Source organism: Rhinolophus hipposideros, assembly GCF_964194185.1.
Source record: "Rhinolophus hipposideros genome assembly, chromosome: 2".
Classification (NCBI taxonomy): domain Eukaryota; kingdom Metazoa; phylum Chordata; class Mammalia; order Chiroptera; family Rhinolophidae; genus Rhinolophus; species Rhinolophus hipposideros.
In genome coordinates this window covers 59,571,839-59,693,734 of record NC_138048.1, presented here as the reverse complement: position 1 = coordinate 59,693,734, position 121,896 = coordinate 59,571,839, and the positions used below count along the sequence as shown (strand labels likewise).

The 121,896-nt window shown below is 43.1% G+C and overlaps 1 protein-coding gene across 5 annotated transcripts; it reads right to left on the bottom strand.

Annotated features, from left to right (window-relative positions):
* Positions 1–408: 408 nt before the first annotated feature.
* Positions 409–66,927, bottom strand: MASP1 (MBL associated serine protease 1). 5 transcript variants are annotated; one of them, XM_081071622.1, is made up of 16 exons: positions 66,672–66,927; positions 60,896–61,127; positions 39,327–39,504; positions 38,411–38,542; positions 36,021–36,217; positions 34,230–34,377; positions 32,558–32,676; positions 31,484–31,562; positions 25,066–25,203; positions 24,213–24,287; positions 13,590–13,727; positions 9,979–10,092; positions 8,885–9,070; positions 7,018–7,085; positions 4,922–5,021; positions 409–4,458 (listed from the first exon to the last, which is right to left on the bottom strand). In XM_081071622.1, the coding sequence occupies exons 1-16, from the start codon at positions 66,674–66,676 to the stop codon at positions 4,268–4,270; spliced, it is 2,100 nt and encodes a 699-aa protein (XP_080927748.1). In that variant the 5' UTR covers positions 66,677–66,927; the 3' UTR covers positions 409–4,267. The 5 variants fall into 5 exon arrangements, with proteins under 5 accessions (XP_080927748.1, XP_080927747.1, XP_080927750.1 ...); XM_081071621.1 differs by lacking the exons at positions 409–4,458; positions 4,922–5,021; positions 7,018–7,085; ... (1 more) ...; positions 9,979–10,092; positions 13,590–13,727 and adding an exon at positions 17,700–20,174 and having other exon boundaries at positions 66,672–66,914; XM_081071624.1 differs by lacking the exons at positions 409–4,458; positions 4,922–5,021; positions 7,018–7,085; ... (2 more) ...; positions 13,590–13,727; positions 60,896–61,127 and adding exons at positions 17,706–20,174; positions 52,300–52,383 and having other exon boundaries at positions 66,672–66,873.
* Positions 66,928–121,896: the final 54,969 nt, after the last annotated feature.

Below are 121,896 nucleotides of genomic sequence, written 5' to 3'. Positions count from 1 at the left end.
TAATCTAATATTATTTTATTTGTGTTTTTTGCTCAAATTATCCCAGCTCTGGCCATTGGAGCTCTTCCAGTTGTCTCCTGTGTCCCTTTGGCATACTCCCATCATTATGTGACTTTCTTACTTTCTGGACAAGATGCTCCAGGCTCATCTTGTACCAGAAAAATACCAATATTAGGGCAGGGTATATTTCTTGCCCTAGTTTTGGAATCAGCTGTTTCTTCAAGGAGTTCCTTTTATTGGAGGGTAATATTAGAAACCAAAATTTGAACACCATGTGTCCTTGCTGCTACTGCGGTATTGCTGTTTCTAGGTTGGGCCACGATTTGAACCTCACTGTGCTTCAGTTTGCTCTCCTATAAAATGGGGATAATAACAGTACTTTTGTCACAGGTTAGCGTGAGGATTAAATTAGAGAAGTGTGTAAGAGCTTAGAACAGTCTCAGTCAGACAGTAAATGCTCAGAAATGTTAGTGATTGTTTCCCATAGCATTATTTATATTTGAGCTAAGAAAGTTCTTTCCTATTTGCTAATTCTTTTGACTCAGCAACCCTCAAGTAGGGGTAGGGAAAAGATTTTTCTGCCAGTTTGTAGATGGAGAAATTAAGTGGATGAGGGAGTCAAGTTATATTGCACTAAAACGTAAGTATGTTTGCTTCAAGGCCTGTTCTAGATTCAGACTGGCCACCATCTCTGTCACCTGAGTGGTGTAGATTTCTCCTCCCTGATTCGTGCCTACTTTTGCTTGAAGGGCTTCTTGGTGGCACTGATTTTTTGATTCCTATCTCTAGGAAGCAAGATGAACTCATGGCAGAAGCAAAATACATACTCCAGTTCGTAACAGGCCACTCAGAGACATAGTGCCATATTTTCTGAACCAAACAAGTGGACGTATGATCCAAAAAAAAAAAAAAAAAAAGTTTTTCTATTCTGGGTGTGACAATCAAGAAATGTAATTTGGATATTGAGAGACTGGCATCCTGAGATGTTTTGATACTTTACAAAAACAATAGGACAAGATACTTAGTCAGAACTGACCTGGAAAACCTAAGACATGCTATTGTATCAATAATACAGTCTTCCCATTATAGTCTCTTTCTCTCTTTTCATAGTACAGGGATTCTAATCAGATACAGAGAAATGTTGATAAATGAAAACACAACTCACCAGACTCATCAGTACATGAAAAACATACAAGCCAAACAGAATGCTTAACTCAATGCAGATGTTTATTGGAACAAGTGTGTAGTTAGCTACAAGAACAACAGCTTCTGTTGCTAATAAAATTGGCATGATCATTACTGATAACAACATTCACAGTATGGAATCATAACTTTAGCTATAAAAACTATATTCTAGGGAGGTGGGTTTTAATTGCATGGAAGAGACCTTTGTAAGAGGTGGCTCATTTTGCAGTTGGAATGGGTTGCATTTGGAGGTAGTGAGTTTCCCATCTCCAGAAATATTCAAGAAAGAGATCATGAAGTTCGACAAGATGGAGGTAGATACTCCAACCATCTGCTTCTATGACTCTGTGAGCGACTTGAGTTTCTTGGACATTAGCAGGAGTGCAGGGGCTCATATATCTAGTAATACTGTAGATCAAGCTTAGGCTGAAGTCCCACAGCACATTTAGATATTTCCTCAGAATAAGGATGAAGTGGCTGTCGGAAGAATAAACCATAAACTGGGTCCAGCCAGAAATCAATACAGACATCCCCTGCTTTTTGAAAGTTTGCTTTACTTTATTTGCTTTTGCAAAAGACGGACATTTGTAATTATTTCACTGACCGAAAGAAATCTGAAGAGGATGTTCAGTTTTAAGAAGAAAGGTCAAAAGCAAAATTAGCGCGCACTGTTTGTTTTTCAGCGAGCTGTTATAGAGGCAACATGCACCTTGAGCAGTGAGAGTGGCCCCGCCAGTGTCTTCCCCGGAAACAACACTCATCACCTTAGCATCAAGCCTCCACAGAACTGTGTATGTGAGCATGTGGGCTTTATCTTGATTGTTTTGTGTATCAGTTAGCACGATGTATGTGAGGGTAATTGCTTCTTTGCTTTACTCCATTTGGCTTATGAAAAGTTTCTTAGGAATGTTCTTCTTTCGGGTAGAGGGGGAAACCTGTATTTGTATACAAATCCTGAGGCTATTTTAAGTCCCATCCTTGTCTGGCTTTAAGAAGAAAGGCTCTTTTAGATGTTGGTTCTGACCATAGAATCAGAACATTGGTCTACTAAACAGGTTGTTTTTGTGAGTGAAGCTAGAATAATCCGAAGAAAGCCTGAGGCGACATTTATTCTGTTCTCTTTCTACCTGGAAGACCTCCCTGCCCTACCTGTGGAAATGCCCACCCTCCTGAAGGTTCAGCTCCAGCACCATCTCCTCTGGAATGCCTTCCTGATGTCCCCTCCTCCAATGCCTTTGTGCTGCTCCAACACGTGGCACTTTGTGGGTTCATTTGATTCATGGTGGTCACTTGTGTATGTGTCAGTTCTCCCTGTTGGAGCTTGTGGAAGGTAGGAATCATGCTGCCCTCATCTCAGTAGTTTCCGGAGCAGTCTGCACAGCCTGGTAGATGGGGGCTCCCAGACAGTGCTGTGAATCAGGAAGGTAATGGTGTTTTGGAATGACTCAGGACAATTCCAAAACTTCGCATTGCAGTTCCATGGTGTATGAAATAGAGCTCCAGCTTGACAAATACCTGATGGAGTTGGGTACCGCTATCATCTTCCATTTACAGAATAAATCACAGGGCACAGAGAGGTAGAATGACTCGCTCATAGAATGAGAATCCGGCTGTGAACTGCTCTTTCTGAGCATTCAGCCCAGGTTTTATGTCCATATGTCCTCGTTCCTCACTATCTTCTTCTTTCAGCAAGAGACCCTGAATGACTCCAGCAGCCGCCATGCAGGTCGAGAAGTGAAATCTCCCATGAGGACCAATTTTGATAGAACATAAGAAAGGGACTTGGGGTTTCTGATCACTTGAAGGGCTTAAATCTCAGAGTTCTCAAGGGGATGAGATCCCTAGAAGCATGCTGAGAGAGGAGATGGCATTCTGTTTGGGAAACACTTAGGACCATTTGGGGCTAGGGTATTCAGGGTGAGAAACGAGTGACGAATCAGGGGAATGGCTGCTTGGGGCCAGCTGTGGACATAGGGAGGCAGAGTGCAGTGGCCTGAGTCTAGCCTACCTAAGCTGACCTTGTGCAGCTCAGGTTCTCAGGAAGGGAAGAAGGCTGGGGCCCAGAGCAGAGGCTCTGCTTAGGGATAAGGAAAGGTCCCTTGACAAGTACTAGTCCTCGGGAAGCAGGGTGTGGTGGACAGGGATGAGTATTGCTGAAGCAGCACTATTTTATCTGTGTCAAAACTCTATTGCAACCTAAGATGATTTCTGCCTTTTGGTTACTTTGGCTTTAACGCTTTTCATCAAGGAAAAATGGCTTCATTGGATCCTAGATTGTCAGAGCTGGGAGGGTCCTTAGGGATGAGGGAAAGGGATTTACATAATCACTCAGGGAGCTGGGGGCAGAGATAGTTCTAGAACCTGGTGTCTGGCTTCCCAAGCAACCATTCCCAGTCTCCCTCCCTGCCCTGCTTCTCACAGACACTCTCATGATTTGGTATCTAGCTCATGTCCATAAGCACATTGCTTTGGGACATGTTATACGACTAAAAACCTTGTCTCTTTTACATTTTTAGTGAGTAGGGGAAGGGACTGGGGTTGGGAAAGGTGCATGATAGTGAAGAAGTGTAGAGCATTTGGGGTAGATGAAAGAAGAGATGGTCAAGGTGGAGGGTAAGGGCACACACCAATCAGCCCTAAGACCCAGCCACGATTTGTAAGAAAACTTCACACTGACCTTCTGCTAAGTCACATTTATTGAGCACTTAGTTTATGCCAGCACTCTGCTAAGTGCTATGTATATATTAATTAATTTGATTCTTATCAGAGTCTTATGAGGTAGGTAAGGTATGTCATTTCCAAAATGTGGACCAGAAAGACACTGAGGTTCAAATAGGTGAAGTCATCTGCCCAATGTTGCAGAGCTAGTAAGTGACAGAGCCTGAATTCATCCTTGTGTTCTGATCACTCAGCTATTCTGCTTCTTTAAAAAGAGTAAAAGGGGGGCTGAGATGCCTCTATTTTTCATCAGTAATGAACAGACTGAATGAGGTGTGTGTAGGGCAAGGGTGTCTTGCATCAGATAATTATCCTCTGCTGCCGACTGACCATGGACAGACAGCGTGGGGTTGAGGAACCGAATTCAATTCTTCATTCTGGTGACGCTCTGGATCCAGCCCTTGTTGTGGTAAACGTAGGAATATACTCCATAGCGGTCTTTCTTTCCGCAGTCGTCGCCCCAGGACACTGTGCCCACCAGGTACCACTGGCCTTTCTCTTTATCCAGGGTCACCATGGGGCCTCCAGAATCACCCGCACAGGCGTCCTTCCCCCCTAGATGAAAAAGAGATACAAGTGAAAGTAACGTGTCCCCTTCCTTAACCCCAAATGCAAAGGAGCCTCCTTCTCCCCACATCTGACTTGTAGTCCAGAGAATTAGGCACGAGGGGGCGCAAGGAGACCATTTAACTCAAACGTGGGCTCCGAGCAGTTCTAGGACGGGCCTCTTCAGAGCTCGGCGATTTTAGAAACTGCAGGTTCAAGAATTTCTTGTTTCGCAGGGGAAAAGCTGCACTTGGAAAAGGGAACAATGGAAATTCCTTAGCACTCTTCTCTCTGATGCGGATTCTCCAGAGGAACCCTTCCTCTCATGATCATCTTCTCCCTCTCTGCCTCTCCCCTCCCCTCCTCTACTATTCAGCCTGCCAGACTCCAAGGGCTGCCGCTCTTCCATGACAGGGCTCTGCATCTTTCTCTGGCTGGTGGTGCCGTGTTGCATGCCAGCCTCTCGACTTACCTTCCTTCTCCCCAGCACAGATCATGTCCCTGGTCACTTTCTTCTTCAGTGGGGCATAGGCCTCTTGGCAGGTGTGTTGGTCAACAACTGGGATTTCGATCTGTAACACAAGGTCATTGTTGGTCCCCACTCCTGGCTGAGGAGTCCCTGCTGTTCTGATACCCCTAGAGCTGACTCCTACCCATATCCTTCCTGGATGGGCCTGGGTCTACCTTAGACCTGGACTCAGAAACTGCCCTCTAGTGCAGGTGAAGGAACGCTGAATGGAGAATCAGGAGATCCATGACCAGTCTCAGTTATGACCTTGCTGTGTGACCTTGGGCAAGTCATTTGCCCTTTCTGGGCCTCCGTATTCTCATCTGTAAAATGGAGATAATACTCGCCTAGCTATATTATTGCATTATTTCATTATGCTGCTTTATTTCATATACTGCAGTATTTGAAATACTGCATTATTTCAAATATGGCAACATGTGCAAAACCTATCAGTCTTCTACCCCTATTATTACTGGGTGTGGGGCCTGGGGCATGTAGCTTAATCAGTTTTTCAGAACTCTGAGACTATTTACTGATCTGAAAAATGGAAGTCACAATATTTGACATACTCATCACAAAGAATTTTACAAAGAGGAGAGGAACGAACAGATGCTTTGTAAACTACAAACAAAGCATAAATATTAGGTATTGTAGGGTTACTGCTGCTCGCCTTGTAGCAAGCATTTACTTACGTTCTCCCTCACTGCAGTATGAGTTTCTATGTCTGGGTCAGCATCTTGTACATTTCTGTCTTACATAGCTTGGAACACAGTCAGTCTGTATATATTTAAATTGAGGCAATAAAGTAATAAAATAAAAGTAAGGTATTGCGGTTATCATTGCCTTTGATTCAGCTTGGGGTTAAATGTTGGCATAGATGTCGGGAATAAAATGAGGAAACACATGCGTTTCATTCAGCCAAACCAAGAACTGAATGGGTCATATGGACTAAAAGTACAGCTCCTTGGCCTTTGCTGGGAGGGAAGCCATTCAAGTCCCTCTTGGGCCATGCCTTCCCAGATAAGTGGGGAGAAGAAATCAGGGCAGGGTGTTTGCGAGCATATATCTTCAGCAAACTGTCAAGTGCCTGAATAACCTCTATTTGTTGTTCAGGTGTCATTTAACCGTCACTTCCTCTGGGAAGCTCTCCCGAACCCCTACGACAAGGACAGATCCCCTGTTATACGTTCCAGAGCGACCTGCACTTTTCCATTGTATTTATCATGTTGATAACTACTTTCAGTCTCTCCCACTTGACTATCAGCCTGAGGAGGCCAGCATACCTTTTATCCTCCAACATACCGAGTAGCTATTACACTGACTACTACATGGGAAGCACCAAATAAACACCTTGGAGTTAATGAATGAAGGGGTGACTCATTGTTGCAAACCAAAATTTCAAAGTACATTAAAATAGCATGCATTGAAGGATTTAGAAACTGGCTGTGGCAGTCATAGAACCCAGTAATGTCAGAGCCAGGCATCCCGTGGGGGCATCTAGTGTTGCCACTAACTTTGCAGCTTGAGGTAGTGTACTGTCTAGAGAGGCAAATGACTTGTTTAAGATCACCCGGCAAGTTAGTAGGAGCCCGGACTTGAGCTATGTCTCCGTGCTCTTAGTACAGGGTTCATTTATGCAGTGACATGAATGTGAAGTTCTAAATGCAACAGTCAAGTTCATGACTGCAAGGACTGTGGCTCTCAAGGGCCCATTCTTTGGCCCGTTCTTGTTTAGTCTGCTGTGTGAGTCTTTATTGTGTACAGATGGACCATTCTTTCGAGTGCAAAAGCCTGCTGTTTTCTGCAAGACTTTTCATACGCGGAGCTACAGAAATAGTGAACAGTGTTTAGCGCCTAGAGACCCATGACATGCAGAACAAGCAGATGAAACTTGTTGGGATTCGAAGTCCCGATGAACTTTGGAGGTAAGTGTGGATCCCTGGTGTCTCCCTCTCCCACCCCTTGCCCTAACCTCCAAGTCCCTAAGGGGAAACATGGAGTAGGAAGGTCCCAGGCAGGGCAGACGTGTCACTTTCTGTAGGGCATAAATTGAACTTCACCTCCATCAGGGTATCTGGGAACCTTTGCAAGAACTGCTTTCCCCATCCACTGACAATGACCACGGCCCCTGGAGGAGAGAAGACACAGTGAGAGCACAGAGGCTGCTGGGGCATTTTCGGAAGGTCGCGTCTTTCAGCCCCTTCGTCCTCTGCCTGTGGAAGAAGGGCTGAATTTGCCCCTTCAGAGAAAGGCAGCATGGTGGGAGGAGGACTGCTGGGTTGGGGGGGTTATCTGCAATAGAGGTCTGGGCATTTGTTTCTATGAGTCATTAACTGGTTTATTTGTCTATTCTCTCACACTGCCAACTAGCACGGAACCGAGGCTCCATGAGAGCAGTCATCTCCTCTATCTTGTCCATTGTGGTATTCCCATGCCTACAACAGCTCTGGCACATAGGAGGTGCTCAATCAATAACTGTAAAAAAATGAAAAAGTCTAGCCACAATATGCTATGCTGCTTTTAGCAAACCTTCACTCCTCCCTCCCCTTCTGAGTCTCAATTTCCCTATGCATAAAACGAAGAGGCTGAACTAGGTATTCTCTAACTCCCCCATGCTCCAGCTCTGATATGCTAGAAGTCCATGAAATTGGCCAATCTCAGGGTGATGTGGAAAAGGGTTGAGCACTGATAGAGCACTTATTTCTTCATTTGAAAAAGAGCCTAGATCCTGAAAACAGCGTTGTGCTTTAAGTTGAAAAACCTGGATTGCCAGCCCCAGGTTTGTTCTTACAAGCTGTAGCTTGGGTAAGTCACTTCACCTTGCTGACCCTCAGTTTTCTCATCTGGAAAACGGGACTACAATACCACATCACAAGGCTTTTATAAGTAGTAAATAAATTAATGAATATAAAGCAACTGAATCAGAGCCATATCCATGCCTTTCGTATTGGCTTACTTCCCCTAAATACTCCTCGAATTTCATTCAGCAATTTTTTAAAATAACTTCTTTGAACTAAAGGCATTTAGCTGTGACATGGCACCACTGAATTTAGAATAGAATGAAAAGGAAACCAACAGCCCTGCGTTGGACTCTCATTCTATGTTGGATACATTTGAGTAAATAATTTCATTTAAATATCACAATCACCCCATGGGGTTTTATCCTCAGTGTGAAGGTTTGGCTTACTTCCTCAAGGTCAGTCAACTAGGAAATGGCAGCATGGAGATTTGAATTTACCCTGGTGATTAAGCTATTGCCGCTCAGCTCCAAACTTACCTTTCTATCCTCTGCTTTGGGTGCTACAGATGAGGCTTTGAAATGACAGTTCTGCTTTGCCGGGGGGTGGTCCTGAAAATAGGGGGCACTCCCAGAAGGCTTGCCATTACTTCGGGCATCACCCTAGCGATAATTCCTCACCAGCAGTGGTGGTTGGCTCCAGCCATTTTCCCTAGCACTGTCAGCTCAGGGCCCCTTCTGCAGGAGTCTGGGCTCCTGCTCCACAGGTACCCTCTCTAAGCTTCGATGGTCTCTAACTCCAACCTCTTCCCTTTTGTTCCCTCAGCCCCAGGAGTGGTAGTTTCTTCCTGCAAGTACTACCGCTATTCCTTCAGCATTCCCTCTTTACTTCTCCAGTTCTCCAGGACCCTATATTAAATTCTCTCTGTTACAGTAACTCGTCTGGTTTCTGTTTTCCTATCTGGACGCTGACTGATATAGTATTCACAGTACTGACTAAGCTTGCCTGTTTACTATGTGCGTCTTTGGAACCAGTTCTGACTTAGCTGTTTTATGGGAGGCAGCGGAGGAATCACGCAGACACTGTCAACTGGCTCTGGAGAGCTCCTCGTCTCCAGGGCTCACCAATGCTGGAGACGAGGAGGTCCCTGCTGTTCTGCAGAGCTGGGATCTGGGGTGGGGAGGGGTACCTTCCTCAGGGGGCCTCTCAGGTAGACAGATGGGCATCACGAAGTCATTCAGCACCGGGCCCTTTGACAGCTCCACCAGAGCCACGTCATTCTCAAATGTTTTAGGGTCATACAGGGGATGGAGGAAGATGTGTTTGACCGCGAGATGCTGTTCAGTCTCATCTGACCGGAGCCTCCAATGCTTGCCTGGGCAAGAAGAAGGTACGTGAGACGAGGAAATAATGGAGGTGCAGAGGACAAGGTCACACACACCTTGCTCCCTGTCAGCCCCTGTCCCATCCAGCCTGTTTCCAGCCTTAATTCTTTCACTCCCCTTCATACCTTTTCTTAGTCATCCTGCCTACCTGCCCTTCCCCACTCATTCTCATGGGCTCCCAGCTCTGTCTTTGTTTATGAGCTGATCTCACTGCCTTATAATGCTCATTCCAGGGCTCGTTTCCACATGTTCAAATCGTATAAACACCCTTCAGTGCCTGAGTCACGTGTTGCCTCCTCCACCAGGCCTCTCCGGTTCTTGATTTAGATTTTTCAGTTAGAAGCCTTTTCCCTGACATTTTATCTGTTGCTCTCCTACAGAATTTACTGCTTTCTTTCTTATAAGAAAGTAAAGGTCTCTGTGTTCATGGTTTATTCCTTTATTAAACTGTCAGCTCCTTGTGGGCAGGAACTAGATCTTAATCATCCCCGTGTCCTAGATCCTGGCATAATGTCAGCAGGTAAGTATCTGTTGAACTCATTGAATCAGCTGGTGGTCTTGATTTTATAAAGGGGAGGACAGGCTTGGTGTGTATGTATATGATCTGTTGCCAACCATGGTTTTCTAGAAGCCTGAAGCATCTTTGGAAATTATCTAGACCAGCCTCTTTATTTTACCTTAATATAATGTTTATTATAAAACACCGAGGCCTAGACTTCAATGACTTTGTCCTGGTCCCACCACCTGGAAATCATTGCCTTGGGCTTAGACCCAGGTTCCTGGACTCCAGTCCAGCTTGGTCTTCACCCTAGGTGTCCTGCGCTGAGAAATGAGTGAGTGGACACACCCCATTCCTAGAACCACACTGGCTTCAGGAATCAACTTGCCCCTCACTCACCCATGATGATTTTGAAGTCAGAAGGGCTGAGCAGGTATACGTCATACAGGGTTGGGTCCTCTGGATTCAGAGACTGGTGGAGGCAGTGAGCTGCAGTCACAATCCATTTGGAGCCTGAGAACAGAATTGTACACACATGGCCTTGCATTGCCCCGTCCTGCCTCCGACTGTCTCAAGCTGAGGGCCTACCCCAGGGTACTGCTCTCTATTACATTTCACAGCCCCCGTCCAGACACTCATATCCTAATCTGAGGATGAGGAGGTAGATCTGTGATTGTATCTGCCTATTGCAACCAAAGCCTACATATCTTAAACAGGGTTTCAGGGCTCCCTTAACCCCGTGGGGTTGGGGACACCCAGACAGCCCAAGGTGGGTCCACGGAGCTCCTGGGACTCACTGGCCACCCCTCAGACTTTGTGGTCCCCATCAACAGCCTCATTTGGAAACTTCTTAGAAATGCAGACTCTCAGGCCCCATCTCGGATCTATTGAATCAGAACCTGCGTTCGGTAGGAAAATCTGGGGATTTTAACAAGATAATTCCCATGCACACTAAAGTACGAAAAGTACTGATTTAGTGTGGTGCTTCTCAGCTGTGAGCGCACATTAGAATCATCCGGGGAATTTAAAAACAAAACAAAACAAAACACATTGTGCTTAGGACAGATGCCAGACCAGCTAATTCATGGGAGTGGGGCCCAAGCACAAGTATATTTTAAAAGTTCCACAGCTGATTCTACTGCTACCACTGCTCTGAACATAACTTCTCATTGTATAGATACAGGTCCTGAGGCCTGGTGTCAAGCAGGGATGTCTACGGTTACCCGGAAGGTTAGTGGCAGGCCAGGGCCAGGGCCTGGGTCTCCTGACGGTCAGCTTAGAGCATTTCTTGTGTCTCCACTGTATTTGCCCCTCAATGGACAAGTTCCTGCCCTTTTGTTAGTACAGGGTCAGGCTTCAGTTCATCCTTTGGAATGGATGGCAAGCCCATAAATAGCTAAACCCAGAGGCAGAGCCAGGATGAACCAAGCAGCAAGAAAAGCACCAGGAAGAGGTACCTTTCTGGAGCAAGTTCCAGGCTCTATTTGGTCCCCTCAGTGTCAGCTATGTGCTCTGGTTACTGGGTTCTGGATGGAACTGCACATAGATCAGCTGGAGGCATTTTTGATCTCTGACCATAGCCAGAGGCTGTTGGCCGAATTTTCCAGGTAGAGAAAGTGGGATGAGGTAGCCAGGTAGAAGAGCCTGCCTCAGTGCAGAGCTCTGGCCGTTTAGATGAACCCAGGAGTGTGCAATGGCCAGTCCAGAGATGCAGCTTTGCTTCCCAGCTCTGCAAATACTCTGAGTCCCTGAGCCAGACTCCCTCTAAGCAGCCTTCAGTGTGGACACTGCAAAGTGGTACTTTCCCTCCTTCCTCTTTCCCTTAGCCCCTTTTCTGCTTTCTCTGCTCTCTCCCATCCCTCCCTCTCTCTACAAAACGGAATCACAGGAGGAGGAGATTCTAGATTAGGAATGTTGTACAGGGCAAAGCATGAGAGAGAACTTGTAGTTTGGCCAAGATAGAGAAGCAGATTCCAACATGTTCAAAACAGAAGTAACAGGGAGTAAACGTGCAGTAGATACAGTTAGCTCTCTGTATGTGCTTGTTCCAGATCCAGAGATTCAACCAACTGTGGACCGAAAACATTAGGAAAAAAGTTACATTGTTGCTGACATGTACTATGTAGTTAGTTCTAGGATGGTTGCTTGTATACTGAACATACACAGACTTTTTCTTGTTGTTATTCCTTAAATAATACAGCATAGTAACTATTTACATAGCATTTACATTATATCAGCTATTATAAGTTATGTAGAGATGATTTAAAGTATACAGGAAGAAGTGTGTAGATTACGTGCAAATACTAAGGCATTTTACATAAGGGACTTGACGTCTGCGGATTTTGGTATCCAGTGGGGTCGGGCCTGGAACCAATCACCCGAGAACACTGAAGGATGACTATACAGTAAGCACTGAACATTATCAAAGTTAAAAACTCAGGACCCAAAATAGCTGATTCTTAAAACTGTGGGCACATAATCCATCTCCTTTACTCACGTTCTAGCAAAACCGGCAATGTCTGGTGATGTAGTCTCTCTCCCTCCATCTCTCTATCTGCTCCCCCATACTTACCATCTCTCTGCTTCTCTTCTGACCCTTTCTTCACTTTTGGTTCCTCCCTGTTTTTCTGTCTCTCCTGATTTCTCCTCTCTCTTGGGTGTCTCGTGACCCACCGGTCTCTCTTCCTCTTGTCGTATTTGTTTCCTTTTATTTTCCCCTTAATCTCTCTTTAGTTCCCTCTCTTACTTTCCAGGTCTCTCTCGTGTTCTCTGTCTCTCTTTCTGTCTTCTCTATATTTGTCCTTCTAGCTCTGCCTCTCTTTTCCTCTTTCCCCTTCTTTTCCTTGGTCCTCGCCCCTGCCCACTCCCCACAGGGCTGCCCCTGTCCCACCTGTACTCATTCTCCAGGCCCCTTGGGGAGGACTCCATAGAGTGGGACCATGCGTCTTTGTGTTAGTGGGAATATAACGATCAATTTCTTGGCAGAGGAGGGGTAACTCCTGTTGCCGTTTCACATACCCCAAGGTGTCTAGACTGTAGCCCTTGTCCAGGGCTGGTGCCTCCCTTCAAGGATCCCTGATGAGGCGTTGTCCTCACCTGAGTGTACCCTGGAGGAGGTGGTTCAGTGAGAGGGGAGGCCTGCAGCCCAGGAGTAACCCAGGCACACACGGACCCGTCCAGGCCTTCTTCCTCTGTGATGGGATCAAATCGGAAACTGGCTCGGGACTCTAGAATGCTATTAATTTTTCTTATGTTGTTAGAGCTGGAATGGACCTTAGATTATCCAAACCAAACTGTGGCAGGAAGATGTGTCAGCCATTCCTTTCCTGCCCTCACTCCTTCTCCCACCACATTCAATCCATTACAAAATTCTGACAGTCCTATTTCCCAAATGCTTTTGAATCTGCCTCATTTCCATGTCGTCCCCTGTCCTTATTCTGAAGCTAATGACTTCCTCCTCCACTGTTGCAATAGCCACTTCACTGAACAACTGGACTCCGGATTCTCCCTCCTTTCAATCCACACTGCCTTTGGAGAGAACTTTCCAGAACATGCTTATAAACCTGCAGCAGCATTCAGGATAAAATCTGAATTCCTAAGCAGGGCATTCAAGGCCTTTGTTAATCTCCCTTCCCTGACTTCTCCAGGGTGAGTTTCCTGGTTCTCCCTGATCCACAGCCCTGGTACACCCTGCCTTTGAGCTGCAGGTAAATGCCTTGTGCTGTAATCCATGTTTGAGGGGCTGACTCCCTGACCCTTCCCAGTGTCAGAGACTGACCAGGACTCAGTAGGTATTTGTTGACTGAAGGAACCAGCTAGAACAGGAACACATGTCTCCTTGCTCCAGCTAAAGACTCTGTATCCCACATATTACTTCTGGGCCCTGCTACCAGTGTGGATAATGATTCTCAATGATGAAATCCTGATCAGTCTCAGAAAGAGGGTCAGGTCCCTTTACTTCCACCCTGGCACCTAACCCTGGTCCCCCATCCCTTGCACCGTCTCCTTACCTAGAAGGGAGCCCCCACAGAAGGGCTGCCCATTCAGGTGCGACAGCATGGCAATCCAAGGTGTGGTGCCCTTTACAGCCGGGCGTCCATTGAAGATCCTGGCCATCAGCTTCCGGGAAAACTTGGGGAGCCCGCACACTGCAGCCAAGGGAGGGAGGGACACATCACACTCTGGGCTCCATCTTGCCCCTTGCCAGAGCTACCAGCTCATCACCTTCTGTAAGGAACATCTCCCAGCATCCATTGCCCCTTCCGGTGATAGCACGCCAGTTTTCCTCTGGGATCCACTCTTCTCCCATGCTTAGTCCATATATCCTGACTTGGAGTGACTTTACCAACTCGGATTCCAGGGGTAGGAAAGTGACCCAGACCTGACTAATTAAACCCTCTCATCCTCTGGTCCCAACAATTGCTCAGAGATGGGAATGAAACCCTGGCCAGGGCAATGAGTCTGACTTGGGAGTTTTGCTAAGCGTATTGGAGAAAGAGAGGGCCTTTATCAGATGGGGTTGCTAAGCTACTGGCTATAAGCCCAGGTATGCCAATGATCACTTCATGGAGAACCTGCTGAGAATGATGCTACTAACATAGAAAAGTGAAGCTAGAAAATGAGGAGTGATGTCAGGATGGCCGAGCGGGCTAAGGCGCTGCGTTCAGAAAATGAGGAGTGAAGCAAGAGAGAGCTTGTATCCTAATATTTGAGCTCCTTGATTTAACCATACCTGAAGCCTTTTGATATAGACTTTTCAGCTATGTGAGCCTATAATTCACTCGCTGCCCACGCCCTCCCCCCGAAACTGTTTATATTGTGTTTCTGTCACTTAAAAGGAGAGTCCTGACTAATAAACAAATGTCATGCTCCATCCACAGGGATCTCTTCGCCTCAGAGAAGCCCTGCCTCAGGGCCTTGGGGACTGAATACCCCTCCCCGCCCCCAACCAGTGACTGCCTGCTTCATACTGTGTTTCCATGGACTTGGACTCACGGACACAGCACACACGAATCTTACAGCTGAAGCCCTTGGAGACCATCTAGGCCATCCCTCCATCACGCAGCTAAGGAAACTGAGGCCTAGAGAAGTGAATTGACTTGCCAAAAGTTATCCTGTAAGTTAGTAGCAAGAGTCCATTTCTAGGTCTCCTGACTTCCAACTCGGGGCTTTTCCCACTCTGGCCAGTACCACTGACTCTTACTACCTATGTGACTTCCCAGAGCCCTCATCCCTTAAGTCTCTGGATCCAGCTGTCACCAGGCTGCTGAGTAGAGCTGAGGAAAATCTCAGATGTATGTGCTGCAACTTTGCCTGCCTCTTGAGCATCTCCGAGCATCATCAATTCTACCTGCTCTCAGCCAGCTGCCCCAAGCTGACCTCCTGCCCCCATTCCCAGAGATGCTCAGAGGCCACTGAGTAAAATCTCCCCCAACCAACCCCTCTCCAACCTGCTACCTCTGTAAACTTGCTTCTCTTCAGAACTAATTCCAGGCTTTGGAGCTCCTCACTTCCAAACTCTTGGGGACCTGGCTTTGGAGATACTCACCCCTCTCCTGTATCACGCATCTCTCTTTTCTCTATGTGTCCAAAACATTTTAGAATTCTCATTCTAAAATCAAACTTCCATTTTCCCTGCTTCCGTTCATTTCAAAGTCTCTCCTCCTCTCATCCATAGTCAAGCTTCTGGAAAGAGGAGTTGATACTCAGTCTCCACATCCTTCTCTGTCCTTTGGGGATAAATTTGGAGGAAGTGCCATGTTCTGCACAAACTTGGAAGCAAAGTGGCCATTTGAATATTTAATAGCTCCACAACCACAGATGGAGATAAAATGGCTCTGGGCCAATAAATGGAACTTCAACAGTGATATGTCCATGTACAGGGAGATACAATTTGAAATTTTATCTCCTGTATTTTCATCCCTAGGAAGTCTCCTTGTCCTGTGACTCCTGACTAGTGAAGCTGGAGCGTCTAGTCTTTTAGGTGAAGCTAGATACAGCTTTGACTTTTGAGAGAGCAAAGCACAAAACAAAGTGTAGAAATACAAACTTTCATTTGAAGAGTCAGGGGTTGTAGTAAAAGACTTGTATGTTTCAAGAAACCAAAACCCAGAGAACTGAGCAAAGACTTTTTACTATAAGATAAGGGAGGATGTAAGGGCAGTTTCCTGCCTCAGAAAAGAGGTAAAACCTAAAAGAAGTCTGGAGAAGGATGGAGGGAGGAAAGTGGGGAGGGAGGGAGGAACGGAGAGAGATAGAAGAGAGAGGAGGAGGAGGGGACAGAGGAGGAGAGAGGGAGCCTTAGGGACCTTAAACACCAGCACCTGGCCTGCCCCCTGGCTCCTCTCTCAGAGCTGGCAGTAGTGACTGGGTCCCTGTCCCTGGGGCATTCCAGTCGGAAGCATTCCTCTGGGCTATCCTGTGGCGTTTGCACTATTGACTACTTTTCATCCCTCTTGACACTCCCTGGGATCTGAAGCATATTTCTTCCTGTGTTTCTGATCCCTCTTTTTTGTCTCATTTCTTCTCTCCTTGTCTCCCAAGCTGCAGATGGGGAAATTGAGGCCGAGAAAAGGAAAGTGATTTATTAAAGGTTATACATGTTGCTGTTTCCCTTGTTCAGCCTGCCTTTCCACCTTTTTTCCTGCAAACTTCCAGCAGATAATACCATCGCCTCCTATACCATCATACCTCCTATACCCTGTTGGATTTCGACTCAGTATCTCTAATCTGCCCCCTGCTCTGAAATATTCGCTCATTAAGTCTCCACCTGGGTGGCTCATAAACTCTCCCAGCACAGCAAAGCCACGCCCTGGCCTCCACTCTTCACCCACCTTCTCCCCTTTGTTATTCCAGATGTCTGCTGGTGTCTGCACAGGCCTCATCCTTGTCGCCTTGCTCTCCTTCAACCCCCATATTCAATTAGCCACTAAACCAGCAAAAAAATCACCAGGAGAAGCAGAGAGTAATGTGTCTCCTCTGCTCCATGTCACAGTGTGCTCTCCGTGTGACCTCATGACACTTCAGTGTCTCAATATGTCACAACATACAGTCCAACTGTCTAGGGGAAAGTAAAAATCTGAAATGTCATAGAACACAAGACATGATAATACTTGAAACCTGCTAAATACAAAGTGCAAAACATAACTTAGGATTCTTTCAGTTCTCAGTAGGGTAAAAAGCATGACATTTTCATTCTGACACAAATTCCAAACAAAGGCACAGCAGGAGTGCATCCCTAGGACAGCCCTTAGGAGCAGGCTAGCTTGTGCCACCCTGGCACCTGCACTATTTCTAAGCCCAGACACAAAGCCCTGTCCAATGCACTACTTAAATGTTTTTACCCGCCTCTTCCCCCACATCTGCACTGTCACAGCCCTAGGTCTGGTGGGTGTTCACCATCTCTCTCCAGAATGGTTGCAGTAGCTTCCCAATCACTCTCTCTAGCTCAGTCCCTCCCCGTACACCACTTGCCCCACCATGCGGCCCACCCTCAGACCTGCTGATTCAGAATTTCACAAGCATCCTAGGTAACTCTGATACACCTGAAATTAGAGAATCACTAGTTGCAGGATAGAGTGCAGACATAGCGTGGCTTTCGAGATGCTTTCCCCTCTGCTTTAATCCCCATTGTTCACTCCACTCATGGCACGCTTTCCTGTGTAGGCTTCGTCCACTTTGCCTGTCCTGTCCCTAGCCCAGGGCAGTCTATACAACCTCTCTGCAAAGCTCTCCAGATCCCCTTTCCTCTGTATGGATTTCTTGCTCTCTTAAGTTCCCCTAATACTGCAATCTCCACTCCTCTTGTGACATTTAACTCCTTTTGACTGTGTGAGACCTAGATGTACATGATCTTACTTTGCATGCTAGTTTAAACTCTTTGAAGTCAACGGCTTGAATAGCAGGCAATGCAATGTAATGAAGGAATGCGCAGCCTCTGAGAGGGCACGTGTCAACAGCCACCCCCATTCTTCATCACCCCTTCTTGGATGATGTTGTAGATGACAAATTTGTACTTCTGCAATGGGACAGGTTTTGGCTTAATGAGGGGCCAGTTTCTCTTGAAAGTGTCAAAACAAAACAAACGTCAGCAATGACCAAACCCCCAAATGGAGGCTGTTGCTTTTCCATGGAGGTTTTATTTCCACTTTAGAACACTGACAGGAGAGACAGAGTGCAGAGGCACCTTACAGAGTAGTGAAGCTTGTGACATAATACATACAATATATAGCATCCTCTACATACACTTCATAGACATAGGAGTGTGGTTTCATGAGCCAGTTAGAAAAGTGGGCACTTCCCATTGTTCTCTTGGAATCCCACTCAGGGACTTCTCTGGCCGCCAGTCTCTGATGGAGAATCACAGGACAGCCAGCTCTGGGAGGCGATGGACCGTCAGCCCCTGAGGGTCAGGGTGCGGGCAATCAGAAGCACTGAGTGTTGGAGGTGGAAGGACCCTGAGGGGGATCTAATGCCTTCCTTTTACAGATGGGGAAACTGAGGCCCAGAGAAGGAAAGTGATTTGTTAAATGTTATACAGCCAGTTGGGGGCAGAGCTGGGACTAGAGCCCAGGACTCTTGGCTCTCTCTGTCTCTTCTCATTGCCTTTCATGGGCAAGTCTCTGCCTCCCCTCACTCTGGCTTCTGGAAGCCGGAGGAGTGCTTTTCTCTGAACAGCCACGTTGGGTGAATTTTCCGAAGAGCTCAGACCCTGTGCAGCCTGGTGGTGTCATGTCACTTGTAACATCCTGAGCCCATTCTTCTTCCATTTTCTCGCCCCGAAGCACAGCAGGGCACCATGTAGGCTTTCTCTTTTTTTCCAAGCGATCCAGGTGAGTCTTCATGCCTGGGGCTGGGGCTAGTAAACCTTTTCAGATGATGCGTTTCAAGGCTGGAAGGTTGCGTGGTGCTTGTCTGGAGCTGCAGCTGTGGACACACCATGTCATCAGCTGGTATTTGAGTGTAACATATGGGTCCAAGTGACGTATTCTGAGTTGACAACAGGAATTTAACAGGACTGGGGAGCCTCCCACTGCTATTGTGTCCCCCCCAGTTACCCAAACCTTCCCAGCTTTCTCCTGTCCTGTAAAATTCCTTCAGCAGGGAACTTGAGGGCTAAGGCCTGGACTGCAAGAAGCTTTGGGGAGAGAAACCCCAGGGATAAGAATACTGTAGCGGTTACACGAAGAGAGAGGGGCTTTCAGGCTATGATCCTTGTCTCCCCCACACTGAGTGGTTTTCTCCTAGAGGAGGGACTAGACTTCTCTGTGCTCAGAGGGCAGAACTGGGAAAATATATGGACTCAGAATTCAGCTCAATGTAAGGAAACATTTTCTAACAATCAGGCCCAGTTCTACCAACATGGGGTTTGATAATTGAATCGGAGTGAATAAGGTCACTGGGTAAAGCAGTCCCGGAGAGGAGTGCTAGGACTGGCCCAGACATCTAGCTCCCTCGTATTGCTGAGGACGGCAAGGCCTGAAGAAGGGAAAGGACTTGCCCAGGGCCGTGGACCCAGGATTCTTGGGTAGAGACTTTCCCCTGATACCACACTGCTGCCTCTCGGGGTCCTGGGGCTGTCTCAGGAGGGTGGGAGCAGCATGTTCCGTTCCATCTAGTCTGGTGAGTAACAGGGAGGGTGCCATCAGAAGTGTGTGGGCAGCCTCAGCTGGGCTGGGGCAGGGCAGGCAGGCCCTGAGGAGGTCGGTCAGCTCACCGCTCCACCTGGAGCTCTCCCAGACCTTGTGGGGAGCCCAGCTGCTCCCAGACCCAGTCCACATAGTTGGAGACCTTCGTGTAGACCCCATAGACCTGCTTGCTGCCACATTCTTCAGGGCCCCCCCAGGACACCAGGCCTTGGGCCACCCAGCTCTGGCTTAAGTCATCAAGGAGGACAAATGCCCCGCCGCTGTCTCCAAGGCATGTATCCTTGCCACCCTCATAGTAGCCGGCACAGAACATATTCTCAGTGACACTGTAGTTGCCCAAGCGGGACTCATAGCTGGTTTTGCACTCAGCGTGTGGTACCACGGGTAACTTGACATACTGCAGGATATCTGACAAGGTCCGCGTGCCGCTGCTGATGATCTCATCCACTGTCACATTAGGATTGGAGATGCCCCAGCCAGCCACCAGGCCCAGCGTGTGGGGCGCCGGGCCTTCGGGCTCGGGCCTCGGCAGGCAGATGGGCATGATGTGGGGTCCCAGTGGCACAGGCTCCTGGAGCTGTACCAGAGCTATGTCGTGGTTGTAGTTCTGGATGTTGAAGTCTGGGTGAAGCACCACTCGGGCAGCTGAGCTGTTGGCCGCCCCCGATTTGTCCCGTATGTCATGCAGGCCCAGGTAGACAGTGATATGCTCCTTGGAGACCGGGATCACTGTGTTGTCTCTGCGCTGGGAGCGCAGCACATGGGCTGCCGTGAGGATCCAAGACTCAGAGAGCAGGGCCCCACTCCCAAACCACTTGTCGTTTGGCACCCTCGAGGTATCTTCCACCACGATGAGGGCCTGCCAGGGGAAGAGGCCGGGCTCAGCATTCCGGCCCCCGATGATCCGCTTCACCAGGTTTGGCAGGGAGCGGGAGGGCTGACCACACACTGTAAGGAGAAGGGAGTGGGGACAAGAGACAGAGACTCGTCAGGTCAACCATGGGAAAAGAGTCAGCAAAAGAAATTCACATCTCACCCACTGTAGATTATGCCACCAAGGGACCCTACTCTACATCGTGAGGCCACACTGGCCTCAGAAAGCTCTGTGCAGGCTCTTATTTGGCCCAAGTCTTTCTAGTCTGGCCGTGCTGTAGCCAGGGCCATCTGGGGAACAGACCATTTCATGTATGGGACCTTCACCATCTTGAACCATTTCTAGCAAGGATCACTTTTGGCCTGGACCATCTTGAGCCTGGCCTCTCTTTGGCAGGGATCCCCTTTTCCCTTTCTTTTCTAGAAGGGCAGCTCGTATCCCAGACATAGTCCATACTGTAGGTGCTTAGAAAATGTGTGAAAATCACAGGTCATGGGATTTGAGAGATGGAAGGAAACTAAAAGACCACTTAGCAGGACAGAGCAAACACTGACCTGGGAGCTAACACACCTGAGGCCTTGACCTGGCTTTTCTCTCCTAGGTCCTTTGTGACTCTGGGTAACTAAATTTCCCTTTCTGGATTTCAATTTTTTATCTTCCTAATGAAGCTATTGATCAAGATGATCTCCAAGGATACTTTAAATTCCAAATTCCTTTGACTTTTATTTCATTTGCCACGGCCACCGCCATTTTATAGGTGAGTAAACTTTCTAGCGGTTAAGTGACTAGCCCAAGACCATAGGGCTAGTAAGGTAAGTAGCAGGGGCATAACTAGATTCTCAGATCAATGTCTTTTCCTGTATGTCACAATGACTTATTTCATGTAAAGATCATGGTCACGAGCCCTCTAACCTTTTCTTCCTTAGCATAAAGGACTCATTCTGTGAATGGATACCCAGGGCATTGAAGGTTAGGGAAAGGTGGCATAATCTACAAGCAATGATGCGTGGGCTCTGTGCTGAGCCACCCATCATTGCACCTAGGAACCTTGTAGTACCTTCAAGGGAAGAAGAAAGGTCTGATCAAACTTCATTCCACCGAGCTGTACCCCGAGCATGCACATGCACCGCCAGCCTCCTGCGGCCAAACACTTTTGGCTCATCAGCAGAGGGTCTTCAGTACCAGCCCCCCGCTGGCTAAAAACATGGGCCCTTCCCAGCATGGTTTTTAGGGCTGGGAAGTAAGCCTGGTATGAGTGTGGGCCTCCTTTTGGTTGCAAATGGCCAGGCTACATTTCTGGCCCTGGAAACCATCAACAATCCTTTAAAGACCAAAGAGCATTTGAGTTTTCTTGGCAACTTTGGGAGGTCAGGCTTTCAGCAAACTAATGCTTTCCAGATGCTCTTCTTCCTGATGCCAAATGCATTTTACATGATCCTGAGGCACCCTGTCGTTCATCCCAGGCCAGATGTGAGCTAGCATTTGCTAATCCAGATGTGGCTTTCAGAGTTGAAGGCCAGACTCCCAATTACAAGCATCAGTCTACAAGATGACATCTCAAGGCAGGTTTGGGATCAGTCCTGCACAATTTATCTAGTGCCCAAAGGCCCTCATCTGGTGAGGGACACGCCTGTGGCTAGTCCATGGTCACAACAAAACCAGTGCCGAATGGTGCCTTTTCTCAACCAACGTGCCAGTGGCATACCCCAGGTCACAGAATGTCAGAATTGGGGAAGCTTGGAGAACGTCTAATTTACAGATGGAGAAACCGAGGTTCAGAGAAGGCAAGTGACGTGCTCAGTCATTAGTAACAGAGCTAGAAATAGAGCCTGTTTCTTCTGACTCTAGCTTCATTTTCGCCACTAAAGTTTGTTTATCTTTTTGATATGCTCTTGTCCTTTTAAGAGGTTGGGAGTGCTCATGGGAAATGGGGCTATTCTTTTTGGCTAGTACCATTCTATATTTAGTTTTTCCTGGGACAAGGGAATCTTCTTGAAATTCCATATCTTCAGCTGTGCTGAAGCCAGACTTGGTCTCTAGAAGAGTGGAAGTACTGAGGGAGGACTCTTAAAACAAATATGTGATATTCTAGAATTTTGGGTTCATGAGGATAGCATAAAATGCAATCATAATCAAGAATGGCTCAGCATTGCTTGTGTTGACATCAAAAATCTTGGGCTCACCTTCCAGCTCTGCACCTAACTTTCTGTGGGTAGCCTTGGACTAATCATTGTATCTCACTGATCCTATTTTTTCATGTGTAAAATAAGGGGCAAATAATATTTGCTTAACAGTTTTCTTGGAAAGGTGGATATTATGATGCTCAGTGAAATGGCTTTCTCCATTTTGCCTTGCTTCTGGGTTCAATCTCAGTATTTCAGGAGGAGAGAATTTAGAAATCTCCGGCCTGGTCCAGTGATACACCATAGTTCTACCCACCACGAGGTGTTACAAGAATTTCATGACTCATTGTACCAAGATGCTTTCTATAAATATAGAAGATGAGGACTATTAAAAGTTACAGAATGTCATGGATCACATGGTCCTACTCCCTCACTTTTGAGGTAAGGAATGCTAGTCCCAGAGAGGCGACGTCACTTACCAAAGATCACAATTAGGGAATGATAGCACCAGGACTAGGACCCAGGCCCCTAACTCCCAGCTCAGCGCCTCTTCCCTTTCCAGAGGTTGCAACATGGCTTCCCAGGATGGAATCCACCTGCAGGAGTGTTTTCTTTGGCCCACAGAGTGTTTTAGCAAAATGAGGATTTGACCCTCCAGTTTGTCAGAGCTCCACCATTGCCCATCTTCTCTGATACCTCAACTGTGCCCTTGGATGTGCTCCTGGCTAAGCCTAAGTGAGATGATGGGGATCAGTAGAGTGTGGGTGGGTTGACCTTTTCCCTGTTCCACCTGCTCATGAATTCTTTCTTAGGCTAAGGCCTTCCTAAGTGATGTCTTCCTAGCCAGTCTTCACCCTTCCACTCCTAGACAACCATGTGAAATGACTTCCTCCTTCTCTAGGATCTCATAGCTTCTGTGAGGACCCAAACTGATTCACAAATGCTGGCACTTTCTTCAGTTCTTAGGTGAGCTGATAGCCTTTCCATTTTAATGTCTAACATCCAGAAGCCTACTGAGTGATACTGAGGGTTACTAAAATATGCCAGTCTAATGAAACACTTTCTCCATCTACCAACACTCGAATTAAGTAAAATACAAGTGCCCCAACATTTAATCACACTGCAAAGCTCCCATGGCTTCAAGCAAATGCAGACAGAATCAGTGCTGCTTCTGAATGTTATTTTGAATGATTGTGTCTTTCAATTATTGCTATTCTTGCTTTTTTTAAAGTGTAAATTTCTGTGTGGTGAATATTAAATTTAATTTCTCGGGTTTGTTTGTTTAACCCTGCAGTGTGCATATAGGGCTATGGTTTTCTAATAAGTTGATTTGTATGTGTGTGTATATATATATGTGTACATATATATATACATATATGTGTGTGTATATATGTATATATGTATGTATATATATGTAACAATGATTATGACGCAAATCATCCATACTTTTCATACTAACACAGATATCCACAAAATATCCCCTAAATCCATATGCACAGTGACACCCCCTGTTACCACAAGTCTTTTCTCATTTTAAAGTGTGGTCAGTAGGTGAGCCATGGGGAGGCCACAGTCAGTAAGACTTGCACACATTGCTCTTTGAAAGAACTCCTTACTCTGTCCTACGGTTATTTGTCTGATGTTGTTTGTTTTCTCTACAGTAGTGAGTGCTTGATGATGGGGTGCTCAGTTTCTTGATTTTCCCAACACGCACAGACTGTGTGGGATGAAAAACCTGGTGTGAAGGGAGTAGAACTGCAGAGAGAGGAGACAGGAGGCTCTTGAAGCGATAGAGCAGGTGAACATAGTGGCTGGTTGGTTTGAGGTATGAGGCTGAGCTTCTCTGATCTTTGACCCTCTGAAGGTGTCTCTTAAAAAAAAGTCAAAGCACCATGTCACCCATTTCCCGTTCCATTAACAGCCAGAGCACCTGCCGCCCGAAGGCCTTGGATGGGAGACCTGGAGGTAGAGGACTTGAGGGTGAGGTACCTGGCAGGCAGATGGGTTGGTCTCTCCCCAGGACTTCATTCATCCAGACTCCTTGGGCAGAGCAGGTATATATGCCTGGGAGAGTGAGGAAAAATTGGAGAACGTGGTTGGTTGTTAGCACATTGGTTCTATAGATCTGGGTTCTTAATTTCTGTATTGTGGATCATTGCAAGTCTTCCAAATCATTTTTCTGATGCCTTTCCCTCTAGCCAGTCTTCTCGGCAGCCTGAAGCCTCTTTCTAAAATGAGAATCTGACCGTGTCCCACCTTTGCTCAGTGTCACCAACAGCTCCCCGTTGCCTCAGAAACAATCACCACATGCTTCAGCATGGTGTCCAAGGCTCTGCACAATACGACTCCTGCTCCCTCCCTCCCGGCCCTGCTCAGCCCTGGCGGACACTTCTCATTAGTCACACAGGCCTTGATTCACACAGAGCTCTGTGGTGCACTTGCCCTTCCCTTTCTTCTCCACTTAACAAACTCTCATCTGAGACTTATGGTAGCTCTGTGAGCTATATCACTGCTCCCTTTTTGAAGTGAGAACTTGGAGGCTTTGAGAAATTGGGAGAATTTTCTTAGTGCCACTCTGTAGCAGAGCAGAACTGATAGGCCTTCCCATCTCCCTGAGGGGTACTTCTCTGTGGGAGACTGTGAGTGTGGGAAGGAATGCCCTGTGGCCTAGATCTTGGGGTGCAGGTCTGAGCCAGGGGGAGACAAAACATGTTTTCAAGTGTTTCACCACCTAATTCCTCCCAAACCGTGGCCAACTGACTGTCCGTTTCAGCCCCCAGCACAATCCTGAGACCCATCGGATGTGAGGTGGGAGGGGGCTGATTCAGCATACGGGTCTCACCTGTGATATTGTGGAACATCTTGTAGTAAGGCTGCTGGCAGGAGTATCTGATCTCAGATTTGTATGTGGTGAGGTTGTTCCCGGTGGAGAAGGTGATCAGTCCATGTTCCAGCTCTGCTGGGGATCCACATTCTGCAACTGAGAGAGGAAAGAGGGAGATCCCTCAATTACCCTTTGCTGTTCTTGGGGCCCTCTGGTGGGTCTGTCTCATACAGATGTGCAGGTTTTGTACTACACACAATTCAGTAACCAATGCTATAGTCTATGAGAATGGTGCCCCAGGGGTTGTGGAGGGTGCAACATGTGTAGTCACCAGGGGCCCTGCTTTTGGGGTCTCTCCCATCTACTGTGTGGTCAACTCACCTGTCCTGGTGTCAATTTTAGGGCAAGGGCAAGTCTGCTGAGATTTAAGCAGACTCGTCTCTTTCCCACTAGGACCCTTTCCTTGACTTCCAGTTCTATTATGTAACCCTCTTAGCCTCTTCTGCCCAAGCATGAAGCCTGTGGCTCTGCATGAAAATTCTGGCTGGCATGAATAAAAAATATTCAGTTCTTCCAGACCAAAACACATGCTGAGAAAGAGCCATTAATGTGCTCACATTGGAGTTTGGCAAAAACAAAAACAAAACAAAACAAAAAACCAAAAAGCAAAAGACAACAAAAAGAAACCCAACTTCTACATGAGTGCACAGCCCCACCCTGCTGGCTCTCTGCAGGCACAGAAGTCAGGAGGTAGGGTCACGGTGGATCAATTTTTAGTCTTCACCTGCTCATTTTCTCTAATCATTGGTGGCTGGACATTGGGGCTCGCTGTAGGGTAAGACCAAAGATGCCTGTTCCTCAGAGGTGGTCGTAGAAGAGATTGCCAGTCCAGTCAGGTGTTAGAGGAGTTGTCAGCACTGATAAAGGTCAGTGTAAGTCTGCTGGGAGCCAGGTCAGAGGCTGAGGACCCAGATTGTGAATGTCTCTTCATGGGCCTCCATTGGTTCCTAAGGAAATCCTAACCTTAGGTTTAACAGCCTCCTCCAGAGTTGAAGAATCATAGAGGAATCAGAGAACTTCACAGTTGGAAAGGCACCTTAAGGCGGGCGATCTAGAATATCTTTACAGATGAGCCCAGAGAGGAGACTTGACTGGTCTAAGATCATGCAGTGAGTTGTGATCTGAGAACCAGACCAGACCTTAAACTCAATTGTTTTGCTTTTTCGTTTGTTTGTTTTTAAGAAAACTAAACCTATAGTTCTTAAGGATCTGTTTTCTAGTTAAAACTGCCTATAATCAATATTAGCTGGGCAGTGGAGGACATTAGCTGTCAATCTTCTGATAATTTTGGAGGACTGCATTTCAAGACCATGGTAGAATTTCCAGTTTCTGTCTGTCTGAATTTTCACTTTGGGTAACAGAGAGAGGACAATTTACCCTGAGGCTACTCAGAAATTGTGATTTTTAACTTTAGGATTCCAAATTCATCTGATTGAGCAAAGAGTTGTCTAACTTAAAATATAACTAACTCCAAGGCCCTCCAGGATGGAGCTGAGGGGGAAGGATGGGAGTAAATGCAGGTCCCTCCTACCCACAAGGAAGGAAAAGCCAGGAGAACTGGTTAATGTTTTATCCTGGCCTTCAACCCCTGGACATTCCATTTCCATTTGTTTTGATCACCCAAAGTAGACACACTCTTCTACTCTGTGAGGAAAGCATGGGAAGGTTAGCACTAGGAAAACAAGAGGTGGTAATATTTATTCTTTAAAGCTATCATCAATTTTTAATGTATTTTCCTACTGAGTCTCAAAACAGATGTTTCTTCCTTTTTTAGGAAATGCATTGATTGGTACCTGGATCTTGGTATTACTCTTGTCTCCCTTAACTTTGGTCTAGGAGTTCATTTTGCCTAAGGCAGCCTCAAGACCTGATACCAAGTTTCAGGTGGAGGGATTCCAGGATTGGTCTTAGACATGGGTAGATAGTCAGGAACTGAGAGCCTGTTATGTGGCCAAAAATGGTGGGAAGAGATGTTTCTGGGTAGAGGGCCTGCTTTCACATTACTACAGAGAATTAACTTTGCCCGCTGATAAAGCTGGTCCTACAACCATAGAGAAGTGCTACATAGTGGAAGATAAAGGTCACTTCAGCTTAGGTAGAGTGCACAGGGAAGGGGTACACTTTCTTCCCAAGGCTACAGTGGCAAGCAAAGAACCATGTCTCTCTGTGGCCTAGAGACGACTTCCCTTTCTGAAGGGCCTAGAGCAGCTGCCTGGCACAAAGACACTATATCCAGACCCTGAGCTAGTCTATTTTTTTTTGCTATAGGAAGAGTGTCATGCTTTTCTCTAAAACTCCCTGTGCCCATTTTCATGCTCTGGAATCAAAGTGCCCTCTCTTTCCTGTTTCCTTGGCTTCCCTTTCTCATTATTCTCTAGAACGGGATGTACTACCCCATATCCCATCTCCACTGTCACCTCTTGCTGCCTTTATTTACCATTAAGACACATCTTTCTTGACCTGCTGTCTTGACTATGCTTGGCCACAATCCAGGGGCTTCCTAGAAAACTCACAGTTGGCTCACTCTGGTGCGCAGGCCCTAGGGATGGCCTGCCCTCCCATCCAGCTTCGTCTCCGTCCTTCCCCTCATTGTACTTATGCTCCAGCATCACAGACCCTTTACTGTGCCTCTCTCTTGCCTACAGTTTTCCCCACAGGGGAAACCCTGTGTGTCTATGCTCTGGCCATCCTCGAGGCTTTGATCAAATCTTGCTTCTTCTTGAAAGCCTTTTCTCATTCTTCTAAAAAGATAGAGCTGCTTCCCCTTATTTATTGATTTCTCTCTGATGAATGCATCTTAGGTTGCTTGGTATTGCAATTATTTGGATCCACATCAACCCTCTGCCTAAACTGTGATTTCCTCTATCCCACTGAGTACACTATCTGTTATACTTTGTGGGCTTAAAAATAGTGATTCAACTGATGCTCGTATTTAGTGACCATCCCATGCTCTATCTCAGGGACACCTCTGCCCTAGGATGGCACCACAGTCCCCAGACTATTCCCTGTCTACCGTTGCAGTGTTCTGTCCTCCTCAACAGGCCATTTCATCATCAAATAGAATGAGGAGTCATAATGCAATGCGGTGGTTCTCTGATATGTGTACCCAGATTTTGTTCAGGCTGAAACAGATTCCCAGCATGCTGGCTGCCACGCCACAGCTCTCTTTACACTGCTCTTTATGGCCCAGTGATGTGCCATGGCACCAGGGCTGAGGAACACTGCTTTCAAGTGTGATACCTATCTTTTGAAAAACTTTAATCAGTGAATTTTCAGTAATGTAAAACTTGTAAGCCCTAGAGGAAAGAATATCGGATGACAGAATCTCAGCCCTGTGTTAGGTAAAGGTGGAAGGGAAACTTTGGGGCACGAAGATACATCTAGATTCCCTAAAAATCCATGCTATATGAGTTATCCTTAGTTTTACCTACTCATGGTTGTTCAGAAAGTAGCAACAGGTTAAAATGTTAAAGTCATAAAGTCATAGGCATTCTTGCCTATGTAAACTTGAAGTGTACAGTGGATTAGAAGCCAGGACCCACTTTGACCTGGTCAACGCTGTGTCTGTAGGACCAAAGTTATTTTTCCTTTGAGAAGAATACAGTCCGTTTAGAAATACTAAAAAAATCTCTCATTGTCTCTTCCTTATTTTCCAGAGTAACATCTGAGTAATGGCTGAACCCTCAAAGGAGAACTGTTCTCATACACGCAGGAGTTTCAGCTGCTTGAGACAGTGTCGCCTTGTTCAGCGTCCATTCTAATCCGCACGGAAATGGGAAATGGAGTGTTGGCAGGGTGGGGAGGGGTGGAGTAGCTCTGGGACCCCCGGGTCTCGTGAGTGATCCATTCTTGGCTGTCTGCACTGTGTGGGGTCCTGTCATTCACTCTGTCACTTGCTCTGACTCGAGTTCGCTCTCCACATCCATTTCGGTTTCTGCCACCATGGTGAAGATCAAAGAGGGATCAAGTGGTACAGAGAAAGGAAGCAGAGAGACGAAGGAAGAGAAAGAGAAGAGAAAGAGAAAAATTAGCAAGCAAAGCAGAAACAGTTCACGCAGGAAATACAGAAATCACTCCACCAGAATTGATTAAGAACGCACAGTTTAGGTACAGCCAGTGTGAAGGACAGTTTGGGATTTTGGAATTTGTACCACGTTGAGAATTTGTACAGTCATAAATCCTGGCTCATGAGGAGTACAACTTTCTTCCCCTGGAGCGAGCTTTGTATTCGTCTGGCCCAAACCCTCATTTGACAGATGGCATTCAGAGTGGAACAGGACTTGTCCTGGGTCATTACAGCAAGGTGGAGGCAGGGACAGGACAATAACCCTTAATTTCTACTCCCTGTTCCAGTGAAAGTTTACTCACAGCACACATGAACTTCCTATCTGTTCCCAACCCCTTTCCCCACAAATCCCTGGGGACTCTCAACTTCTCAGTTTTATTCATCTTTACATCTCTCCTAGCTCACATGTCTGGGACAGAGTTGCTCAATAAATACCTACTTAGTGAAAGAACAGAGATGCTCAATGTGTCTGAATAGGGATTTCTAACAGCCCTGATCCAGGCTGTGCTGGGACAACCAGATCATATTAGGGAGAAAAAAAAATATTCTTCTTTTCTTTGGTACAAAATGACAGGCATTCTTTTGCATACGAAACATAAGTCACAGAAAAAATGCTATCAAATATAGTGGTACCTTACTCTATCGATGCTTCTGTTACAATAAAAAATGTGTGTGTTTCATCAGGGAAAAAAACTATTATTAAAGTTTCCTCCTTTCCAAAAGGATGAATGAGAGAAGCCAAACTTCTTCCTGGTCACGGGACTGGGGGAGGGGAAGAAATTAGCTTTTACCTATTCCTGGTGCTCCACAGGTGTGATATGTACATTAAGATGGCTAGTCCTCAGAACAACCAAGAATGCAGGAAACTGAGGCCAAAAGACTCTTGAATAAAAGGCTTAGGGATTCTCAATTGGGAGAGCCTGAATTTGAATCGAGAACTTCCTGATTCCAAGGCCACATTGTATCCTCTACATCTCACATCCTTTTTTACCTCCTCCTTCCAATTGCTCCTTTGCTTTGTATAGAACTCAGGGACACCACTGCACATGAGCCACACGTTGCAGGAGGTGGCAGATGTGTCTGCCAGCATTTGAGTTCCTGCACGTCTGGACCTTGTCTTTTCCATCTGAATTCCCTATAGACCTCTGCACAGACATCCAGTAAATGTTTGTTGAAACTGTTTGTTGAAGCCATAAAATGTCCCCCCTTTACCCACATTGGGCTCTGGCTCCGGCCACCTCGTCACATAAAAAAGCAAAATTAAAAACAAACACACTGTGCTCCAAAGTTCTGCTTGGGATTTGCCTCAAGGGAGCCCCACCCTGACAGTGTCCTCTCGGGGCGGTGGGAATGGATCTGCCTGCCCACTGGATCCAGGCATTTAGGAGAAGGGAACAGGACCCCATTCCAAAGTTTATATGACGTCATGAACTAAGGGTGGGCAGGACTAACTCTAATTCTTGACATCTCACCTCTCCATTTTAAAGTAAACCCTCCTTCGTTCCCTCCCTCTCTCCTTTTCCTTCCCTTTCTGTCACCATGCCTCTGTCATCACTGTTACCACAGAGGAGTTTCCTAAAATCGTGGTGGTCCTTATAAGTTTTGCATTGAAATCACCTGGGTAGGGGGAGAGGGGTGGTAACTGGCAATTTGTAATTTTACAAAGCTCACTAAGTGATTTATATGGACCACATTATTTAGAACCACCAGGATATATTTTGGAATATTAAAGCTAGTCCAAACACCTTATTTTACAATTAAGAAGACTCCTGTCCATGGTCACAGGGTAGGTTAGAAGCAGAGCCAAAACAAGAACTCTGGGTCCCAAAAGCCATGCAGAGCTGTGTCCCCTGCTTCTCACATGTCCACTGTGCTGACCCCACAGACCGAGCTGTCCCAGAAAACTTAGTGGGTATGGCTGATGGCCACGTAGAGACCGGCAAGGTCACTTAGCTCTGGGCACTGGGACCAACATAGTTTCCTGAATTAGCAATCACCAGAGCTGCTTTCAAACCTGAAGACACGCTATTTCTTTAGCAAGTTTGGCAATCTTTCTGCGGGCAGAGGTAAAATTAGTATTTAGAAAGTAAACTGGGACTCACAAGAAGTTTCTTTTGGAATCCTAATGTCTTATTGCTGAAAGAAACATTAATAGTCATTTTATCCAACCCTTATGTGTCTGTTGAATTCCTGTCTCCATTCTTGTTAAAGTGCATCTGCCAAGCTGTCACCCTTGTGTGGTCTCTGCTTGAACCCCACCAGCGCTGGGGAGCTCATTATCTTTATAATTAATCACTCTTGTTTTCTTACTTTTACAGGTGGGTATCTTGTTACTCCATGTTCCGTCCTTCAGACATTCGATCTGAAATGTGTCCATCTCAGCATCATCCTAGAAAGAAACATGAAGAAGGTGTGGGAGAACGAAGAGGGACGGGGTTGGTGGTTGTTTCCCAGTAAAACCAGCTCAAACTCCAAACCTGAATGTTCTTGACTGAGATTTTCCAGCCATGGGCCTCCAAGAGCAAGCTTGAAGATAAGGGAAAGTCAGACGCTGAATTCATACTCCCTGGTCATCCTCTGGAGAGAGGCAAGGGCCGGGTATAGAAAGGGGTTTGGGCAATGGTCTCTGAAGGGAAACCTGCACCCTAGATTCATTTTTCACTGCAGGGGCTCTCAAACCTGAGTGAGTATCAGCTTCCTGGAGGGCTTTTGCATAGACTGCGGGGCCCCAGCCTCAGAGTTTCTGATTCAGTGGGTCTGGCCTGGGAACCAAGCCTTTGCATTTCCCACAAGGGAGGTGATGCTGCAGTGGGGACCCCACTTAGACAACCATCTCTTGAGAGTAGCTGTCCTCTAGCTTGGTTCGTATCAGAATCATCTGGGCAACATAACAGAAAAACCTATTCCTGGGCCTCACCCCAGAGATTCTGCTTTAATTGGCTTCAGGTGCGGGCTGGGAGGTGATTTCGGTTTTTAAATTGAGGTGATTCCTGGGGGAACCACTGTTTCAGGGTGGGAGAGTGAGCAGTGCCTGTGCGTCACCTCTAAATCTCTGCTTTCTATCCCAGTTTCCTCCAATAATCCTGATGAACTTCATAAGGTTGTTTGTCCTGACTGTAGGGATGAATAGATCTAGATTTTTTGAAATTCAAACGAGCCAATGCTCTGATAAAAGACTTTTGTGCCAGTTCCAGAAGTGAGAGTCTGGGACACATGCTTTGAGTTTTTAGAAGACTGGAATTTCTGGAGCATTTTGAAGGTTTATGGGGAAGCTGGGAAATACTGTGGTGGGACCATGACAAGCTCTGGAAACCCATCTGCCCCGGGAGCCCTGGAGAATGTCTGTGGCCTGGTGGCTCCCACTTCCCAGGCTGGACCCTGTACCTTTAGCACTTTGTAGCCAGTGTCACAGCTGATGAGCACCTGGTCTTTGAAGAAATACTTGGCTTGCAAGGGCTCGATTTTCCCGTGGACAGGAGGCTGTAGCCCTGGGCATTCATTCCCTGGTGGGGAGCAGTGAAAGAACAGCAGGTGACAAAACAAGGAAAGTCTGGCAGCGAGAGGCCTGTCCCTAGAACACAAGGCCTGAAAGGGGTGAAAGAACCACAGGATTGGGTCTGAGGCCCTGGACCTACTAGGTCCTGAAGAAGAGTTACTCTGGATCCTTGACAAAGTCACTTTCCAGCTTGGACCTCTATTTCCTCATTTGTAAAATGAGGTGGTTGGCCACATGGTTTCATCAAAACCCAGGGTTGGAAAGTATATTAAATTCAATTGGGTGAAACCCTTGTCTGAGATATGTATATATATTTAATATATGTGTGTATATATACATATATATGTATATATACACACATATATAATATATACATATATATTATATATGGATATGTATTATACATATTATATATACTATATATTATATACCATATATTATACATATACATATATGTATAATATATATATATTATACATATACACATATGTATAATATATATATATATTTTTTTTTATTTACAACATCTTCCATGGTAGATATCAAACATCTGTTTGCATTCCTGTTTCTATTTGCATTCCATTACAATGACAGGGAGCTCAATACCTCCCAAATCTATACATTTTATATTGGACTCATCTGAACAAAGGTACAGTGTTTTCCTATTCAATTGAAATTTATACCATTTTCATTTTACTCATTGGGTATAGTTTGCCTTCTTGGGGGAAGTCAGGGGGACTCCAATTGCTCTTTTTTATTCATCTTTTCAAGACCACTCCTCAAAGGGTTACACTGTGATCATATGCCTCTGAGCTCTCTTCAAATGGCTAAATCAGGCTGGTCTGGGCCTATCCTTGACATTTTTTCCTGGACAAACACTCCTTTGTTAATATTCTCTTCACTTCCCTCCCAAAACTGGGCATTGAATTTGAAAATGCAGGCCAGGATATTGGAGTTTACGAATCGGCTTAGCCGTTGTGGCCAGCTGTGGTCCTGTCACTGACACCTACTGTCTTCTTCCTCAAGTTACTGCAGACCCCTGGGGTTAAATGACTATCAGGCTTTGGGCTGGGACTGGCTGCTTTGGGGAACTGGGCAGAGGTCTGCGGGTTCTGTCAGTCTAGGGGGAAGACAATGAGGCAAGCTGTCATAATGAAATATTTTGAACTACAGGCCCACACCAAAATTCACCTCAGTCCTGGACAGGCCTGGAGATGAAGGGTCCTCTCTAGGCCCAATGAATCACAGTGTGAAGGGATGCAGTACAGGAAAAACGTATTTTTTTTTAAATGTCCCAATTTGATTCCAAAGCACAGCAAGTTTTGAAAACTATGTCTAGTCCAAACACACCATCACTGCTGCCCTTCATCACAATTTATAGATGGGAAACTCATTCAGAAAGAGAATGCACCTTGGTCCCAAGCTACTCAGTGGCAGAACTAGGAGTTCTGCCATAACTGGAGAGGAGTCCCAGGCCTACACCCCCTCATCCCTCGGCCACTGCTCTATGAAAGTTGAACATGGTAACAAAGTGTGACCCAGGAGGGGAGAGGCTGTTACCTGTTGCACTGTATGAGAGCCTCCAGCCCCGGTTCTCGCCTGAGTTGTCACTGCGAAACAGGATCTGGATGCTATGGGTCTGTGTATTGATAGGTTCTGGGGCTTTCTCTCCACAGAAGGGTCCCAAAAGTTTTGGACCAGCTTTAATCTGTGAGGAGCAAGATGGAGAAAATAAGGGTGGCATCAGAGCAGTTGGTGGTTGCTGCAGGGACCATCTTCATACTGCACCTGGGGTTTTCTGGGAGTCTCCATGTGAACCCATAGTATTGAGTCACGTTTCTAGTGGGCATTACCATTCACCAAATGGTTCCATCTCACTCTCCGATTTACAGTTTACAATGGCCCTGGATGTGGACAAGGCAGGCTAATGATTGTTTGCTCAAAGATGAACACAGTATGACTCAGACAGGGGCAGAGCCCCGTCCGTGCACACAGGATAGAAAAGGCCTCTGATCTGCAGACAGTGCAGTCTAATGGAGTGAGCCTCATAATTAATAATCAAATAATTATAGGCTATGGTAAGGGTTATAAAAATAATCAGGATGACATAATATAAATATATATTATATATTTATAATTTATATAGTAAAATCTAAGTACCCTATATAATTTGTCATTACTATGATAGATAATAACTTTAAATAGGTTGTTAGGGAAGGCCTCTGTGAGGAGGTGACATTGGATTTGAGACATGTAGCATAAATAGGAGCTTGTCGTTGGAGGAGGAGGAAAGAATACTTTCCAGGCAGAGAAAACAACATATGGCGGGGGAGTGGTAGATGAGGGTAAGGGGGATCAAATATATGCTGATGGAAGAAGAACTGACTCTGGGTGGTGAACACACAATGGGATTTATAGATGATGTAATACAGAATTGCACACTTGAAGTGTATGCAACTTCACTAATAATCGTCACCCCAATAAACTTTAATAAAAAAACCCAAAACACAGAAAACAACATATGTAAAGGTCAAGGCCAAAGGTGAGAAAGAGCCTGGGAGGTATTAAGAACAGGAAGGAAGCCAGTGTGGGTGGAACAGAGGGAATGACATGTCATGAGGTTGGAAAGGCAGGCAAGGGCCACATCATGTTGAAGAATTTAGGCTTATTTTCAAGTGCAATCTTGATCTAATCTGATTTTATAATGATCAGCCTGGATGCTATGGGAGAATAGACTGTGTAGGGCAAGGGCAGAAGCAAGAAAAACAGCTGGGAAGCTTTGCAGTTGGCCAGGAGATAATGAAGTTTGGACTAGGATAGAGGAAATGGGATGGAGAAAAGGGAGTAGGCACTATTAGCTGATCCAGATTTCCCAATTCCCAGTCCTGGATCCTTGCTATGCCTTTAACTCTTCCTTCCATCTCTGAGGACCAGGAGTCCTTAACTCTCATTTGGTGACTTCTACAATCCTTGGTGATATTTTCATCTTGTCACTCTTACTGTGGAGAGGGGGAAAAAGCAAAGCCCCGAGAGGTTAAGCTTCTGGGAAACTATGTGTGGTAGGCAGAATTCTAAGATGGTCCCACACGACCTTCACCTCTGGTGCTACTTCATGATGATGTTATGTTACATGGCACAGGGATTTTGCAGGTGGCCAAGAGGCTAGTTTGAGATCAGGGAAGATCCCTAGACTTGATCTTAAGGTAGCAGATGTTATTTTAAATAATTACTTTTTGGGAAGCACACTCCTTGACCCCTATCCTGGAAGAAGGTAGAAGTCAAGAATATCAATGTTCCCAACCCAGCAGTATTTTCCAGCATCCCCAGGGCAAAGGTCTATTGTAGGCTTACCTTGATGTAGTCATAGGGGCACGGCACCTCTGGATGGTCTTCAATGTCAAAAATGTCCTCAAATTGCAGGCTGATCACGAAACCCTCCTCCAGTTCGATCACATAGAAGCATTCAGAGCTCTTAGGGTAAGGGTTGGGAAAGTCGGGGCTGGTGATCACACCGGTCCTCTGGGTAAAGAGGTTGTCATGGCACTCCACTATGGGAAACATACCGAAGCAGAGTGACGTACCACACCATGGCCACAGCACTGCTTTCTTAACTTTACTGTACGATTTCCCAGTAGTCCCAAGAGACAAGCAGGAAAAGAATCATTATCCCCATTTCACAAATGGGGACATTAAAGTTCAATGAGGGGAAGTGATTTTTTCAAGCCACACACACAGTAATTTTCAGAGTCAAGACTCAAAGGCAGCGAATGTGATACACCTTCTCATCAGATTCTCTGACATTGGTAGGGGGCAGGAGGAGGTTTTAGATGGGAAGGTTTTAAGATAAAGTGGTTGTAGGGGGCTGTATGGTCCTCTTTTGTCCTGCTCTCCCCCCAGCCCAGAACTCCATTAGGTCTGCTCAAAGCCTGCCTTGATCCCTCATCTAACACAGGACATTCACACACACCCTCACTCTCTGCCCCCTGGCCTTGCTCTGTTTCCCTTCATGCTGCTGACCACTACCTACCATTATATAACATATTCGTTTGTGGATTTTCTTGCCCCTACTCAAGTGCAAGTCTCCTGAGCTCAGGGATTCTGGTTTGTCCCTGTTGTACTTGCTTCACCAAGGACCCCGGATCCTGGGATCATGGCCATGGATTAGCCCTGCTGAGGCCCCTTTGTTGACCACTGAGCCTTTGTCCTTGGGCTGACTCTTCCTAGATCTGGGGTGTCAATCCTTTCTAAAGCCTTGCTCATCCAGCTCATTTGCAAATGAGAAAACTGTGGACCAGAAAATAAGGTGTGACTAACTTGAAGTCCCACCGCTCTAAGCTCCAGAATAAAAGTTTAGACTGAGGTCACTTGAGTCCCCATCTTTCATTTTCTACCCCAACTACTCTCGTGGGGATGATAGTGTCTCAAAGGGGGCTAAAAATTCATTCTTGGTTGGGGAAAGTCTTACTCTTTTTATGCATGATACACAAATAGACATGTAATGTGTATATATATATATATATATATATATATATATATATATATATATACATATATAGTGTATCTGTGGTATGAAAATTAAAATTTCATGGGTTAGGGCAACTAGAAAGATAATATTTTTAAAAGGCTCCTGGAGGCAAAGGTGAAAATGAAAAAGAGATCAAGAAACTTTGCTCATCCTTAGCCTCCCCTGTACTCAGCATAGCGTGGATACTCAATAAATACTTAGTGGACACCATAGAAAATATAATCCTCTCCAAGAAAACTCCTGTATGTGCCTGCTTTCTACTGATGGGTCTATGGGGATTTTATTCAGAAGCAAGTAGAAGTTTGTGAAGGAGAAAGGAAAAGAATTCTGGTTTCCAGCCTGGCCCTCCTCCAGTGGTCCCTCACTTAGCTTCCAAGCGAGCTTTCTAAAACACATGCCCTTACCTGCAGTCACACTAATCTACTGGTAATTTCCCAAACATTCCAAATTGTACCCTGTCTCAGAAGGTTCGTGGAAGCTGTTCTCTCTGCCTGGAATGCCCTCCTCTTCCTTATTCTTTCATCTCCATCAGGGTCACCATCTCTGGGAAGTGTTTGCCTACCTCCTGGGCAGACTTAGGTCTAATCGTGCTGTGGCCACACTGCTTGTGCAGCATTTACTACATTTCATCATTTGCATGTGTGGCTGTTACCTGCTAGCCAGGATGGTCCTCATGGAAAGTGGCTGAACCCCGCTGTTTGTCCACCCCTGCCCAGGCCAGAGATTAGGAGAGAATAGGCCCATTGATGATAAATGAAAACAGAGATAGCAAGAACGAGATGTTTTCTTGCTGTCTTTGTCTTTGCCTCTCTCTTACCTCTTCTTTTCTTTGGACTGAGAATCTTTTAATCACAGAAGAACTTAAGGGGCCATGGAAGAGAAGATAAAAAGGAACTGCTGGGTAAGGCGTGGTTCATGGCTCAGAGAGAGGACTGGGAAACCTGCTTTCCCCCAAAACTTGGCCAGGCCAATTCCCTGCAGTAGGAGAGGAAATAGAGACTAAAGAGCAGAGACTTCTGTTGCCCAGGAAGAAAGATGGCCTAAAAGGAGGGGCTAGTGAGCGTTTCTAGCCTCTTCACCCATGTGGTATCTGAGGCATAGCTCTCTGACTTCCGTTGTAATTGGTCCCACTGCACCTGTCATTTCCCTGAGCCTCCCTAATCGGATTGAAAAGTGTGGCACATAACAGTGATGAACAGAATCCCCCCGGGCCCACCTCGGCAGGTCCTGTTGTCTGTGTGGAGGATGTAGCCGAAGCGGCAGGAGCAGTAGTAGCCGCCGATGTAGTTGTGGCAGTAGTGATCACAGGACAGCTCCTCGTCCTCCCGCTCTGTGCACTCATCCACATCTGGGGGGCAGACAGAGCCTCTCAGTCAACCAATCCATGTGTGATGATGAAGGAAACAGCCAACGTTTACACAGCACTTAGCATGTGCTCTTCACTGTGTTGGGAGGTACATGCATTCCCTCATTTAATCCTGCTCAAAGATGAATAAAGCTCAGAAGGAGCCATTATCTCTATTTATACAATGCAACTGGAACCCAGAGAGGAGAGCAACTTACCCAAGATCACAGAGAGCCAGGGTCTAACCCAAGCAATCTGACTCCTGGTGGTGCCATTGCCCTCCAACCACTGTGAGAACAGCAAGCAGGACTGTTACTAATCCCATTCCGTAGATGATAAAACTGGGACTTAGAAGCCTTAAAGAACTGACTCCAAGTCACACAGATAGTAAATGCTGGAGTCAGCATTGAAATCCAGGTGGGCTGGTTCCAGAGCCTGGACTCTTCTACTCCATGCTGCCTCTCTCTTTCTATGTCATTTGTAGGGGTCTAAGCCTGTCCGAAGCATTGGAAATATAAAGATAAAAAGATATATGTTCTCAATGCAACTAAAAAATTTGAACATACATTTCTCCCAAAAGGATATATGAATGGCCAACAAGCACATGAAAAGATACTCCACATCACTAGTCATCAGGTGGATACACATGTGATAGAGAAAATACACTAAGGCATTCATGGTAGAATCTGTGTATACAGATGTTCACTATAAAGAAGAGAGAGCACAAGGCACTTTTAACCTTCAAAGAGAAAGGGAGAAGTGGGGAGGAGCCACTCCTCCAACTTACCCACAGCCATGTAGTGGGCATCAAATCCCGTGAATCGCTCCTCATTGGAGAAATCTGACTGGAAAGTGATGGACATGAAGGAGCCAGGGGAGAGGACCACTTCCTGGCCAGGGGTATGCTCAGTGTCTGTGGACTCCCTGCCACAGAAGATTGCCAGCAACTGGTCTTCAGTTTCTACCTTTGGGGTCAAAGAAAAAAGGTACAAGATGAGCAGCTTCCCAAATTAGCTTCTCTGCGTGTCTCCAGTAGAAAAGAGGAAGGGGTTGATCAGGAGTAGAGCAGGCAGCTTGGGAAACCCAAAGAGTGGGGGTTGATTCTGGGATTTAAGGAAAGAAACATATAGGTTAAGTCAGAGTGGCCATCCAATCACTGTTTCATTCATTTTGTTTAGGTCCATCAGAAGTAGCTTGACATTTGTCATTCCTGTTGACAAAAAATGACTTATTTGTTAGAAGTAACTCAATGTTAAAATTCAAAAAGAGTTATATAACCTCACAGATGAATTCTATATGGAACAGAAGCTTATCACATTTTTAAAGAAAAGAAACCTTATATACAATATATTTCATTGATTGAGCATTCCGTGTGTGCCTGCCACTGAGCATAGCATGGGATAAGGGGTGATGACAGAATAAGACATAGAGCAGTGCATGGGGAAGGCAGTGTTCAGACTGATGAAAACTCAGAGCTATTATACTGTGCGATAGGTGCTTTAATGGAACACAAGCACTGGGAATGCACTCAGAAGGAGGTAAAAGATCCCCAGTAGAATGTAAGCTGCCAGAGAACAAAACTTTGTTTTCTTTACAGATGTGTCTTAAATGCATGGAACATGACCTGGCACATAGCAGTTATCCAATGTATATTTGTTATGAAGACGTCAAAGTGCTAGATCCATTCTGAGAACAATCCCCAGGGGGGGATTGTTGGAGATGTACTTAGGAGGATTGGTTGAAACTAGATTATGGTTGACTTTGAATGCCATAATAATAAGTGACTCTTCATTGTGTGAGTAAAGGGAAGATATTGAAAACTTTTGGACAGGGAAGTCATATAATCAGAACTACATTTAATAGGTAGTCTTAATAATACCAAAACTACTGGACTCATCCAGAAATCGTGTATGTTGGTGTGTTTGTTTTAAGTTCCAGATGCAAACTACGCCTATTTGCTAAAAGAATTCACTACATTGGAAGAGCCAGAGCCCTGTATAAATTCAGAGACCCAAGCAGACATCTGAAACTGGTTGTCTAACGCTGATTTTGTGTGTTGGTTTGGGAAGCACTGTATGGCAGCTGGTCGGTATACTTATTTGACCACGAATACTTGGCGTACCCACCACTTTATCATTTACACCTAAGCCAGTTCTTTTAAGCTTGTATTTGTGTTTGCACCCTCTAGACTGACATTTTAGCCAACATGCATGAGAAAGTCTCTCCCCAAGAATTATTTCTGCTGCCTTTCAAAGTCATTAAGGGAAAGTTCTCAAAGGCTGCTTATCTCTAGTAGATTCTAATGAATTCATTGTTTTGTTCATTAGTTTAGTATGTCAGAGTATCTTGACATTTGACACTTCTGTTTTGAACTAATGATTTATTTATTTAACATAAGTGGGAGTTTTAAAGAAAAACAATTTGCCCTGGCAACAAACCACAAGGACAATTAATCACTAACTTTGGGAATTGAAGTGTAAACAGAAGATGAGATCATGGCTTTGCTATTTATTCCTCTTCTCTGCAGACACTAGCCTAACTCGCACCGGCCTTATTACTGTAGAATATGCCTATCTTCAAGCAGCTGAAATGTCACTTCCTTGAACATCACAGCTGGTTTGGTATTTTGGTTATCTGAGTTTTCCAGATAGTTGAAGTTTTATTTAACTATAATTTTTTAAAATAATAATAAAACAAAAAACTTTTTTTTGGTATAATGCTTTTTAAAGTGTATTATACAAATTCCCAATTTTGTTTAGGTGAAACGTACTAAGCTTTTCTTGGGGATCCAGGGACACTGTTACGAACAGCAAACATCTTGGGGATATTAAGTTGTGTAATATTGCTTGCCCTGCACTGGACGTCCCCAAACTATGCCTTTGTAAGTCTCATGTCTTCTTTGTGTAGTGTTTTATTCCCTGTATTTTTTATGAATATATTGGCTGAAATACATTGTAAAATAGAATCCAGTTAAGCTGCTCTTCTTAGAACTTAATAAAAACAAGATTAAATAGATTTAGTGTGAGGACCTCGGAAAAGGTTTCTTCTATGAGTAACTGCATGAACTGAAGTGTCTATCTTGGTGGCCTCTGCTTTGAAATAATGGAAGGTGTATGCACCTGGCAGTTAGAGGTCCTAAGCCCTATTCCTGACTCTACCATAACCTGTAATATGGCCTCCTTCTCTCTAACTCTCAGTTACCCACGTGATAAAACAAGGATTTGAGCTAGCTGAGCTCTATGTTCTCTTCCAATTCTGCCATACTAATATTCTAACAAGTCATCATATCCATACTATCAGAACCACACATAGAAGCTAGTGAGCAGGAGATTCAATAAATAGATTGCTTCCTGCTGAAGAATCTGATGAACTTGAACTTGTTTGGATTCTATAACCACATAACACAAAATCACTTACTAATGAATAGTCATCTCTTGAGCATTAACACTTCCAGACAGAGCAGCCACCTCCAAAACACCCAAGGTCTTTCGGGTCCTATAATGGCTGTAGCATAGACAATTTCAAGTGAAACTAACCAGAGATAATTTGGATTAGGGAGAGATCTAATGAAGTTCTGCGAAAAATAAACTCCCTCTTTGTATCTTCAAGGTTTAGGGACCTTTTCATGATGACAGATAAACAGTCATCACCTATTTATTTTAGAGAAGAGCCACATTATTTTAGAGAACAAGTAAGCCTGCTCCAGCTGAGACCCATGGGACAATCTGAGCCATATACACCTTTAGAAGCAGGAAAGTGAAGTTCCTGAGGCCCTGGGAATTCAGTCTGTAGCTCAGAATGGCGTCCTGGAATATCAGAGTTGGGAGGGAAGGACTTTTAAGAGCTATTTCAATCTCCTTCCTTCTAGAGGAAACTGAGGGTGAGAGAAAGTGACTTGCTCAAGAATAGAGATAACCACAAGCATTTCTTGATATCAATGTTGCTTTTGGAACTGTTTTGACCCTGGAAAAAGGAACCCAGCAACCCAGAGCATCCATGACAAAAGACACAGATACTTTGACAAACAACTTTCCTGGCTCAAGGGCCTCCTGAAACCTTATCTTGGGTGCATGGACTATCTCCCAGAGAGGATGTGGCTCAGTGACAGCTCCAGCCATAACCTAAACAGAGAGGGTCACTGGCCCTGATTAATATTTGCAGTTCCTGCTATGAATTGTAAAATTCTATAAAAATCATATACCTCCCTGAGAACAGGTAGAATATTGAGCCCTGGCTTCTGTTTGGACGGTCCCATTTCTAGGGTCATCACGTTAACATTATGCAGGGGAATACCTTATCACATGAAGACACAAAATTCATAATAACAGACAACCATCTGGCTGGGGATCACAGACTCTTCATTTTTCTAATTCTTACTACAGGCAACCATGTCTTTCCGGCTCTTATAGGGTACCAACACATGAATACATGTCCTCAGTTTGTTTTCTTTCATCTTAATTCAGCAATTATTTATACACCAAGTTCTGTCTGGATTATAATGTAGAGAATGCCAAAAATTACTTATTTGTTGCATGAGCATCATATGCAAGTCCCCTGCCTCTGGGAAGGTAAATTTTTAATAGGAGAATCAGGTAAGTACTCAAATGTGTATGTGTTAGGACATTGTCAGGGTGTAGTGACTACAATGAAAGATAAAAATGCCCAGGGGCTTAAGGGGGGGGGGATTGCTTCCAGCTGAGAGGAATTAGAAAACATTTAGGAAGAAGAAAATGTACTTTGAGCGGGGAGCTAAAAGGTGAGTAGGATTTAGGCTGGTAGAAATAGTAGGTGCTGGGTTGGGGGAATTAGGGAGAGCATCCAGGCAGAGGAAATCCATGGCCTGCGGGGTTCAGAGTCTCAACCAGCCCTCCCTCCCACCACCACCAGATGAAGAAAAAGTGTTCTACTGAGGATAGAAATCTGGAAAGAGAGAGCTACGGAGGAGAAGCCAGGGTTTTCTATGAATTATCTACCTCACTAAAAGAGCACAAAACTCCTAGGCAAAACTAAGGCAAAGCAGCAGAAAAGTTGGCCAAGTTTCTGCGGGAAGACAGCTACAGCTGCTCTCCACATGTCCATAAAATTATCTCATCAGAGTTTAACAAATGCATTGACCTCTACCCATCAGCTTCTCAGAGCAACGGATAGCAAAGGTAGCTAAGAGTGATTATTCTCATTTTATAGATGAGAAACTTGAAACCCAGATGACTTAAATGAATCAGGCAAGGTCACTACTTAGTGCCAGGTCCATAATTTCAGCATCCTGATTCTATAGCCAATAACACTCATGCTCCTTTAAGGCATGTCCTACAGACCCAATGGCTCAAGGTTTTGCTTGTCTATGTTCCCGAGCTGCACCCTGGAGGCCCTCTGATACAATCTTTGGGCCCTTGAAGAGCTTTTCAGAGCTAATTTAGGCAGACATTAAGAGAGTGTGCTGGATTGTCCTGTTGTCAGTTCATCTGAAAACTGCATTCCCAAGAATTTCCCTCCCTGTATAGTTCCAGGGTAGAGTTGGCCAAAAGAGGAAGTTGAGTGAGTTTAGAAGGCAACAGTCCTTGACTCTCTGAAGGTTGTTTTGTGATCAGATACAGAGATGGACAGATGTAGATGTACCCACCATGTCCTGACTTGTCCTCACACGCTCCAACCTGCATCCAGATCTTCTTTTCAACTACTGACTCTGATGACCAACAGTGGCCCAGACTTACCATCAGATGCTTGCAGGTGGGACAGTAGCTGCTCAGAGCCAACAGCTTCTCATTGGCTCCTCCCCAGGGGCTCTCCCAGGGGCACTTTGGCTCCTACATGGCCCTGACTTCTTGGATTCCCCTTCAGATGCCATCATTTCCACCCATGCCAGGGTGTCAGGAGAACTGATTAGTGACCTTTCTGTGGTTCTCTAATCCCTGTCTATGCAAAGCTGGGACCTTCACTTTCCCAGCTCCTCCTATAATTACATGAGTTCTAATGCCCATAAATAGCCATTATCTCACAGTACTCATAGAGGCTCTGCTTTCCTGACTGTACTCTGACTGATACAATTATTGACATTAGAAGTAGACGCTGCAGGAATAAAAAATCTAGAACATGTGGCTCCATTTTGGGGGCTGGCCATCAAGTGCAGGCTAGAAAAGCAGTGAGGAAACTGTTATGGAGGCTTGAAAAAAGGTGGCCTGAGTCATGTAGTGGTGAAACAATTGGCAAAATTTGCTTGTGGCAACTTAGAAGGTAGAAAATGTACGGTAATAAGCTTATGGATCTGGCTAAGGAGATCTTTAGGCAGAATGTTGAAAGTGTCAGTATGTGCTTCTAGATGTATGTGGCAAGGTATTTCAGGAAGAAGTAAGTCTTCAGAAATTAGAGGAAACACAGAGGGCCCAGGGCTAGCTGTGTTGGAAAACAAGACTACTTCTCATCCATAGCCACTAAGAAGATATTTTAAAAGCAAAAATGGCTTTAGGATAAAAATCATGTTAAAGATCTGGCTGTAAGATCCTTCGTTGAGATGTACAAGATTTAAGACAGTGCCTAGGGCTCCCTATCAGCTAGACAATAGGGCATTGAAGAATCTGAAATGCATTGTTCCATAGCTCCCTGACATGCTATGTAGAGACATCCAAAGTAGAGAGAGGACTATTTTGAAGAGAACGGTGGGTGTTGTTTTTGGCTAGTGGAGTGGACTATATTCTGATATAAGAGACACATGAAAAAAATTTTAAGGGAGATGTACCAACCAACTTGGACTAGAAATGACTGAGGCAATTCAAACCAAAAAGAGGCCTCTAGGTCTTAAGTTTTAGTGCACAGGAAGTAAGTGGAAAGGTCTACTCAGCTGCAAACAGGTGGCATCTCTTAAGGAAAAGAAGAATGCTTCAGAGGGTGAAGCTGATAATCCAGAGGGCAGAGACAAGAGCCACGGAGAGCAATGGACGAGGGAACCACTCTCAGGGACAGGAACTGGGCTCTCATTGAAGACAATCCCTGGTCTCTGGAGGAGGCAACAGGTGCCTGGCTGGATTTCAGATGACTACGGTGCAGCAACTGTGATATGCCTCCCATTTCTCCCATTTTCCAGTAGGAATTCTACTGTGGTTATGTTGTCCTTGAACTACCAAGACAAAAAGATTATGGGTCTATGGAAGGCAGATGACTTTTTTGGGGGGTTTAGAGATCTCTGGATCAAGAGAAACTGCACTCACAGATTTACACCCTTGGTGAGTCATCTGCCTCTGATTTAAATCACGAGGTCCTGGACTTCAAGCTTGACATACTAATGGGATGAGACTTTTGAGGGATGGAGCAAAAGTGTATTTTATACATGGGAAGGGCATGAATTATTTTGGCCAGAGGGTAGACTGTGATATATTGTTTGCAAAAATACCTACAAACAGGGGCGGCCGGATGGCTCAGTTGGTTAGAGCGTGAGCTCTGAACAGCAGGGTTGCCGGTTCGATTTCCACATGAGCCAGTGAGCTGTGCCCTCCACAAGTAGATTGAAGGACAATGACTTGGAGCTGACGGGCCCCGAAGAAACACACTGTTCCCTAATATTCCCCAAGAAAAAATTAAAAACAAAACAAACCTACAAACAATCCCTTTCATTTCTGTACACAGACAGTTTTGCAAAGTGACTTCATAGATTGGCCTTGTGAATTGCTTTGACAAAGAAACGTGTGATGTGCTAGAAATTGTGCGATACTTCCAAGGAGCCTTGTATCTCTTTCCGGCTGCAGGTGGCCTTGTAGCTCTTTCCCCTGTGGAATACTGCCCTGAGGCTACCATATACAGAAGCCCTGTCAGGCCTACTGGAGATAAAAGGCCACATAGGGCAGACATAAGTCATCCTAGTTGAATTCCCTAGATGGACCAGCTGACAGACACCATCAACCACCAGATCCGTGAGTGAGGCCATCTTGGATCTTTTAGCTTCAGTTAATATTCTAAATGACTGTAGCCACATGAATGACCCCAGACAAATTCATCAAAAGGATCACCCTGCTGAGCCCATCCCAACCTGCTGACCATAGAATATATGAGCAAATAAAATGGATTTTGTTTTAGCTACTAAGTTTTGGAGTGATTTGTTACATAGCAATAGGTAACTGATATGGAGAGTAAGGAAACAATATGGAGCAAAGAGTAAGACTGACATTTGTGAACTGAAATTTGGAGAATTACAATCTCATGGAGTTTGGGGGCCTTGAAAGTTACTTAGGCTAACCTCTTATCTTTCTACCACATCCTTATCAAAACTCATGCCACCTTTCTATGATCAGTTTCAGAGATGAGAAACTCACTTCCTTTTAAGATAGATCAGGCCATTTTGGACGATCCTTTAGAAAGTTCTTCCTTGGCCCCATATCTGGGAATATAACTTGTGGAAAATATTCCAAGTATGGAAAGAACTTCTATGAACAATGATGTTACATATAATAATACAAAACTGGAAACAATGCAGATATCTGATCCTAGGGGAACGGTTAAATTGGTGTTAACTTTGTTAAGCAGCCATTAATTATCACATTAATAGAGAATTTGTAACGATCTGGAAACATATTAGTAGGTTATATTGAGTGAAAAAGCAGGAAAAATTGTATATACAGTATAATTACAACTATGCTATAAGTATACATTGAAAATAAAAAGTGGAATGAATTAGAGCAAACTGTTAACAATGGCTGGTGGAACTACAGTTAATCTTTTTCTCTGTTCTTGTATTTAAAAGGATTTAAAAAAAAAAAAAAACCTTGGGTCCAGTGCTACTTTTGTCTTCTACTCAATGACATAAAATCATTCAGCTCAGGTCAACAAGCAAAAGGAATGCACAGGAGGGGCAACTAAACCAGCCTGGAAGCTCAGTCCCTCCATCTCTCATCATCACCCGAGTCCTCCCTTTCTCATGGTCATGGAATGGGGACTCCTTATCACTCTCACCTCCTCTCATTTTTTCTAGCCCTTGAGTCCCAACAGAGCGGAAAAAGAGATAAAAATCTTTTCTTTAATTCCACGCAAACCACACAGTGAAAAACACAATACTGATAAAATAATCAAGAAACTCAGAATAACTAAAATTCTAGATGTATGTGGCATGGTAGTGCCACATAGCACTACAGATGGTAGTGCATGGCAGGGAGAGTCTCATGTCAGGGGACAGGTTTTGCAATTGTCAAGTTTAAGAGGGACTCAGTGGATGGAGTGTAAGTGAATGGATGAGAGAATAGGGAAGAGTTCCTTTGTGTGGAGTTAATGAAGACTTTGGGGGAAGAAGGAGGAGAGAGAGAGAGAGAGAGAGAGAGAGAGACAGAGAGAGAGACAGAGAGAGAGACAGAGAGACAGAGAGACAGAGGGAGGGAGGGAGGGAGGGAGGGAGGGAGAGAGAGAGAGAGAGAGAGAGAGAGAGAGAGAGAGAGAGATTGAATATTTAAGAATATTTGTGATAACTACATGTGGTTTCTCAAGAGAGTGAGTTGAATTGTGAATTGCTTTTGATCTTTTAAGCTTTCTGTTATTTTGGATGTAACTCCTTACTGAGACTGGATCATGTGGACCTCCTCTTTACATAAGACCTCATCTTTATATAAATTGCTCATGAGTCTTCACCAACTATTGGATGCTGGGAGAATTACTTAAACTCTCTGTATTGTAGGTTAAATTGTATTCCCTGAAAAGATATGTTCAAGTCCTAACCCTTGGACTTGACCTGACCTTATATGAAAATAGGTCTTTGCCATGTAATTAAGTTGAGATGACTGGCGTCCTTATAAGAATAGGGAAATGTGAACAGAGAGACGCACACAGAGGAAAGTGTGAACACAGAGGCAGACATTGGAGATATGCTATCACACCCAGGAAATGCCAAGGGGTGACAACAACCACCAGAAAGCTAGAGGGGGCAAGAAATAATTGATTCTTTCCTGGAGCCTTCAAAGGAAACATGGCCCTGCCAACACCTTGATTTCAGATGTCTAATCTCCAGAACTGTGAAAGAATAAAATTCTGTTGTTATAAGCCACCTGGTTTATGGCAATTTGCTATGGCAGCCTTAGGAAACTAGTATGCTCTGTATATAGGTTTTCTCAAATGTAAAATAATGAGAATAATAGTATTTATATTACAGGACCCTTGTGAACACAACATGAGTTATTATATGTAAAACATTTAGAAAGTTGCCTGTAATATAGTCAGTACTCAGTAAATCAGTGAGAAGAACAAGACCACTGAGATTCGGCCAACTGAGATGACATCTTTCTAGACTCCCAGCTAAGTGGGGCACGGGTAATTTCATGTGTCTGAAGAAGAATTAAGAGACTGGAACTGTCCCAGGGTATCATTTTTTTATCCACGTCCCACTCCATTCCTAACGTCATTGAAGCCGTCAGCACAGACTTCCCTTTCTATGAGATCCCCAGGTCCCCAGCTGATGCAGCAGGATGGAGACCTAGAGATCCCACTCAGCCCCGCCCTTATTTGTCAGGTGGTATCTTAGGTACCTTTGGCTCTCTGCACTTCGTATACCTCCTAACAATCCTGGGAGGTGCGTGACACGAAAAGGCTTGTACCTTTATTTTATGAGAGAGGACCGGAGTAATGTAAAGGATCTCTAAAAGCTTCCATCCACAAGATAATAGTATTAGGTCCAAGAATCTCTTCATGTTCCTGAGTTTCAAAGGATTTCTTTAGATGTGTAAATTTAGGCCAATGATTCAGGAACAGCCCCAGGCCCAGGACTCCTGACTCCCAAGTGAGTGCTCTGTGCTCCTGAGGTTACTCTCACCACAAGTTTGTCACCTCCAGGGACTGCGCCAGAGGTTAACAGCCGGATTGTGCTACTTTATGCAGTTGTCAAAACTGCAGTTAAAGATCATGAGAAGGAGCAAATTAAAGGTACTGGGTGCCAGACAAGAACCTGGGACTAGGGGGAAAAAAGGAGACGTGTGTGTGTGTGTGTGTGTGTGTGTGTGTGTGTGTGTGTGTGTGTGTTGCATTTCAGAAGCTCTTGAAAGCCATGTAAGTACACAGCTGGTGGGTCTAAGACTCGACTTGGTCTCATTTGAGAGGGGCTGGAGGTTGATGCTTCCATCCTGGCCCATCATTTGGCCATAAAAACAAAAACAATAAGAGCAATGACTATAACAATAGTAGTAATAGTCTCCTGCTCTGTGTGAAACTTTCCAGTTAGGAGAGAAGAGTATTTTCACCTTTGTTTTATTTGCTTCTGATGGCAGTCTTTTAATGAACTACTTCAGGCAGACATTGTGATTCTGGAGCCAGAGAGGGGACATAATTCCCCAAGGCCACACATCCTAGGAGTAGCAGACCTGAGACAAAAATCCAAATATCCTGTCTTCCAGCCCTGATTCAATAGTTGGAATCAGAGAACCATAGAAGGTCAGAGATAGAAAAGATATTACAGGCTATCAAGTCTAGTCTCTCCTTTCTTGTTAGTGAAACTGAGGATCAGAGAAGTGAAGTAACTGGTTCAAGCTTACATGCCCAGATAACGACAGAGCCCAGATCAGGGCCCAGGTACACGGATAGTACAGTGTTCTTACAGGTTTGTTAATCACAGTAAAAACCTCCTAACGGAGCTGCGGGAGCCCCTAAGAGTGTTATTGTGTATATGCGTGTGCTAGAGACCATGAACACTGTGGGGGCCTGAGACGCAGCTCCCTTGCAAGATTTTAGAGTCTGAGAATCTCACTGCTACAGCAAGGATTGCTGTTTATAAGGAGGGCTCTGGACAGAAAGGAGGATAATCTCCAGGCAGCATGAGCATGGGGAGAAGAAAGAGCTGGCTGGGGAGGGGTCGCTGGGAGCCTGGGAAGCAGGCATCCCGCAGGTGGGAAACTGGCAGTGCCCACCGTCTCAGCAGGAGCAGGGGTGGGGGTGGGAAAGACTCTGGGAATCCTGGCTGGAAAGGAGGGCCAGGAAAGATTTATAGTCTTGTTGGCCTGTGAATGGCTCAGACTCCCCACCCCACCCGTCAGAGACTTCAGAGCCAGATCCATTCACTTGCAAATCCCCTCAGGCATTGGGAGGCTGAGCCCTAAACAGTTCAGGAAAGTTGCTGGAGGACAGAAAAAAAAAGCCTTTTTCTGTTCTGCTGCACTTGCAGCCTGGCTTAAGGTATGTCACAGTCAAGACTGGAGTGAAAGCAGTGATTAAGCAAGTGCTGAGAGAAGAGAAGGGACCCACGTCACTTTCACTTGCCAGTTTCCAGGAATGTGTGAGCTGGTGTGTTCCTTTGCCACTGCCTAGGACCCTACCCCACCCCAGCCCAAATGTATCTCCTCAAATCTTCCCATGGAAATGCTTCCAGAGAACTGGAATAGGAACCAAACAACCTGAGTTCTGGTCACCACTCTGCCACTCATATGTCATGTGTCACTTTAACCTCCCCAGGCAGTGGTATGCGGCAGTTGGGTTGTACCAGCTTATAGGAGCCGATTGTCAACTCTACAGGGACTTTTGTCACCCTGTTGCTAAACATAGCCATCATAAAAAATTGTCTCATAAACTTACAATTAAGTAATATATATTAAAAACAAATTATATAAAAACTCATCACCTCCTGTTTTATCATTTTCCTATTACCTATGCTCTTAAGGCCGTTAATGTCTAGTATATCTGTGTGGTGAATAGTGTGCTACCGTACATCTCTTCTCCCCACCTGCCCAGCCCATCTCCCAGTCCAAATCCAGTTGTTAATCATTTATAAACACACCACTGGGTTCAAGCTGAGTTTTCGCAAACATACAAGATGGACGTTAAGAGTTAAGAGGTAAAATGAAATATGGGTGTGAAAGCAGCTTGTAGAATCTGTCCTTGCCAGTAAGGCTCTCCTTCCCTGCTCCCCACCAAACCTCTCTCTTCACTTCCCATCCCTGTCCTTCCTGCTCCAGCCACGTGACCACACTGTTGTTCTTCAAACACACCAGGCATTTCCCATCTTAGGGCCTTTTCTCTCTGGTTGGAATGCTTTTCCCCCCGAAAAGCCTCATGATTAACTGTCTCAGCTTCTTCAAATCTTTGCTCAGAAGCCACCTTCTCAATGAGGAGTACGCTGAGCAGCATATTTCAATCATAACCTCCACCTCAACACACATGGCCCTCTTTACCCTGATTTCTTTGCCTATCACCTTACTCACTATATAATTTACTTATGGATTATGGTTAATATTTATTATCTATTTCCCCCAGTGCAATGTAAGTATCCACCTGGCAGGGATTCTGTTTTAATTACTGCTATACTCCAAGCTCTGGTAAACACCCTGTTTCCCTGAAAATAAGACCTAGCCGGACAATCAGATGTAATGCGTCCTTTGGAGCAAAATTAATATAAGACCCAGTATTATATTACATTACATTATATTATATTATTATTATTATATTATATTATATTATATTATATTATATTATATTATATTATATATTATATTATATTAGAGACCCAGTCTTATATTGTAGTAAAATAATACTGGGTCTTATATTAGTTTTTGCTCCAAAAGACATATTAGAGCTGATTGTCTGGCTATGTCTTGTTTTCGGGGAAACATGGCAGTAGGCATTCAATGAATACATTTGTTGAATAAATGAAAAACTCTCGTTTCCTAGGTTTTCCTTTCTGAGGAAATCAAAGTAAACTCAAGCTCTGCTTTTTACTAAGGTGTGTCTGAGAGCAGCGTGCGTACACACAAGCATACAGGTTTGCACACCAGGTACACCCACATCCCAGAGAACTCCCACCTCACACTTACCTACACTTGAGCACATTCTCTGCCCCAGCTCTTTGACCTTCCTTCTGTTTTCCATCACCTCATAGCCTGTGCTGTTTGCACTTCCTGAAAAAAATAAGCCTTTTTTTTTCACACTTTTCTGAAGCTCATTTTCACTTCTTGATGCTTCTGAATCAGCCAGATTGGTGTTTGGGACACAGTATCTCTGGAGTGAAAGAATCCCACCAGGGAATAAAATTAAAATTCATGAGAAACATTTATCTATGTCCCATTTCTCTTTTCTTTTGGGGGTCAAGGCAGCCTGTCCACTCCCACAGAATTAGCAGAGCTGCTGCAGGGCTGGGGTCACTGACAGCCACAGCCTGAAGGTCGAGGGCATGTTCTGAGTAAACACAGAGCTCTGCACAGAAATTAGGGGCCGAGGGTCAGAGGAGTCAGTTTGGAGCAGGGCATGGGAGGGACTTCTCTCTCAATGATACAGCAGAATGAGGACCGACCCGTGGGGCCTGGGGAAGGGGCAGTGGACTGGGAGCTGCAGACCATCAGGACTAGAAGGGCTTGTAGAAGTCAGCTAGTGAATTTTCTCAGTAGGCAGATGGGGAAACTGAGAACCAGAGAAGAGAGGTGACTTTCCCAATGTCTCAGTGGACATCAGTGGCTGATTTTTAGACCAGAGTCCTTTCCTTTATGCTCACTCCCAAGAGACATGGCCTGTTTCTGTACTGCCCCAGGACTGGGAAAAAACATAGACATGAGTCCTGAACTTATGGGGCTGACAGTCTAGTGGAATGACCTTGAGTTCGCCATTAGAACTTGTGTACCACAAAGAGATAAATCGAGTATTTCCCATCCTTCATAGCTCAGACTCCATTTCCAATTATTATTATTATTATTATTATTAATTAATTTATTTTTTTGTAAAATGCATTCCTCTCAAAATCAGGATAAAAGAGAGAGTTCAATCTAGATAACACAGAGACCCTCAAGGTCCTTCCATTTTACTTAATTTTACTAAATTACCCCAACAGGCAATGTTGCCTTAGGAATAATGCATAGCCAGGAAGTATACCAAGGTTCCTTCCAGGATAAAACTTGTTCTAAGAAGGGCCAAAGGGAGAGAGAAAATCATGACTTGGAAGTAAGGACACCAGGGATTGAGACCTGACTTTCTGTGGAGACTTGGACAAATCCGCTTAAATTCTTTGTGCTCAGTTTCCTTTTCTGTAAATTAGGCATAATAATCCCTGCTCTTCCTGGTCCACAAGAATGAAATGAGGCAATAGATTAGAAACTGCCATAAATTTGTGTTACTACAAGGTAAACACACAAGAGGAAATAAACGACTTCCTGCATTTGATCAGCCCTTTCAAAATACTTTTCCATAAATTGCTTGAAAAAAAATTGAGTGACATGAACAAGGTCTTAGATGGCCAGCTAGTGGTAGAGTCAGAGTATTCCTTGAGCATCACTGGCACCAGCAGACACTTTATTACTCACACTCTTGCCAGCAGTACCACTATAATAGTATTTATTGAGCTAATTACATACATGTTAGATATATATCTTTAGAGCTTTTATCTCATCCGGCATTCACAATTAGTCCATTAGATAGGCATTATTATTATCCACATTTTGCAATATGAGGTAGAGGCAGGACCTGGTCTGACTGGCTCTAAAGCCTGACCTCTGAGCCATTGAGCGTGATTGCCTTTTGTGATAGTGCTTCCGCTCATAGCCATTATCTCCTTTAAGTCCTCCTATAACCTGCGAGGAATGTACTGTATCATTATGAACTTTTTTGTTTAGGGAGATTGAGAAGCTTAGGGGATTGCATTGTTGCATTCCTATTTGCCCCATAAGATTTATATCAAACATTAACTGTTCCCAAAGCCTTTTCTGAACACCCAGAAATGACTACTCCCCAACTTATATACTGTCTCATACCCCTCATGTTATTTGCCCAGTCTTAATTTAGTAATTATATACTTGTCCCATAACATACTACAAAACTGTGAGTCCCTTGAGGGTAGGTACTATCTAACTTGTCTTCGTGGGCCTTGTCTTTGGTGCAGTGTGCAGCTTGAGCTTTCAATTGGATTCTTGGACTTCATTCCATAGATGTTGGAGAGACATGGACAGATTTTGAATGGCACAATCCAAGCAATGTCTTAAGAAGACCTTTCTGGACACATGTAGAAGGTGGACGCGCAGGGGAGAGACTGATAGCTGGTAGATATTTAGGAGGCTATCGCAATAGACTAGGTGAGAGGAATAAGAATTGGAACTAAGGCGCTAGCAAGGGAAAGAATGAAAGAAACGTCAAAGACCTCAAGGATATCGGGTTAACAGGAGAACAGTGGCATCACATTATATGAGCATTCAACAGACGCCAATTGAGCTACACACACTCAATAAGAAAAAGACAGAGAGAGAATAAAACCGGAATGCAGGTTTTAGTATCTCCTTTTCCAGTGGACAGAAGACATGGAGTAAACTAGAAAGTAGGATGAGTGAATCTACTATCTCCTTGGGGGTTCTGGTTTCCAAGTACCTCTTTCAGTGGCTACAGCTCTTGGGTTCCTTTCTAAGTTCAAGTGGACCACTTGGACTCGACCAAAGCAGTTGACCACAGTTGCTCCACAAAAGCAACTGTAATTTGTTGCATTTCTGAGGGGAAAAAAAGGCTCTTCTACACATATTAAAAGACAGTGCACTACGATATTTAAGAGATTAGGGTTGACTATAGACAACACTTGCCTTTCACTATACTTACATTGCAATACATCACTTAAAAACCCAAGCATCCATGAGATGGGATTCCACGATCATTTAATTTTTTTTTTTAAAGAATAAAAGATTGAGAGTCTTGAGATACAAATTTTGGTCCCAGTGTGAACTTGGCCCACGAATTGCCATTCCTTGGGTGTCAGTCATGATAATGTGGAGTTGAATCATGATTTTTGAAGCCTTAGATGCATAGAATATGAGGGCTACATGGCCTTAGAGACCCTCTGGTTCAAGTCCCTGTATTTGAGAAAGGAGGAAACAGAGTCCCCTCTAGAAGTAGTCACTTGCCCAAGGTAACCTAGTTAGCAGAGAATGGCCACAGGGATCCAGGCCTACCAACTCCTTGGCCAGCATCCGTGCTCTGACCCTCACCTACAACATTAGCCAGCTGTGGTTTGTGTGCTATCTCTGGGCACTGCAGGAATCCACACATTGTAGCCACATTCCAAGGAGGCAGATGCCGCGTGCAGATGTGCATGAGTCTTGAAGACCAAGCACTGCAGGAAGTCAGGCCAGAGAGAGGAATTTTCATAAAATGAGAGCATCCGGACCACAGCCTTGGAGTCCTGCTTTTCTTCAAGCTACTGGCGTGCAGTGTCAGCAGTTTGGTCATCATCACCCTGATGAGCCAGGGTGGGAAGGGTGGACTGTGGGTTTGGGCTGGGCCAGAAGGGTTCTTGTGAGCTGGAGGGCCCTTTAAACCCACTTCTAAGCCTGCCAGGGGAATTTAGTCACAGAGTGAAAAAGCCTCAAAACGGGACATTATCCCATCAAATGGAAATCAGTGATATTTAAATTTGCTTAGAACAGGCTAGCGGTGGCATGATATGTTTACCAGTTTTCTTTAAATGACCTGTCACTAAGCCATCCACAGCAGACAGTAGGCTCTTATCAGAGTGCGTATGGCCATGGAACTTTGAGAAGTGGCCGTTGTAACATATTATTACTGGTTTCTGCCATTATCCTAATTAGGATAATGAGGGTTTGGTGGGGTCATCTGGAAAGTTCTGGCAAAGAAGATTAGGATTAAAATTCTGGAATTTAAAGGACTTTAGGGATCATCTCATCTCACTCCCTCATTGGAACAGATTGAAAGAAAAACCAGAATTTGGAGAGATCTCGACTTTTTGGGGGGTGGCCTGGCATTCTCATGCTTTATTTGGATGGAAAGGGAAGTGCTTCCTTCTAATTTGTAGCCAAGGAAGACACATTCTGGGGGTAAACGTGGGGGGCAATTAGAAAAAGTGAGGGGGTTTCAGCTATGTGGAAGGCTTCTGGGTTTCGGAGCACAGAGGCCAGGGTACAAGTCTTATCCCTGAATTCTGAGCTTCAGTCTCCTGTCCATCGGGAACTTAAGCAACAGTTTAGCTATAATTCTGGAAAGGTATGACTTTCAGCATGACTAAGGAGGATGAGTGAGCAGAGTGAGTTACAGAACCATCTTCAGCCTGAGCAGCCCCACTTCTGTTTTTTATATTGAGCCTACTAGAAGATTTGTTAGAAGAAAATGGTCACTGGGAAGAAAAATTTGGAAAACAATAACAACTACAACAGTGTGGGACTAGATGAGTCTCCAGAGGGCCCCTGCAGCTCAATATTTTGTGAACTTTTGACTCTAGGAGAGGAACTCTGCAGGGCATGTGCGGCCAACGGCATAGGGCCTGTCCCCCTGTGGGCTCCAGTCGTCAGTAGACCGCATTGCCGCATCCTGCAAAGGGACGCCTGCTCAGATCTCATTGCTGCTGGAAACTCTGCAGGGAGGCTAAACCAACGCTGTGATGGCGTCAGCTGGGCAAACCCACGCAGAGAAACACATCTTGCCCTTCCTGCCTAATATGTTAATCCCTTCTTCCAAAGATTTTGGGAAAAAATGTGTCTGAATCAGAGATACGAGGACCGTAAGGTACTTCGTGTAGTAGATAGCTCAGTCTCTGCATTGCCTGAAGTGACGGCTTTTTTGCTATGCCCAAAGGTCACAAGTCTAATTTGGGAGCAGAGAGAATGGTGCAAAAGTAATTGCAGTTCAAAAGGTTAAAAATAATTGCGAAAACTGCAATTACTTTTGCACCAACCTACCGTATTTGCCGGCGTATAAGACGACTGGGCGTATAAGAGGACCCCCTAACATTTCCACTCAAAATACAGAGTTTGTTATATACTCGCCGTATAAGACTACCCCCTCTTCCGCACACCTTCCACACACCAAATAACTTTCAGTTTAAAATTTGCATCATACTTCTTTCTTTTGGCTGGTGCCATGATAGGGATGATAGGGGTTTGACTGGTCGACATTTTCTATGCTGTACTGTACAATGGTGCAGTATTGTGGTTGGCTGTTGGCTGTATACAAAGCCTGATTTGATTGGTCCCTGCTCCCTGTTTGCCCGCCCTGTCACTATAGCAGTCTGGTCCACCCTTGCATCAGCATCTCCCTGGGACCTCACTAGTGCGCAAGTGCGAGCTCTTCAACATTCTAACAGGCACCATGATAGCGCAAAATCGCGAATCTTCAATGCATATGTAAAGAAATATACGGTAACCCGAATTTACCACACTCGCAAAATCGCACACAGCCTACCATACACCCAGTATGGTATCGCGATTCGCGATTTTGCGCTATCATACTGGGTGTATGCTCGGCTGTGTGCGATTTTGCGAGTGTGGTAAAATCACATAACAGCAAAATCGCATAACAGCTGAGCATACACCCAGCAGCGCTGCTGATGCCTGAACGGTATGTGGAATGAAGTGGGCGGGCATCGGGAGGCCACTATGGCACGGGGCAAGCACTATGGGCAGTCTATCTGAAGTGTACCTGGCGTATAAGACGACCCCCCCACTTGGAGGCATATTTTTCGGGGCCAAAAAATCGTCTTATACGCCGGCAAATACGGTAATATAAGATTTTTCTGAACTCCAGATCATTTGGGAATTAATTGCAGATATGGGACTAGAATAGGCATTTCCTGAATCCCAGGCAAGAACCCAACACCACACTGCCCTTCCAGAGGGTCTAGTTCCATCTCCTCGGGCTTTCAGGAAGGTGTCTCATTAGCCTGGACAGAAAACATTAATCAATTTCCCAAATATTCTCCAGACAGAAAGGCCAAGCTTCGGGTAGAGATGTATTCCAATATCCTTAATTCAGTGTCAGAATAGGTCTTCAGATTCTATTGTTGCCGTTGAAAAGTACCTTGTTATTTTTTCCCACCATGAAATGCAGCTGATGTCAGCTCCTTAACCTGCCTTGCCAGGAGACTAAATTTGAAGTGGGAGGGGCCCTGGGCAAAGGAATGAGTTAAATCCTCTATTGTGTGTTTACCATCTTGATGAAGGAGTCCTAACAAGGTCAAACTTGGCATCTGTCTGAAGAAGAATAAAACTTGTAAGAAAGAATTGTTCGGTGCGTATGAACTGAGAGTCAATTCTTGGGGAGGTAGGGAGGAAATAATGAAAAGAGGTCACTGTTTGAGCTAAAGAAAAAAAAATTGTAATTTCTATGGTTGTGAGACTTCAGTTGCTAACAAAATCAAGTGTTTTCACTGACAAAATTTCTCGATGGTTGACATGTTTGGAAGTAGAGGGGAAAAAAAAATCCAGAAAGTTCACATCTACCCTTGTCTAAATCTATGGAATTTTCTGTCATAGTAAACCAATGTTTGGTCATTTTCCTTCTGATTACGTCTACTCTCCACCCTAAATATTCAAGAGTGTCATGGTTTTATGACAAGCATTAGTTGGGCAAACAGGCCGAGGGATTCTGCTAATCCAGTGCTCCTTAACCGTAATCCATCTTCTCCCGGAGTTTGGCTCTGGCAGAAGCTAAATTATATCCTGGAAGACATAACTGACCTGTTTGTCAGAAATTTCAATTTAGGATGATGAATACTTAGTCTCGGTGAACAGCCCCTGCCTGATCCTTGTGACTCTGAGAAGTTGGCTCCATTTTTAAGGAATTTATAAAGACTGTATGTCTGTCTAGATTACCAACCTACATCATCTCTTAGAGCAACCAGTTCCACCCCTTCTGATTCTGTTAGTCTTTTATTGTCATTACTCTTTTCCATCTTGTACAATGGCTATTTTACTAGGCTTATCTCTCTTTGTAAGAGGCAAAATCTTTTGTATCCTTAAATTCTCAGAGTCCCTAGCACAAAACATTCAAAAAGGGGCCACATCCCATAGAGCAGTGGTTCTCCAATGGGGAGATTTGGCCCCTTTGGGGATATTGGCAACTTTTGGAGTCATTTTTTCGTTGTCACAACTAGAGGGGAAATGCTATTGGCATCTAGTGAGAAGAAGCCAGTGATGCTGCTAAAAATCCTATAATTCTCAAAACAGCTTTCCTCAGAAAAGAATTATCTGGCTCAAAATGTCAATAGTGCTGACATTAAGAAACTGCCATGGAGCACCAGTTTTGGAAAAATTTTAGTTACAGAAGTCTTGTTACAAATGAGATATTTGATGAAGACCCAACATAAATGATAAGCAACACCCAACAATGGAAATGCAGGGTAGGGGTTCACAGTCCCACTTCCCAGGCCTCCTCTCCTCTAGTGGCCTTTTAAGCCCCTGAAGAATCCTGGGGCTCAGGGGAGCACAGCTAGTGTAGTCGAAAAAGGATGGAATTGAAATCACAAGACATGGGTTTGGAACGTTGATTCACTACTTTCTAGTGGCTACTATAAAACCTTGGATGAGTTGCTTTACCTTCTTGGGTTTGTTTTTTAGCCTGTAAAGTGTGATAGTAGTACCTGTCTCATAGGATTGTTTTAAAGGTTGAATGAGATTACAAGTGTAAAATCACCTTGTAAATGCACTGCTTTGCTGTTAATCAAACATCTTGGTTAATACAAGATTAACTCTTATCGAGTTACTGGCTGTGCAAAAAATGAGACTACAATAATACCAAACATATACAAAGTCTAACCTAGAGTAGTTTGATGAGAACCTCTTCCAGGAAGCCAGAGAAAGGTTAGAAAGTAGGTTCTCATCTTTTTGATCCAGATACAACCTTGATAAACTCGATCACTTCAGAAGTACTCCAAACATATTTTCTTACTTAAATTTTAAAAAAAAGAAAGGAAAAAAAAAGCTACTCCAACTTTTCTCAGCCCTACTTTTAAAGAAGAGCTTCCCATCTGTGGCATTGTTGTGAGTTCTCTATAAATTCCAGGGAATATTGTGTTGATGTAATCATTTCCTGCTCTTCTTCCATGTGTTTTTTACATGTACCTCTAATAGTGAGTCCCACCCTTGTCTATAACCTTTGCTGATGAAATCCAGACTCCTTAGCATCACATTCAAGGCCCTTCCTAATCTCTCCCCAATCTAACCCTCCAACCTCATCTCCTACTGTCTACTACCTCACAACCTATACTTCCCAAACCCTTGATCATTGCTTAAGGAACAGGGCAATGCTTTCTAATGCCTTAGCTTTGGTTATAATTATGGATGCATTTCAGTCTGATTAATGCTGACTTTGGGGTCGCTGCCCTTTTCTGCTTTTTTGAATTAAAGGTGACCTTGGAGCAGGGGTTCGTGGAAACATTAAATACTGAGAACAGAAAGACAAAGAGGAGGTTGCGTTGGCTGAGTGACACTTTGCCAGCCTCAGTTTCCCTCATGGTCTTTTCTAGGCTTACACACTCAGCCTGCACCTGGCATACCACCCACAGCTTCATTCATCATGTTGTAACTAGTGTATATCCCTCATGGACAGCCGCTCTGGAAGGGTAAGCACGGCATCTAATTCGTCTAGGCTTCTCTAACTCTCAGCAGATGCTCCAGGAGAGATCCTGGCCCAGTTAGGGAACATCAGAGGTCTCACCTTCACGTAGTCATATTCACAAAGGTAGGAGGATTCCAGGTTGAAGTGCATGAAGTAAAGCTTGATCCGAAATCCCTCTGGGACAGTGATATTCCAAGTCACTTTTGAATCACTCGGGTAGGAGTCTGGATAGCCAGGTGACTGGATCTGGCCATACATATTGTTAAGCTCCACAGTGTGGGCCAAAGCCTTCAACAAGGAGAAGCATAGAGCATGACAGAGAAGGAGCCACCTGAAAGACACACACGGATCTTCTTAACATTCACAGACATAAGTCCTCACTCTCCAACTAAATCAGCAGCTAGGAGACCAAGTTCTCAGCACGTCTCTGCCACTGACCTGCTGTCCTTACTTTTCCCCTCTGGGGGCAGGAAGACACTAACCTGCCCGTCGATAATACAAGAAGATAGTAACTCAGTGATTTCTAAGGTTTTTCCAGTTGTGCTCTTTTGAGGATTTGACAATAGTGTTCCATTTTCTCACAAAGTACCACATTTGGGAATCTGACACATATTTTTCTGTTGAAAATGTAAATTTCATAATTAAGTAAAATTTGATATCATTTCTTTAGCTCAGCTTCATTTAAGAATCATAAAATCTTGATTCAGTTTTCTAAAAAGTAAGTAATAGTAACATGGTAATAGTGGGATGAGATTTATACTCAACGATGGGATCTGCAGTATCTTATACAAATTTAACAAAATCAATCAAGGCATGCAAAGCTTTAAATTAAGACAGAATGAGTGAAACAATTTTTTCTCCCACTTGGTAAGTGTGCTTATAAAAAGATCAAAAGCCGACAACTTATTTCCAGCTGTAGGAATCAGAGATAGTGGACTGTTAAAAGAGTTGTATAAGCGACAAGAAAAACTCAATAAAACTTACAGAACACGCCCAAAGAAGCTGATGCAATAAAGAGGCAGAATGTCTAAAGCTGGTCAAAAGCCTAATGGTCAATATACACCACAATTACGCCCTCTGCAAAACCCCAGGACCTTGGACTCAAACATCCCAAACCTGGCTTATCAACGTCTTCCATAAGCCCTGTTTGTTCTACTTCCTATGTTTTAGAAAACCATCTGCTTTTCTCCAGTCAGTTAATTGAAATGTTCTTATCTAACCTATTGCTATTGCATACCAAGTGATCTCCGTGCTCCCACTTTGTATCATTCAGCAATCTTGCACCAAAGTTGATTTTCTAAAACACACGTGTGACCATGCTGCTCCTCTGTGCCTATGGGGTGAAACATCTGGTCCTGGGATAGCTGGTGAGCCCTTTTTGATCTAGTGTGGCCCTGCCCATCCACCTTCATCTCAGTGCCAGCCATGCTCTGGCATGTCTTTCTGGGAGCCTAGCATTCCCATCCATGCCTTGGCCCCATCGCTCCATTGCATATGCCCTGTTCATTCCTCACCTGCTTGTCTGATTTCTCCTCCACCATCCAGCTCAAAGCTTCCCAGGCTGTGGAGTACCCTTCTCTCCATAGCTCCCTATAGTGCATGCTTCCATTATAGTATCTTTCACACTGCACTGCTTTAGAGGCATAACCCCGGAAGTTAGATGTATTTGGGTCCAAATCCCAATTCTTCTATTTACTGGCTGTGAAATCTCAGGTAATTAGTCTCTCTGAGCTCCAGCTTCTGCATATGTAAAATGGGGATTATAATCTCTAATTATAATGACTCACATGAGCAGTCAAGATGACGTACGTGTATACAAAGCGTCTCGTATAGAGCCTGGTATGTAATAGATTATGAATGAATGGATGAATAAAAGAAAGTGGGGCCAGAGTCATATAGCCCAAAAAGTCCACACTGGGAAGTTATTTCAATATCTTCAGATTAATCGTTACATGCTAATCAGGCAGCTGTTTCTCCCCACTCTTCCCCCCCAGTATACAGGTGCATATATGTGTATGTATGCATACACATGGATTTTTGAGTGTATAAACACAAGATAAGTATATACATGTATTATCTAGCTGTCTTATACAATACTGACATAAAAGGTAAATAGGTAAGTACCAAAAGGTCTAGAAGGATATCGCCAAGGTATTAACAGTGGGTATTACTGAAGTGGGAATATGAGTGCTTTTAATTTTATTTTTGTATATATGAAATATTCAAATTTGTTTATGGAATAACTATTTTTTCCATAAAAAGAAAGCAATAAGTTAATTCAATTATTTCCAAGGCCCCTATAATAGCAACATGTGAGATGCAACTAAGGAAACAAAATGTTTTCATCCAATTGCCAGGGTCAATATTTTTTAAAACTAATCTGTGGAGGGAAAGCCTCAGGGCAGAGAGAAAGGAAGGCATAAGTCCAAGCTCTCCAGTGAATTCATAGGAAAGCTGAGTTCAGAAACCTCACTTCCAGGGTCCAGGCAGCCTACTTTCAAGTGAGGAAATGTAGCAATGTCAGCAGGGCAGGGGGCTCTGGTTCAATGCTATCTGGTGAGAGGAGAGTACTGCTCTTGGGTCAGAAGAACCAGGGTCAAGTCCAGACTTTGAGTTCATTTATCTGACCCATCTTAGGGAAGTCATGTAAGGTTTCAGTTTCTTCATCTATTCAGTGGTGATAATAATGACTTCCCAAAGGGCTGCTCTCAGGGTAAAGGAGGATTGGAAAGTACTTTGTGAACTGTCCAGCCCTAAGCAAACTTTAGTTATGATTAGTCCGTCATGCTACTTCCCGAAAAGCGGGGAGGGGTTAGGAGTGGATTTTGGCTCCCAAACTGGACTTCTCTGCAATAGCCACATCCAGATTATGCAAGGCTGAAAGGTCAACTTTCTCCATGTCTGCTTTTTCCAGACCACATGGAGGAGACTCTCAGCCTCCTGATGTGGGTCTGTCAAGTGCTGGCTGCTGACAGCCCCGGGAGGCCCAGGACCATATGTGGTAGGCAACTGGTCAGCGTGGGAGGAAGGCCTATGAAGCTTTCTGTTCTATTTTGTTTGCCTCTCAAAACCGTCAAACATATGAAACAGATATCTCCTTGCACATAATGGGCTTGAGCATATGCTTGCTTGATTTAGGGGCTGCAAATCAAAGAATACAAGTGGCAGCTTTCACTCCCCATCACACTCTGAATTTTTTGGCTTCTTATACACCAGGCACCAGCTGTACAATTACTGACACCTGCTATCTATTCTCCAGCTAATCAAAAAAGTTTAGCTACATTTGCTTGAAATGTCAAAAGTAATGTATAAAGCTGGGATTTCATAGGTTCCACTGTCGGAGCAGGCTATCAGGAATGCATAAAACTATCTGCATATATCAATGGCTGTGGAATGAGTAGCACTTTATATCCTCTCCATTCACTCCCCTTACTTCAACCTACATTACACCCAGACAGTTTTTGAGTAGAACAGTTGAAAGGGACTGTATAGATCTCTTTGACGACACCCTTATTTGACAGATGATGAAAAGGATACCCTAAGAGGTGACATGTCATGCCCAATACCATATGGTGAATTAGCTTCAACAGAAGACAGGAATAACAAAAGCTCACAGAGGAAGCTGGGTCCTTGCCCATATGCCCAGGCATCTGGCCAAAGCAATTAATCCTGTGAAGAATAATTCAAAAACCCATGGCTTTATGTGAAAATTAAAAAAAGATACTAATACCAAAGCCCCTCCCCAACAGATTCTAGTTTAATTGGTCTGGAGTGAGGTCTAGTCATCGGCAACTTTTAAAGCACAACAGATGCTTCTAACGTGCAGTTAGGACTGAGAGCTGCCAGTATAGACTGATACACTTGGTTGAGAGTCTGGTGCAATACAGTAGAAAGTACTCTGGATTTGGAGCCCAAAGACCTAAGTTTAAGTCTGAGCCTTTTCAAAAATCATCAGTGTGTCTTTGGGCAAGTTAACTGCTTTTACCCTCACTTTTCCATCAATCCTTATCTTATCCACAATCTGAAGACCAGGTGAGACAGTGCCTATAAAAATGTTTTTGCAAACTCTGACGTGCTGTTCTATGTGAGGCAAGACCCTTTGAAGACTTCTAGTGGAGGACTTTTCCAATAGTACTTTTGGTATTTCAACAACTGAATTCAATTCAGTTAATATTTATTGATTGACTAACAGGAAACAGACATCATACTAGGTGCTGGGCATACAAAGACGGACAAGACATAGATTCTGTACCTTAAGAAACATTCAATCTTGGAAAAGAAGGCTGATGTTTAAACAAGGAAATATTACAAAGACAAGAAGAGATGGAGCCCCAAAGGACAAAGACAAAACAAAGGAGGGGATGCTGGCCAGGGGAGAGAAGGGGATGCTTGAGCTGGTTCAATCAGTTGGGTCCCCCAGGTATCAAATTAGGGGAGGGCTGTTCTGGGTTAAGGAATGAGTAAATGCAACAATATAGAACTATTAATCAGCCCTGTAGTTTGGTATGTCTGGAGCATTCAGTGGTAGGATGGGATTCAAACAGTGACAGATCAATCAAATTGTCATTCCATGTAGATGGCATAAAGCTCACCTCTTTTAGGAGAAAGGAAAATGAAGTTAGATGGCAGGTTTAAAATGACAATGGATTTAAAAAGAACAGAATGATTGAATTAACCTTAGAGATCTGATTATCTCTCTGAACCAAAGGTAATCTGAGTTGAAAGAGTTAATAGTCTGAAGCCTCTCACTGACTCCAGACCCAGAAAAGTTGCTAGGTGACTTTGCAGAAGAGAAACAAATAGAACCCCCTTTCCAATTGAGAAGAAAATTAATGGGAAAGAGGTGTTTAGGGACTTAGCATCTACAAAATGTCTTTTCTTTCTTTCTTTCTCTTTCTTTCTTTCTTTCTTTCTTTCTTTCTTTCTTTCTTTCTTTCTTTCTTTCTTTCCTTCCTTCCTTCCTTCCTTCCTTCCTTCCTTCCTTCCTTCCTTCCTTCCTTCCTTCCTTCCTTCCTTCCTTCCTTCCTTCCTTCTTTCTATATTTTTAATAGCACTAACACTTAAAGTAGTAAAAATAATTATGGTGGTAGGGGCTTTGAGACTTGCAGAGGAAAACTTATACAGAATGTTTGCTAAGAAAGACCAAGTAACTCTAAGTGTAGGCTGAAAATAGGAAATGTAGAAGAGCATAAAAACAATTAGAATTTAAAGTCCTAGGTTCAGAAATCTAAAGGCTCCTTTTTTGTTTTTTAATTTGTGGTATCCCTTTAAGAGCCATTTGGTGCAATTGATAGCCTGATTCATGCCACCAGCTGCCTCTGATTTCAGTGTGAAAGGCAGAAATTTATAGGGGACTGTAGAGCAGGGACAGGTTTTCAGTTTTCTAAATTGAGGTTTTAACTGGCCAACTTCTGAAGGTTTAAGAAACCAGAGCTGAGCTGTGGGAAGCTGGTTTCTTTTCCGGTCAGAACAAATAAACACAAAAACACATATCTAACTCACAAAGTGTTAGAGATAAACCAATGCTCTTAGCAGAAGAAAACAAAAAAATCAGCCTTGTGGGCAACAGAGGGAAAGTCATATTCGCTAGTAGGCAGCACCCTATGCTGGCAGAAGGAGAAACGTGAGCCTCAGCAGCTTTGGGGCAGGATTTGCACAAAGTCTCCCGTTTCAAGTTGCATGTCTCCAGAGCCCCGGGGAAGGCACCCAGCCCTCGTCTCCTTTCCAAAGCCCGCAAGGATTGAGCAGAAACTCCCTTCTACCACCCACAGGACATGCAGGTGAGTCTGCCCAGAGACAAGGTCAGACCTTCCAGGGTTACTTCACACCTGGTCCCTGAAGGGCCACCCGTGCCCACTCCTGTCCTGGCACTCACCTCATTTTCCTGCCTTGGGTGCTCCTGGCTGCCTGGCCTTCGTCCCCCCCGGCCTGACTTGTCTATGAGCTCGTCCCTGGTGTGGTGTCAGCGATGCCTTATCTTTGTTCTGAGGTCCCTCTGTGTCTCTGGAATTGGCTGGCATTCTCCATTCAGGTCACGCCTTCCCCTGCCTGCAACAGATCCCCTCTCCCCCTCTCCCCCTCTCTCCCTCTGCCTTTTCCTCTCTCTCTCTCTCTCTCTCTCTCTCTCTCTCTCTCTCTCTCTCTCTCTGACTGGCTCTTACGCACACTCAGAGGAACCTGACAGAACAGAATCTGTCTTCTTCCTTAAGAGATCTGCTCTTCTAGTTCCCTCCTTTATCCCATGTGGCTGGCTCCAGCTCTTGAGAGAAAATAACCAAGAGGCTCAAATAGGTATTCGTGTCACTGCGTGTGTGTGTGTGTGTGTGTGTGTGTGTGTGTGTGTGTGTGTGTGTGGAGGATGGAGGGGGACAAAGTCTAATTTCTCTTCAGTCTCCCTTTCCAGATGGCTATAGTTTTCTTTTATTTTGCAGGGCACCAGCAAAAGGACACCAAGTTAACAGAAACCACCAACCAAGAAGGCAATTCTAACATCTAAAGTAGGAAAGAAAACAGATCCTGATCCCAAAGCCTCACTCTGTGGACAAATAGTACAGGTTTTCCTGTGAACAGAGCCACTGGCCCAGAATGGCAGGGAGCACCCCGCTCTGCAGTTGGCGAGGTCTTCTTCCCATTTACACACAGTGCTTGTGCTGTTTACCAACTCAGAGAGTGCAGAGGTCTAATCCAGCCAGAGAGGATCCTCCACAGCAAGGAAGCCCCTCTCCCTGAGGTGTAGAAAGACCCAGACCCGTATACATGTCTACAGCCAGGGTTTGTGGAGAAATCATATCTAAGCTGACCTGAATAATAAGAATATTACTCCCTCTACAACAGTGACAAGCAAATGATGTACAATCCAGATTTTGCTGAAAAGTTCTTCTGTGTTAGGTACAAATGTTATCTCAATGACTCCCACATACTTGTGAGGGTCATACATTATACTCATTTTACAAAGGAGGAAACTGAAGCTCAGAGAGGTTACATGACTTGTCAATATTAAGCGGCTCTTGTTACTCCTTACTGCTACTACAGATATGAGTTAACATTTCTTGAGCACTCTGTGTCAGGCACTTTTCTAGTAATGTATTAATTCCCTCCAGTCATTGTTCTATCTCATATAAGTGGGTAGTAATATTGCCCTCATTCAGATAAGGAAACTGCCCAGAGAAGTTTAGTAACTCACCCAAGGTCACACAGCTACTACAAAGTGACGAGGGAAAATTATACTGTACTGCTTCTCATAATATATTGTAATGCATATGACATTTTAAGTACACACACCATTCACAAAGAAACTCAATTTGAGGCATTTGAAAAGAACATTAGATGCAGAGTCAGAACTTAATTGTAATCTTTCCTTTCTATGCAGCCATCTGTGTATGTTGGGATCAATACTTAAAAATCTTTGATCCTGTTTTCTTATCTGGAAAATAGGGGTTGCTATGAGACTTAAGTGAGCTTATGCTCAGAGTGCTTTTTTAGCTGTCTAGTGGTATACCTGAGAGAGGGCCACCGCCTACTCTAACCCCGGGGCAAACGCATGCACTCTCAACCTGCTTTGGCATATTCTGGGAAAAGTGGCTTGAATCTCACTGGAATTCTCATTGCTCCGTTTTTTCTAGTTTAACACTTTCGAATGTCAGCTTTGCCAAGCCTTGCATTATTAAGAGGCTGCGGTTGATAATGTGGGTGCAAGTATATGAGATGAGAGAATATGTTTGTCCTTAGGCGCTGTTTCAACAAAGTGTTGCTTTGTGTCTCAGGCAGAATAGAAGAAAAAAACCTTTAAAAATCCCATTAAGAAGACTCACAGGCTCCTCAGACATCAAATAACTCTCACAAAACAACATTTTAATGATTTAAGTGTAAATGAATCAGAAACACATGGACAACATTTCTCTTGGAATACACAAGAGTTTTAAAACCAAAGGAGAAAGAACTTGGCTCAAAGCACACTGAACTGTGCAGAGGGCCCTGCCCATTAAAGACATACCCTTTATTCACACTGCGGCTGAGCTGGCCCTCTCCTAATTTAGGGCACACATAGGATAAATGCAGTCATTTATCCTGGGCAGGGAGGGAAGAGCTTGGGAGGGAAAGCCATCAGTTTCTTGTAAAGTGTCACAGAACAATTGAGCCTCCTGGAATAATTTCCTGCCCATGTTTTTTCAAGGCTGCCAATGTTCAATGGGAGGCATTTGAAATATGTTACAAGTCAAAGTTTTGCCAATATACAGAGGATCTGATATGTGCTTCCCTGGGAGTTAGGCAAGGCTCTGACGGAATCTGCATGGAAACAAGAACTATGTGACTCAGGAATGATCTGGGTGGGCTTCAGGGCAGCTTCCCATTGGGTTGGACTACATTGGTGATATTGTCCTGTGCTTTTGATAAAAACTCCCCATGGTGTCATTAATGGATGTGGGAGTGGGAGGAGTGGATGGGAAGTGGTTGGGGAGTAGGCTCAATATTGGTAGGCTAACTTGTAGGTGACCTTGGGTAGGTCACCTACTTTCTTGACCAGGGGATGAAGAAGAGAAACATGAGTTTGTTCCACTGTGAAATCACGGGATGGAACTCTGTTGAGATCATGAATACGTGTAAATCTGGGCATGAGAACTAAGGGATGGTATTGCCGTGGAGGTCAGGTGGATTGCTAACGACCTGTAAAGAGAGTCAAAGAGTCCAGAGTGGCCCTCTAATCTTGACACTGCCTTTATCTATTGTCATAATAGCACCCTATTACTCAGCATTCAAACATAGCTATGCAGAAAAATAATTTTTAAGAAGATTCAACTAGTTTTTAAAAAGTTTCACAAAAGTGTTTAAAATACGCATATAAGAAACTGACAGTATATCATTCAGGATCATAAAAGTATATAATGGTAGATGTGGGCTCAACACCCCCAGGTTATAGTTAGGAAAAGGGATCAGAAAAACTACTATAAAAGAGTAAATGCCACAGCATTCCTACCACTAGAAAGGGCTTGGTTTACATGTTCTACAGAAGTATTTATTACATGCAACTCCTAAGTTGGACCTTCTGGAATTCCGTGAATGTGTTAGAGAATGTAAGGAATTTGGGCAATGGGTTTTTGTTGGCAAAGTCTGAAATCCAGGCTTCCTATAGAATATCTAAGAAACTGATAAATATCCCCCAAAGATCTCGGAATTAAATTTTGGGTTATTCAACACATTGACCGACAGTATGCTGAAAGCCATCACTGCAGAATCTATCAGTTATCAGAATAATATGGGAAATTAAAAAAATATCAGTTCCTGAACACTATCCCATATTCAAATTTAATGACTCTGGAGTAGGGTTCCTGAATCTGTAATTTTCAAAAGCTCCCATGGCATGATTTTGCCATTTTGAGTACACATAACAGAATGGTACATCTTATAATTGACGGCATTTTAGGTTTGATAAAATATCCTTAGTATGTAGATATTTCCATATACATTGTTACACGTAATATTCACATCTTCTTACAGATGATGACACTGAGTTTCCGAGAGACTAAGTGTGCCCACAAGAGGACGATCAACATCTAGAGCCCAGGCCTCCTGACCCCAATCCAGGACTCTCCTCTCCTCATCGGCAGACTCATGATCCTGCTTGCGGACTTTGAACATTCATAAGCCATGTTGTCATGTGACGGCAAGATTTCAAGGGAGAAAATAATAGTTTCTATTAGAAAATAAATTATTAGGCTCTGTTATGGGCTGAATTGTGTCCTTCCAAAATTCACGTGTTGAAGCCCTAATCCCCAGTACCTCAGACTGTGACTATAGGGTTTTTAAAGAGGTGATTAAGTTAAAATGGAGTTGTTAGGGTGGAACCTAATCCAATATAACTGATGCCCTTGTAATACCTGTAGGAAGGATACAGGTAACATAGGAAACCACATGTGAACAGGCAGCAAAAAGGCGGCCATCTGTGAGCCAAGGAGAGATACCTCAAAAGAACACCTTGATCTTGAACTTCTTTAAAATACCTGCCAACACCTTGATCTTGAACTTCTGGTCTTCAAAAGTGTGAGAAAACGAATTTCTTTTGTTTAAGCTACCCAATCTATAGTACGTTGTTATGCCAGCCCTAACAAACGAATACAAGCTGTCTTACAGAAGGTTCTCCCAAAGCCTGAGACATATACCACCAGTGATATCAAGCTGATTTCAGGTGCCATGCATATGGAATTAATAAACCCTGGGTCAGTTAAGATTTTATTTGGTAGGTAATAAGAGAAACCTTGATTAATGCTAAAATAGACAGAATTTATTTTCTTCACATAGCAAGAGATGAGGAGGTGGGTAGATCTGGGGCAGCTGTTCAACATTGTAGTCTTTCTTTCTGCTCTGCCAGCCTTAGGATTTGGGCTTTTATCATCATGTTTGACACCTTATTATGGTTACAAAATGGCTGCAGTAACTCCAGATGTCATGTCCCTATCTGAGCAAGAAAAAGGGAGGATGAGGGAAAGGTAGCATGAAGGGACTTCTCTTTATGTCTCACAGGTCAGAGCTGGGTCCCACGTCCACCACTAAGTGCAAGGGAGGCTAGCAACATATTTCTTACTTTTACAGCTTATAGAGCAGAAGTGGGCTATAAAGAAGACGGGGGTTGGAAATGGGAATTTTCTGAGCTGAACTTATCCAAGCCGTCACCATCATATGCCAAGAAAGTCCTGCCTTTTTAATTTTTCTTTCACTCCTGACATTATGAAGAAGAAAATCTGAAGGCAGTACCATTTTGCTATGAATGCTATTTTTCTCGTTTTAACCAGGAAAGGAAAGTCTCCGGTTCAGGGTTTTGGAGAGGCAAGAGTATTCTGCTAGAATTTAATAACTTTTAATTCATTATCTTTATTTTTACATTTATGATAGTAACATTTTCAAATATGTGGATTTTAGTTAAAAAATAGATGCAGAGTCATTTTAAATAAAAATACTTAAAAAATAATATAAGTGGTATTCACACATGTGAAAAACAAATTGTAAACGTGAATGACTAAGGGTTGGAAGCGTCAGTCTAGAAAGTAGACTCAGTAACAGCAGGTGGGAGAGGACTGGCCTGTGAGTCAAGATACCAGGCGGGAAAGGCTGCATTCTGCTCCAACCCAGTGTGAAGCATTGAGCTCTTTGTCTGTCCTGGGCTTTGAGTTTCTAATTCCCAATGATGATGATGAACTAGGTGTTTTATTTTTTTTTAAGTACGTTCCTACTCAAACACTTTATGGCATCTGTTTCAGTGTGTAGAGCCATACCTATTACACTACTATTAAGAGTGGATTAAAGTGTTAGAAGATCTCAAACTAGTTTTTTTTTTAAAAAGGAACTCTGAGATAAAACAGAAAAAACTATTCCCAAGAAGAATGCTTCTCTGTTATGACTCATTTTATCCTCAAGACAACCAGTAAAGGCCATACATTAGTATCTCTATTTTACACACACGATTAATAATAGTGAGATGAGGCAATTGAGTCCTAGAGGAGAAAAATGCATTGTCCAGGGTTTCATAGAAATGAGATGGTGGGGTTGAAACCATGAACTTGGATTTCCCTTTTCCCCTGCTCTTTTATATCAGGTTGTAGGCCACTCTATTTGAGACTGAGTACTTTAAAAAGAAACTTATTTGAAGATCTTTTCCTCCATAACACACTCTGGCTCTCTACCACACAGTATTGTCAAATAAAGAGGTACTCTGAGGTATCTTAATCTCTTTTGAACAGCAAAATCTTCATGCTTTCTCAGTGTCATTAGGCTTATGGGTTCTAGACCCTACTTTGGTCTCTATATAAGAGGGGAAACCTCTCTTTTGCCCCCCATCTCTCTGCCTAACCTAATTTCCACCACCTTCCTCACTCTTCTCCAGGTAAGAGTCTATGTTTACTAGTAGGCAGTGAAAGTGACTCAACTGGGCACACACACCAACTTCTGTTTTCTGCCTTATTTCATTCAGTGAAAAGACATCTTGGAAGCAGCCTCTTTTAGGTCATTCTGGCTCTCTTTGATGTTATTTTTCCATTGACCTGGCCAGAGGGTGGTAGGAGAAGGAGATTAGCATTTACGTTCTGGCAAGGGGTGTGGATGTTCCATTTAAACTTTTGACCAAAGGGAGCATTATCATCTAACCAAGCTTTACTGAAGAACCCAATGCAGTGAACCTGGTACTAGCCTAGCAGGTAATACAGGGTACCTGGTTTCCTCTTTGCTTGTTTCTCCTCATGGTAATCTTGCAGGGGCCGGAGGTGATGTACAAGGGAGAATCCTGGGGTTCTTAAGAACTTGAGACATATACCATACCATTTGTTGTGGGCTGAATTGTGTCCCCTCCAAAATTATACGTTGACGTTCTAACCCCTAGGACCTCAGAATATGACTGCATTTGGACACAAGGTCTTTAAAAATGTGATTAAGTTAAAAGGGGGCTCTTAGGGTGGGCCCTAATCCAATATGATTGGTGTCATTAGAAAAAGTGGAGGTTAGGACACAGACAACACAGATGCAACCATGCAAGGGTACAGCAAAAGGGCAGCCATCTGCTGGACCTGGAGCCGAGCTGCACCCTCCACAATTAAGATGGGAAGGACGACAGCTTGACTTGGAGGAGTTCCTGAAAGTACACTTTGTTCCCCAATAAAGTCCTGTTCTTCTTCCCCAGTAAAATCTTTATTTATTTATTTTTAAAGGCAGCCATCTGTGAGCTACTCAAGAGAGAGGTCTCAAAAGAAACCAAACCTGCCAACACCTTGATCTTAGACTTTTAGCCTCCAGAACGATTACAAAATAAATTTGTACAATTTAAGTGACCCAGTCTGTGGTATTTTGTTATGGCAGCCCTAGGAAACTAGTCCTCCCTTACCTTTGCTGACCTAAATCCATGTTATACCAATTAGAATTGCTACCCATTCATATTTGATCTCCTCTCTCCCAGAGGTTCCCCGATGCTAAGGCCACGTGGACCAAGCAGATCCCACCACCGGACAGGATTGATTAAGGCATACGAAGCAAAGTGAGGGCTGGGATAAGACCATGAGGGGAGCAGGACTCAGATCATGACGGAGTCAGGGTCTTCACTTCCTTAACTCTCTTCTGCTGTTTCATGACTATTATATTTTTACCCTCCTTCCAATCTCCCTGTTCTTCTATCACTCTGGTATAGCCTATTCATCTCTGTTACTGTTGCTGTCCAACCTCTTGATTCTATCCTTCGTTCCCTTCATTAAGAACTTAGGCACATGTCACCATTGCTTACTATTCCTTCCCAATTCCTGATGTCTTGAGTGACAACGGGCTCTCATTCCTTGACTTCTTCATCTTCCTTGATGAGTTCTTCCACTTCACCTTAGCCACGTACTACACCCAGAGCCATATTCACCTCTAAATTCTTAAACTCATAACACCCCATTCTCTGACCACCATCTTCTATCTTTCTAGATCTTTTGCTCCTTCAATAGCCCTATTCTAGACTCCAACCTCACCAAGACACCCAGTTATTTGACACCACACCATTTTCTACCAGTTGGTCAGATCCTCTTGGCTTTACATCTTTTCTGAATCTCACAACAAATCGCCAGCACTCCTATTATTTCTCTACCTGTTTCATGGTTTTCTTCTTACTTCAGAGGAATGGTATTTTCTCTTTCTGGTGAATCATTGAGAATCTAAGGAAAGCTAGATTTCCTCTGTCTGGAATACCCCAAGCAAAGCCTCATAGTTTACTGCCTCAGCTCCTTCAGTTCTTTCTAAAAATGTCACCTATGCAGTAAGGTCCTACACAGCCACTCTGTTCTACTAATTCTATTCCCACCCATGCTTGCTATCTCCATATTGTGTTTCATTTTTCTTCATGGCACTAATCACCTAAGATACTATTTATTTTAATTATTTGTTTGTTGATTGCTCCCCACCCCATTAGAATAACTCAATCTCCAAGTGGACAAGTATTTTTGTATTTTTTGTTTACTGCTATATTTCCAGTACCAAGAATAGTATCTTGGACTTGCACATAGTAGGACCTTCAACAAACATTTGTGAAATAGATCTTCTTCTAAGAAAAAATTAAATGCTCACATATTCTTTAAATTTCTCATATGATTTCAGAGGCCTGATGGCCTTCTGGAGGCCAGGAAGCTCAGAAGCTCAGTTTTAACTATTCTTCCTGAGTATTTCTCATATGCACTACCACTAAATTTTAAATACCATTTTACATACTAATCACTTAAGAATCTATTTCTTTGGCCTAATAGCTTCCCACAATTCCTTACTCACAAATCAAATGTCTATTGCCACCTCCATCTGAGGTTCCAATGGACATAGGTTGTTAATATTCCATTCCTAAAAAGCTCATTCTCTTATACCAATTGTGTCCATGAAACACCATCAAATCAAAAACCCAAGCCAAGTATTTAGTGTCATTCTGATTTATGTTTTCCCCTTCTCCTCATATGCCATCAGTCAATGTCTTGTTGTTTAGATACAAGTATCTTTCAAATCCATCAGCATGCATATCTTCCATTCCCTATGCTCCTACATTAGCAGAGGGTTTTGTTATTTCTCACTGGATTATTTCAACAACCTCCTAATTGGTTTCTCTGCCTTTAGTCCCACACTTATAAAAATGTAAGTCTCATTAGTTCGCTCCCTTTGCCAAATCTTTCAGAGCTCTCCTTTGCTTAGAGAATAAATCAAAATGCTTTAGAATAGTATTTAAACCCTAACTCACGTTGACGTGAGATGCAATGAGATTGAAGTAGCCTGCCTGCAGGGCTGAACCATGTGGAGGACAGCTGCCCTGGACAGTCACCTGGGCCCACAGCAGACTTTGCATGAATGAGAAAGACACTGAGCTTTTGGTATTGTTTGTTACTTCAGATAATCTAGCCTATCCTGACTGACACGATATTGTTATACGGGATTGCTCTCTCACCTCTATATTCTCCCCCCACAACCAGCACACTTTGACATACCCACACTTTAATATCTAGAACTAGTACCAAACTAGTTGTGTATTCCAGATTCCATCACACTCTGTCATACCTGCATTCATTTATATACCTTATTCTCTTGATCTTTAATGGTATTTTCTTCTTCATCTGTCTGTAGAACTTCCTCTTATTTATCCTTTGAAATCTTTTCAGATGTCAGCTTATCTGGGAAATCTTCCCTAATCACCCAACACGAAGTAAACACAATTTTGTTCCTTACACATCATTTAAATTATTGAATGTGTCAAATTATAGAGAAAATACTTGTTTATTTGTGTCATTCTTTCACTACAATAATTCAAGGGCCTGAACAATATTCTTGGTACCTTGGAATCAATAAATGCTTTTTGAATACATAGATGTTTAAATGATGTTTTAAAAAGGCATGCAATCATTAAGACAGGTAAACATATAACTGAATCTATAATTACAAGTTGCGATGAGTGCTATGTAGGAAGACAACAAAGTTCTATGAGAAAGACTAATCGTAGGTCCTAATTTATACAAAGTGGTCAGCAACCTTATGGTGATGTGGCATTTAAGCTAAATGGAATGAGTACAAGTTAGCTAGTGAAGAGTTGGTGATTTCAAGATGATGGGATATGTTATTTGGACTTCAACACATATGGAAATTCCCCATTTCTACTCCAAATTCATAGAAATAATAAGAAAGATATAAAGATTGGGTTAATAAAGAGCAGCTGCACTCGGAATTAAGGAAAGGAATCATCTATGGATGAGAAAATGAGAAGGTCTGTAAAAGGAGGGCAGTAGACGAGGAGCTATCTACAACAGTGAGCTGAGGCTACAGGGGGAACCCATCCTGACCAAGTAGGAAGGCTTCGTGGTCCCACTGGGAAGCTGGAGGCTGACAAGGCTGTGGCATGAAGTCACTTGGGAAGGAGTAGGAACCACAACCACAGAAAAGGTGCCAAACACTAATCAACAAATATTTCTTTTTAAAGCCGTATTTGGAAAAGAGATAATAAACTCAATAAGAGAATAATTTAATGGAAGGAAAATAGAGTTACTAGGACCATAAAAACAAATTTTAAAGTAAGTGTCATGCAGGGTCTCTGGTTCTGCTCCCTGCGCAAGAACGCAGGATATGGTGAGGCCAAAAAGGAACACCCACGGAGCCATGGATGGGGTGTTCATACCACTATAGTCTCGCTGGTGGCTGGGTTGGAGATACACGAAGCAGGCTCCACACAATGCACAATCTGCCGTCCGCTTCTCTGCCAACTGACCAACCCCTTGCTAACTGCAATCCACACTTGCTAGCTCAGCCACGGCAGTTATATCAGCGGCCAATGGCTGACTGGTTAGAGCTGACATCTACCACCTGAGCCAGCACCTTTCCACGTGAGGCTGAGAGCCTGAAAACTGCTCTCTGGGACTCTTTCCCCCCAGTAAGTTATCTCAGAAAGCTAAAGGACTTCTGGAATACCATCTATAAAACAAGAAGAAGAGGAAGATTTCAAACAAGAAACAGGTTGAAATGCAACAAGAAGCAGTTGGATAATTAGCAAAATTGAAACCACAATTTTGCATTTATTAAATATAATTATTGAAATTAAAAGTAAAACACAATCATAAGTATGGACAGCTAAATGGTCCAATGAAAAATTAATTAATGATTTGGACAATTAAGCTGAGGAATTCCCCTAAATAAAGACATCAGAAATATGAAAAAAAAAATAAAGGGAGCATAGATTTGGAAGGACTTATGTATGTCTCACAGAATTTTCATTAAAATGGAGTAAAGAGAAGGGAAGTTATCTTTGAAGAAATATTGGTCTCAGTTTTCCCAGAGTTGAGAAAAGACATGAATTCTCAGACAAAGAACTTACCAAGCCCCAGTTGGAATATATACACAAAATTATACCTAAATTCCTTGTAGTGAAATTTCAGCATATCAAGGATAAAATTAAAATCTTAAAAATTACCAAAAGAAAAGAGTGGCAATTCGATTAACATTCAGATTTCTCAACAACCACCTGGATACAAGAGGGAAATAAAGAATATCTTATGTGCGAAAGGAAAATACCTTTACACCGATCATTCTACACTACCAAAGGATTATGTAAATAAAGTTGAAATAAAGACATATTCAGACACTGAAAACTTGCAGTGCCCTTTCAGAAAGAATTACCGGAGAATGTTAGAGATGGTTAGTGTTGAAATTGTACAGAAATCAGAACACTCATACAATGCATGTGAGAATATATAGTGGCATGGAGACTTGTACATTCATTGTAGTTTCATTTGTTAAGGTGAAAAAATGGGCATCAGGAAAGTAATGGCTAAATATAATCCATTCATACTACGAAATATTGGGAACAAGTTAGAAGGAATGAGAAAGATCTATGTGCATCACCATGGATTTATCTCCAAGACTTATTATTGAGTGAAAAGGGCAGGTTGAAGAATGATATGTACGTCAGAATATCATTTATTTAATGCAAAAACGATAGGCTCACCAAAGAATACATATTTTGTATGCATCATAAATATTTTGTATGTATTTTCCATATATCATAGAAGAAAGTGGGGAAGGTGATATATCAGACACAACCAATTACTCGTGTGGAGGGTGTGGTTGACAGAGGCTTTATTTGTATCTACAGTAATGCAAAGTCTCCAGTGTCCAAACTTATAGACTGGGTCAGGGGTGTTTAACCAGGAGAGTGGCACAATCCAATTTATAATGACAAAAGATCCCTCTGGGTATTGTGAGGAGAATGCATCTGGAAGAGGGGAGGCAGGAAGGCAGTTAGGAGGCTGTTGCAGTAGTTAGGACCACGGCCCATTCATCCAGCAGGCACAGTGGGCATAGAACCCGAAGGCCATGAAAATGTTTAATTTCAGTTTCTTTTAAAATCAGAATAAAAAGCATGAAATAATAAATATATAACAATGAATCCAGCCTGGATTATATTTGCCTTTATACCAATGCAGCACTAAAATATAATTTTTATCTTATTTTTTTATGGATGAGGGGGCTCAAAAGGTAACATATACTTTATAAGAAGAAAAGCCTGAACCCGGCCATAAATTGAGAGTCGGGAATGAAGGAGAGGGAGAAAGAAATGATAACTCCCAGAATTCTATCTTACGGTGATATTGGCTTCATTTACAGAGATGAGGAAGAGAGGTGGAAGGTACGTAGGGGTCAGAGTATAAGGAGCCCGCATGCCGGGCTAGATGTGGAAAATTTACCACTGATCCAGCATCTTGAAAGGGTTAAGGACCGCTGAACTTTTAGGCAACAGGGAGACAGAAAAAAAATTTAAATGGAGATTAACATGATCAGATAGTTTTATTTTCTTTCTTTCCTTCTTTCCTTCCTTCCTTCCTTCCTTCCTTCCTTCCTTCCTTCCTTCCTTCCTTCCTTCCTTCCTTCCTTCCTTCCTTCCTTCCTTCCTTTCTTTCAGATTACCTTTTATTGCCAGGATTTGCAGTGGCTTCTGTCACTATAGAAATTATGTGTAATCTTTGACCTCCACCAGCCTAAATTTCAGCCTTTATTTATTTATTTATTTATTTATGTATTTATTTTTCAATTACAGTTGACACTCAATATTATATTAGTTTCATGGGTACAGCATAGTACCCCCAAAATTTATGCAGTGATCTCCTCGATTAGTACCCACCTGACACCATACATAGTTATTACAATATTATTGACTATATTCCCTATGCTGTACTTTACATCTCCATGACTCTTTTGTAACTACCAATTTGTACTTCTTAATCCCTTCCCCTTTTCACCCAGCCCTCCAGTCCCCCTCCATCTGACATCAATCATATGTTCTCTGTATCTATAGTTGGTTTCTGTTTTATTTGTTCATTTATATTTTTCTTTAGATTTCACATATAAGTGAAATCATGTGGTATTTGTCTGTTGATCAGATAGTATTTTTAAAAATTCCTGTTTGATAGCAGTGTGAAAAATAGAACCAAATGGGTGAGAAGCTAGAGACTGAGCAGGGAGCTAACAATACGTACATACCCAGGCCTCCTGATTCTCAGGCCACTCGCAGGCTCAGAAGAATGTGATGAAACTAAAGCAGATTGGACAAGAACAGGAAAGACCTCCCGGCTAGGCCCAGCCCAGAGCTCATCTTGGCTGAAGTTCACGGGCATGTGTGGCACATGGATCTCGCGGCTGGCAGCACTTTCTGGCCAAACCACAGGGCAAATTTAAACACTTCTGTTGTCACAGCACAACAAACCTGAATGACGATGATTTTTTCTAAAGCAGGAGTTCAAAAACAAAAATACTTCTTCACAAAAACATCTCAGGAAAGCTGGCTGCCCCTACGAAGATTGTTTTAAAAGGTTGGACCTCAAAATATTTCAGCCTCTGCAAGCTCTATGGATCTTTTGTCTTTACTCGTATCTGACCAGGAAAAATGGTGACACTTCTGAAGACATGTCAGTAGACTCTAATAATTAAGTACTTATTATTAGGATGCTCAACGCTGTGTTCATTAGGAAGGTGAGGTAGGTGGGTAAAAAACCGGAACAGCTCTTTGGGCCTGAGTTGTGTTGGGTTTTTCCCCCATAAGATGGAAGTAGTGATAACACTTTCTCTACGTATCGTTTCAAGGACATAGTTATTCTTAAAGTCTTTTTAAAATAACTAAGACCTTTGAGGACCTAAAGAAGGCTGTTGACCTTCTCTAGAAAAAAGTGTATACTCAAATACAAATTTTTGTATGTCTTTGTTTTTATAGGATTAGTGATTAAAAACTCCTTGGTATGGTCTACGAAACACCCACAAAGCGACTAGCTCTTTATGGGGACTCAACCAATAACAATAATATAATTGGAAAGTAGGAGTAGGAGGATCATGAAATTAATATTTAGCAAGTGGCCTTCAGCGTGGGACTAAAAAGATGAGTAGGATGTCAACAGGCTGAAGGAAGAATAAAAGCTAGTGAGAAAAAGTGAAGTGAGAAAAGCAGTGAGGGAGGAATTATGCAGCATGAGTAGCAAGCACTGACTTCACTGAGCCCTCACTGTGCGCCAGGCATTATATGCATTATCTTCCTCCATCTTCACAGCAAGTTAGGCATTGTTAGCCCATTTTAGAGATAAGGACATAGAGTTAGGGAAGTAAGGAGTGAGGCGTGTAGAGGTAGAACCTTACCTTAAAAGTCTCCTATGTCAGTTCTGGTGCAATTCTCTTTACTTTTGTGTATGATTGGGAATTTCCATAATAAAACATTTTAAAATTCTCTCATTCTCTGAAATTTCTATACCACAGAATGGCTTAATGGGAAGAGCACTATACCTAAGACCCTGTTAACTGTGGACATGTTGCTTTCTCTTTCTGAGTTTCAATATTTATTCCCATCTGTAAGAGCAGGGTATAAGTCTACAATGATGTCCAAGTACTCTTCCAACACTTAGAGGCTATGATTTTGTTTTATAGGAGAAATTGTTCTTATTCCTCATTTACTAAACACTTTCCTTTTGCCTGTTCATACGCTTACTTGCTCAGTAGCTCACCCAATTTTATTTTTCAGACAGCTTTATTGAAGTGTAGTTGACATTCAAGAAGCTATATACATTTAAAGTGTATACAAAAAGCCCTTCCCACATATTCTCAGGAAGACATGTCAAAACCAGTAGTGGGATTGGGGACAGAAGATCTGGGTTTTAGTCCTGCCTATACCACTCTTTCTGGTGGTGTGAACGTTGACAAATAAGTTTGCCTCCATGAGCCTCAATTCCCTTCTCTATAACATCATCATCATCATCATCATCATCATCATCCCTTTCAAGTTGACCCTTTAAGTTTTCCTGGAGAATCAGGGAGATATAGAGCAAACATACTGAAAAAAACCCTCTAAATGTCTTACTGTCATCTCCTCCAGGAAACCTCCTTGAACCCTCTCCTGTCAGTAGTTCTGGGGCTGGTTGGGTAAACACCTCCTCTTTGGATCCCTGTGTACCGAGGATGGTGGGGGTACACTCCCAGCTCCTCTGGCAGTGTCATCTTAGCCTGTCATCTTGACTTAGAACTTTTACACCCCATGTCAACCCTGAGACAATCTCCAAAGCTTCTTCCAACTCTAACATAGTCTTGGTTCTAAAGGAGTATTTCCCAGGGTATGGCTAGTATACACTCATATGAAAAAAAAGCTGGTTGAGTTGGGGTGGGGCAGAGTTGATGGTATTGGCTGGGCTGTCATGCTTTCTTCTCAGATGTTCTATGTAAGCAGCATGGTACAAAACAAAGAGCACTGGGTCTGCATTCATGCTACCTGGATCGATGGACACAGCTCTAAGAACTTGAGCATCTCATTGTAACTTGCCTGGGCCTGTTTCCCCATCTATAAGGAAGAGACACACGTTGCCTTTCAGCCTACCATCTGCCTGTGTAAAACAGAAAAGGATTAGTATTATTGTCATGATTTTTCTGAAAATTTCAGAATTTTTTACAGAGATGCAATGAAAATGTATATCACAGACCAACAAAGGAAATACACCCCAAACACTTTTTGCACCAAGTTAGAATTTGAAACAGAAATTATTTGTCAAACAAGCATTACTATGGGGCATGTTTTGATTTTCAATTAAATTATTTTTTTTAACTCTGGCTCCATGGTGTGATGGTTTTGGAATTAGTAATATTAAAACATTAGTTACACTGGTGAGTAATGGTTTTATTTAAAACAGAATGAAAATGTTAACACAGTGGTGCCCGGAACCAAACGTAAGACCTCTAAGTGGCTACTCTTGTAGATGTCAAAGGCCTTGGTCATTACTACTAATCTTTAGCTGAGGGGTTTGACGCTCACACAGAAACCTGCAATTCACCTCGCGGTTTCACCTTGCTGTTTTCTTCGGGCCTTAAAACGCTGTAGGGAGTACTTGTCATCAACTTTTGTTACTGGCAGAGAAAGTGAGCCTCTGAAAAATTGATTTGGTCAAAGTCACATAGCCTGTAGGGAGTGACAAAGCCCAGGAGGTCGTGGGGCAATTCCAACCAGTGGAGAGAGCAGGGTCGGAGGTCAGGCATCAGCAGGTGTGGGAACCTGTGTAACTAGGGAGAAGTTACTGTGCATGGATAAAGCGTACTTCATGGAGCTAGAATGTGTACAGTGCTTAGCCCAGGGTTGGGCACTTACTTAAATGCTTAATAGAACTTAATAAAAGTTAATGTATCTTCATCTTCCACCTCATTTTCCACTGGAGCACACGGGTGTTGAAAAACACAGCCACAGGCAACCTGCTACTTACGCAGTTCCCCCAAACCACCCAGTAACATTTCCCTAACAAATCAGTCTGGAACTGACTAAATTTCCACTTCCTTCCTAGCTTGTGTGTCCTGGACTTTGAATCTTTTCTTCCACTCCTGTCTTTCCTTCTTTCTGCCCTCACAATCAGCACCTCAGCCTGAGTCCTGACCTCATCTGGCTCTGGAGCCTTCCCAGGGATGGGCGGGAGGGGTGTGGGGCAGGGCCAGTGCTTCATTTTGGGTGAGAAAGGAGAAAAAAGTGGAACAGCTGGAGTAACTCTTATCCCTCCCCCACTGCAAAGGGGCCCCTCTCTGCTCTCGCAGACTTTCTCTTCCCAGGCTCCAGCCTTTACAGACAAACTCTCTGGCAAGTCTGCTTTTCCTCTGTAGCATGGGGCATATAGTTGTCTTCTGGTCTTTCAAAGAACCCAGGTTAACACCAGACCTATTGAATGAGAACTCTGGGCATAGTGCTAAGCAATCTGTATTTTAACAAGCTCCCCAAGTAATTTGGATGCATCTAGAGTGTGAAAACCACTGTCCTACGTAAACAACTGAGGACCTGAGCACTCCATTTAGCTTTTTGCCAAGCTCAGAGAGAACCTCCAGGTTATTATTAAAGGCTGCAAGCTTGCTCCAGGCACAGGGATGAGGATGGTGGGTGGAGGGTGGAGGTGGGGGGTGGAGGAACTCAGAGACTGAGCTGGGGAATCTGAGAAGTTGGGCTGGGAAAAGGGTGAAGAGAAGAGGATGAACGTGACACAGACAAAGGACCACAGACTGGGCCATAGATGGGGTAGGGCATTATATAAGAAGACCATCTTGTCCAACACCTTCATTTTACAGATTGGGAAACTGAGGCCAGAGAGGACAAAGGATTTGCCCAAGGTCACAGAAAGTCAATGTTTACTAATTCCTAATCCAGCACTCTCTCCCATGCCCTATCAATAAGCAGTTTCTTCTGTTTTTAAAAATTGCTTTTTAATTTTTTTTTATTTTGAACTAATTTCAGATTTATGAAGAAGTTGAAAAAGTAGTATAGAATTCCCTTACATTCCTTATTCTGCTTCCCCTAAAGGTAACATCTTACATATTCATAGTCTAATTATCAAGAACTTTTAGGGGATTTACTTAAACCTTTTCACTTTGAGATAATTGTAGCTAAGCATTCAGTTATAAAAAATAATACAGCACATACCCAGCATCTTCAAAAGAGTGGGATTATGGATAACATTTCTTTTTTTTCCTGCTTTTCTGTACTCTGCACATTTATACAAGGATATAATGTTTACAACATGAAAAAAAAATAATATAGAGAATACCTGTGTATTCTTTATGCCGTGTTTTCAATGGGAATCTTTTATCCAAAACTTTTATGTTTGTTTGTATGTTTTTGGTTTATTCTTCAGGTTCATCCTTCCTTGGGAGAAAGTTCTCAGATCTCTTCTGAAGGGACAGAGACAATAAACAATAAGAAATAAGAATGATAATGGTTTTCTCAGAAGGAAAGATAGGCATCTGCTATTTCTGGACCCATTATTGCTTCTTCAGGGACTGCCCGTGGCTTCCAACAAAAATCTCTGGCTCTAAGTTCCTGCAGGCCTTCCCAGGAGAATCGTGCCATGGGAGGCAGGAAGGCAGCGGTGGCACTGTTCCAGGAACTTACAACTTCACGAAACTTTGTACTGGGGAAGGATCTTGGAGGTCAGTCACCCAATTCCACATGTGATGCTTAAATCTCTATCAAGCTCTGCTTGAACACTGCCAGTGCTGGCAATTCACCCCTATTGAAAAGCTTTGATAACTTAGAGTGCTAGAAAGGTCTTTACATGATGTGAGAGCAGGACTCTGCTTTCTTGTTAACTGTTATATTCTTACCCCCTCCCCTGTAGTGCTCAATAAATCCTCGTAGAGTGAGTGGAGGAATGAATGAAGTAATGAGCAGACATTCTGCCCAGTCTGTGAGGTTGGAAGCACAGTCTTCCTCTGCAGGAAGGTGGCAGACAGCTGTCTGGGGCACTGCCATCATGACCGAGCCCAGCCTGGACTTTGCTGAGGGTAAGAACCCTTGGAACTTGAAAAGGACGGGAGAGCTCCAGGGTAAGACATCCCTGGGGGTAATGACTCTTTCAAGTGCTCTGAGTGCCATGACCCAGTGGCAGCCTTCTTCCACGGCCCTGACTTATTACATTTCTGGGTAAGTTGAGGGAAATTCAATCCATATGTCCTGGAGTTCTTTATAAGATTCTCAGCAAGTTGCTGCCGTTGTGTAAGAACCATTTGACGTCGATGGTGCTGCTTTTTTCCATTCTGAAAAGAGTCCCTGAAGAAAAGCCAACTCTGCCATCCCTGAAGAGGGAGGGGCAGGAACTCGGGGGACAGTCATCTAGGGCAATGCAGGGTTTGAGACTGTTTTCAGGGCGTCTCCATGGGGAGGCTGAGGAGAGCGGGGAACACAGGCGCACCCGGACCACTGCCCAGCCATGTGCCATGTGGGCTCTGCTAGCTGCTGCCAGCAGGACCTCAGTGGAGGGGGGAGGTGGAAACAGCTTAAGACTCCCAGAGCAGGGAGGAGCAGTTGGCACAGTGGGAAGATAGAGCTTCCAGGAAGGGCAGCTGGCTTTGTGTTCTGGTATAAACTTGGATAAGTTACTTCCTCCACATGGGTCAGTTTCCCCTTTGGCAAAGGCTGAGGCTGTACTCTGTTCCATGATGTCTGTAGGTCCTATTAGCCTATTCTAGAACCCTTTCTTGTGTGTCTTATTGTGACTATTATCTAGCACTGCCTAGATAAATAGTTTTCAACAAAATATTTTTTCCACAATCCTCAGTAAGAAATACATTTTACACAGTAATCTAGTATATATAACAGAAACAAAGTGTTCATGAAGAAACACTTACCTTTCCTACAAAAATAGACATGTAGCTCAATGGAACAGAAGAGGAGTCCAGAAATAAACCTACACATTTATGATCAGTATTGATTTCCAACAAAGGTGCCAAGGCAATTCATTGGGGAAAGATGGCCTTTTAAAATGGTGGTGGCACAACTGGATATCCATATATGCAAAAATGCATACATACATACATACACAAATACATAAATTTAGACCCTTGCCTCACATGATACACAAAATGAATTTAAAAATGACTTAAAGACTGAAACGTAAAAACTACAATAAGGAGTTCAGGTTAAGGAAAAGGATGATCTTCACAGACATCTTGCTAAGTGGAAGTTCAAAGCCAAAAGTGAAAGACTAAATATTTTGTGTTCTCATTTATATGAAATTTCTAGACAAGGCAAACATTAGAAACAGAAAGCAGACCAAAGGTTTACTCGGGCTGGAGGGCTATTAACAGGTGTGAGGGAACTTTGTGAGGTGACGGCAGTGGTCTAAAACTGTGGAGAGGGCTGCAGAGCTGTAGAAACTTGCTAAAAATCATCAAAGTGCATACTTTCAATGGGTGAACTTTATGGTATATAAATTACAACTCCAAGAGACATGACAACTAATAAACTTCAATCTAAAGGAGAAAGATAATACATGATTTGTTCATTTGTGTTCTCTGGGCACGATGAGTTAGTTCCAAACCACCTGTTACTACTTGGTTAGTCTCTCTTCATATTGCTCATAAATGACTAGTCATTTGGAAAGACTAGAAAGAATAGATAAAAGTGATTAGATTTATATTGAAGACTAAACTCTAAGAAAAGGAGTTTATAAATCTAAGCAAATCTTTTAACATTTTTATGTGCAATACCAATCAATGTCATTAGGAGACATTGCTTAGGATAATTAGCCACAGTTTCCAGCATGTAAGTTTGTCATACTCACTAAAGGCACAGTTGGATGGTTCTGAATGCTTGTGAAGCACAAGGAAGAATGTCCTGTCTCTCCTTAGTAGCTTAGGGTGGGAACCAAACACCGCCAAAGATTTCCTAACCAGTTCAGGAGCTTCCAAACCTCACTGGTCATCAGGATGATTCATTGACAGCAGCTCTCCTCACCTCCCAAGACCTACACAATCCAAATCTCTAAGTGAGGGAGGCTTTAGGGCTCTTTATTATTGCAACGATTTCCCAGGTAGTCTGGGAGATTTGTGAGTTTCATTTGGTGAAATCAGTGTAATCAGTTTTGAGATAGATCACAAAGAAATGGTTTCTAATATACTTAAATATGAAGGTCTGCAATTGAGTAACTTAACAAAAAATGATAACGCAGAGTATAGACTAAGTTGTCTCAACAATCATCCCACCCTCTCCTCCTTGCCTTCTCATATTTTTAAAAAGGGATAGAGTAAGAGTTGGTAGGTTAGACTTCTGCAACCCCTGGGATCCCTCATTGATCATTTCAGCTTCTTAGCTTTTGAAAGTGTTATAATCCTTTTTAGTCAAATGAAGAATATCATCAGTTAATTTTTTAAATTGTTGGCTGCTATTAGGTCAGATTATCCTGACCTAAGGATTTTAAGGAGGAAGCTAATTTTTAAACCAAGTGCAGAATTTACGTTTGAACTCTGACAGCTATCTTTTAACTCTTCGCTCTAGACCAGGGGTGTCCAAACTTTTTTCAACGTTTTTCACCAAGGGCCATATGTGGTAAAATACGCAAACAGCCGGGCCACTCACTTGAGGTGAAGTACGTATTGCCTCACCTGGTTTATTTAAGTAAACTAAATATATTTTTGGAATTTGTTGCGGGCCAATTAACAATGGACTGCGGGCCTCAGTTGGCCCACGGGGGCGCAGTTTGGACACCCCTGCTCTAGACCCTTAATGTCTTTTTGGCTCTTCATTCAGTTATTTAATGAACTCAGTATTTCTCCCAGACTTATATCAACCCGAATTTTGATAAAGTGAATCTACATATTTATGGTATTTGTTTTCTTTGTCCCTTACTTGAACCAGCCTGCAAACTTATTTTCACTCATACTTTTCCCTTTTTCCTCCCCACCTGCCTCAGGAAAGGAGGGATCCTTTTCCTGTCATGGAGGGGGGTTCAGGTTTTCTCCCCCACTCCTGCTTGCTCCCTTAGGAGCTTCCCTTCCTCAGCCACTCGCTCTTGGACCCTCTGCCTGTGATCTGGGCTCACTCCTCCACAGCATAGAAAGATTATTAAGGCTTTCCCATTTAAAACCCCAAATCCTTTTCCAGCACAATAGTTTTCTTCCCATCCAGCCTCCATCCCCTTTCTCATTTCTTTCCCAGTTAAGCTTCTGGAGGGAGAAATATCTCCTGAGTGTCAGTATTTCTCTTCTCCAGTTATTGCATATCCCCCAGTGTCTGGCTTCTGTCCCCACTATTCCAGTAAAACCGCTGCAGGGTCATTAAGGACCATGTAGTTGCTCAAATCTAATAACCTGTTTCCAGTTCATACTTAATTTAAACTTCCTGTTGAGTTTGCTTTGGGGAACCGTTCTCTCATTCTTAAAACAATCTTCCTTTGGTTTCTCTGGCACCGCTTGTTCCCTTTTCCCTTCTCACCCCTCTGGCTGTTCTTCCTCAGGGACCACCGAGAGGCGTCTTTCTCACTTCTCACCCCTTACATGTTGTCGTGGGTCCTTGGCTCTGTCCTCCTCTCATTTTTCTCCAGTGGTTCTCCAAGTGTGGCCTGTAAGCCGTTTAAATCAGAACACCCACAGAGCTTGATTCTTGCTGAAAATGCAAAGCCCTTGGGCCCTAACCCAGACCTACTGAATCAGAATTACTGGAAGGGGACCTGAGAATCTGCATCATAAGTTCTCTCTCTTGGAGATTCTCAAGCACACTAAAGTTTGAGGACAATGACTCTAAAGACTTTCCCTGGGCCACACTCTTTATTCTAACATTCCCCAATGCGTTGTCTCCACTGCTGCCCAGACCCTTTCTCATTGTTCTCCTTAAAATCCTTCCCAGTGATCTTATCCCTAGAAATGGAAGCTAAGCTCCAACAGCCTGACATTAAAGGCATTTGTCATCTGGCCCTGTGCAGATTCTGGGTTGGGCTCCCCCCAACCCTCTGAACTCTCCAGTGCACTCTATACTCCAGGTATACACTTACCACACGTGCTTACTCACTCCTCTGGGCCTGGCGGTTCCTGCTTCCCCTAGGCGCTCCACCAAGGTTCACCTAAATTTACCTTCAGGTCTCAGAAACTACCTTGTACATTCTGCTCTGAAACTGCCTTGAGCTTCACAGGTCATCCCAGTGTCTGCTCCTTGCCCTAGGGCACCCACATGTAAGACTCGCTGCACAGTATTGTGATTAATGCCTGAGCTCACTGGGTCTTCTACCTGTGTAGAGCTCTGCACAAGGGAGAACACGTCTTGTTCTGGCCAGGATGCCCAGCAGCCTAGGGGCTCCATAGCACAGAACAGAAAGATAGTACATGGGAACAGGCGCTGCAAAGGTGCTTCTGGCTGACTCATGCTGTGCTGTTCACCTGGGTGATGAGTGACTTCATCTGTTCATGTGTTCCAGGCTCCTGGGGTGCAGAGCATGAACCATCTCTGCTCTCAAAGGTCTCCTTTTGAGCTAAAGGCACAGAAAAGTTAGTCAAGATCACCTGGAAAGACGATACGGTTGCAGAAGGAAATTCAGGAACCTGTGGGAGCATAGTGGAGGACAGTCAGTTCAGACTTTAATTCTAAATAGAAAATTCCTGTCCAGGGAAGGAATGAAGTGGTAGGAAAGCTGAAACATGGCAACATTGCCCACAGGGTGGATGAGCACCCCAGCAAGACTGTGTTGATGACTTAAGCCTCCATCTTAATTCTGCTACTGGTAAGCCATGTGGCACATTGTTTCTACAATCCCTGAGCTGCAATTTACATGTACATAAAGGGATGGGTGAACTGAATTCAGTTTGGAAAGCCTTGAAAAGATCAGAAATATGGACTTGGAACAAATGTATTGTGAAAGGTGCATTGATAAGTCAGAGCCACCAGATGGCACTAGAGGATCTCTTTCTGCAGAAACTTGGGCCTTGCCTCCATTACTGAAACCTCATCCTGGAGATAGTCCACCGGAATTTGGGGCTAATGGGTGGGTGCCACCGGCTCCAGGTCTGGCCTCTATGAGCCATATGGCTTTCTGAGCCATATGAGTAGAAATTATCATTAAAAACCTCACTCTGAGGAATTTTATTAGTTCCCTTTGAACACACACATTTTAAAAGCAGCCTCTTCGATGCTTGCTGATGCATTTTGGAGGCTCTCCTGCCATTCTTATGCTACAGCTCTTGTCCTGACCCCATCCATATACTGGACATGTGGAGAGAGACGTTTTATTCAGATCCAGGTGGTACAACCTGCCCTCTTTCCCCCAACCTCCTCCTCCCCCCCTTGAAGGAGGGCAGACATTGATCACTGGAAATGGCATGGGCTGCTTTGCAAGAGACAGACATCTCATCCCTGGGGCTTTGAGCAAAGCTGGGCAGTTGGGGAGTCAAAGAGGTAATTCTATATCCTAATGTAGCTGGATTTGTGAGGATCTGATGAAAGCCATGGACCCTCTTTTCCAGAATATTCACAATATGCATGTTATTTCAGCAACTTCTCAGACCTTCTCTCTGGGAACCCAGGTCCTGGACCACTCAGAGTACCTTTCAGCCTTAAGAACTAATGTCAGGTAGTGACTCTGATGGCCAGCTATACATGTGAGCTTCCCAATTCATAGAAAGACTACACTGTTGGTTATTTCCTGTGGAGAAGAAATAGTGGGGATGATGAATTCTGAGTCTTAACATGGTTAATACCTAAATAGTAGACCATGCAAGGATCAGTTAGACGTAACTATGATGTGTTTGGATCTGGTTTTTCTGGTGAGTGCTTCAGTCCCACCAAAAGGCTGTGTTCTGAAGCTCTGCTGCAGGGGAGCTGCACATGCCTCCTAGCTACCCCCAACCCTCACCCCCACCCCACCTGCTGGGAACGTGCTTTTGGGAGGACTTGGGAATGTAGTGCTTTTGGGAACGTAGCTCTGGGAGGACTTGGAGCTTCTTGCCAGCTAAATACCGTCGTCTTGTTCCTGAGTTATCTTTCTAAATCTTTCTTTGTGCTGGAAAGCTCCTAGAATCTTGCCTGCATTTTTGTGCACTATCCAGCTGCTCCCTACACTCATGTCTGAGGTTCATTATTTCCTCAGGCTAGTGACCCAGAAGCTTAACAGGACAAAATAAATAGCAATGGTCTTGGGACGAGGCATCTTGGTCTGGTCCTGGCTCTGCCATTTATTAACTGTGAGGCTGTCAGCCTCAATTATAAAATGGGGATAATGACTCCTCTTTCTTGCCTCATAAGATTCATTTATTAAACAAATATTCACTGAGCACCTGTTAAGTGCCCCTCACTGCTCTAAGCACCGTGGATACAATGAACGAGACAGACACAATTTCTCTGTCCTGATGAAGCTGACAGGGTAGTTTAAGAATCAAATCAGAAAACATACTGAACACCTTCTGTGAACTACCAAGTGTTCTGTGGACAGACGCTCTTCCTACTGTTTTTGTTTGAATGGTTTTGCAGCCTATTTTGGCAGGAAACAGGCTCAAGGTTACAAATACTACAAATGTAGAGAAGTTACCTCCAAGCAAGGTTGACACTCAACCCTGGTGGGAAGGAAATTGTAATGAGGCTGCCCAGCCTGTCCCCATTTCTCCTTTTTAGTCTTTCTCCTAGAAGTTAAATTGGTGGGGCTGAGACCTCCACTATTCAAACAAAACTAAATCCTCAATTGAGGTTTGGGCCGACCAGCCTGCTTCTATAGAGAATGTAGGCAGGACACTGCACCCAGGGCATCTTCTGAGTCTCCCATCCCTCAAGGGTTTCTCTGTCCATCCCACTGCCCTCACCATATGTAGCTCTGAGTACCAGGCTTCATGCCCTCTCCTATCCTGAGCCTTCACCTTGTGTTTTTATTTATTTTTAGCACAATTGACTCAATATGGCATTGGGAGAGAACGTTGTTGAAAAATGAGGGGAAATGACAAAATTGATAAGCTGTACAAAATGAGATGTATTCTTAGAGAACAGGGTTTTGAGCAGTAGAATCTATAGCAGGGAGCTCTGAATCCCCTTCCCCAGCACTCACCTCCACCTATGGACCCCCAGCTGGCCCGGCATCTTCCACACGAGTGCCCTTACTGATTCTGTGTGAGGTGGTTTTCAGGTCTCACCTTGTTTCCCGATCACACAAGCTTAGGGCAAGTTGACCCTATTCAAGAACAATTTCCAATGACCTGATTCTAAGCCTTTCCTTCTCTCAAAACCCCTTCACCCAGTCCAAGTTATTGAGATGTGTTGAGGTCACAGCTGATTTGAAACCTTCTTCTGCCTTTCTCCCCACCATGTCTTGTACCTAGTCCACCTCTGTGCAGGACTGATTTCCATGCCTCTCTGTATTGGTGCCCCCTGGTTGTGTCTCTCACATGGAATTTCAGCTTGGCTAGGACATTTACTTTCGAAAATATAACAGTAGCAAACTCAATATAAGCAGAGGTTTTTCAAGTGCCTTATTTCTCTCTTGGACCATGAAGATATGCTTGGGCTGGGCTGCTGGAAAGATGTGATGGGCACATGGAGGAAAGCTGACCAGAGGATCCCCAGCCAACCTACCCGCTGACCAACCACAGACATATGAGTTAGCCCAGTCAGGATTGACTGAGTGAGCCCAGAGCAGCAGAACCACCCACGTGACTTGAGGATGTTAAGTTTTAGGGTGACTTGTTATTCAGCACTATCTAGCTGATGCAACTGTGTTGCTCAAGCCATTATCATGTCTTTCTTAGGCTATGATCATGGCAGTTCATTGGTAATTCAATAATAACTCATCTACTGGCCTGCAGGTAACATTCTTCTAATCTAGTTTCCACGCTGACATCAGAGTGATCTACTCATGTTACGATTGGACTGAACTGAATTATTATCTGAAGAGGCCATGAGGACCATCTTGTCCATTTCACAGATGAAGAAACTGAAGCCTAGAGATGAAAAGTGACTTATGCACATCACAAAGATTCATTGGCAGTTGCCTGTTCTTCTTTAAAGAAGGCATATATGCAATGTTATTTTACAAAACAATGTATTTAATGCAATCCTCCCTCCGCTCCCCTCCTCCTCACATTCTCTGCGTACCAAGAGTCTCCTGAGGTGATGTGAAGGCTCCCATCCTTTCAGATGCTCAGTCCTAAAACCATGCTATCATTTTTGACCCCTTTCTTTCTCTCATGGCACAGATCCAACCAGTCAGGAAATTCTGTTGACTCAAATTTCAGAACTTATCTAGAACCCAGCCATTTCTCGTGTCTTCTAGTGCTACCGCTGTGGTCTGAGTTATCAGCATCTCTCACCAGGATTATCACAATTGCCTCCCAAGTGGTCTCCCTACTTTTCCCCTTGCCCCTTGCCTTCTATTTTCAAAATCACAGCCAGAGTGTTCCTGGAAGTCACATTAAGTCGGTCCCTTTGCACACCACTTTGTCAAATAAATAAACAAACAAACAAACAAACAAATAAATAAATAAATAAATAAATAAAATTAAAAACCTCTATTGATCATTGGAATACCTGACAAGCTATGCAGAATCTACCTATACTTTGTTCAGTAGCATTAATTATGACAAGCTTTTGGGTTTGGGTCTAATTCTTTTATGTCCTCTTAAAGACTAAAAAAATCTTAGAAATCAAGTAACAGCAGAAATAGGATGAGATTTCTTTGAGGTTGTTAATTTTTATTTCCCACTAGCTAAAATGGGTCTGAGGTTCTCCTGAGAAGCGCAGAGCAATGATTTTAGCTGCACTCTGCCAGGGTAGGTCCAAGGGATCCATCCAAGGCTAGCCCAAGAGAGCAGTTGTAGGAAAACTGAGAGAGCCCATGAAAGTCAACTGGGGATAAATGAGCATTGGATACGCTTTATTAACCTGAAAGTTCCCCACTGCCCCCCTTCCTCCAGTGTCTTTCCTTCTGGGGGCCCTGTGCCAGTCAAGCTCCTAGATCTTCATGCTGCAAAATCTGATCTGGATAATGGGAGGTAATATTGATGATGGCTAATAATTATTAAGCACTTACTTTGTGCCGGGCACTATTCTAAACAGTTTTTTATCCAGCCATTCGTGTGTTCACTGACTCAACAAATATTTATCGGGCACTAATTACACAGATAAATAAATAAAACAGGAAAAACAATTTCCTGCCTTTCAGAGCTTACATTCTAGTACTGGGAGATAGAAAATATTTAATAACCAAAATGAATAAGTAAATTATATTGTATATTAGGAAGTGATGGGGCAGGAAAAGAGAAAGAAAGTATTTGAGGTCAGGTAAGTTTATCCAGGTAGGCCTCTTCATTGAGGAAGTGACATATGAGCAAAGATGGAGTTGGTAAGAAAGTTATCTGTGTGATTACCTAGGGACCAGTATTCCGGGCAGAGAGACAAGCCAGTGCAGACTCTGGGGTGATAGCAACTTGGATGCTTTAGGACGAGCAAGGAGACTCATGGCTGGAGTGGAGGGAGGTGGGAGGATAGAGGGGATGAGGTGAAACATAAGGGTGGGCAGAGGCCATGAAGAGCCTAGAGGGCCACTGTAAGGGCTCAGCTTTCTCTCTAATTAAAGAGGGAGCCACTGGAGGATTTGACTTAATGTGACTTATGTTTTACAGGATTTCTCTGTCTGCTGTGTTGAGAATAAAGGGTAAGGTGCCAAAGAAGAAGTAGGGAGACCAGTGAGGTGACTATTGCAATCCTCCTGTTGAGAGATGATGATCGCTCAGCAGAGGGGGTGAGAAACGTTTAGATTCCAGATATATTTTAAATGTAGGGTCAATAGGACTTTTTGGGTCTGTGCCATGAGAGATAGTAATGAGTTAAAAGTGAATACCAGGTGTTGGCCTGAGCACCTGGAAGGATGGAGTTGCCATTAGTCAAGACGGAGAAGAATGTTTGTGGACAGACTTTGGGAGGAAGATCAAGAGTTTGGATTGGGACATGTTAAGTTTGTGGCATCTATTATAGTGGGCAGCTGGATTATAGTGGGCAGCTGGAGTTCAAGGGAGAGGCTGGTCTCAAGGCAAAATTTGGGGAATCTTTGGCATATACACGGCAATTAAATCCTTGAGCTTGGATGAGCTCACCAAGGGAATGTGTGTACATAAAAAGACCAAGGACAGGGCCCTGGGGTCTCCCACATCCTGAGAGTGGGAGAAGATGAGTGACCACCCACGGAGAATGAGAAGGAATTTTGTCAGAGTGGAAGGACAAAGCCAAGTGTGTGTTGTCCCAGAAGCCAAGGGAAGGAAGTGTCTGGAGGAGGCAACAATGATCTGCTGCTTCAGATGTCACTGGTGGCTCAGATAAGAGCAAGACTGAGAATGGGCCATTGAACTGAACAATGTGGAAGTTGCTGGTGACTTAATGTGGAATAATGGGCATGAAAGCCTAGTTTGAATGTGTTTAAGAAAAAAATAGAAGGAGAGGAATTGGAGACAGTGAATACATCAACATAAGGATTTTTGCGGCAAAGTGTTACAGAGAAAAGAGGGTGAAAGGCAAAAGGAGCAGAGTCAAGGGAAATTAAAAACTTTTCTTTTTTTTTTTTCTTTAATGGGACAAATAACAAACAGCTTGTGTGGATGCTGATGATAATAAAGTAGAGAGGGAAAAACTAATGCTATAGTAGAAAGAGGAAAGAGCTGTGGGAACAATGTTTTTGGATAATCTAAACAGGCAGAATCTAATCACTTTAGGTCACCTAGGATTGGCTTTTGTCATAATGTTTGTTCTAAGGCTGCCATAACAAAGTACCTTATACTGGGTGGCTTAAGCAATGGAGATTTATAGTCTCACAGTCCTGGAGGCTGGAAGTCCAAGGTCAAAGTGTCATCAGGGTTGGTTCCTTCTGAGGTCTGTGAGGGAGAATCTGTTCCCAACCTCTTCCCTCGCTTCTGGTGGTTTGTTGGAAATCTTTATCATTTCTTGGCTTTGGGGCACATTGCCCTGGTCTTGCCTTCTTGTTCACATAACATTCTTCCTGTGTGTGTGTCTGTGAACACATTTCCCTTTTGTATAAGGACACCAGTCATATTGAATTAGGGGCCCACCCTACTCCACTACAACCTCATCTTAACTAATTATATCTGTAATGATGCTATTCTAAATCAGGTCACATTCTGAGGTGCTGGGGTTTAAGATTTCAACATATACATTTTTGGAGGGTATAGTTCAACCCATAATAGCTTTATATAGGAGCTGGACAATTTGTATTTAGGAGGGAAGATAGAGCACCTGTTTGAAAATGATGGCAGGTTTATAGATATATTTGTGGAAGTTCATGGAAATGCTCTTCTGATTGCTACAGAGATGTGGAAAGCAAGGTCATTAGCTGAGAGCAAGAGCAAAGGCACAGGGAGGACAAGAGAAGTTGTGAAGTGGTTTCTATCAGAGTGGGAGAGTGAGTTGTCTAAGAAAACCCAACATAGTAGCTGAATAGTTTTAAGGGCACACCCGGGGGCCTTGTTCTTGTATCTACCCCCGGGCAGTGGAGGTGACCATGGGTTTTTCTCAAGCTCCCCTCAACCTCATGGGGGCAGGCAGAGAGTGTGGGGAGCGCTGTGATTCACTTGGGTTGTGGTTTTGCAAAGCGAGTAGAGCACACGGAGGAGTGGGAGGGGCAAGGGAGTTGAGAGTAAATGCAACGAAGTTATGACGAGAGACTGTGGAAATAAAATTGGATAAGAGAGAAGATAGGACCCTATGTAGAGATACTATGTTTAGTCCGATTTTACAGATGAAAAAAGCAATGGTCAGAGAAGTGAAGCACTTTTGGGGGTTCAATCCGTGGAAGAATTAGAATCCAACCCACGCTGTGCAGCTCAGAGCTCACGTTCTTAGAGACTGGACCAGAAAGGTGTGTGGAAAGAGGTCGGAAGGAAGAAGCTGAGATTAGAGTTATGAGACTATTGTCTCCACTGATTCGGCTCGTAACCTTATGTAAGGCTTTCCTATCCCCTAATATGATGATCCATGATTCCAATGATTTCCACTTCTTTGGAGAAGGATCTTTTCTCTTGTATTCTGACAGATACTTCCTTTTATTTAGGACAGAGATCCTTCCCTACTAACCTCCCATTCTCCCTTCTTTTCCTCCCTTAAATATATACAATGTTTCATTGTTTACAAAATACTTTTATCTTCATTTTTACATTTTGTGTCCACAACCACCCTGATATGTCAGGCAGTTACTATTATTCCTATTTTCAAAATAAGAAAACAAGGTTTAGAATAATAAAAAGATAAACCCTACAGCCAGTGAATAGCAGACTTGGGCTTCAAATCTAAACACTTAATTTTAAATTCAATTCTCTTTTAATCTCTTAAGACAGTTTCTTTCAAATATTGTGTTTTTCTGAATTTGAAATAGGGTGAATTGGAGAGCTGGTATATACCCGACACTGGAGAAGTTCAGGAACTTAGATTAGCACTTTTCTAGGATTCTTAGAATAAATTCAAGCAACAATTGTGTTACAGTAAATGACCACTTGCATGCCTTCTTCCCTTGACTCTGGGGTTAAATCAGGGAATAAACATCTGTGTTCATAGGAAAAAGGTTAGTTAAATGGTTTAGCTCTGAAGTACACTATTGTTTACACCATGTTTCGTATGGTAGGTGAAGTTGTCTTGTTTCTTCTTGGGGCATTCTTTCTATATCAACAAAAAAAGCTTCTGAAATATTCAGTAAAGCTCCTTAGTAAAGTTTACTCATTCAAACATTCAGTCATTCATTCATCAAACCTTTATCGAGCCCTTGCTAGGCACCTGGATAGTGCTAAGTGTTGGATCCTTGCCTTTAGGAAGTTCATAATCCATCGGATAATGAGGACCTGTAGACAAACAAATACCCTATGAATGCTCTAGGGAGACATGTAGTAACTGCTAAGGAGCACGGCTGGGACTGACCAACTGGGAAGAGAAAGGAGGGCTTCAAGTTGGAGGTGAATTTAAGCTTGTTAGAGGAGTTTTCCTGACAGTGTAGGGGAATAATTGCACAGCACCCACAGCTTTCTCCATTTCTCTCCTCCCCCCGCCCCAGACTGGTCTTACTATGGCCTCCACACCTATAATGACAAAACACATGCCACACTGATATTTTAAGACAAGCGAAGAGCAGAATGATTTCTTCAGCTCTGAGAGGCCATGGAATTCAAGAGACAGACATTACTGTGTCCAACACCATTATGGGCAGTAAAGAGGACACGAGCAGGCAGAAGTGAGGGTCCATTTGGGCTTCCCGTATGAGACGGTCACTCTCCCTAGGCTAGTCAATCTTGTGTTCCTCAGCCAAGAGAAAAAAAAACATCTTTCTGTTTCAGAATGAAGTACAGAAGACGGAATGGAGAAGGCTCGTCCAGTGGCCTGCTGATAGGTGGATTGTTGGTTCACCATTTCTACTCCCTGGGCCACAGTTTGTAAATTATAGTGATGATATTACTAATCATGATGGGATTATGGATGAATATTTTTCTTTAGTTTACCTTTCTGTACTTTCGATATTTTCTACAATGAGAATGTTTTAATTAACCTTTAAAAAAGTAAAAATGAAGAGATTGAAATAAATGACTTTTGAGGCCCATTCCAATTCAAAATCTGATTTTCAAGGAAGAGTAGTAACAGAGAAAATGAGCAGACAATTTGTGACTTCTGGTGACAGTAATACGTGCTGTTAACAGTAATTTTTCATAGTAGTTCTCATTTATTGAGTGCCAAAACTTATGTAAAACACTTTACATATATATTTAAATATGCACACACACACACGCAGAAGGTGCCAACAATGTATACACGTTTTAAGAAAGAAAAAACTGTATTAAAATTATAATAATATATACTAATAACAAAAGATGAATACAAGTTACATTTGACTTCTGCAATTACAAGAGGTGCTCATAGTGATTGCCATTAGTGTAATTTGAATAGTTTTTTTCTTAAAATGTGCATACATTTTTTGGCACCCTCTGTGTGTGTGTGTGTGTGTGTGTGTGTGTGTGTACTCTCACATGCCTTCCACTTTTGACACTGAGTAAGTCAGGGAATAAATGCCTATGTTAACAGGAGAAAGGCTATTTAAATGGTTTAGCTATGAAGTACACTATTTTTATATCTATATCTATATCTATATCTATATCTATATCTATATCTATATCTATATCTATATCTATATCTATATCTATATCTATATCTATATCTATATCTATCTATCTATTTATCTATATCTCATATAATAGATATAGATATATCCTTAGAATAAAAAGAATCGATATAGTAAAGAGTTTAAGGTCCTTTTGACTTTGAGTTAAATTCCGGCTTTATCTATATATTTCTTATATGTCTCTGAGCCCAGTGCTAATAACATTCAAAGATGGGCACACTTCCTCTTTTTGTGAGCATCAGCAGTATTCTTACCCATGTCCAATGGTCTCAAGACTCACTGTTAGTGCTGTATGTCCTCATCTCCTCCTTCACTGAGCCAAGCACCAAGCTGCATGCATGAGTGCTTTTAAAACAGGATGGTGCCCTGAGTGCTGGGGCTGCAAAGCAGGGAAGTACCTGTGACATCCAGGAGTATCTTGAAGCCCCCAAATTCAGAACCCTGGCCCAGGCATATCCCACCCCTCACCACAGGGCTTGGTACAGAAAACACACTCTCAAGCAGCCTCAAAATCAATCTCTAATACAAAGTCGAATATGTTACCAAGAATTGCTGAAGATTTAGGGAAAACAAACATTGTATAAGAAAGGAATAAAATGCAACAAACAAAAATTAGCACCCTAGAAAAGAGAAAGTGGAACAAATAAAAAAGGAGAGAATGTAATTAATATTTTCATTCATGAAACAAGAATAAGATGTTATGAAAAAGTACCAATTAGAGATGTTATATATTTTTAAAAATGCTTGTTAAAAAGAAAAAAATCAATAAATGTGGTGCAGAGCACACTGGACATCATTGAAGAGAAAAATGACTGTGTTGTAAGACAGAGCTGAGTAATTTTACCAGTTCTTAGAACACAACGACCAAGAGGAAAAACATATAAAGTAAAAATACTTGGAGCACGAAGTCAAAAGTCCAGTATCTATGTAATAAGACTTCCAGATGGAGACAACAGACGGAATGAATGAGCGAAAAATAAAAGATATAATAGAAGAAAATATCCCAATGTTGGAGAAAGATATGCTTTTAGATTGAAAGGGCACCTCAGGCTTCTGAACAGAATAAATGGGGTGAGGGGCGGGGAGTAACCTTAGCTATGCCCTAGTGAAATTTTGGAAAATGAAGGGAAACAACAATCTAAAGCTTTAAGAAAGAAAGCAAAGATTATCTACAAAGAAATAAATAGGTAAACAACAATCTTCTGATTCTCAATAATGGCTACAAGAGACAATGGAATAACATCTTCAATACTAGGAGAGGAAATGATTTTGAGCCTAGAATTTTATAATGACCCAAATGATCATTAAAATGTAAGGTCAGAATAAAAGCATTTTAGACATACAAAGTCTGTACAACAATTCTCACTATAACAATTTCTGGAAGGTTTAGTCTAGCAAAATGAAAAAGGAACACAAGAAAAAATAATTACAGAGAGAAACTTCCTTGAGTAAAGAAACAAAGGCAATTTTAAGTTAAATCTAATAAATATTGACTATAAAAAATAAATCAATGTCATGCTACATCCCAAATCCAAAGTGATCCTTATGTTTAATGTGGAGGAAGAGGAAGTTAACATTTTTGTTTCTATAAACAGGGGAAAATATAGATACACTTTAAGTTTAGATTATAGAAATACGTATTTATTGTGTTGTTTGGTCTGCAGCCATAGTGCGAATTGCTTTTAAAATTTGAAAGGAAAACCAGCAAGATACACACACACACACACACATATATAAAAGAGCGCTCTGTCAAAATGAGACTTGCATTCTTAGCTAACACCACAATTACTGATTAACTCTTTACTTTCAGTCTAACACCTATTAGTTGACTATTTAACAAAGATTAACAATGGAGCTGTGGCTCTCAAGTTTAGTTGCACATCACCAGGTAGTGTTTGTAAGTCTCAACATCCAGGCCCCACTCCATATTAATTAAGTCAGAATCTCTGGGCGTGGGACAGATACCAAGAGTTTTTAAAACTCCCTAGGTGATTCCACTATGCAGCGGAGTTTGCTAACCAGGAGGATAGATGACAGGTACTTCAAGGGAAAAAGTCACACTTCAGGTGGAATTAGGTGGCAGAGTGACTGTGGGTGGGTTCTCAAACCCTCATACATTTATTTTGTCCATCTCCGAGCTGTAAGAGTTGGTATGGAGGAGCTGTACGGGTCCTGCCAGAGCGGAGGAGCTCTGATTCTGTAAGACCAATCTCAGATAGAAGAGAATGTGTTCACTCCCTTCTACATGTACCACATGGGGCCAGGATGAGTACAGAGTTCAGCCCCTCCTGGTCGTCAGAGCTGACACCCACGCTGTTCTTTGCACTGTTGTAGCCAAACATGACCCCTTTCTCATTAGGGGCTTGTTAGGTGGGTGTCCACACCATAGGTAAAAAGGCCTATATCAAGACCTTCTTGGTGTAGGATAATGGGGAGCACCCTTGCTGAGCACTGCTGCTGATCCCAAGGCCCAGCCTCACCAAGCCTGAAATACCTTTTCTTCTCCTCCCCACCTATTTCAGGACACGCTCAGCTTCTCTAGGAAAACACTGATTCTTTCTCTCAACTCCTGGTAAATACTGTCTTTGGCTCCTAAATAGATGTCAACCTCCCACTTAGCATTTCTTTCTCAAATCCTCCAAATGCTTGTTTGATCCTAAGTCTGATATGATGAAGTATTTAAACCTGCAGTCTCTGAATTCATGCCCAGCATAACCCACCAATCCACAGGTTAGTCTTCTGAATCTCTTTTCCTCTTTGACATGATGAAATCCACATGCTTTTGCATTTACGCTTCTCACAATCTAGTACTCAAATCAACCTCACAAAACACCATTCTCTCTGCCTTTCAGTAAATCTATTCTCCAGCTGTGTCTCTAAGACTCCACAAGTTCTCATACAAGTTCTCCATTAATCTTCTCTGTGAGGCGCTCCTGGACTCCCCATTCAGAGTTGAGTTCACCTGCCTCTGTGACCCCATACTATTGTTTTCCTCCCTCTGAGTTGGCGGTGTGCTATACTTACAATTCTAATGTGCTAGTTTCTCTTGCTAGACCAGAAGGAAGTAGAAAACAAATTACCAGTCTCTGTATTCACCTGCGACTAGCACAGTGCCTAATGGTTAATACATATTTATCAGATAATGCATGAATTGGCCCAGAACAACATGGCTGGTCCTGGTTCTGTCTGCCTCTCACTCTCCAGGAAGGCTGAAAAGGCCAGTTGGCCCTCTAGCATGCTGTCCTCATGTTAAGAAGAGTCTTTCCAGCTTAAAACTTTCTGAGGGCTGTGCCCACATGGACATAACCTGGTAGCAGATTTGCATTTTGGCTAATTTCTATATCCAACAGGATTTGAGGGAAATAGAGCAACATTTTGCTATCGGGGTCCCATAATCCTGCTATTTTTTTCTGATGTGATTGACAACCCTGGTATGAGCAGTCTGTTTTTTAGCTTCCATCTTTCTCTAAATGAATATTGATGCTGTGTTTACTTTTAATTAATATTCATTGCGAGAAAGGAATTATACTCATTCACTTTTAATTATATCCTTTCTGCATAAACAAGCTTTTAATAACAGATTTTCTAGGGTAGGAAAAACAAGCTCTGTGCCCCCAGCCTAGTCTCATGCCAGGAAAGCCGCCTCTGCAATCGATGAAGGGAATTTCAATTTGTTTCTTGGTGCAGTGGGAAAAGCCGTGGGTGGAAAGTTAGTTCTTCTAAAATCAACCGCCTCGTCTACCATTGCTACTGTGGGTTCTTGGGCTAATTACTCAACCTTCTGTACTTCATCTTCATATCTGAAAAATGGTAATTGGACCAGATCAATTGTTTTCATCCAGAGCTGCATGTTGAGATCACCCCGGGGGAATTATTGAGCAATATCAAAGCCCAGGCCACATGCCAGATTAATTAAAACAAAATCTCTCTGGGTTGGGTATAGGCATTGGTACTTTAAAAAGAATCCTTAGATGGGATTCTTTTGATGTTGAGAATTTCAGAGTTGCTATCGGCTGATATGGACATCATTTTTATCAGACTTCTGGTTGCTCGTGGCTCCTGTTAGGGTTATAGATTGCACAGGATCCAGAAGGAAGGCCAATGTGGACCTCGAGAACTAGCTCAGCTCTGCCTTGGTGCACCCCTGTGATGGGGGCTCACATCCTGGGATGGGCTCAGTGGTGTTCTCTAAGAGTGGAGAGGAGGAAATAATATTCCCTGAGCTTCTGCTATGGGGCCAGGTACATCCAGCATCTCATCTGTTGGTCATCAGACACGTTTCCCATCTAGTATGTTCCAGGCATGGGGGATTTAATATTGCTGAACAAGGCAGTTCCTGCCGTCATGGAACTTAGGATCTAGTAGGGAAGAGAGACTTTAAGCTGATAATTAACAATGAATTACATGAGTTTAAGGAGCTGCATGGGAAAAGTACAGGTTGGTATCAGAGCCCATAATAGTGGGGATGATTCTAAGGAAATCTGCTTTATGAAGCAGTGTCTAAGACCTGAGGCCTAAGGACAAGTAAGCCTAGTTCAGTTAATAGATGGGGAGGAGCATTCGAGTCGGGGATGAGGCTCTCACAGGGAGACGTTGGCACTCCTCTTTTATGGATGAACAAACTAAGTGAGGCCCAGAGAGGCCCAGTGCTTTTGCTGAGGTCCAAAGCAACCAGCCTCATTCTGACTTCTCAGCTGGGAGGGATTTTAGAAACCACTGAAATTGCAGGATGGGGCAGAACTTGTCAAAATGACCTTGGCTGTGGCTGAACAGAGTAGGAATCATATTGGAGTGAGGAAGGAATAAAGCCATAGGCCGTAGGCAGAAAATGCCACCTTCTAGGGTGGGCAACAGGCCACGTGCAGTGCTGGGAAGGAAGCCACAACACCTGTCCAACATGAATCTTGGATGGGAGTGGGATTCTCTGTGAGACAGACAGAGCCATGTGGCATGATCAAAAGAGGGGTCCAACAGCAGGGGGTATTTGGATTAGCCCAGCAGGTGGTCCAAAGCAAGGCAATCTTGGAGCCAGTAGCATGTCTCCCCCCACTACCCTGGAGTTCAGAGATGGGACTCTAGACGCCGAGAAAAACAAGACAGTGCCCTGCCAATCAGGGCTGGACAAGCCCAGCAATGCAGCTCCTCCAGAGGACAAAGTGAGACCACATCTTGATGGCTAGCCAACGCTCAATGGCCAGAATAAGACAAGAGGTCAGAGCCAGTTTAGCAACAGGAGACCAGGTGCTTGGCTCCAGAGCTTTGGCCTGAGGACAGGATCAGTGCTGGAGGCTGTGGGCAGGCTTACCTTGAGCCTGGGGGTCAAATAGTTCCAAGCATGGGGGGAGTAGGTATGCAGAGGTAGGAGGCAGGCAGAGCCTGACTGTCCATTCCAATGGTTCCCAGTGAGCATGAGATTCTAATACCCAGATCGACTTCAGCATATTATCTGGGGTGGAGTGTGGGCATCTGCATTTTTAAGAAGATCCACAAGCAATTCTAGTGTACATTTCTGTTAAGAATCACTGATCTAGACCTATCCTTTTAATTTTCAGATGAAGAAATAAGCCTAGAAAGAAGAAGTGACTTGCCCAAGGTCATAAACATACTAGAAGAAATAGGACTAAAACCTTGGTGTCTTCATTCCCAGTCCAATGTACCCATATGTTCAGGTTAGCAGTTAACACCAACAGCAATAGCAACACCTTCTTAAATGCCTACTCCCATGCCTTTGATATCATCTGGTCTTGGGATCATTTGTACCTCAGGTAGCAGATAAGCAAATGGAGGTGCATGAAGTGCAACAATTTGTCTGCTCAAGGCCATATGTGTGTGTTGGGACAAGAACATATTCTTCTTTCCTAGTTCTGAGATATTTCTCCTGCTTCAAGCATCAGACTATAAAGCTAGGGTTTAGGCTTTACTCCCAGGAGGTAAGTCCTGACCTTTCTCAACCTGAACAGTCTAATGGCCACCAATCCATTCCCTGTGCATGTCACCAACAAGCCCCTAATGGAGTGGAGCAATAAGGCTAAAGGGGTGCCCAGTAATTAGTGGCCTAGAGGCATAAGTGATGTTTGGACAACTGGCCGGCTGGCTACAGTGCATTTTGTACCCCAAGGGCTCCAGAAACTGGAGCCCAAGTGCCAAGCACATCAAATTCAAGTGTCACTGAGGTCTGAGCTCAGCTGGTCCCTTAGCATTTGCAAAATGTCCTGCCCATAATCTTCCCCTCGTGTCCTCTCTTGGCCACTTTCAGGAGCAGATGAGCTGAAGTTACGTGCAGCTGATCCCAGACCTGCTGGTTAATTATCTTGGCCTGTAATTAGTGTTTCTGATTTCTCATTCCTTGCCAACTCCTCCTGCAGTTAATGTATCATTTCTCTCTCTGTAGAGAGTCCATCGGGATGGCTTCGCAGCCATGGAATGAAAATTTCTGGCAATGGCAGCCTTTTGGAGACATTGCACCTGCTGACTGTCCCATTGCCCGTTGGCTCCATCCCTGATCTTCTCTTCACCTCCGAGTGTACGTAAGTCACCAAGTTGTCAGTTCTCTCCTGAACATTTCTTGGACGTGTCTTTGTCTTTGCATCTTTGTGCCTTCTGATTTGTTCAGGCCTCATCCTTTTTCATTTGGACTCATACACTTTGTTCTTAATGGGTCTTCCTGTCCTGGTGTTACAAATATCTCCTCTACAATATGGGCAGAAAAGTCTTTCTAAACTGCCAATCAGGCTGCGGTACTGTCCTCTCTAAAGCCCAACCATTGTAGTTCAGCTTGTAAAGCCTTGTGCAGTATGGCCTGTCTGTTTTTCAACCCCCTCTTTCACATGGTTTTTATATTCCAATAATTCAGAACTACTGTAATTCTCTCCTCCTCTCGCTCCGTTACACATCCTAACATGTATGCACATGTGCATGTGTGCACACACACTCATGCACACCATCTATCCATGCTGCTCCATGATGAGGAAAACAGGAAGATGGGGCAGGAAAAGGATCTGACTGAATTGGGCAAGCATCCTAAGAACCATCATGAGGAAAGGGAGAAGACTCTTGTTCTATTTGGCTTTGGGAGATAGGACTAGAAGCTATCAAACCATTTTAATATACAGAATAATTATTCAATAATTGAAGATCTATAGAGAATATTTCAAGAAGTGGACACATTGGTCTTCTAGGCTTGGCATCCAATGCTTCTTAATCTAGCACTAGAGGTTTTAACGCATCCTCCTAGAACCACCACCAGATGTTTCATCAATTCAATGACTTCCAAGCCATGTGACTCCAGAGAAGTTACTCAACCTCTCTGTGCCTCGGTTTTCTCAATCAAATGAAATAATTTATTTAAAGAGTTTTGCACCTAGCATCTTTGCACTTTACACTTTGCGCTTTGCACTGTGCACCAGCATGCTGTAAGCATTTGACAAACACTGTGTGTTAGCTCCTGTCCCATGAATATCTCTGCCTCTGGGCCTTCACTAGCTTTCATCCTGGCACATCTGTATGTTTCCCATTCCTTAAGATTGAGCTCAAATACTGACTGGCCAGAAAGTTCCCCGATTCTCTTGGTAAGAAATAACCTTGCCATATCCCACTCATCCCTTAACTGAACCTCCTACTTCTACTTATCGTTGTTATTTTTCTACTTTCTTATAGTTTGTTGGTACTTATTACCACAAATATCTTAGGGACAGAACATGTCACCAGTTCTTTTCTCGATACCCTTCATGGTGCTGAGCCAAGAGCCTCAGGACTGAAGGATTTTTGGTAAGTGTTGGTTGAATTAATGAATCAAGTAAATCCAGCAAAGCCTCAAAAGCCTGATTGATTCTCCTTTTCGTTTTGCATTCTGGTACTTTGGTTTCATGAAGATGGGGCTCTAAGGTCAGTTTCCAGTGGAAGTCTAGAAAGGCTCATTAGTTTTCAAAAATATATTGGATATGAAAACTGACAGAAATGCAATTTTTGCTCAGGTTTCATTTCAGCATGGGTGGATGGTTTTCTCGATAATTTGTAGCCTATGAACTCATTTATTTATACCACATCTAGGCACAGACTGGAGACTTGGAGTTTTGAGCCCAAGAGGCAGCAGGAGCAAGTGAGCTTGGGACCCAGGGTAGGAGAGAGACTTTGTCAAACGTTGCTAATTAAGTCTGGGATCCATCTCTCCCTCAGCCTACCAGGATGATGACAATGGGCTGCAGCTATTATTTTATTAGAGAATTCCCACTGTAACTTGTTTCTTTGTTATTAGTGAAAGAGAAGGCTGTGTGCATTAGCCACATACCAGGGCCACACTTTACCCCAATTTAGAAAATAAATGTTCTCCTACTGGATTTAAATTCATGGAGTTTAGTTTTAACTTCAGGGAAATTGTGGTTCCCACGCCTATGACACTTCTAAGTGCTGGATGAATCACAGACTTCTAGAAAATTGAAAAGGGACTCAGAGATTAATGATTCTAACGTCTGATGCTTTCATCTCCCCAAACAGCTCTAAGCGAGAACTGTGCAACTTTCAGTGACAGGGAGTTCTATTGCTACATGAGGCAGCCCATTTCTTTTTTATTATAACTTGAATTCTTATTGATATTAATAGTAACATCGGCTTGCATTCTCATGGTGATTTACTTCCAAGAAAGCATTTTCACTTTTATCATGTTTGATTTTCACAAGGTTGTTGGGAAGAGGCCCTGGTCCCTCCATCACCCCTTCTTCACCGATGGGGAACATAGGCCTGGATTGCTCTAAGCTATGACTCTTGTGCAGGGTCTCTGACTCCACATGTGAGGTGATTTCCACTAGGCTGTAAGTTCCCTTTTAAAAAATAACAGTTATTTTTACCATCAATTTTTAAATAACGTAGTATATTTTTTGAAAATGTAGAGGGAAAGTGAAACGCTCTAACTATATGTTTTGAATTCACTCCCTATCTCAGTACTTACTCTTGGAGATAGTTTAACCATGTGGCCAAAGTCCAGGGAAGAAAGGCGGCCTGGAAGAGGTCCCAGCTGCCTGACTGCAGCCGCAGTTTCTATGTGGAGATGATTCGGGCAACTTCCTGAGATCTGCTTGCAGTGGGCGATGGCTTGCCTCTCAGAGAGCAAGGAACAAAGCCTGGGAGAAGCCGGCTGGCCATTAGTGTGTAGTTCACAACTCCAGTAGGAGCTGGGTTCTACTGGCATCAGCTATTTTGGGTGGCCCAGTCCTGCTAAAAGGCACCGCTCTTTTCCAGTGCCCCCTTTTGCTTCTCATGTACCTTCACAAGTTCACGAACCTAATGGCCGCCCCCTTTCCTCCATTCAATATCCCTAGACTGTCTATCGGTTGCTGTTGATCTACCTGGAAAGGGACCAAAGCCTAGAAGTCCCCCAAAGCCCAGCCTTAGTAGTGTTGAGGGAACTTACACCGGCTGATGGTGCTGGCAGGTCTAAGCCTGTGCTCATAAGAATGAAAATACAGAAAGAGGAAGAGGAAGAAAGAAGGAGAAGAAATAAATGTGGAAAATTTGAGAGGAGAAACCTAAAGGGAGAACTACAACATTGACAAGTAAAAATAGGGTAAAGCTTGTTTAAATAGAAAGGAGAAAAGAGAGAGCAAGAAAGAGAACTCTCTGGTACAAATTTTCAATGAGATTCAATAAGATATTACAAAAAGGAAGCTGATAATAAGAAAGAACTCAAACATTAGGAAAAATAATTGAAAAACAACTTCCAAAATTAAAATAATCTATAGGAGTGAAAAAAATATAAAAGTACTGAAAACTAAATTATAGGTCTAAAAGATAGACTTAAAAATATATTACAGAATATGGAACATAAAAAAGCAAATCAATGAAAATTATTGGTGAAAATAAAAGAGAAATGGAGAACAGACTTAGGATATATAATTGGGCCAAACACGCATCTCCAGAGGAGAAAAAGGAAAGAATGGAGAAACAAACATTTCAAAATTTTTCCTGTAGCTGATTAAAGATCAATATTTTTGGATTAAAAGCACAGAATTATATACATTATTTTAGAAAGTAATAAAAACAAACATTTTCTGGTGGAATTTTAATTTCCAGGAATAAAAAGCACATTGTACAAGTTTCTCAAAAGAGAGAACAAGTTACTTACAAGGGAAAGAGAATGATTTTGACATCAGAGTTTTTATCTGCAACACTGGAAGCTAGAAGATATTGGGAAATGTTCAAAGAATATCAATGGGAAAGGACTGTGATTCCTTTGGTTTTCCAACCAAGGACATCAAAGACTCAAAAAGTATGTACCCATGAATATCTTACAAAGGACTTAAAGAAATAGGCCTTTAAGTTAAAATTTAATCAGGAAAAGGAAATCAGATTGGGAAGATGAAACATATAAGAAAAATACTGATTTCCAATGAATCCAGTAAATTTTATTTTTAAATATAACCAAAATTCTTAAAATAGAAGAGGGATGCTGAAATAAATATTGTAACAACTCAGAATAAAAATTTCAATCATGTTAACGAGCAAAAGGAGGATGGAGTGGAGAAACACATTCCTAGAGTCTCTCCTTCAGGAAATAAAAGTTAGTATCTAACTTTTAAAATTTGTATTTAGATAGGTTTAAGTCAATTTGTTAAAGGTTTAAAACTAACCACTAGTAAAATATAAATGCATAGTAGAGCTAAAACAAAATATCAAGAGTGAAATGATGGAATAAAAAAGACAGTTATATCAGATATAGTAAGGAAAGGAAAAAAGAGTATATAAAAAGTCATATGAATGGAAAACACAAAATAAAAAACTCAAGTTCAAAATGGTTCAATGAGTAATTCTACTGAGTATTTAAAAAAGAAAAAAATTGCTAATTTTACACAAAATGGACCAGGTAATAAAAAGAGAGAGCACTTTCCAATTTGTTCTTTAAAGTCAACATGTTATGGATACCAAAACCTGATAAGGATGATTTAAAAAAGGAATATTACAGGTTAGTTTCACTTACAGATATACTTGTACATGCTAAGTCCTAAACAAAATAGTAATAAATGCATTTTAGCAATACATTAAAAGGATAATGCCTCACGTTCAATTGAGTTCATTACAGAAATTCACGTTTCATTTAACAACAGAAAAAACTATCAATTAATTTGCCACATGAATAGAAGAGCAAAACATAATATAATCATATGAATAGATAAAGAAAATCATTTGATAAAATACATCATCTACTCATTATAAAAATTCATAGCAAGCCTGGAAGCCAGCTATATAAACCTTTCAGCAAATTCATACTTAATGGGGAGATGTTGTAAACTTCTCTCTCAGAGTAATTGCAGTAAAAAATACCTGATTTCTACATCTACATTCACTATTATTTTGGAGGTTCTAGATAGTGCAGTAAAGCAAGATAAAAAAAGAAAAAGTATAACCAATGGACTAAAAGGCTTAAAAGGAAAGAATAATAATGTCATTATCATAGATATATAATGGTGTATGCAGAAAATCTAAGTAAACTACAGATAAAGCACATAAATTTAAGTAAAACTACGGATAAAGAATTAATTTAAAAATTTAGTACATTTTTGATATACAAAACCATTACACAAAAATCAAATGTATTCATGAATACCTGCGACAAGCAGTTAAAACATAAACTTCTAAAAATATACCATTTGTAAGAACATAAAAAATATCAAATATCTAGGATCAAATTTAACAAAAGATGTGTAAGGCCTCCCTGCAGACAATCATAAAATATTGTTGAGAGACATTAAGGAAGATCAAGCTAAATAGAAAGATATAATATGTTTATAGACTGGAAGACTCAGTATCATAAATACGAAATTTTTTTTCCAAATTGATCTAAAAATTCAAGGCAATTCCAAACAAAATCCCCAAAAGATTATTATATTTTGGGAATTTGATTAGCTAAATATAAAATACGTATGGAGATCCAAAGAGTCCAGCATAACCAAAATACTTTTGAAGAAGAAACCAAGGCCGGAAGACATACTATACAGGATATGAAGATTTATTATCAGGTTACTGTTATTAAACCAGTATGATGTTAGCACAGAATATAAGCCAATGGACTAAAATGTAGAAGACAGAGGCCAACTCCAACATACATGGATACTTCATATGTTACCCGAGTGATAATGCAGAGTAGTAGGGAAAGACACTAAATGGTAGAAATTTAGGCTTTGAAGAAAGGGAGAAAATAAAAATTAGGAAACAGAAATGTATGAAGAATTAGAAAATACATAATTGTTTAGGAAAGCTGAAATGACCAAAATTGACTTGAGATGGGGCTCTCTGGCCCTCCCCACCTTGTATATGTAGGCTCAATGAGCATGAGGAGGAAGCCTTTGTTGCAGTACCTTCCAGTGACTGGAAAGTTCAGTTCAGAGGACCCGTTTTGTCTGCAGAGCTCACCGTGTTCTTCAGTCCAGCTTTGCTAGTAATAAAGAGTAGACTGCATTTTCATTTGCTCCTAGCTTCCGTGCCTATTTTTCAATGTGTTATGAACATGAGTGGGGAAAGTGTGAGTAATTAGCTTTCCAACACATTCCACAATATAAACAAAATTTAAAAATTTCCAAATCTTTTTCTGACGCTAGCATAGACCTGACACCAAACTTGATAAAGAAAGCATTTTACACACACACACACACACACATACACACACTTCTAATTTAGGAATGTTATATTCATTGTTTCAACTGACTTAAGGAAAAAAGGAAACTTATTTGTATATGTTAAAAAATATATGAGAGTATGTCCTTTGGTATGCTGGAAACAAGTATTTAAAGCTTCCCTTTGTGCTGGTTCCATTCCCAGACACACTCTCGCCTGGCCATCACAAGGTGCTCACCAGCAGGTACAAACTGATGTTCTACCAGCTTAGAACTCCAGCAGAATAAGAGCCTCTCTCCACTGACAACTGCAGCTCAAGTCCTGAGACAGGGTTTCATTGGTCTGGCTTGATTCCCATGCCAATCACTGAACTGTGGCCAGATCTGGTGCTCCAACTGGCCAGGAGTGAATTATGGGTCCACTGCTGGAGCAGGGGTAGAGTTAGCCTGACCTGAACCTCATGGGCTGAGAGTGAGAAAGTGGTAATTAAAAAAATAAAATAAAATAATAGTAATAACAAATAAAATTTAAAAATTAAAACAGAATTGAGCCTCTTACTAAGAGAAAGGAGAATTTATTCTGGATAAGCAAAAGCGAAAGACAAACATACACACAGAACAAACACAAAATACAAAACAACAACACTTAATGTAAGAGTATAAAAATCTTAGTAAATCAAATGCAGCTATATATTCAATGAATAATATACAGTCAATTTGAAGAATTAATACAAGGATAGTTCAGTATTAGGAAGTCCATGAATGAAAATCAGAACATTAACTATTAAAACAGAATAACCATGTGGGCTAAAATTATTGGACTTGATTCAGAATCTATTTCTGGTTAATTGACTCATTATTCTAACAAATATTTCTTGCATACCAACTATGTACTAAACACTTTTCTAATCACTGGATATAGGAGTGACCAAATGGGCAAAACTCCTTGCCTTGTGGAAGTTACACATTACTGATTAAAACTCTATGCAAAATAGTAAGAATATAAACCATCATAAATATGGTAAACATTATTTGTCAGATGCTAACAGCAAAATTGAATATTGAAGCACTAAAGACATTTCCGTCCTAGGGTTTTTATTTTATTCATCTTTCAGGGCACAATTTTAATAAGGTTTCTGAGAAGTGCAGATATATATATATACTGACTTCCTACTTGATAACAATATCTTTCCTTCCCCCACCCACCCTTGCAAGTGAAAATAACTTGACTAGATAGATTTTCCAGCCTTGAATTTTTCCATTTAAACTCTGCGCAATGGTGTACCAGCTAGAGAATGTTCCTGCTCTCAAAGAGCTTAAGTCATAAAGAGTGATAACAAAGTCAATACATTTATAAGTGTGAAAGTGTTTTAGAAGGAGAAATACCAGCTACTAGGGGAGCGCACAGGACGGACAGCAAATCCAGGTGTGGGGAACATGAGAAGCTCATTTGTTAGAGAAAAAGACATCCGAGCTAAGACTTAAGGGGTAGGTAGGAGTTGCCAGGGTGAAGAAGTGATGAAGGAGCCTTCTAGCCACAAAGAGCAGGATGTGGAAAGGCACAGAAAAGTAAGAGGAGCAGCAGGCTAAGATTCTAGAGCGAGAGCCCTTGCTTGGCTGCGTAGCGGCTGTGTGACAGTAAACAAATTACTTCCTCTTTGTGCTTACATCTGCGAAATGGGGTTAAGAATGGGAACTACCTCATAACAGTCCTTAAAGTCATGTCCTCCAACCTACCTTTGGTGCAGGACTATTCAACATCCTCATCGTGGGGTCACCCCGCCAAGTCAGTGTAACCTACTCTTGGAAGAGCTCGGATTTCAATCCAGGTCTTTAGTTTTTAATCTGGTCCTTTTGATGTGCCAAGAAAATTCCCAGGATGCTGCTAGAGAGAGGGAGCCGGGGGGTGCGGCAGCCCACACTATCTTTATTCAGCTTGGAATGACAGTTTTGTTCAGTTATCCCTTATGTTGACTAAAATGCTTTGCTTGTGGCTTCTCTCTCCTGCACGTAGTTCAGCCCTTTGGAATGATCAGGGATAACCTTGCATATTTTTGAATATGAAAGGGCTTTGGTAATTCCAGATGCATCTGTCTAGTGCATCTTCCCTTTCTCACGGTAAGTAGTCCCATTTACTTCACCACTGTGCCTTCTTCTCAGGCACAGACTTATATAGACTATTTTCCTCCTCTTCCAGAAGGGTCATTCTAGATCTCTTCCTCAGCTTTAACTACCTACTTTTCTGTGAGGGAAAAACAGGTGGGCTTGCACTGAAGTTCACTGCCCTTCTGCACCCCTGAGACAACGGGGGTGCTGTCAACAGCACTAACGGGATACAGGAGGACTTCTTTGCGTTCCTTCATGTAGATCCAGAGCTCGGATCCCTCCGTAGAATGCCAGAACTGAACTCAGAAACCATCTAGTCCAATGCTTTATTAAGCAGAAAGAGAAGCTGAGGCCAAGAGGCGAAGCAACTTATCCAGAACATGGCCATTGGCTAGTGGCACAGCCTGGATTCAAGTCCAGAACTTCTTACCCTGAATCTGCTCTTCTTTATATTTATCCCCTGGGACAGTATCTCACTTTCTTCTCCCTAAATATCTGTGCTAGAATAATTTTCCAGCTCAGTTCCACATATTAGCACTCAGAATATTTGTTGCCCAAACCTCAGGAGCTGAATAAGAAACAAAATTTAAATCCAAAACTTAATCTGCTTTTGGGTGACATGGATTATAACAAGGATAGAGTGGGAGAAAACACACAAAAAAGTAAAACCTCAGAGTGTTTACAGCCGTATGACATCCATCAGGCTGCAACTGAAATTGGACACGACAGAGCATTATAAATCTTGGATGTAGAAGCGAAGAGCAAGGAGAGAAAATACTGCAATAGCGCCGACACCTCAAGCAGCATTCATCTCCTGTAATCTCCTACCCTCTCCATCTTTGGAGCATGTTGTGTGCACAACAGGTTTTGTGTAGAAGCAGGAGCCCTCACTGATCTCGCTGCAGACCCGACACATGTGACTGATATCTAACAATTAAAGGTGCTCACAGGGTCGGCCAAGCCCCTCCTCATTGAAACAGGGCTATAATGAACCTGGATTTTAAAAAATAAAATGAAAAAATAATCTCTGAAGAGTTGGCAGGGAGAGAGATAGAATTAACCTCTTTACTCTCAACAAGAATGGAACACCTAATCTTTGATCTTGTGGATGAGAATGAAGAGGGCCCCACGGAGAGGTACATGAAACAGGCTGCGAAAATGACCTGTCAGAAGGAAGTCAGGAGAAATCAATAACTTCAGTGGGAGATGCGAGGTTAGATTGTGAAACTACTGCAGCCTGAATTTCTTGAACTATCCTTGGGGGGCACAATTCTGAGTCTTTGCTACAGCTACATGGAGGTCACGGTCAAAAGTCCTTTAAAACTCTAAGCAGACCACCCCTAGATGGGTCTGTGGCTTTGAGCCTGCTTGTTTCCTGCTGCTGGCCTGGGGTCTTGGTTGCTCTTTGCACAGGTTTCAAATTCTTACTGACATCAGGAAAGGTTATGGGGATCCCACCAAGATTCGAGCTGCACTCTCAGGGCCAGACTGAAGCCACACAGGTCAAAAGCCAAGTGCCTGTGATTGGTGTGCCTGCCAGCAGGCTGCACAGCACCCCCACAGCTTCACATTGCAACGACCCTGAGTGATCTATCTCGATTTCTCGGAGCTCTCCTCCCTGGACTTCAGTGGGCCCTGCTGTTAATTAAATTCATACATTATGACTGCGGCTGTCTCCCGGACTCCATCTACCAGAAAACAAGCTCCTTTCTGGTGCCAGGTCAACTCAGCCATAATGACTAGACTAATGAAGGCTGACCTCGCCTTCCAGAATCACACAGTAAGTGGGACGTAAATCACTTAGCTTCACCTCCCATCTCGGCCACTTATATGTTAGATCTCAGTCCGTTGCTCAAGATTCCCGAGCCTCAGATTTGTAATTGGTAGTGGTTTTTATGCAGAAGTGTATTTCAGTGTCAGTCTTGGAGCTGTAACACAGGAGTTCTACTCCCGGCAGTTTCTTGGATTCAGTGAGGCTGAAGAAAGACGATGCAGTCATAGGAAGGCGTTCATACCACAGTTATATTCTCGAGGAGGCCGGGTGAGACACAGGAAGCAGCGTCTGCGCTGGCTGGAGCAGCCACGACAGTTACATAGCGTACAGAACAAAAATGGCTTCCAGCCAGCTGGTTACATACGGGGCTGATGGGCGTGCAGGTGGTCTGCAAATGCATGGGCTACCAGCCGAGCCAGAACTTTTCCATGTGAGGCCGAGAGCCTCGCTCTACTGCTCTCCTGGCCCTGTCCCAACAGAGCTTTTTAAAAATACACGCTTTCCCCAGCCCAGACCTGTTAAATGAGAATTTCCAGAGGTGGGACTGAGCATCTATATTTTACAAAGCTCTATTAGATGCCTCTATTCTGAAACATTCTTTGTTAAGGGTAATAAGCCAATGGGTTATTGTAGGGACAACATAGCTATGGGGATAAAGGTACAGTCTAAGAGATAAAGTTCTCTAAAATTTAGTTATGCATTTTATCTTCTGCTTTTCTTCTTTACAACACACAGGCACAGATACTTGCTAGGTTCTTGGTCTTAAATATCTCTTTCCTTTCCGTATGTGGGGACTTATCTCTCCTTTCCTCCTTAAATATTGAATTCAAATGCTTTATTCCATTCAAATGCGACTACCAGTGTTTCAAGACTTTACATATTCTTTCTTCTATGATACTGTTTGACATTTTGTAGTTATGGGTTATATCTATATCATATTGGTACATTTATCATTAAATCCAATGGGATGGGTATTCTTATTTCTACTTTATAGATGAGGACATTAAGTTTCAAAGAGCTTACGTAACTCAGTTAAGGGTTGGTAGTGGAACATATACCCTTTTCTTCTAATTTAAAGTCCATTGCTTTCCTCTCTGAGTCACGCTAGGAAAAGCATCTGAATTCTTTACTCGTAATTCAAATGTCAAGCATTACAAAGAAAGCAAGTCAGGAATGGAACTCAGAGAACCTTTAACATCTCTCCCATGGCTTTGTGGTTCAATGATTCTAGTTGTATGTTGAGAAATCTTGATGGCTGTTTGAATTCCTTATTCCTCCCTCCTATATCATGAGATGAATAGATAATTCGTCTGACCCAGGTGGCACCTGGCTCCTGTTCCAGAGAAGAGCACAGGGGTGGCCCTGCCCCCTTGAACATAGGCCCTGGTCTCTTCTCTCATCACTGTAAGTGTGGTGGGCTTTGTTCTCATTACCAGGTAGAAACGAAGGCACACATGGGAAGGAGTGGGGTAGTTCCCATGCCCACAGTGAAGGCTAGAAGGGGCTGGCATCTGCCATTTCCAATCCTCTAGGTCAGTTACACTTTTGTAATACCCAAGTGTGTTATGCCCCAATGAAATAGTTGTCCTTCCATTTGTGACAACATGGATGGATCTTGAGATTATAATGCTAAGCGAAATAAGTCAGACAGAAAAAGCAGAGAACCATATGATTTCACTGATATGTGGTATACGAACCAAAAACAACAAAAGAACAAGACAAACAAATGAGGAACAAACTCATAGACACAGACAATAGTTTAGTGGTTACCAGAGGGTAAGGGGGGAGGGGAGTGGTAGATGAGAGTAAAGGGGATCAAATATATGGTGATATGGAAGGAGAACTGACTCTGGGTGGTGAACACACAATGTGATTTATAGATGATGAAATGTATGGAAGGAGAACTGACTCTGGGTGGTAAACACACAGTGTGATTTATAGATGATGTATTACAGAATTGTACACCTGAAATCTATGTAACTTTACTAACAATTGTCACCCCAATAAACTTTAAAAAAAAATAGTTGTCCTTGAGGGCAGTCCTTGTTAAGAACGGAGAGTTCTGGGTATTTTTAAAACATGGCTTTTCTTCCTCCTCTGGCCAGAAGCGCAGGAAGATTTTTCTCCACCTTCACAGTGAAACCCTGATGGCACTCCTACAGGTAAAGCTCACGGAAGCGTGAGAACTCCCTTAAGACTGTACACCGTCCCCCTGGATTTTTCAATTCTCAAGCTTTGCCTTACTTAGCCTCCAGCAATTGGTCAACGACAGTTTAACTTTTTCTTACCAGAACTGGTTCCAGTGGTGGCTTCTGTTCCTGCCATTTAGCTCTGAGAAGCTGTGATTCTCTGTATCTACCGTCTGTCTCCCCAGTTTCCAGGGTAGCAGTTCGCCCTGTGACCCCAATTCTCTGATGGATCTAAGAAGAGTTGTTGATTTTCAGTTTGTTCAGTTCTTTTCTTGCTGTGAGGATGGGAGTGATGGTGCTTTATACATGGGAAGGAGATGAAGAAAAATTAAGTTGCTCTTTGTCTTAGTTGGAGTCCTTCCAAAAGCACAGCCCAAGACAAGAACTTGGTGCAGGTAACTATTGTGAGAGGTAATCCCTGTGGGCAGGAGCAAGGGATTAGGTAAAGTGAGTCAGGGAGGGGAGAAAAACCAATTAAAGGCATAGTGTTAGCCTGCTGGTGGGGGTGGTTAAAGACACTGCCCTAACACACCTTCACCACAGCCTTGGAACAGAGCCTGGAGAGTTCTGACTCTGGTTTTCAGTCCACCTGTGATAATAAGGAAGAAGGAGCTGTTAAGAACGGGTCTCAGAAGCTCTCATTTGCCAGTGGCTATGATGGGCTGGGCCGCTTGGGACCGGTCACCCTCCTTTCTGGGGCTCAGCTTTCTTTCAACTCACAGAATGTCTTTCTGCCCCAAAACTATCCAAATGGTTTTCTATGGAAGCAAACCCCAGCATCCCCAACGGACTGTGTGAAGCCTGAAGCAGGTTTTCACGGAAACTGTGAAACAAATTGCCCCTTTGAAAATTTGTGAGGTTTTGTTTTAGTTCTTTTGATTTTACACATTTCTTCTGGTTCTTTCTAAGAGGTTTATTGTATTGTCCTTTCCACGCTATCTTTGCACTCTGGAATGATGTTCTCAGAAGGTCAAGCCTAGGTCTGAGCAGCAGCTGGCTCTGGGCTTCACACTCCATCTCACTTCTTGCAGGGTAGCTGGCTATCAAAACAGTTGTACTTGTGTCCTAGGGGAGAGCTGACCTCTCCCAAGGAAGAACATAAAGTGGGGTTGGGGGTTACATAACAAAGGTGTGATAGGAATGTATATCGCTGCTCAGTCTGTATTCCTCAGTGACTGTTCTACTCTTCGAGTCCTTATACATATACTTATTTGTAGTTTTTTTCACCTTGTACTGTAATTTTAAAAAATATCTATTTGTAATTTTATTTTGCTGTATATCCAGTGTGTTTTAAAACAATTTTATGGTAAATTGCAAAGAAACATACAACATAGCAACACCAACAACAAAATAGCAAACACTTCTATTTGCTTCCTAAGGGCCAATAACTATTTTTAGACTCATTCAATCCTCACAACAGCCCTGTGAGATGGGTAGTATTATTAGACCCACTTTTTAGATGGAGAAATTGAGGCACAGATAAGTTAAAGGACTTGCCCAACGCCACCAAGGTGGTAAGTGGTATAACTAAAGTTCAACCAGGATAGGCTGGCTCCAGATCTATGCTCGTGACTAAAAGGATAAGCTGAGAAAAAAGTGAGATGTGGGGAAATAAATGTAGATGCTCCTTTACATATCTGTCTTTTCTGCTAGACTGTGCTTTGCCTGAGAATAAGGGCTAGCAGATTATGGGTATTCGATACATGTGTTCTTTGATCTTTTAAAGAAAACTGTCTAATTCTACTTTCCCTTAAGTCTTCTGGTGTCCTGTTGTAAGGAGTTGTGATTTCTCATACCGTGCAGTATAGGTACAGTATTGAGGGGTAGAACTAGCCCCTTCCGTTACGTTTCAGAACATGTGATCTCAACACCTCCCTTACCCTCCAGGCTGACCTTATGCTGAGAAGTGGACGTAACTGGGGCAGTGGGCCTTCCTAGGCTGTGCTCACGGAACCCAGCTCAGATAACACAATCCTTAGAGGAGCGGCATGGAGATCCCTACTCAGATTCCCCAAAATAGCTCCCTGTGCCTCCTGCCATGAGCAACCCATTCTTTCTTTAGACATGCCCGTTATTTCATGGGTCGTAGCGTGGCTTCAAAAATTTGTCTAGGCTCTGCCACTTATTAGATCATCTCAGGGTCTGGGAGGTGAAGCTATATCTGGCATCACCAACACAGCAGGGGCTCCTAGTCCAGAATTCATTTTTTCCTACTCTGAAGTCTTGAAGCAGGAGAAATGGACTTCGATTTGGGATCATCCAGCCTTATTAGTCGCCAGATCAATCACCTTAACATTTTCTCTATCTGTTCTCCATATACCTCCAGCGCTTACGCTAACGAGTTGAAGAGATGTTTAAATACATTTCTTGTTTCTCTCCTTTAATCAAACCAAGTTCCTTCATCCCCCAAGCTCACATAACTATAGAAATAAATTATCAAGTGGATGATGACTGTAGACAGAGCTTCCACCTCTCCTTTCAGTCTCACGCCCGAGTCCTTATGATTCACGTCTACCTTCCTGTATTCCCAAGCCTACAGTATCCCCAAGAAGAACACATCTTTTCCTGTTAAGCTTTATGCTAGACTTATTTGTGAAGGTCATGTGATATTCTAAAAATGGGTCACTCCTAAGATTATGAAACTGGACTTTAGCTCCAGTTATTGCAAATCTATCTTGGCTCTGGTTTCTGCAACTTGTAAAAATCAGGGAGCTGGACGATTGCAGGCATGGCAAAAAAGTTTCCTCCACCAATCAGTTAGTAGTAGCTACTCAGAACACTGTGATGAAAGGGTAGAGTTATACCCAGACCCAGAGCAAAAGGTACACGCATTGATTAGTAAGGTCTCTTTTGGGCAAGAACTAGGGAGAAACATCATTTGCCATCCCAGGATTAGGTGATCCTGTAGATTCATTCCAGCTCTGAACTGCTGAGAATCTAAATTTCCCCATGCCCCCCTTTTTCAGAATTGATCTGTGCTTTGTTGCTTTGGGGAATCCTGCCTCGATTTCTACTGTCTTTTGAGGAACTCTTTAACTAATCTATGATAAGGCACCAACCGTGGATGAAAGCCTAGAGGTCATTACCATCACATTTTTTGATTTGGGTAAGTCACTTCCACACCTTGGTTCTCAGTGACATGGGAAGAGGGGTCATAAGATGATATCTAAGATCTCTTCCAAATACTGAGTTTCATGAATCCATTATCCTGGAGTCACAATGCTGTGGCAGAAAGAAACAAGTGACTTACAGTAGATCCATGGGATTTTAAAAGGGTTGTAATCTCCTTCTCTTTCTTCTTTTTCTTTGTGGTGGTGTGGAAGGTAATGGGCTTTCTCCAGCCCTCAAATCTCAAATCATACCTCCTCTACCTCAAATCTACCCCCTCCTCTGTCTATTGGAACAGGCTGGCCTGGAGCAGTTGTGTGTGTTAAAGGAAACACACAAAGAGAAGGCAGAGGGGACGGGAGTGCAATGGTCCAGTCAAGACAACATTTTGGGGAAAAAAGACCATTTGAGGAGTCAGGAGACAGGGTATACGGCCATGCTCTGAAGATAGAGGATAAAAAGTATGGACTTGTGTACTTAGACCCAGCAGAAAGTAGAAGAAAGATGGGGGAAAGGGCCTTTCTATGATTGGGGCAGGTGAGCAGAGCTCAGAGAAGGGACACGAGATGTTTGGGTTCTGATCCACTATTGGCATTGATTTGCTGTGTGACCTTGGTTTGGGCATGAGAACTTTCCTCTGGGTCTCAGTTTTCTCATGTATAATAATCAGAGAAAATGAGAACAGTTGATGCCAAATGAGAACAGTTGATTGGAACTGGGCTTCCCAGTTCTAATATTCTGTGGGTCCAATTCCAAGTTCCTATAATTGTCTATGTAGACAAGAATTTCCTATATTGTCTGTGTGCCCTCCACGTGTAAAGTGCCCTCTACGTGTAAAGTTATAAAAACAGAGAGTTTGTATAGAACAGACTATCCTGGGAGGGAGGGAAGAAGG

Excerpts from the sequence above, each read along its gene's own strand:
- MASP1 (XM_081071621.1), bottom strand. Across the intron at positions 39,505-60,895 it reads GTGAATATGACTACGTGAAG|GTAGAAACTGAAGACCAGTT; the intron begins GTGAGACCTCTG and ends TTGACCCCAAAG. Across the intron at positions 32,677-34,229 it reads GCTCTCATACAGTGCAACAG|GGAATGAATGCCCAGGGCTA; the intron begins GTAACAGCCTCT and ends GCTCCCCACCAG.